At 67.7% G+C, this 118,479-nt stretch overlaps 17 protein-coding genes across 20 annotated transcripts; 9 read left to right on the top strand and 8 right to left on the bottom strand.

Moving 5' to 3' along the window:
* The first annotated feature begins 1,389 nt into the window (after positions 1–1,389).
* On the top strand, positions 1,390–6,357 carry HPS1 (HPS1 biogenesis of lysosomal organelles complex 3 subunit 1). Its single transcript, XM_088528713.1, has 18 exons — positions 1,390–1,527; positions 1,879–2,016; positions 2,083–2,225; positions 2,318–2,426; positions 2,612–2,772; positions 2,846–2,948; positions 3,024–3,128; positions 3,242–3,311; positions 3,429–3,496; positions 4,078–4,245; positions 4,312–4,488; positions 4,560–4,627; positions 4,780–4,902; positions 4,975–5,043; positions 5,259–5,400; positions 5,619–5,732; positions 5,887–5,969; positions 6,187–6,357. Exons 1-18 carry the CDS (start codon positions 1,420–1,422, stop codon positions 6,347–6,349), a joined length of 2,112 nt encoding a protein of 703 aa, XP_088384839.1. The 5' UTR covers positions 1,390–1,419; the 3' UTR covers positions 6,350–6,357.
* A 1,134-nt stretch (positions 6,358–7,491) lies between these two features.
* Positions 7,492–10,584, top strand: PYROXD2 (pyridine nucleotide-disulphide oxidoreductase domain 2). Its single transcript, XM_088528831.1, has 14 exons — positions 7,492–7,530; positions 7,647–7,740; positions 7,818–7,891; positions 8,011–8,157; positions 8,341–8,494; positions 8,643–8,704; positions 8,790–9,029; positions 9,110–9,244; positions 9,353–9,425; positions 9,540–9,696; positions 9,786–9,940; positions 10,020–10,126; positions 10,212–10,332; positions 10,494–10,584. Exons 1-14 carry the CDS (start codon positions 7,492–7,494, stop codon positions 10,574–10,576), a joined length of 1,641 nt encoding a protein of 546 aa, XP_088384957.1. The 3' UTR covers positions 10,577–10,584.
* Positions 10,585–13,857: 3,273 nt separating this feature from the next.
* LOXL4 (lysyl oxidase like 4) lies at positions 13,858–18,432 on the top strand. Its single transcript, XM_088528830.1, has 14 exons — positions 13,858–14,140; positions 14,322–14,488; positions 14,557–14,768; positions 15,310–15,348; positions 15,430–15,631; positions 15,715–15,898; positions 16,091–16,245; positions 16,476–16,643; positions 16,733–16,895; positions 17,058–17,301; positions 17,529–17,644; positions 17,729–17,865; positions 18,149–18,260; positions 18,362–18,432. Exons 1-14 carry the CDS (start codon positions 13,858–13,860, stop codon positions 18,430–18,432), a joined length of 2,253 nt encoding a protein of 750 aa, XP_088384956.1.
* Positions 18,433–36,056: 17,624 nt separating this feature from the next.
* Positions 36,057–45,366, top strand: CRTAC1 (cartilage acidic protein 1). Its single transcript, XM_088528712.1, has 15 exons — positions 36,057–36,127; positions 39,435–39,631; positions 40,551–40,747; positions 41,678–41,808; positions 42,306–42,462; positions 43,075–43,209; positions 43,414–43,559; positions 43,654–43,790; positions 43,901–43,983; positions 44,102–44,202; positions 44,298–44,466; positions 44,568–44,713; positions 44,805–44,847; positions 44,942–45,085; positions 45,214–45,366. Exons 1-15 carry the CDS (start codon positions 36,083–36,085, stop codon positions 45,324–45,326), a joined length of 1,944 nt encoding a protein of 647 aa, XP_088384838.1. The 5' UTR covers positions 36,057–36,082; the 3' UTR covers positions 45,327–45,366.
* A 2,216-nt stretch (positions 45,367–47,582) lies between these two features.
* Positions 47,583–50,020, bottom strand: GOLGA7B (golgin A7 family member B). 2 transcript variants are annotated; one of them, XM_088528710.1, is made up of 6 exons: positions 49,971–50,020; positions 49,880–49,894; positions 48,842–48,967; positions 48,293–48,445; positions 47,911–48,012; positions 47,583–47,760 (listed from the first exon to the last, which is right to left on the bottom strand). In XM_088528710.1, the coding sequence occupies exons 2-6, from the start codon at positions 49,889–49,891 to the stop codon at positions 47,662–47,664; spliced, it is 492 nt and encodes a 163-aa protein (XP_088384836.1). In that variant the 5' UTR covers positions 49,892–49,894; positions 49,971–50,020; the 3' UTR covers positions 47,583–47,661. The 2 variants fall into 2 exon arrangements, with proteins under 2 accessions (XP_088384836.1, XP_088384837.1); XM_088528711.1 differs by lacking the exon at positions 49,971–50,020 and having other exon boundaries at positions 47,911–48,003; positions 48,284–48,445; positions 49,880–49,923.
* A 5,996-nt stretch (positions 50,021–56,016) lies between these two features.
* Positions 56,017–57,748, top strand: SFRP5 (secreted frizzled related protein 5). Its single transcript, XM_088528895.1, has 3 exons — positions 56,017–56,527; positions 56,990–57,067; positions 57,338–57,748. Exons 1-3 carry the CDS (start codon positions 56,017–56,019, stop codon positions 57,676–57,678), a joined length of 930 nt encoding a protein of 309 aa, XP_088385021.1. The 3' UTR covers positions 57,679–57,748.
* A 3,343-nt stretch (positions 57,749–61,091) lies between these two features.
* ZFYVE27 (zinc finger FYVE-type containing 27) lies at positions 61,092–65,755 on the bottom strand. The gene is made up of 11 exons (XM_088528709.1): positions 65,559–65,755; positions 65,248–65,318; positions 64,974–65,160; positions 64,711–64,806; positions 64,412–64,524; positions 63,718–63,848; positions 63,317–63,388; positions 62,745–62,889; positions 62,423–62,469; positions 61,400–61,481; positions 61,092–61,182 (listed from the first exon to the last, which is right to left on the bottom strand). The coding sequence occupies exons 1-11, from the start codon at positions 65,753–65,755 to the stop codon at positions 61,118–61,120; spliced, it is 1,206 nt and encodes a 401-aa protein (XP_088384835.1). The 3' UTR covers positions 61,092–61,117.
* Positions 65,756–70,784: 5,029 nt separating this feature from the next.
* On the bottom strand, positions 70,785–71,437 carry MARVELD1 (MARVEL domain containing 1). The gene has a single exon (XM_010224296.2). The coding sequence runs from the start codon at positions 71,429–71,431 to the stop codon at positions 70,904–70,906; it is 528 nt and encodes a 175-aa protein (XP_010222598.2). The 5' UTR covers positions 71,432–71,437; the 3' UTR covers positions 70,785–70,903.
* Positions 71,438–72,506: 1,069 nt separating this feature from the next.
* On the top strand, positions 72,507–73,000 carry AVPI1 (arginine vasopressin induced 1). Its single transcript, XM_088528851.1, has 2 exons — positions 72,507–72,783; positions 72,856–73,000. Exons 1-2 carry the CDS (start codon positions 72,512–72,514, stop codon positions 72,998–73,000), a joined length of 417 nt encoding a protein of 138 aa, XP_088384977.1. The 5' UTR covers positions 72,507–72,511.
* Positions 73,001–74,303: 1,303 nt separating this feature from the next.
* PI4K2A (phosphatidylinositol 4-kinase type 2 alpha) lies at positions 74,304–79,725 on the bottom strand. The gene is made up of 9 exons (XM_088528708.1): positions 79,306–79,725; positions 77,032–77,232; positions 76,672–76,803; positions 76,436–76,589; positions 75,968–76,029; positions 75,459–75,558; positions 75,053–75,186; positions 74,728–74,787; positions 74,304–74,617 (listed from the first exon to the last, which is right to left on the bottom strand). Exons 1-9 carry the CDS (start codon positions 79,705–79,707, stop codon positions 74,456–74,458), a joined length of 1,407 nt encoding a protein of 468 aa, XP_088384834.1. The 5' UTR covers positions 79,708–79,725; the 3' UTR covers positions 74,304–74,455.
* Positions 79,726–82,231: 2,506 nt separating this feature from the next.
* On the top strand, positions 82,232–83,143 carry MORN4 (MORN repeat containing 4). The gene is made up of 4 exons (XM_088528894.1): positions 82,232–82,327; positions 82,430–82,544; positions 82,625–82,734; positions 82,990–83,143. Exons 1-4 carry the CDS (start codon positions 82,261–82,263, stop codon positions 83,136–83,138), a joined length of 441 nt encoding a protein of 146 aa, XP_088385020.1. The 5' UTR covers positions 82,232–82,260; the 3' UTR covers positions 83,139–83,143.
* Positions 83,144–83,963: 820 nt separating this feature from the next.
* On the bottom strand, positions 83,964–86,031 carry HOGA1 (4-hydroxy-2-oxoglutarate aldolase 1). The gene is made up of 7 exons (XM_088528893.1): positions 85,833–86,031; positions 85,272–85,400; positions 85,065–85,192; positions 84,838–84,972; positions 84,645–84,741; positions 84,408–84,541; positions 83,964–84,132 (listed from the first exon to the last, which is right to left on the bottom strand). Exons 1-7 carry the CDS (start codon positions 86,029–86,031, stop codon positions 83,983–83,985), a joined length of 972 nt encoding a protein of 323 aa, XP_088385019.1. The 3' UTR covers positions 83,964–83,982.
* A 470-nt stretch (positions 86,032–86,501) lies between these two features.
* Positions 86,502–88,419, bottom strand: ANKRD2 (ankyrin repeat domain 2). Its single transcript, XM_088528892.1, has 9 exons — positions 88,336–88,419; positions 88,146–88,259; positions 87,873–88,034; positions 87,634–87,741; positions 87,362–87,460; positions 87,060–87,158; positions 86,859–86,957; positions 86,684–86,782; positions 86,502–86,606 (listed from the first exon to the last, which is right to left on the bottom strand). Exons 1-9 carry the CDS (start codon positions 88,396–88,398, stop codon positions 86,502–86,504), a joined length of 948 nt encoding a protein of 315 aa, XP_088385018.1. The 5' UTR covers positions 88,399–88,419.
* A 1,214-nt stretch (positions 88,420–89,633) lies between these two features.
* On the bottom strand, positions 89,634–95,195 carry UBTD1 (ubiquitin domain containing 1). Its single transcript, XM_088528891.1, has 3 exons — positions 95,082–95,195; positions 90,212–90,439; positions 89,634–90,035 (listed from the first exon to the last, which is right to left on the bottom strand). Exons 1-3 carry the CDS (start codon positions 95,146–95,148, stop codon positions 89,650–89,652), a joined length of 681 nt encoding a protein of 226 aa, XP_088385017.1. The 5' UTR covers positions 95,149–95,195; the 3' UTR covers positions 89,634–89,649.
* A 3,395-nt stretch (positions 95,196–98,590) lies between these two features.
* Positions 98,591–109,330, top strand: MMS19 (MMS19 cytosolic iron-sulfur assembly component). Its single transcript, XM_088528707.1, has 30 exons — positions 98,591–98,637; positions 99,113–99,213; positions 100,705–100,790; positions 101,213–101,287; positions 101,783–101,852; positions 102,058–102,186; positions 102,384–102,445; positions 102,686–102,772; positions 103,111–103,185; positions 103,459–103,536; positions 103,798–103,936; positions 104,328–104,482; positions 104,605–104,683; positions 104,926–105,051; positions 105,384–105,465; positions 105,822–105,919; positions 106,254–106,397; positions 106,511–106,666; positions 106,944–107,043; positions 107,215–107,317; positions 107,437–107,511; positions 107,635–107,761; positions 107,844–107,944; positions 108,023–108,079; positions 108,189–108,375; positions 108,502–108,584; positions 108,664–108,828; positions 108,917–108,976; positions 109,076–109,176; positions 109,254–109,330. The coding sequence occupies exons 4-30, from the start codon at positions 101,216–101,218 to the stop codon at positions 109,279–109,281; spliced, it is 2,739 nt and encodes a 912-aa protein (XP_088384833.1). The 5' UTR covers positions 98,591–98,637; positions 99,113–99,213; positions 100,705–100,790; positions 101,213–101,215; the 3' UTR covers positions 109,282–109,330.
* Positions 109,331–110,043: 713 nt separating this feature from the next.
* On the bottom strand, positions 110,044–115,493 carry ZDHHC16 (zDHHC palmitoyltransferase 16). Of its 3 annotated transcripts, XM_088528889.1 has the most exons (11): positions 115,449–115,493; positions 113,497–113,749; positions 113,140–113,334; positions 112,701–112,789; positions 112,425–112,453; positions 112,098–112,231; positions 111,802–111,849; positions 111,184–111,269; positions 110,782–110,905; positions 110,639–110,709; positions 110,044–110,285 (listed from the first exon to the last, which is right to left on the bottom strand). In XM_088528889.1, exons 2-11 carry the CDS (start codon positions 113,731–113,733, stop codon positions 110,171–110,173), a joined length of 1,128 nt encoding a protein of 375 aa, XP_088385015.1. In that variant the 5' UTR covers positions 113,734–113,749; positions 115,449–115,493; the 3' UTR covers positions 110,044–110,170. The 3 variants fall into 3 exon arrangements, with proteins under 3 accessions (XP_088385015.1, XP_088385014.1, XP_088385016.1); XM_088528888.1 differs by having other exon boundaries at positions 110,639–110,905; XM_088528890.1 differs by lacking the exon at positions 111,802–111,849 and having other exon boundaries at positions 115,449–115,491.
* Positions 115,494–115,681: 188 nt separating this feature from the next.
* EXOSC1 (exosome component 1) lies at positions 115,682–117,842 on the top strand. The gene is made up of 8 exons (XM_088528886.1): positions 115,682–115,731; positions 115,877–115,995; positions 116,397–116,471; positions 116,676–116,764; positions 116,982–117,015; positions 117,178–117,228; positions 117,313–117,397; positions 117,718–117,842. Exons 1-8 carry the CDS (start codon positions 115,701–115,703, stop codon positions 117,822–117,824), a joined length of 591 nt encoding a protein of 196 aa, XP_088385012.1. The 5' UTR covers positions 115,682–115,700; the 3' UTR covers positions 117,825–117,842.
* The last annotated feature ends 637 nt before the right edge of the window (positions 117,843–118,479 follow it).

Here is a 118,479-nt window from a genome sequence, read left to right as displayed (position 1 = left end):
GGAGGTGCTGGGCCCTGCTCGGGATGAGGGCAGGGCTGTGGGAATGCAGCCCAGGACTGGCACCATCTCTGGGTCCTAGCTGCCCCGCTGCCCCTTGGGGTGTCCCCTTCCCACCAGTCAAGCCCCACTCTGTCCCTGCAGCTTCCCAGGGGGCTTGGACCGAGTCAGGCCGAGCTGTCCAGGAGGGGACAGCCAACTCGGACGCCAGCGGCTCCCCCAGCACCTCTTCCACCTTGGCTGCCAGCCAGGAGAGGGCGGCAAGGCCCCAGGCAGCAGCAGTGGGGAGCAACGAGCGCTCGCAGCCGCCTCTCCCGGCGCACAAGCGCATGGAAGCAGCTCCCTCTGCTGCCATGCGCCTGCCGCATGCCGTCCCGCGGCCCGTGCAGGGACGCTGCAGCCGCCGGGGCGTGCGGGCTGGCCCGGCACACGCTGCCTGGGCCTGGGCTCCCGTGGCAGGCACCAGCCTGGCCCATGAGGGGTAGGCGCTGGCAGGGCCTCTCTGGCAAGGGGCAGGGATGTGGGGGCAGCGGGTCCCAGCGCCCGGGCTCCTGTTGAGGCATATGGGCAGTGCCCTGGGAGTCTATTGCTGTAAATGTTCATTATTAAATTATACGCCCTGGAGAGGGGCTTTCCAGCATCTGAAGTGGGGGGCCAGCAGGGCCCATGGGACCCTGGGGCAGAGGAGCGCTCGCTGCGGCCCCTGCTCTTCGTGGGGTGGGAAAGGGCTGCAGCTCAGGTGTTAATATTTCCTTCCAGAATAGAGATTTTATTTCAAGCGTGAGCAGCTAGGGCCTGCTGATAGCCACGAGCTGCCATGCCGGGAGATGGTATTTGAGATGTAATAAAGTTGGGCTGTCACCCTGGCTGGCCTCTTCTTGTGCGCGGCAGCAGGGCGGTTTGGGCTGCGAGTGGGGGCCGGACCGGACCGGGCCGGGCCGGGCCGGGCCTGGCGGTTCTGCCTGCTGCATCACGGCACCGTGCAGCTCCGTGCAGTGCATGCCGGATCGGGCCGTGCCGGGCTGTGCTGGGCGCTGCGGTGCGGCACCGTGCAATGCCGTGCCATGCCGGGCGGGTGCAGCACCGTGCTGTGCAATGCCGAGCCGTGCAGCGCCGAGCCGTGCAGTGCCCAGCCGTGCAGTGCCCAGCCGTGCAGCGCCGAGCCGTGCCGTGACGTACGGTGTGTGCCGCACCGTGCAATACCGAGCCGTGCCTTGCCGGGCCGCGCAACGCCGGACCGAGCCGAGCCGGGCCGTGCCGTGCCGTGCAGCACCGGGCCGGGCCGGCGGGGGCGCTGCGGCGGTCACGCGGGGGCGGTCACGCGCGGCCGAGCAGGAAGCGGCGCGGGCGGGCGCGGCCGCGGAGCCCCGGTGCTGCCGTCGGGGCCGCTCCGCGCCGGGCCGGGCCGGGCCGGGCCGGGCCATGCGCTGCGTGCTCATCGCCAGCGCCGCCGCCGAGCTGCTCTTCTACTGGGCCGATGCGGCCTTCGCCCGCCGCCTGCGGCCCCCGCCCGGGCCCGGCGCCGCGCAGGTGGGCGCCGTGGGGCAGCGCCGGGGTGCGGTGCGGGACCGGGTGCGGTGAGGAGCATCCGGGAAAATGCAACGTGTTGCAGAGGGGCTGGGAGGGAGCAACGTGGGGCAAGGCAGCTGGCGATGCAGTGTGAGGTGGTGCAGTGTGGGGCAGTGGGGCCGGGGGTGCAGCGTGGGGCAGGGCTGGGGGGTGCAACATGGGGCAGTGCAGCTGGGGGTGCAGCGTGGGGCAGCGGCCTATGCAGGGCACAGCTGTAGCGGTGCTGCAGCGTAGGGCAGTAGTGTGGGGCAGAGCAGGGCAGGGGCCACAGGGCAGCGTGTGGGGCAGGAGGAGTGACCCCGCGCGCCCCAGGCCCCGGCGCTGGAGGACAGCATCAACACGCTCTTCGCGCCCCTCATCATCTCCTGCACGGCGCTGCTGGAGAAGCTCTCGGATACCTACACATGCTTCACCACCGAGCCGGGACACCACCTCCACGTCCTGCACATGGTAGGGCCGGGGATGCAGGGAGGGCACAGGGGACACTGGCAGCCCTGACGCTGCTGTCACCCGCAGTTTGGGGACTGCCTGTACATCGCAGTGAACGGCGATGGCACCGAGAACGAGGATGAGCTGCGCCGCAAGCTCTTCGTGCTGCGGCGCCTCGTGGAGGCTCACTGCGGCCTCGTCACGCTGGACTCCCACCTCATCCGCAAGGAGTGAGTGCGGGGACGTGGGGCAGCTCCCCTCCGCGCTGCATGGGGCCGGGGAGCGTCCATCGAGGCCACCTAACCCTCTGCGGCCGTTGCAGGCTGCGGCCGGCCGATTCGGAGCAGCGCGAGCGCGTTTGGGGGCTGCTCCGGGGTCTGTTGGACACCTACAGCCACCTACGAGAGGAAGACCAGAGTTTTGCCGTGGAGGTACCGTGCCGGTGGCACCGCACGCGCTGCAGGGAATGTCCCAGCCAGCTGGCTGCAAGGCTGCACGGGCCCCTGTGGAAAAGGCTCTTGCGGAGGGCACTTTGGGGCCATTCTCCTGGCAGTGGTGGGTGGACATGGGGCAGCTGCAGAGCGGCTCAGGGCCGTGCCGTCCACCCATGCCGCAGGCCGTGGAGCGGCTGATCCACCCGCAGCTGTGCGAGCAGTGCATCGAGTTCCTGGAGCGGCACGTGGTGCAGCACATCAATGGCAGCCCCGAGCGCGGCGGTGACGAGGTGGCGCACGCCTTCCTCCTGGTGAACACCAAGCTGCTGGCCTTCTACTCCAGGTGCGCCCCGGCGCGGCTGCGGTGCCCGTGCTGCGGCAGCCCTCCCGCCTCACCCCTGCGCTCTCGCCCGCAGCCGCAACGCCAGCGCCATCCGTCCTGCCGACCTGCTCGTCCTCATCCTCCTCGTGCAGGACCTGTACCCCAGCCAGAGCGCCGAGGAGGAGCTTGGCCCCCAGGTGCTCCAGAGCAGGGGCTGGGGAGGGAACTGATGTCTTGGGGACTGTGGCTTGATGGTTTTCTCTTCTTGGAAGCCTGCGGCAGGGAAGATGTTCCTGCAGGTACCCCAGAGAAGCGAGAGCATCCCCGTGAGCAGCACCAGCTCCCTTGTGACCGCAGGGAAGGAGTCAGATGATCAGGTGTGCATGGGTAGATGTCCCCAGCACCACGAGTTTTGGGATCGGGGGCACCTCGGTTCCCCCTGCAGAGTCCCGGCTGCAGTCCTGGCTCAGTCAGGCTTTCTCACTGGCAGGACACAGATGACCTCTCCGCACCCGAGGTGTTCTACACGCCCAAGCCCTCTCCGGGTGGGCACAGCACGGGTGAGCGCCCGGCCGGGCAGGAGCTGTGCCCTGCGGAGGGCCAGGGGCTGCGTGGGGCGCTAGGAGGGAGCCTGAGTGTCCGCTGGTGCCAGGACCACGCTCGCTGTGCTCCTGCAGGCAGCGAGAGCTGGTCAGAGGGCCCCGAGACACCAAGCACCGGAGAGGTGGACAGTGCTGATGTCCAGGTGAGCAAGGGGTGCTGCCGTCCCTTCCTGCATATGCCTCTTCCCTGTCCCTCCTCTGGTGCTTTGCTGTCTCTGCTCCCGTTACGGATCCCTTGCTGTGCTGGGAATGCCCCAGTCCCTAGGCTGAGGAGATGCCACACTGCATCTGGCTTTGTGCATCTCGCTGTCACTGGGGTGCTCTCTATGGGGTAGTGTCCAAGCAGGGATCGGGGTCCCATCCAGGCCTGCTAGCAGCACAGGGGGTTGAGTCTGTCTCAGAGCAGTCTAGTGTCTCCGTCTGCTGCTCTGGGGACTTCTGGGCTGCTACCTTGCCTGATGCTGTGGAAGCTCACAGAGACTCCACTAGCCAAGGCATTTACCAGCTGTGTCTTTGCAGGCTTGCCCTCCATCTGTTGCTTTTTGGGGGTTCCCGAGTGCCTCCCTCAATGCTGTCTTGCTGCATGGTCCTTCCAGGTCCAGCCATTCCATTGTGCCTAGTTGCAGCTTTCAGGGCATTGCTACCACCTCCACAACCCTCCCAAAGGTCCTGGATTGGTGTCTTGTCCAGGCAAGGGGGATGAGCAGCTCTCCTCTCTCCCCAGATGGCAGAGGACTTGCTCCAGACTTTGGGACCTCTGGTTCCTGAGGCTTCAAACCCCCGAAGGGTTTTCCTGGATGCCAACCTGCCGGAAGGCTACTGCCCCATGCTGCCCCACACCATGCACTGCCTCCCGCTCTGGCCGGGCATCTCACTCGTGCTGCTGAGCAAGGTGAGCTGGCTCTAAGGTGGGGGAGCGCGGCAGGGCTGTGTCCTAGCTGACCCACTCCTTCGGTAGGGCCCCATGACCCATGTGGCCGTCACCATGCACCAGCTGCTCGATGGTTTCTTGGTGCTGGAAAAGAAGCTGGAAGAGGGGCAGGAGGTGGGAGCAGCACGTGCCTTCCCCTTCCTGACAGAGCTGCGGCAGCGCATGGACAAGTTTGTGAAGAAGCTGAGCGGGCAGGACATCCAGGTGGGAGTGGGGCTGCCAGGACCCAGTCCTGCTGTTGCCGCAGACAGGCGCTGAGCCATATCCCTGTCTAGTTGCAGAACGCCTGGATGGAGTTCAAGAACAAGATATTCCCGCGGAGCGAGCCTGGGAGCTTGCTGGAGTGAGTACAGGGCGGCCAGGGGAGGCTGGAGCCTTGGGGGTAGGCGAGGGTCTTTTCCATCCCAGCGGGACCGGAGGGGCTGTCCCTGCAGTGCTGGAGGGTCCCAAGGTGCAGTGAGGCCAGACCCATCTCTGTCCTTGTCTCCGTCTCAGGGTGCTGCAGGCGCTGGCCAACGTGAAGCGGCAGCTCTGCTCTCTGTATCGCCAGCTCTTCCTGACCTCCGCCAGCCAGAGCCTGTCCCAGGGCCTGCGGGACCGTGCCCAGAAGCTGATGAGGTGGGTGCAGGGGCGCCCATCACCTCCATAGCACCCCCAGGGTCTGCCTCTCACTGCATCCCTTCTCTGCAGGGAGAAGCTGCTGGACTGGAGGGATTTTCTGCTGGTGAAGAGCAGGCGCAATATCACCATGGTGTCATATCCATCCTGGCACCGGGGATGCACCGTGGGCTGGGAGCGCGGCCCAGGGGGGAAACCGCCCCCCTAGGGAGGGCAGAGGTGGGAATAGGAGAGCCCTGTCCTCCTGGTGCGAGGCACAAGGGAGGGAGTCGAGTGGGCAGAGGTGGTTTCCACAGCTTGAGGTCTTTCCTGGAAGAACACCAAGGTTGTTGGATGCCCTTAACTGGCCCTACATACCTGGAGGACTTTCCTGGCCTGGTGCACTTCATCTATGTCGACCGCACGGCTGGGCAGATGATGGCACCATCGCTTAGCGTGACAGAGAAATCCAGCTCGGAGCTGGGCAAGGGTCCCCTTGCGCAGTTCATCAAGAGCAAGGTACCAGGAGGAGGTTGCTGAGCCGGGCTGCATGGATGGTCTCCTCGGAGCTGGGCTGGCCACAGTGCATGGGAGAGGGTGGGCTGCAGCACTCAACACTCTGGAAGGGTCCTGCCTCCAGAGGGGTTTTCCTTGGACTCAGAGGCTTGGGGTGGGATGGGGACGGTAGGAGTGAGTGGGGCTTGGTGGGCGATCTGCTCAGGCTCCGTGCCCCCCAGGTGTGGTCCCTGATCAGGCTGGCCCGGCGTTACCTGCAGAAGGGCTACACGATGCTCATGCTGCAGGATGGCGACTACTGCTGCTCCTACTTCCTCTGGTTCGAGAACGAGCTGGTATGTGGGGAGGGGAGGGCCGAGCCCCTCTGCCCCAGCGGCCTCCTCGGGGCAGGGAGCAGGGCTGTAGGCACCCGTGTGCTCTGGCTCCGTAGGCTCCGTCGCTTGTCCCCTCCCTGGTACAGTCCTGCCCTCTGCTGTCACCATTCCCCAGGGCTGCAAGCTGGAGGTGATGGAGGTGCCGGTTCTCTCCGATGACTCTGCTCCCATCGGGATGTTGGCGGGAGACTACTACAGGTGAGCGTGGGCTCCCAGCCCTGCAGCCCCGGCACCAGGGGACGTGCTGGGACCCCCTCAGTGATGCTGTACCTGTGGGAACCCAGGTTGCAGCAGCCCAGCCTCTTGCTGAGGTCTGGCTGGCGCTGAACCCTCACCAAGGACGTCGCAGGGGACAGGGGCTGGAGGGTGGGTGATGTCACATGTGCCATGCAGAGCCCCCATCTGTTTCCCCCAGGAGGCTGCTGCGTTACTACAGCAAGAACCACCAGGCAGAGGTGGTGAAGTGCTACGAGCTGCTCACGGTGCACCTGGGCATCATTCCCTCCGAGCTCGTGGTCCAGCAGGCCTGCGACTTGGCCCGGCGCCTCTGGGAGCCCTCCCGCATCCCCCTGCTCTGAGCCCGGCTCCGGGCTCGGCCAGGTGCCGTCCGGGATTAAAGTGGGTGTGAGTGCTCACGCGCCTGTGCCGCTGCCTCCCTGCCTGTGTTGGCACCGTGTGTGTTCGGCCGTGCCTGGGGCAGCCTCGTGCGGCGGCCGCGGCCTGGCCTGGCTTTGCGCTGCCCGCCGTGTGCTCCCGGCGCGCTTGGCTGGCACCCAGCAGGCTCCCGGGACGGGGTGAGAGGGGGGCCGAGCGGTTTTTGGCAAACCCTGTCCCTGTTGAAAAGTGCGTTTCCAAAGTGGGATTTATAGTGTCGGCTTGGCCTCGATGCCTGGCGTTGGCCAGAGAAGGAAATGTCAACCAGCCAAACCAGCGCGGAGGTGCTCTGCAAAGGGCGCAGCTCGTGATTCCCACACATATCCGCTCTTCCAAGTGTGTACAAAATGTGGGGCACAGTGGGAGGAAGTGTCCAGGGGTCCCCAGGGGCTGTCACCAGGGAGAAGGGCTGTGCCCAGGACCGTGCACAGGCTCTGCCCTGTGCAGCCCCGCTCTGCTCCCTGTGGCTGGAGGCTGCTGGGGAGGAGCACTGGACCACAGAGGGGCCTTTGCCCTGTCCTGCTGTGCAGGAATTCACCCTGCTGGGCAAAGGATGGAAATTCCTGCTTTTCAGCATCCGGGGCCAGGAACCCCCCCGGAGCTGCCTGTGTTCCTGGAGCTCTCAGCGCTCCGCTTGGCACTTTGCAGCAGCAGGGGCAGAGCTGACCCGCAAAGCCCAGGCCAAGCGGCGCCGGGCTGGGCGCCTCGCGGGGGCACCTCGCACCCCTGCCAGCCTCCCGACAGGCGGCACCGTCCCCGTGCGGAGCCCCCCTGCCTGGGCCCCGTCCCCCGTGCCCGGAAGCCCGGTGAAAAGCGGCGCCACCAAAGCAAAGTCCAGGCTGGGTGGCTGGGCCCGGCGCGGCCATGGCAGCCTGGCAGGCCGTGAGCCCGTGCGTGCGCTACGCGTCCCGCTGGCCCGCGCGGGGCTGCCGGCGGGCGCACGCGGGGCCGGCGCCGCGGCTGCAGCGCGAGTACGACGCGGTGGTGATCGGGGCAGGTGATGGCCCGGTGGCGCGGGGGGGGCTCTCGCATGCCAGTCGGGGGTGCCCGCCACGGTGCTCGGCTCATGCCGCGCTCTCTCGCAGGGCACAACGGGCTGGTGGCGGTGAGTGCTGCGGGTGCACCGGGCTCTCCCGGCGTGGTGCAGGGCATGGGGACCGCGTCACCTGCGGGCGCGGGGCCGCGTCCCGCGGTGGCTCCGTGACGCGCCGCTCCGCGCAGGCTGCCTACCTGCAGCAGGCCGGGCTGCGCACGGCCGTGCTCGAGAGGCGCCACGTGCTGGGCGGCGCCGCCGTCACCGAGGAGATCGTCCCAGGTACCCCCCGTCCCCAGCCCCACGTCGTTCCCCTCCGCGTGGCCCGGGGGTGCCCCTCACCTCCCCACGTTGGCCAGGTTTTAAGTTTTCCCGGGCGTCCTACCTGCTCAGCCTGCTGCGCCCGCAGATTTACACCGAGCTGGAGCTGCAGGTACCTGGTGCCCATCCCTGTGGCCTCTTGGCGCGCTGGCAGCGCAGGCCCGGTCCCTGCGTGTCGTGGTGGGACACGCACCACGCTGCAGGCCGGGTCCGTCTCTCCGTGCCTTGCAGCGGCACGGCCTGAGGGTGCTGCCGCGGGACCCCTACTCCTTCACGCCACTGCTGGAGGCCAGGAGCCGCCCGCGCTCCCTCCTGCTGGGGCATGACATGGCGCAGAGCCAGCAGCAGATCGCTCAGTTCTCCCCACGGGATGCTCAGGTACTGCCAGGCACGACTCGGCATCTCGGTGGCTGCCAGCAAGGTGGCAGCTGGCCCTGCAGGTGACCGGTGCCACAGGCCCAGGGCTCGCTGAGGCTCTGGCAAAACGCTGCTCCTTGCAGTCCCCTGTGCTCCCTCTGGCTCCATCGCTGCCTCTGCTGGTGCTCCCCTGTGTCCTGACAGGCTTATCCTGCATACGAGGCCTTCATGGGAGGCTTGGTGGCTGCCATCGACCCGCTGCTGGACGCCGTCCCCGTGGACCCCGCGGCGCTGGGCCAGGGCTCCCTGCTGCAGCGGCTCAAGGCGCTGCGAGCCCTGCGGCCCCTGCTGCGCGCAGGTACCGGCGGCAACGGGGCAGCCCGGGCCACAGCGTGCACAGGGGCACGCGCTCTGCAGGAGCCCTGGGCTGCGACACCTTGTTCTGCTGCGGCGGTGGCACCAGGGCAGCGATGCCCCTTCTCACCACGGCCTCTGCCCCCCGCCAGGGCTGGCCATGGGGCGGCAGCTGCCCCGCTACTACGAGGTGCTCACGGCCCCCATCTCCAAGGTGGGCGCTGGCAGCGGGGGGCAGAGCCACCTCCATGCACCCGGCAGGGGGTGCTGAGCCTTCCTCAGCTCGTCTGCTGCACCAGGTCCTGGATCAGTGGTTCGAATCGGAGCCCTTGAAGGCGACCCTGGCCACGGACGCGGTGATCGGCGCCATGGCCAGCCCGCAGACCCCCGGCAGCGGCTACGTGCTGCTGCACCACGTGATGGGCGCGCTGGAGGGCCGGCGCGGCGCCTGGGGCTACGTGGCCGGCGGCATGGGCGCCCTGTCCCATGCCATCGCCAGCGCGGCAGCTGCCCGTGGAGCGCATGTTTTTGCCGAGAAGGTAGCAGGTTTGTGTGTGTGCGGGGAGCCGGTGCCCTCGCACGGGCTCCGGAGGTCCCCAGCGGCCTCTCCTGTCCGCAGCCCGTGAGCCGCGTGCTGCTGGGCCGGGACGGGAGGGCGCAGGGGGTGGTCCTGCAGGACGGGACAGAGGTGCGGAGCAAGGTGGTGCTGTCCAATGCCTCCCCGCAGCTCACCTTCCTGGAGCTCACACCCCAGGTACGGACACGGGCAGGCTGAGCCGGCACAGGAATGGGGACGAGGTTGGGGTTGGTGCAGAGACCTGCAGCTTCCCATCACAGCCGTCCCTGGCCTCTCCCACCCCAGGAGCAGCTGCCGAAGGACTTTGTCCAGCGCATCCAGCAGGTTGACACACGCTCCCCGGTCACCAAGATCAACGGTAGGTACCAATGGCATCCATCTCCACCATGCTGGCCGTGGGGAGACCACGAAGGTCTCAGATGCAGCGGGGGCACCCCCTTTCCACCCCATCTCTCTCCTTCCTGCACCGCAGTGGCCGTGGATCGGCTGCCCAACTTCCTGGCAGCCCCCAACGCCCGCGCTGACCAGCCCCTGCCCCACCACCAGTGCTCCATCCACCTCAACTGCGAGAGCAGCGAGCTCCTGCACCGGGCGTTCGCTGAGGCCAGCGATGGGCGCCCCTCCAGCAGGCAGGTCCCACTCGAGTTGCTCCGGTCACGGGAAGATGTTGGCGACGCTGCTCCCGCGGGTCTGTGACGCTCCCTCGCGCCCACGCCAGGCCCATGATCGAGCTGTGCATCCCGTCCGTGCTGGACGCGGGGCTGGCGCCGCGGGGCTGCCACGTCGTGTCGCTCTTCACGCAGTACACGCCGCCGGTGCTGGCGGGCGGGCGGCCCTGGGACGAGGCGACCCGTGACGCCTACGTGGACACAGGTAGGTAGCGCCCGCGCGGCCCCGGCGCCACTGCCGCCCGTGGCCGAGCAGAGCCTGCTCCTTTTGCCCCCCGCCGCAGTGTTCGACTGCATCGAAGCCTACGCGCCGGGGTTCAAGGCCTCTGTCATCGGCCGCGATGTCCTGACGCCGCCAGACCTGGAGAGGATCTTCGGGCTGCCTGGAGGGGTGGGTGCTGCGGGGCTCGGCTCCGAGCATCGCTCCCGCACGTGCTGCAGGGGGAATGCAGCCGCTGGCTGGGCTCTGCTTCCAGAACATCTTCCACGGAGCCATGTCCCTGGACCAGCTCTATTTCGCCCGCCCAGCGCCGGCCTATTCAGGCTACCGGTGCCCGATTCCAGGCTTGTACCTGTGCGGAAGCGGAGCCCACCCTGGTGAGTGGGGCTGGGAGCCGGGACCACCGCGGTGCAGGAGGGAGGCAGGGTGCGTGCAGGGCTGCAAACACAGTGCAGGGCATGGGGCAGCCTCTGCCCTCTGTCCTGGCTCGGGCTCCTGGGGCTGGAGCTGCCAGCTGCTCTCATGTGCTGCCTTGCAGGAGGGGGAGTGATGGGGGCCGCAGGACGCAACGCAGCCCGGGTGGCCCTCGAGGACTTCAAGTGGCTGCACCGGCAGCAGTGATGCCAGCACTGCCAGTGCAGGTGTATCGCTCACCCCAGCATCTCAGTGCACTCGGGAATATAAACACCGACATGAGCTCTGCATCTAGCACTTTATTTGTGGCTTTTTGACTCCTCATTGCAGCTCGTGCTGCACCCCTGGTCTTGCTGGTCCAGGGGCCACCTCAGTGCTAGGGCACGTGGCCATGCGCAGCTGAGAGCACCACGTCTGGCTGCGCAGCCAGTTCCAGGAGACCTGCCGTGGGGGAAAGTGTCCTTGGTCCTCCCATCCACCGCCAAAGCAAGCCTGGTGGGTTAGAACCTCCCCAGATCGGGCAGAGGGTGAAGAAGGTGCTCAAAGCCGTCTTTGCTACCTGGCACCCCAAAGTGTCCCTTGCTGCCCTGATAGCTGGGTGAGCAGCTCGGCAGCGGTGCGGGGACCGGGACCTTGGCTCTGAAGGACACTGTCACAGCAGGTGCTGGGGCAGAGCAGTGCTTTTAGAGGGCAAGGAGCAAGTTTTCCTGCAGTGGAGGTCCTGCCTCTTTCCCCTCTGGGATGCCGCATTGCTCCCACCCTCCTCCCTGCTTACAGCAGGGGCTGAGCGCCAGGTTTGTCCCTGCACGTCCCAGCCGCCAGCCTCGGCCCAGGGCCCTGCGTCCCCACGGAGCCCACGCCACTGCACTGCGCTACGTGGGAGCAGGGAGCGTGCACGGCAGCAGGAGCTGCCCAGGCCGCCCCTGGGAGCCACTTACTGAAGATTACAGAGCTCGCATCCTCTCCCAGCCCTCTTCCTCCGGGCACAATGCCCCCCATTCAGCTCCCAGCCTCTCCTCCCGCCCGGCCCTAAATAAAGTGCTTCCGGGCTGAGCTGTTGCACCTGAGCTGCCTAAATCAATATTGACCGGCCCAGAATAGCCCCGCGGCCCTCTGAGAATAGCCCCGCACACCCACCTTGCTGCCCACAGCTTCCCGCGCACGGGGCTGCCCTGCAGCGCAGAGTCCCTATTTTTAGCAGCCCCATGGGCTGCTGGTGCCCGGAGAGCCCGGGGGGTGGCAGCAGCCAAGGGACACGGCAGGGAGGGACCCACTGCGGGCAGGTCCTGGCCATGGGAGAGCCTCGCTGCCCTGCTCGTCCTCCCACCCAGCCTGGGCACGGAGCAGCCGCAAGGAGCAGGGCAGGGGAGGCAGGAATCCTGGCGGGGCTTTACGGGAAGGACGCGGGGGGAGATGTGTGCCTGGCTTCACACTCAGGTAATTGAGCTCCGAAGCGGCGAGACAGGGATGAGTCACGGCCTCCGCTGCTGGTCCCGGGCCTGCCCTTCCCCAGGGCTCCCCTTGGCCGGCTGCCCCATGGCTCCGCTCCGCTCGGCTCCGTGTGGCCCCTTTGCAGCAGCCCCTGCTCTGCCCTGCGTCCTGCATCCTGCAGGTGGGAACAAGAGCCCCATTGCAGCACAAGCCACCGATCACGGCACTCTGGGGCCCATCGGTGCTCCCAGGGGGTCCCCGGCACGGTCCAAAAGGTCTGGAGGGACAGCAGGGGTTCCCAAAGCACCCCAGCCCCGTGCACCCCGGGCGCGTGTCTCCGTCTCAGCCCCAGCGCTGCCCCATGCGCTCCCAGGGCCGGGACACTCGGCAGAGCCGGCCACGGCAGCACGTGGCCGCGGCACCCGCTGCCCGCACGTGGCCCCTGCTGTCCGTGCAGCGCCGCTCCAGCCCAGCCTTCCCGGCACGCGCCGGCCCAGCCACCGGCCTGGCGGGGCTCCAGCCTCGACGCTGTGGGGGAAAGCCCGGAGAGCCTCCGGTCACATTCCCAGATGGAGTCCAGGGCTGGGATGATAGTCCCCCGCAGGACACCATGCATGGGACCCTGCGTGCTAGCGTCCCAGAGCTTGTCCCCTGCATGGCCCGGAGGTCCCTGCGGGATGAGGCGATGAGCTCATGGGCTATTCCGGGCCATGTTGTTCCTGGCTCCTCCTGGCAGGATCCGGCTCCTTCGGGGCCAGACAAACAGCCTAGTGGCCACCGGCACATTCCTGGCCGGCCCGTGGCCGTGGAGAGAGGACGGGAGCTTCCTGTTTATCCCCGTCCCACGTGCAGGAGCGAGAGGCAGTGCATCCCCCTGGGAGCCGCCACAGCCCTGGGGCAGGACAGCAGCGGACAGCCAGGACACCCCATGCCCTGCTCAGGAGTGGGACAGTGTCCAGGGATCGCCGCAGCTCAGGGACAGCCCCGGCCCCCAGCCCCACATCCCGGCCCTTCCCTCTGCTTGCCCCACAGCAGCATCCCGTGCTGAGCTTGCATGGAGCAGGGCGGGGGGGCAGGGGGCTCCTTTGGGACATCCCCCCCCACGCAAGGGTGAGAGTTTGTCACTTCCAGGAAGCCCCTGGCAGGGAGCCATCCCCTCCCCGCCACATGCAGTGTGGTGATGGATCCGGTGGGGGGACAGCCCCAGGGGGGGCGGTCCTGGGCTCATTCCGGGGGGGATCAGGCCCACGGCAGCAGGGGGGGACCCCAGGGCTGCGGGACCCGCCAGGCCCCGTCCCGGTCGGGGGCAGAGCAGGACACGGGGTGCGGGGCGGGCTGGGCCGGCCCGGCGGGGCTGGGCAGGGCCCCCCGGGCCGCCCGCCACCCCCGCCGCTCCATAAAAGCCACGGGCAGGCGCTGCCGGCCGCAGGGGAGCCGGAGCCGGAGCCGGAGCCAGGCTGCTGGCCGCAGGAACCGAGCCACCGCCGCAGCCCGCGCCTGCCCCACGCCTGCCCCACTGCTGCCTGCCAGGTGAGTGCGGGGACCGGGATAGGGGGCTGGCACGGCCAATGGCGCCCCTGAGCCATGGGGCTGCAGGTGGGGTGACCCCCTGCCACAGTGATGGGAGTAGGGATGTAGGAGGACAGGGGCCAAGTTGGGGGAGAGGGGCTGGGGGCGGAGGGACCCCCACACACTTGGCCCTAAGGATGGGACAGGCAGGACGCAGGTGGCGCAGGACAGGGTTTGCTGGTGGGGTACCCGGGTGCAGGCTGGGCAGTGGGGGCCATGGTGACCTGTGCCCCATGGATGCCCTGGGACAGGGGCAGCTGGAAGTGGGGCCAATGCCCAGGGTGGGAGTCACCGGGGCTGTGCATGGCAGTGCCCAGCACCTGCACCCTGCGCAGCACACGGATGGGGCACTGCTGCTGCCTGGGGCATGGGGACCTCGTGAGACCACCTCATTCCTGTGCTGTGCCACTGCTGGGACGGGGAGCAGCAGTGCCTTCCACAGCCTCAGCATGAGGCTCTCCGCAGGCATCGCGCCCCGAGGAGCTCCGATGACCACGCCGGGTGCCACGTGCCCTGCGCTGCTGCTGCCGCTGCTGCTGCTGCTGTGGCGGGCGGCCCCCGGCGCGCAGGACGTGGCTGCCCTGCAGCTGCGGCTGGCGGGGCCGCGGGGGCCCCACGGCGAGGGCCGCCTCGAGGTGCTCTACCAGGGCCGCTGGGGCACCGTGTGCGACGACGGCTTCGACTTCCGTGTGGCCACCGTGGCCTGCCGGCAGCTGGGCTATGCCGCGGCCATCACCTGGACCCACAGTGCCACCTACGGCCAAGGGGAAGGTGGGGGACAGGGGAATTATGGGGGGTGCTTGGGGGGCACCCACTTGTGCCAGTGGTGGGTGGAGCTGGGGATGCAGGGGGCCTTTGTGGGGGGCACTGCAGGAGATGGAGCCCTGCGGTGAGCGGGAGATGTGGGGGGCCCCGCACAGCAGCAGCCGCCAGCCCCACATGTCCCCCCCAGGCCCCGTCTGGCTGGACAACGTGCAGTGCGCAGGCAGCGAGGCCTCGCTGGCCGACTGCGTGCACAACGGCTGGGGCGTGAGCGACTGCCACCACGGCGAGGACGCGGGCGTGCTGTGCGCGGGGCCACGGCAGCCCCGCGCCACGGCCCCCGCTCTCGCGGCGGAGGTGAGCGGGGCGGCGGGCGGGACGCGGGGGGCATGCGGACCAGTGCCCACCGCAGCCTGTGCCGCCAGGCGCCGGCGCTGCCCGTGGAGGACGTGCGCCTCAAGCCCGTCCTGGCGCGGGCCAAGCTGAGCGTGCCGGTGACGGAGGGCGCCGTGGAGGTGAAGGTGGCCGGGCGCTGGCGGCAGGTGTGCGGCGCCGGCTGGACGCGGAACAACAGCCGCGTGGTGTGCGGGATGCTGGGCTTCCCGCGCGAGGTGCCCCTCAGCACCACCTTCTACAGGTAGGAGCGGGGCCGTGTCCCCGCGGGGCAGGGGAGCCAGGCGACGTGTTGTGGGGCAGATCACCGGGCCAGCAGGGAGGGAGGGCGCCGGGTGCCGGTGGCTGTGCACACGGGGCATCAGGACATCGCATCCACGTCTGGGTCCTGGGATGTCAAGGCCTCAGCTGGGTCCCCTTCTTGGCACACAAAAGCCTCAGCGAAGAGCAGCTCTCAGCACTGCAGTAGCGTGGCATTAGGTGTCCAAGGGATGGTTGTCACCATCGCCGGCCAAGTGTGCATGGAGACACAGGAGATGTGAGGATTCACGTTCTGTGCCAGGGCTATAAATACTGCCTGTAATGAGCTCCTTGCGGAGCCAGAAGCTGCACGGTCCAGCCTGGGCTTTGGTGCATTAATTGCATTGGGGAGCAGACCTGTCCCCATGCCCCCGGCAGCCCAGCAGAGAGCCCCACTGTGCAGTGCAGGGACCACAAGGGCTTGGGTGCAGGTGGGGAGCAGGGTGGGCACAGGGCCCCTGACGCCCCATCTCTCCCCGCTGCAGGAAGCTCTGGAACAAGAAGCTGCAGGACCCCAGCTCCAGGTAGGGCTCCACGGGCAGCAGCATGGGGTGAAGGGGCTGGCGCCCGACGTGACAGCAGCTTCACCGCTCTGTCCCCGGCAGCCTGCGGAATCTGAGCGGGCAGGACGCCTTCTGGGTGCACCGGGTGCAGTGCAGCGGCGCGGAGCCCCACGTGTCCCGCTGTGGCGCCCAGCTGTCCCCGCCAGCGCCGCGGCAGCCCGCCTGTCCCCGCAGCGCCATGCACGCCGTCGTGCGCTGCCTGCCCGGCCCGCGCCAGCCGCCCCGCAAGGCTTCCCGGGCCCAGGTGAGCCTGGCACGGCCCCATGCCCCACATCCCCCCGTGCTGCCACCCTGCATGCACCGCTGATGGGCTGCTCCCCTGCGCAGGGCCTGCCCGTGCGCCTGCGGGCCGGCGCCAACGCCGGAGAGGGCCGCGTGGAGGTGCTGCGCCACGGGCAGTGGGGCACCGTGTGCGACAAGCAGTGGGACCTGCTGGCGGCCAGCGTGGTGTGCCGGCAGCTGGGCTACGGCACGGCCAAGCAGGCCCTGGCAGGGGCACGCATGGGCCAAGGTGAGGCGCGCAGGGGGCACGGGCACCGCAGAGGGACCCCCTGTTCATTGGGTGCTGCTGGAGCAGCCTGCGGTGCCCAGGCAGCCCCTGGCTGGGCTGCAGCGGCCCTTGGGGAAAGGGGCTCCCCACGGGGCAAGAGCAGCCCTACTGGGAGCCCAAGGGGGAGCAGCGGTGACGCTGCCTCTGCCGCAGGCCTGGGGCCCATCCACATGAGCGAGGTGCGCTGCAGCGGCCACGAGCGCTCCCTGGGCGAGTGCCGCTTCCGCGAGGCCGAGCAGAGCGGCTGCCGGCACGAGCACGACGCTGCCGTCCGCTGCCACGTGCCCCGCACCAACTTCCAGAGCCAGGTGAGCCCCCGCGCGCCAGCACTGCCCCGACAGCCCTGCACTGCCCAGCGGGGCAGCCTTGGGCACGGAGGCCACGTGGGGCAGCACGAGCCAAGCTGTTGGCAGTGCTGAAGGCTGAGCTGGTGCTGGAGCTGATTTGGGAAGGAAAGGAGGGCTGTTCAGCTGGCTGCACACAGCTAGGGGAGGGAGGGTGACACTGGGGCCTGCCCCATATGTCGCCTCTGTCCCAGGTGCGGCTGGCAGGGGGCCGCAGCCCCGAGGAGGGCGTCGTGGAGGTGCTGGTGCCCGTGCAGGGCACGCACAAGTGGGGCGCCGTGTGCGGCGCTCAGTGGGGCCTCAACGAGGCCATGGTGGTGTGCAGGCAGCTGGGGCTGGGCTTCGCCAGCCATGCCCTCCAGGTGAGCAGGCGCGCGGCGGGCACGGGGCAGAGTGACAGCCCCGGGCACGGGGTGCTGCCAGGGAGCACTGAGCGCTGCTCCCCGCGCAGGAGACATGGTACTGGGCCGGCAGCCCCGGCGCCTCCGAGGTGGTGATGAGCGGCGTGCGCTGCGCGGGCACCGAGCTGGCCCTGCAGCAGTGCCAGCGCCACGGCCCCGTACACTGCCCCAGCGGCGGCGGGCGCTTCTCGGCGGGGGTCACCTGCACCGCCCGTGAGTACCGGGGTGCTGCGGCCGGCACGAGGCACCCGCGGCGCTGAGGGCCCTCTCTGGGCACTCGCCCAGGGATGGAGCAGGGGCCTCCCTGCGAGCAGGGGGTGCCATGTGGCGGGGGGGGGCGCCTGCCCCGTCCCACCAACCCCCTGCCCGTGCCAGACGCCCCGGACCTGGTGATGAACGCGCAGCTGGTGCAGGAGACGGCCTACCTGGAGGACCGGCCGCTGGCGCTGCTCTACTGCGCGCACGAGGAGCGCTGCCTCTCCCGCTCGGCCGACCGCATGCACTGGCCCCACGGCCACCGGCGCCTGCTCCGCTTCTCCTCGCAGATCCACAACCTGGGCACGGCCGACTTCCGACCCCGCATGGGGCGGCACGCCTGGACCTGGCACCAGTGCCACCGGTGAGCGGGCCTGGCGCGGGGGGCTGCTGTCACCGCCGCGGTGCCATCGCCGCCGCTGCAGAGCCCGGCCCGCCCGGTGTAATGAGCGGCGGCGGCACCGGCACTGTCATTACAGCTTTATTTGGATCCAGGGCTGTAATTTGCTGGGGCCACGAGGTGCTGCCTGTCCCGGCTCGGCCCCTGTCTGGCCCAGGCACCGGCCCCGGCTCAGCCCTCTGTCCCCACAGGCACTTCCACAGCATCGAGGTCTTCACGCACTACGACCTGCTGACGCTCAACGGCTCCAAGGTGGCCGAGGGCCACAAGGCCAGCTTCTGCCTGGAGGACACCCACTGCCCCGAGGGTAGGTGCTGGGGCGGGCGCAGGGCAGACCCGCGTGGCGCGGTGCAGCTCGGGACCCCTCGTGTCCCCTGCGTCCCCCCGCCAGGGCTGCAGCGGCGCTTTGCCTGCGCCAACTTCGGTGAGCAGGGCGTGAGCGTGGGCTGCTGGGACACCTACCGCCACGACATCGACTGCCAGTGGGTTGACATCACCGACGTGCCGCCCGGCAGCTACACCTTCCAGGTACGGGGTGCCCCGCGGGCACTGAGCGAGGGGATGGGGCAGGGGGTCACCCCATGTCTGTCCCTGGCACTGCTTGGCCAGCTCGCCCCAGCCATCTGCACGTCTCCGTGCCCCAGTGCCAAGGCCCTGCCAGCCGCAGGGTCTCTCCCAGATGCCCAGTGCTGCCCCACGGAGCTGCACACACAAGTACTGGCCCGTGCTGCGGGCTCAGCAGCTCTCCATGGGGTGCCAGGCAGACTGGCCCCACAGCACATGTCCATGGTCACTGTGTCACCCTCCCCAGGTGGTGGTGAACCCCATGCATGAGGTGGCCGAGTCGGACTTCTCCAACAACGTGATGCGGTGCCAGTGCAAGTACGACGGGCAGCGCGTCTGGATGCATGGCTGCCACACCAGTAAGTGGGGCAGGGAGCAGGGCACCCCCGGGGGTGCTGGAACGGGCAGCGCCGGGGGTGCCACGGGTCCCGTCCGCCCCTCACGCTGCCGCTCTCGCCAGGCGATGCCCACGGCGCCGACGTGGTCAGCGAGCTGGAGCGACGGGAGCGCCTGGCCAACAACCTCGTGTGAGCACCGCAACCATCGCCGCGCTCCACGGGCCGGCGCCAGCCCCGGCTCTCGGCCCCCTGCATCGCAGCCTCCTGCGTGCCCAGCCCCTAGGGCAGCATCGCACCACGCTCAGGGACTCGAAGCGCTTTGTATTTATTGCTACTGCTGCCCAGGCCGGAGCGGCTGCTGGGCCCGAGGCCCAGGGCTGCGCTGCCGGGGCGGGCACGGTGCCGCTGCCACCTCTGCGCTCCGGGCGCCCCCAGGACATCTACCTCAGCCCGTGCGCCCGGGCCCTGCCGCGCCACCGCACCCAGGACAGGCCCTGCCGCCCGCGCGGCCGCCGCGCCCCTAATAAAGGTGCTGCGCAGGGAGTGGCGCTGCCGCCTCGCCGTGTCCCCGCGCACGTCGGGAGCCCGCGGGGAGGCAGCTCTGGCCCCGGCACCAGCCCTGCCGGGGCAGCCTGTCCCTGACCCGCTCACCCCGGCCGGGCCGTGGAGTCACACTGGGCCGGCAGCCAGTCCCGTGGCCACCGCGGTCGCAGCGTTGGGCATTCCCTGGCGCGGGCTGCCCGCACGGGGCGGCTCTGCCCTTTGCAGCCTCAGCCCGGGGTGTCAGCAGCAAGCGCAGCCGGCACAGGGCACACGGGGCATCTGGCACAGCACTAAGGGGCTTGGATCTGCCACCTTTTTCCTCACTGTCCTCCAGTATCTTGTCCCCTCCCCAGCTGTAGTCTGAGCCCAAGTGCTCTGCTCTGCCCATCCACATCCCCAGCCCTATTGCACCCCTGTCCCCGTGCCCGGCTGGGCCCCCAGCCCCACTGCGCACAGCCCCACGGAGCCGGGACAGCCTGGGCTGTGTCCCCATGAGACAGCCCGGGCACGTGGAGGAACCACAGGGGACGGCAGCCCCGAGCGCGCCGGCGTGGCGGCCCCCGGCCAGCACCCGTGGCGAGGCGCGTGCAGCTGGGATTTGGGAAGCCACGAGCGCCCGGCTCTCCCCGCCAGCCTTCCGGTGGGCTCTCCCTGCTGCCGGCAGGGCCCAAGGCCCAGCAACATGCTTGGGGCATGACAGCAGCATCACCGCCTCCAGCTCGGCTCCTGGAGGAAACTTTCCACCCCCGGCGCAGCCCGGCCGCTCACGGCGCATGGCCGGGCTCACGGGGGGAGGCTGCATGGGACACGCGCGGGTACCACGCCAGGGATGTTCCTGGCTGGCCGCCGGCCCCGACGCGCTTCCCGCAGCAGCAAGGGGCCCCGCGCAGCCTCCTGGCCCTGCCCGTGTCTGCGGCCAGGACCGGCAGAGCGGGCAGCCCAGCCCGGCTTGCAGCAAGCGCCCTCTGCGCTGGGAGGAGACGCCTCTCCCCTTGGCATGGGCACGGGGAGCAGCCCCAGGCAGCCAGGCAACACAAAATAAATGGAATTTATTAGCAAAATAGAAGTACAGTGCCTCTCGCTCACAAAGCCCTCCGTGACGCATGGCCCAGCGTCCTCACGGCAGAGACCCCCATCCCGCCAGCTCTGCCCCAGCTGCTGCAGGCAGCGCCAGGGGCTCTGCCCTGGGCACAGCCAGAAGCACAGTCCGACGCTGCCGCCGTTTCGGAGGCGACGCTCGCACAGCACGGGGAGGGCACAAGCGCCCTGCTCGGCCCCGGGAGAGCCACCCGCCGGCCCCATCCGCCTCGCAGCAGCGCCCAGCACACCGGCAGGACACGCACCCAGTGCCGCGGGGCAGGGTGCCCCGCTCGCCCCGCGCACGAGGCCGAGCGCCCAGCAGCGCTGCCCGCGGGGCTCACGCTGCAGCCTCTCGCCTCACTCCCGGCCTTCCCAGGCATCTTCCCGCTGTTTGTTCTCCAGGCGTTTCCTCTCTGCAGAGCCAAGAGAGGAGGGATAAAGCCCAAGCAAGCGGGATTTCCCAGAGCAAGGACGGCTCCTTGGGAGAGTCCCTGCCACCGTTAGCCAGGAGCTTACCCCGGGCCTCCTGCAGCTTCTTGCGCTCGGCATCTCGCTGGGCCCGCGTCTGGTTGCTGCGAACGCCCAGGGCACCGATCACCAGCCTGCGCGCCAGGGCCGCCGACGTCTCCGGGCGCTCCTTGGCCGGCTGCAGGAAGTCTGGGAGAGCGCATGGGGCAGCATTAGCACACGGCAGTGCCGGGAAGGGGGAGGGAGTCCCGCTCCCGAGGAGATCCCGGCAATGCCCGGCAGAGCAGCAGTGGGAACCTGCCCATCCCCAGCACTAACTACCCCGCGGAGCTGCCCAGGGCTGCTGCCGCCCCATCCTCGCAGACAGATGAAGACGCTGCAGCACAAGAAACGAGGCAGTGTTCGGTGCTGCCCGCCCACGCCAGCAGCCCCACTCACCGGCGAACGCCCTGGCCTTGGCCTTGGCCGCCCTGGTGCCCTGGGAGAGCGGGCGAGTCTTCACCATCAGGTGCCTGGTGCTGAGGGCATCGCGCGCTGCAAGGAGAGAGCAGAGCATGGCCACGAGGTCCTGCAGGGACCCCGCCATGTGGTGGCATGGGGTCGGGGTCCCACACGTGCCTCCCTTCCCCTGGCACTGCACCAGCTCCCCAAACCCTCCCATCCACCATGTAGCCCAGCCTGCTCGTTCGCCTACCAGTGATGGGGCTGGAGAAGATGCCCAGGGCGTGCGTATCATCCACCCACTTAATGTCGAAGCCCTTCTTCCTGCGGAGACAGCGGCACGCCAAGGAGCTCAGCGCCGCGGCGGCGCGGGGCGCGCGGCCGGGGCCGTGCGCTCAGACTCACTGGTAGCTGCAGAAGACGCGCAGCAGGTCCTCGGTGCGGAAGTCCGGCGGGAAGTCGTAGATCTCGATGACGTGGGGCAGCTCGTCGTCGCTGAGGTCCGGCGCCGCCGGCTCGGCCCCGTAGTAGTTGAAACGCGGCTCCTGGAGGCTCTCCCGGCGCTCCTCGCCCCCCGAGAGCTGCGGGGGGACAGGCGCAGCAGTGAGGCCGTGGCGTGGGGACACGCGCCCCGCACCAGGGAGCCCCCGCGCCGGCGCAGGGCCAGCAGACTGATTGATGGCGCGCGGTGGCCGGCAAGCGGTCCAGGGCCACGCTCCGGACACCTGCGCCGCGGGTGGATTAATGGCACCGGGGATATCGGGAGTTATCGACCGAGCCTCTCGCGCCACGCGCTCCCTTTTCCCATCAAAGGGCTGTCGCTGCTCGCCGAGGCCGTAGCGGGAACGGCTGCGGGAGGCAGCCAGCACACGCGCCTCTGTGTGCTCCCAATGCGCGGCAGGAAGGGCACGGAGCACGGCGGAAAGGCCGGGAGGAGACACCCCGTGTGCCCCGTCCCACTGCCCTGCATCACCCCGTCCCCCACCGTGCACACTGAGGGCGGCCGTGCCAGGCCCCGGGACACTGCAAGGGGGAAAAGCTCCCCCGAGGAGCTAGTTCTAGCAGTTAATCACCTGCGCCACTAAGAATTTATGCCTTCTGTCTAATTGGAAGTTGCGTGGCTCTGCTTTCCAGCTGTGGGCTCTCGTTCTGCCTCTCGGCGAGGCTGAAGAGCCCTCCTCGCTCGCAGGCACCGTCGCCTGCGATGGCACTTACTGCTGGAAATCAGGTCCCTGCTCAACCTCCTCCTTGAGAGGCTCAACGCCTCGCGCTCGCTGAGCATCCCACAGCGCAGCACTTTCCCGAGCCCTAAACGCTGCCGCCTGCCGCTCCCTTCGCTTTCCGCCTCTCTCCAACTTCGCAGCGCTGCTTTTGGGAGCTGAGGGAGCCCCAGGCTGGTGCAGAGGGTCTCACGGGCAGCAAGGCCGCCCAACTGCTCCCTGTCACCCCGGCCCCCGCACCGCTTCCCGCTCCATGGCCCTCCAAGGGGCTGGCACATAACTCAGCTGGGCTCCCAGGCCGCGGCCCCGAGCGGTCGCGGGCGAGCGCGGCACGGCTGGAAGCGCAGAGTCCATAAATCCCAGCCAGTTCAGTCAATAAAAAGCGTTCGCTCAGACAATTTTACGGGGAAGATGGATTCCCGGCAGGTGAGGGGGTGCCGGCAGGGCGGCCGCGTGCCGGCACGGGGGAGAGCTGAGTTATGGAGCCGGCGGGATCAGCCAGCCCTGCCTGGCTGCCCCGGGACCGACGCTCCTCAGGACGAGGCCCCGCAGCGACGCTCCAGCTCGGGCAGGCAGCGCAAAGTGCCGGAGCGACGCTCGGCCTGACAGCAAACGTGCTGCCTTCATGCTGCATTAACGCGGCCGTCGCCTCCGGCTCGGCCTGCCCGGCGCAGCGCCGCCGGCGCGCGACAGGCGTCCTGCTCCGGCACCGCTCGCCCGGCGGACGGACAGAGGGACGCAGGAAATGAAGTCTGTCTGTCACGGCTCGCTGCTCTCTAAAGATTTATCCCGCCTGGAGCACGACACAGGTGGCGGAAAGCGGCCGCGCGGAGAAAGCCCTTCCCGGCAGCGGCTCCGCTCGGAGCGGAGGCGGCGGCGCGCGGGCGCCGGGCTCCTCCGCAGCCCCCCGAGCCCGCACAGGCCCCGCGCGCTCCAGGCAAGCTCTGGCCTGCACGCGGGCGCCCGGCGCTCATCAAGGTGATGGAGAATCCACCGAGCCGGCAAGGAAATTGCTCCGGTGGTTAATTACCCTCTGCGTTAAAAATGGGAGCCTTATTTCCAGCCCGAATCGGCCCGGCTTCAGCTTCCAGCCAATGGATCTTGTTATGGTTTTTTTTTTTTTTCTGCTAGATTAAAGAGCCGTCTGCTATCAGAAATCTCGTCTCCATATAGAACGTCATAAATCTTGCTCTCCGCCGGCTCGCTGCAGCGCATAAGGATTCAGTTATGACGAAGAACGCTACTAATTTTCTTGTCCTTTTTGTTAATTAACAACAGCTCCATCTCCCCACGACTCTGCTCCCGCCCGGAGCAGCCCTGGCTGCGGCTGCGGCTCCGGAGTCAGGAGCTGGAAAGCCCAAGAGCAGCACGGGGAGCCAAGCAGACAAGAGATCGAGGGGTCAACAGGCTGCCCCTGAGCAGCAGGGCTGTGCAGTCAACCCCCTTTCCTCATAGCAGCTGCCATCAGGCACCATCCGCTGCCTGGAACCAGCTTCCAGCCTGGGCTGGATGTTGCTTTTAAAAATATGGGCGCTGTTCGTTACGCTCAGTACATTAATGTCATGCCAAAAATTACCAGTTTTATGCTGCTGATTTAAAAGGCAAGGAGGGATCTCCAGGCAAAGGCAGTGCTTCCCTCGGAAGCAGCCGGCTCGCGGCGCAGCTCCCGGCGCCGGGCGGCTCGGGGCAGTATCCCGGAGCAGCCCTCGCTCGGCAGACGCGCCGGGAACGGCCCTCGGCTCATTACGAGGCCGCACTTGGGAGGAAACTTCCCGGCGCTGCTGGCGCAGCAGCCCACCCGCCTCGGCCCGTGCCATTACGGCTTGCAGGCACCTTTTACTGCGCGCACTTTATGCGCCATAAAGGGAAGAGCCGCCCCGGCTCACACGGTGCTCGCCGGCACCACGGGAAGCAGGTTACCTGCATGTCCCCCCCAGGCCTTCACGTGGGGCAGTACAAGCAGGGGACACGGGGCTGGCCATTCCCCCCATGCACCCAGTCCCGCAGGCGCCGCACGTACCTCTTGCAGCAGGCGGGGGTCCAGGCAGTCTCCATCGTCATTGAACAGCGCGTCCCAGCTCTCCTCGGCTCCCGGGCTGCCGCGGGGCTTTGCGGAGCCGCCGTCCCACGTGCCATGGGGATCTCCACTGCCTTCATCTGCCTGCAGCGCTGCTTCATCCGCAGCCGTGAGCGAAAGCATCGCCAGGGAGCACGGGGGCTCGGGGCTCTGTGAAGTGGGGTCCTGCGGGGACGTCCCTTCCTGCGCGCTGCTCCTCGCCACCTCCTCACTCGGCTGCCACGGGCTGCCCTCGGCCTCGTGCCCGCACCCCGACACGGCCCCGGCACTGGGGTCCGCCTGGCTGGAGGGGCTGGCCTGGCCGGCACCCGCCGCGGCATCCCCGGCGCTGGCAGCGCTCTCCTCCGCGCCAGGCGACCGCCCGGCACAGCCCGGCGGGAACTCGCGGGTGCTGCCGGCACCCGGCTGCAGGGCGCAATCCTGCGGGAACGCCGCAGCGTCGCCCACGCCACCCCCAGCCTCACCGCCGGCTTCTCCAGGTGCCTCCAAGAGGGGTTCTCCAGTGGGCTCAGATGTGCTCCCCCATTTCTCTCCCTCCTCCTCATTGCCAACCACAACAACACAGCCCTCGCCTGGCTCGGCCGGGAGCTCCGGCACGCCGTGTCCTCCCTGCTCCTCTTCCCGAGGCTGGATGTCCTTGTCCCCACACTCGGCCCCGGCAGGGCCCGGCACACCGTCCGCCCCAGTCCGATGCACCACGCTGCCGGCCAGCCGGGCTGCTGTGGGGCAGCCAGCAGGGTCACACACAGGCTCCGCGGCCAACTCCGCGGTCCCCGGCGGGGCGCAGGGACCCAGCACTGTCCTCTCCTCCGAGGAGCTGTGCTCGCCCAGCCCCGGGCGGCCGGACTCTTTCTCCTGGGCAGGATGCAGGCAGGGCTCGGGCACGCTGGGCGATGCTCCTGGCTCCGCGGGGCTGCCAGCTGCCGGCTCCTCCAGCCACGGCTCCGTGGGAGCGTCGGTGTCCGCAGGGGCAGGCGCCCGGGCACAGGCATCCGGCTGGTCCTCCCCGGCCGCTCCGCTCTCCCTGGCGCTGGCGCTTCTCCTCGGCTCCTCGGCACGGCCTTTGGAGACGCCCCGCATTGAGCCGCGCTCCGACGTCCCCGCCGAGCCGCCCGCTCCGGCCGCCATCCTCTCCCGGCGCGCTCTGGGCACGTAGAGCGCCATGTCGGGCTTGCGGCGGCGAGGCCGGCCGCCCGCGGCCTCCTGCTGCATGGTGCCGCCGCCTGCAAACGGGAAAGCAGAGGCGTCAGTCCCGGCCCGCAGCCCCTCCGCGTCCCGAAGGAGGGCAAGGAAAGGGCCGCTCCGTCGCTGCCACGCGCAGCTCTCGCCGGCAAAAGCCAGGGGAGCCCGGGCAGGCGAGGATAGCGCTGCACGAGCCCTTACCAGAACAGGGTCAAGGCACCTGGGGGCAGCCAAAACAGGGGAATTCTAAGGTGCATCCAGCCAGCAAAGCCCTCCCGAGCTCCAGACAAGGGACGAAGCTGGAGCAGCTTCCCCTGCCCCGTGTCCCTTGTCACCTCGTCTTGCCACATCCTCAGGGTCCCACTCACCCGCTGCCCCGAGATTTATTTTTCATCATCTTTGGCACAAGCGGGCGCTTTGCTATCTGCCAGGCCCCATGCCCCCATAAATATGCATCAAGCAGCGTTTATGGAGACGGATGGCGTGGGGGTCCGCGCTGCGGTTGAGGGGAAGGCAGAGTGGGGACGGGCTGGGGCCCCGTGATTAATCACTGCCCACTCTGTTTAGGGGTATTCATCACAGGCCGCTGTCAGGTAAATCACTGGAAAAACACCTCTTCAGTAATTAATGTGAAGTGACGGATGGACAGCCCCTGGGCCCATTAATCTGGAACATCAGAGCCTACCGAGATTATGAATGTCAGGATGCATAAACTGCCGGCGGATCAATAAGGCCAGGAATTCGTCCAAGACTCTCATTTCCGAGGCACCTCCGGTACATTAGGCTCCCCTCCCCTCGCCTCAAACCAAACCGAGCGCAGCGCGGGGACCGTGTGGGCCCGGCCGGCAGAGGCGCGAACGCTGCCCGGCGGCTCCGGGGAGGCCGAAGCCGGGGCTGCGCGTGCGGTCGGAGCGCGGCCGCGCTCTCGGATGCTGCTCCGCTGAGCCTCACCGCGAGCTCCTGACGGAGGCGCGCGCGGAGCGGAGCTCTCGGCGATCCCCCGGAGCCTCGGCTGGCGGATGGGGCTCACGGCGCTCTCGAGATCGCCAGCAAGCCCAGCCCAGCGCGATGGAGACGGCAGCCGGCCCGGCTGCTCCGGCAGGGAAACCTCCTGCAGCCGCCCGGACCCTCCTCACAGCAGAGCCGGGCTGCATGCAGGGAAGGACCCTGTGCCAGGTCAGATCCTGCACCTCGAGGTGCTCCGCGTGCCGAGGAGCAGCGCCACGCGCTCCCGCAGCGTCTGCAGAGACACATGCAGCGCTCGTTATTTTTTTCTTTCTTTGATACACTAATTTCGCTGGCAGAACGGTCCCCTTTATCTTTATCGACCGAGCGGAAGGAACGCATCCTACAAACCGCCCGAGGTCTGCACCGGTCATTTTTCAGCACCGAGGCGTTATACATTTTCTCTACTTGCAGCAGCCCAGCCTGGCCGCGCGCCGGGAAGGAGGGAGAGCCCTCGGACACGGGCATTTCCCTCCGGCGCTCCGCGCCGACCCGCGAGGTTTATTTAACGCACACGTCCCGCAGCGAGCCCGGCCCCGTGCTCAGTAGCCACCTGCGACAGGAATCCTTGGGCAGAGGGCAGCATCCCAGCACCTGTGCCTGGCCAGGCCGGTGTGTGCCCGAATTAGGGCAGCCCCGGGCTCCTCTGCAGGGCTGAGCACAGGGCACGAGTAAAACCCGACGGTGCCGAGCATGGCACGAGCGCCCCGCGCTGCGGCTTCACCGCACCGAGCGCCCAGAGCACGCGCCGGTCTGCGCTCCGAAAAGACGTCCCAGCCAAACCCCAAAATCGCAGCCTGCAGCTTTGAGGCTGGACTTGATAGAAGTTGTGTTTTACAGCTATAAACCCATGAGAAAAAGCTTTTTCACTGCTTGCCTTGCTCATCAGGCGGCCAAGATGCTTCCGCTAAACCTCTTCCAGGGAAATTCTCCCTGGCACACAAGTCTGGAACACAAATGCCACAAGCGGCCGAGGCCTGGAGGGCCGCCCGGAGCTGCACCGCTGCAGCCGCCGGTGCCCGTGCCCGTGCCCATGCCCTTCCTGCAAGGGGCACCGAGTGCCCCGCTCATCCCCACGGGGGATCACCAATCCCCCAGGCTCTGCTCACCAAGGATTGCCGCGTCCCTCCAGGACGCTCCGGGGTCTCCTGCGGCTCGGGGGGAGCGGCACGGCTCCGCGCTCATCCCAAGTCACCTCCAGGAAGAGGAGCCTTCACGCAGAGGATTTATGGGCTCCTCGAAAGCTTCCCGTTCACCTTGCCTCACCCTCCAAAGCAGATGGTGCTGCATTAGCGAGCAGCGGGCGCCGAGGCTGCTCTCCCGGCGCAGCCAGGCAAGATGCACTTGCCGCAGCCCGGGGCCCCGGCGCTGGGGGCCACGCAGCTCCCATCCCGAGGAAAGGGACGGCCAACCGGCACCTCCACGCGCAGGGAGCAGCACGGCACAGCTGTGCCAGCCTGCAGCCGCCGGCAGGGATGCGTGGCTCGCAGGGGGCTTCTTTTTTGTGACTTTTTCCTCCTCAGGGCAACGCGGCTCCTGCCCCCAGCCTATTACACACTCCAGCGGGTGCCGCGGCCACGCGCCGGCACCGACCGATTTCACGCTCCGGGTCCCCGGCCGCGGGTCTCATTCACACTACGCTGGGCTCCTCCAAACTTTGGGACGGCTTCACGCTCACCCCACGGGCGCCCAACGCCAGGCAGAGCCGCGAAAGCCCCACGAGCCCCATGCAACCAGCGCCAGGCGCATCCCTCGCACGGGCCTAGGAAGAGGCTCCCGGCTGCGGAGGCTTTTTCATGCAGCTCGCACGTTCCACTCGTGCTAAACATCCCATACGAAGGGCCCGGGCCAAGGCACGCGCCCCGCGGCAAGGAGCGGAGCAGTCCTGGAGCCGGGAGAGGATGTTTATGGCCACAATTACCTCCTCCGCCTTCTGCGCCTCCATCTGCGGAGCGGCAGGTCGGCTCAGCCGGCCGCAGGGGCCGCCGGAGGCGGCTGGCTGAGCAGCCTGGCGGCGGCACGAGTTTGCAAGGTCTCAGAGCAGCCACGCAGGCTGCGCGCAGAGCTGCGCCTCCCCCGGCCGTGCAGCCTTCGCTCCCTGCTTCCCCCCTTCTCCTCCTGCGGAAGGCACTCGTGCTCCCCAGGAAAACAGCGGTGATGGGATCAGGCCAGAATGCTCTTCCCCTCCAAAAACAGTTTTAGCCCGCTCTAGAGCTGCCCACACGTCCATCAAGCAGGGTTTTACCAGAGCTGGCTCTGCGCAGAGGAAGGGGATATAAAACCTATTAGCGCACTGCAAAGCTCCTAGCCGATTTCCTCCTTTTTCTGCATCTTACAGCCCATTTCCTCCTCTCTCTGCACCCGCGCCAGACAGGTGAGCACATTTACGGCTCCGCTCCAGAGCCGGCGACGCCTGAACTCGCAGCGGGGGGTTTATCGACTTCCCGCGGCACGAGACGCCGCGACAGCGCCCGGGACAGCTCCGGCCGCGGCCCGCGGGCACCGGCCGGGCTCCCGCGCGGGTGCCAGGCTGCCAGTTCCTGGCAGGCCCCCGTGCCACCCTGCGCCCTCCCAGCAGGCTGCCTCGCTTCCTGGCAGCCCGCTGTATTTTTAGCCTCCGAGGTTTCTGATTCCACCCGATCCATATTGCCGTCGATAGAGCGCGTAACCTTAAAGCCTCGAGGGCAAGGAGGCAGCGGGCACCCCTCGGGCAGCCGCCCGGGAAGCGGCCTCGCGGGAGCGCGGGCGAGCGGACCGCGCGCAAGGTCGCTCTTTACAGCCCGCCGCAGATGGGGCGCTCGTGCCAAAAGCAGCGCCGCTAATAAAAACGGCGGCTACGAGGAGACTCTAAACAGCCCCGATTAAGAGCCCGTTGCTGGCTCGGCGAGGAGGAGGACGGGCCGGAGGAAGCAGAGAGCGGGACTGCTGACACCAAGCGCCGCTTCCCACGGCGGAGGCAACGGCGGCAGCCGCTGTCAAAGGCGCAGGAAACTCGCCGGGAAAAGAGAGAGAGTGAGAGGGAGAGATCTCAATCAGGCCTTTCAATTCTGATGCTCCTAGGAGATACCTGCAACAAGAGAAAGGGAACGTTTCAGACAGGAGCGTGATGTGTAAGTCGATACTGTCCCTCGGCAGGGAAGAAGAGGACAAGAGGCGGCGGAAGGAGTTAACGCGCCGAGGGGGTACCAAGGACGGCGCGAACACACCAGGGCAGCATCAGCACAGGAGCAAAACGGTCTATTAATAAACAGGGAGGGAGGGAAAATTAATGACAACTCAAAAATAAAGACTCAAAAGGGGCAGAATTACTGTTTTTAACCAGAAAAAAAAATGCAGGTGAGGCAGAGGCCTCGCAAAAAAGCAGCTGCAGGGAAGCAAAAACAGCATCCCCACACACCCTGAGCCAGCTGGTCAGAGTGACCCCAAGCCCAGGGGACCAGCTGCCCCCAAGCACCGGAACGGGGCTCCAGCCCGTGCAGAGCGGAGGGAATGAGGCGCCAGGAAGGGTGAAAAAAGCAGGGCCAAGTGCCCGATAAATCCTCCTGCCTCCCAGAAGGAGCCGGCAAACGCCCGGGATGAGGGACGAGGGACACGGGCCGGGCTGGGGCAGTCACTGCGGCCGAATCTCCGGGCAAGGCTTGCGGAGGAGCCAGGCCAGGTGTGAGCTCAGGTGCCGTTTTCTACCAACCCGCCAAGCTTTCCTCGAATAACGAATTAAATCCACAGGCGCCGATGAAGGGAGAGGCGTTGCAAACAAAACGAGGTTCAGCCTAGGAAAAGGAAGCTAATGCAACCAAGGAACATAACCGGGAGCAGGTGTCCGAACAGCAGGAGAGCAAGGCCGAGCGGCTCCCGGCGAGCGCGGACAGGGACGGCGGGAGGGCGAACGTGGCCGCACGGCCGGCGATGCCCCACACAGGCAGCGAGCCCCAGGGGCACCACGTAAGCCCCGGGCACGGGGCGCTGTCGCAGCCGGCATGTCCCAGCTAGGGAACAGTTATGGGGCTGGAGTGTGCCGGGGCCATGGGGCGCTGCAGGGCTGCGTGCCATGCGGTGGCACAGGGACACGGGGACAGGCGTAGGGCAGGGACTGGGGGGACCCAGCACGTGCCCCTGGACATGGGGCAGGGGACGTGTGCAGGCCCTGAGTTATGGGGCAGGCACAGCGGGGCAGGGGACCCAGCCTGTATCCTGTGCTGTGGGGCAGCAGGGCAGGGGACACGGCCTGTTCCTGGGCTATGGGACAGGAACACAGCCTGTGTCCCAGGGCATGGGGCAGGAGAACAGCACGTGCTACAGCTACGCAGCAGGGGACACAACCTGCACCCAGGCTGTGGGGCAGGGGACGCGGCCCTGACCCAGGCTCCGGGGCAGGGGACACGGCCGCAGGGGGGCCCCGGGGCCGGGGGGCCCTCGCGGCTGCTCCGCCGCTCCGGCCGCGGCCACGGGGACCCCACGCGGGAGCGCGGCGGGCAGGGCCGTTACCGGGCGCCGCGCGTCCCCCGCCGCTCCGCTCCGCTCCGCTCCCCTCCGCCGGGCTCCGCTCCGCGCCCTCCCGCGCCGCCGCCGCCGCTTCCGCCCTGCCGCCCCGCCCGGCCCGGCCTGGCCCGGCCCGGCCGCGCGGCGCGCCGGGAGCTGTAGTGCGGCCCGCCCGGCCGCGGCCACCGCGGCGGCGACCGCGGGCACGGCCGGGCCCGCGCGGGACCCGCGGCGAGACCCACGGCCGGGCCCGCGCGAGACCCACGGCCGGGCCCGCACGAGACCCACGGCCGGGCCCGCGGCGAGACCCACGGCCGGACCCACGGCCAGGCCCGCGGCGCTCCGGGGATCCTGTCCCAGCCGCCCCCCCGGGAGCCACCGCTGCGGAGCGGGGAACGCGGCCGCGCTCGCGGCTAATCGATGGCAGCAGATCCCGATCGCCTTCATTATTATTATTTTCTTATGCATGTGCGTGCGGGAGATTTATCGCCAGCTACGGACGCAAAATCAATTATTCATGTTATAAATTAGAAAATGATTTATGTTTGCGGGAGGCGAAGCAGCCGTGGAGCCCCTGGCCACGTGGGAGCTGGGTTTGGCGGGGAATATCACCAGGTCCCCCCTGCCAGCGCTTCCCCGGCCTCTCCATCCCTGCCCTGCGCCCTGGGCTTCTCCCGGCTGCTCCGGCTGCCTCCCGGCCAGGTTCGGGTGCCCCCAGCTCCCTCCTGCCCTGCCGAGCCGCGATACACCCCAGGACACCGCAGCTGCCCCCAGCGGCGCTGGGACTGGTGGCTGTGGAGCCACCAGTGCTGCAGCCCGAGGCCAGCCCAGCCTCCCCACCTGGCCTCCCTGAGGCCCTAGGAAGACCCGGGATGCTGCTGCTCCAGCCGTTTCCATGGCAGCAGGGTCCAAGGTGCAGTTTTCCATGCTCCCACCTCCTGCTCCGGGCACCACGACACCCCCCCAGGCTGAGGGGCCCGGGGCAGACCCCACTCCTGCACCCCCGCTGTGGCTTCGGGGGCACCCTAAGCCCTGCTGCCGTGGTCACGCCGCTCGCTGCTGCTCGCCGGGCTGCAGTCCTGCTCGGAGGCGGCCATGCCTCCCGGGGGACGGCGTCGCGGGCCGGGAGCGTTGTCTGGCGCTCCTTGTCTGCTCATCTGCAGCTGCGTCAGCCAGGGACGCGGGGACGCGCGGGCTGAAAGGCACGGAGAAAGGAGCTGTCGGCAGCCCCGATCTGGGCCCAATGGCCAGCGAGCCGCGCGGGGGCCTCGGCTCGCGCTGCCGCCTGCCCCGGCCCCAGGGACACAGAGCAGAGGCGGCCGCAGGGCTGTCTCGATGCTTCCCCCTTTCCCTGCCCGGAGCCACCTCACAGCCCTGCCCCGCTGCTGCGCCCTGGTCTCCTCCGCCAGCAGCCGAGCACTGCTCCATCCACACATGGGGGACAGGGGCAGAAAGGGGCCGACCATCAGCAGCCGCGTGCCGGGAGCAGCCCCTCATCTCTGCGCCCGCGGCAGCAGCAGCCTGTGCGGAGGAGAGGCGCGTGGCCCAGCGCTGGGGCGGATTAGATCTGCTTTGCATTACCGCTCCAAACACCTGGGGACTCAGCAGCTCGTGACAGCGCTGTATAATGCGAAGAAGCAGCCGGGGCCGGCGGCGCGGGCAGCTCTGGCGCTGCTGGTGCCTGGCGGCGGGGAGGCACCGTCTCTCCCCGCGACACGCCGCGACACGGTGCCTCCGGCCACAGCACCGGTGTCGGGACTGCCATGGCACGGAACGTGTGCCTGGCTCCGGAGGGTCCTCTGGGAGACGGCAAAAGGGGCATCACAGGGGTTGCAGCCTGTCCTGGACCAGCCCCCGTGGCACCGAGTCACAGCTGCTCCCGTGCCCTGTCCTGCCCGAGGCGCCGCGGCTCGGCCCGCACTGCCGCCAGGCAGGATGCACAGCCGGGCAGGGATGCATGGCCGGGATGATGGTTCCTCCTCGGCAGCCAGCGCGTGGGGAGGCTGCAACAGGAGGCAGCTCCACACGGCGCCCGGCGCTGGCCGAGCGCCGCTGGCAGCGCCGCGCACCGGTGACAGCGCTGCCCTGGCAGGGAAGGAAGGGGCTGCTCTCAATAGGCGCTGATTTGAGTCGGCTCGTCAGCGGGATCCGCTTGGCGCTGATGAATCCTTCACGAGTCGTGGCAGAGGCGGCCGCGCGGGGCCGGCTGGGCCTTCCCCCGCCTCCCGGCAGCTGCACGGCTCCTGCGGAGCAGCCAGCGGCTCCCGGCCCCACGGCTCCCCCGGCCCAGGTGGCTGCTGGCAGCGCCACTGGGTGCCATCCTGGTGTCCCCTGCCCAGGGATGTCACTGCCCCGACTGCTCCCTGCAGCAACACTGCATCCTCGTTCCCAGCACGGGTCAAGCCTCAGTGATGGTGCTGCTGCATCTCCCCTCTCTGTGTGCCACCAGCTGGACGAGTCCAGCTGGTCCCTTGGGGCCGTGTCCTGTTGTCACCCCTCCACTGCCCTGCGCTTGTGGAGAGGGAGAGTGGGGACAGCAGGAGCGGAGAGCGGCGGATCCGGTTACAGGCAGCGCGGGTCAGTGGGATAGCAGAGAGAACAGCAATGCAGCAAAAAGAGCTTTTAGCGATAATTAATAATTAACATTTCTAATGATGTCCCGGCGACAGGAAGAGTCCAAGCGGGGACTGGGGGCAATGAGCGTGGTGACAGGGATGGCTGAGGGCCGCGTTGGGACCGCGCGCGGAGAGGCTGCACCGCGCTGAGGGGCTGGCGGGAGCCACCGCGCTGACAGGAGGAACCGCAGGGCCTGGGGGACCAGTGAGTCCCCCCAGGACACCGCCAGCCTGGGCACATCGGTGCGGGCCGGCAGCCTCGGCAGTGAGCAGGCGCTGGCTGAGCCCTGCGCCCAAAAGCAGCGCTGGCCGCGTGTGCAACAGGCAGCCGGGCGCCACGGGACACGGCCCCGAGGGGACGGACCGCGCGGGGACTGCGGAGCGGCTGCGAGGAGCCCAGCGCTCGCTATAAATACATCAGCGGGGTGAACGCCAGGGAGGAGAAGAGCAATTTCAGCTAAAAGACAACGTTAGCGCAGGAGTGACGGGGATAAATTATCCGCGAATACGTTTAGGGTGGAAATGAGACCCTCCGAGCAGGCAGGTGCCCGCACGGCCCCTCTGCAGATGCGGCGCTGCCAGGCGCGCGGCGGGACGGGCCCGGGGTTCACCGGCAGGGCACGGCGGGGCCGCGGGGTGCAGCGTGCCGCAGGGTGCACCCGCGCAGCGCGGGCGCAGCGTGCAGGCTACGTGTGAGCAGCCTGCTTGGGTGCTCCCAGCGCTGGGCCGCAGGGCGTCCCGCTGCGAGGGGGCTGGTTCTGCGCGCCCCGTGCCAAGGCAGGGCGCTGCGGGCGACGAGCCCCCTCCTGCGCGGCCCTCGGCGGAGCGCAGGGCTCCCTTCCCCCCGCCGCGCCGCGTGGCCGCCTCTCCTCTCCTCCCCTTGCGCTCATTTCCTATGTATTGTCCCCACCGCCACCGTCGCTGCCCCGGGTCCCCGCGCCCCGGCCCTGCTGCCTCGCTGCACCGCTCCGCATGCTCAGTGCAGCACTGCTCCCCTGCCTGGGGACGCCTGCGCCCCAGCGCGCACGCAGCACGTTCCCAGCACAGGGGGGAGGCTTGTGATGCCGAGGGCTGAGCCAGGCCAGCACAGGACCAGGGACGTGCATGTCCCCACGAAGGGGCTTGCTGGCTGCTCCCGCCTCCCCAGAGCAGTGCCCCAGCCTGATGGGTGCCCACAGGCCGGACAGCAGCACCCGGCAGATCCACACGCACACAGTGCCGGGGTGGAAAACGAAGCCCAGCCAGGCTCCCGCCTGCATGCAAAGCTGCGACACCAGGACGCACACGCGTCCCACGCTGCCTACGCAGGGCGCGAGTGCAGTGATGCACACGTGTCCGTGCGCACCCGCAGGGCTGCGTGTGTCTGCACGCCCGGAGCGGCGTGCCCGGCCGTGCCCAGCGCTGTGCATGCGTGCGTGCAGCCATGCCGGGGCAGGTGCGTGCACCACGTGTGCCGGGGCCGCTGCAGGCAGACGGCGTTTGCAGCCGGACGAGCCGGCGCTCGGGGCCAGGGCCGTGCCCGGCGTGGCAGCACGCAGGGTTTGCGGGCCCCGGGGAGCCCAGCTCCATTCACCGTCTTGGCAGGCGGCAGCTGGCTTCCCGCCTGTGTTTGTTTTCTGCACCTACCAGTGGCAGGGAGGGTGTCGGGAACGAGGTTGCCGTTTGTGCTAATAATTACTGAGGCAGTTACTCAAGCCGGGGTGAGACATCCCGCTGCGATGCTAATGCCTCCGCACAGGCACGCGGCTGCAACCAGCAGTCAGCGGACACGGCGCATCCCACCCGGGGCTGCCCAGGCAGCACCAGTGCCCGAGGACACGTGAGCGCTGCTGCATGCACACAGGCTGCTGCATGCAGGCCAGGGCTGCCCCAAATCCTGCGGGCAGGCGCGCGGGGGGCTCCAGGCCCAGTCGCAGCGGGGGAGATGCGTCGGGGAAGGCAGCGTGCAGGCTGAGCTCCATCTCGCTCCATGTCACCCGGCTGCAAGGTTCGAGGCAAGGAGATGAGTCCTTCTCGCAGCATCGAGGGCCCTTCCCTGCGGGTCCTGCACTGGACGGGGCAGCAGGGCCCAGCCCTGGGTGCTGCCCGCTGCCCTGGCTGGGGAGATGTTGCTCCTCACTCCGGCGCCAGCCTCCCTGCTTCCACCCTGCTCCACACTCGCCGGCCTCTGCATCCGTCGAGCTCCCACCTGCAACGCACCCGAGGGCCGCCGCTCGCTCCCGCGGAGCAGCAATTCGCAGCCAGCTGGACCCTGCCGGCTGCGGCCCCAGCCCTCCGGAGACCCCCTGACTTGGTGTCCCGGCGGGTTTCCTGGCGGATTTCAGGCCCCCACAGCCAGGCAGGTGCCAAGGGGCAGCTCCGGCTCCGTGGGCCCGAGTCAATCCCGCAGCGCCCCAGACAGGCCCCGCTGCCTCCTGAAGGTTACAAGCCGCGCTCTTGAAATATGCCTCGGCAGGTTCCCCCCGTAATATTTTGGCTCCGTATCGATCGGCGCTGCCTGGCCGTGCTTCCACTGCAATTTCGGGCAGTAAATCAGCGCGGCACAGCCCCACCTCCCCGCTCTCCATTGGCAGCGCGGGCCCCCCGTCCCCCGTTCATTGGCCTGCTGGCGGGCGCTGAGCTTTACATAAAGCGCCGCTCGCTCGGCTCCGCTCGTCTAAAGCCGGGGAGAAGCGGAGCCGGACAGAGCGAGGACGAGCGCGCGGCGGGGCCGGCGAAGCGAGCGGCTGCGGGATGCGCGCCCGCCGGCGCGGGGGCGCCCGGCACCCGCCCTGGCCCGTGAGTAGGGACCGTACTCCCTCCCTCCCTCTCTCCCTCCTTTCCTCTATCCCTCACTCCGCTGCCGGCTGCCCACCGGCCCTTCCAACTTTGCTGGGGACTTTCGGGTGGCGTGGGAACTCGGGAGGTGTGTGAGGGACACGGACACAGGACAAGGGCAGCGATGGAGAAGGGGATGCAGGCGCTGCGTGGGGCACAGCGGGCTCAGGGCGATGGAGCAGCAGTTTCGGGAGCATTGGGAGGATGCAGGGAGCAGAGGGATGGGGTGATTCCTGCCTCTGGGGCAGCTGCGCTTGGGTGTTTCTAGGCCCCAAGGGGGCTGGAGAGGGGCTGCCCCTGCGTCCCGCTGTGCCGGCCTGTGTTGGGCAGTGACGGGACTCCGCAAGAGCCGGCGTCCCTCCGGGCTGCGCTCGCAGGCTAAGGTGACTGCTCCTCTCCACACTGCATTGGCAGCTGCTGGTTGAGCCCCAGGCTCCAGGGCCAGCTCCAAGGAGCCCCGCGTGGGCTCGAGTCGGGCCCCATGGGAGCCATGGGCCCATCCCAGGCATGCGTGGGGGCTACGCTGCCTCGTGGCGGGGAGCAGCTTTCCCCCCACGGCTGCCGGAGCCCACGGGGAGCAGCTGGGGCAGGCGCGTCCCTGCAGCTCGCGGGCTTTGGTGCTGCTGCAGCATCCGGGCCGGTTCAGGCCCACGGAGGGGGCACCGCTGCACCCATGGCTGCAGGCGAGGGGCGGGTGGTCATCCCCAGCTGTGCCGGTCATGCCCGGGAATGGCAGGACGGGGCGCAGGAGGAGCGATGCTGCGGGACGACATGTTGTCACGGTGCAAGGTGGCATGCGACGGCAGCGGGTCACTGCGGCCGGGATGGGCGGCTGCAGCAGTGGTGGAGTGCGGCCCGGCTGGGGCACGCGGCCCTGTCCTGGCGTGCAGGGTGGCTGTGCAGCCTGCCCAGCTCCTGCAGCCCTTGGGCCGCAGGACGGTGCGTGCGGTGCTCGAGGCTGCCCCCGTGGTGGGGTCCGTGGGGTCTCTGCTCGGGGCCCCTCGTGCATGGAGAGGGCAGGGAAAGCCCTGGCTGCCCACCCCCAGCCAACCCGCGCTGGGTGCTGGCACCCGCTGCGACGCGGGAGCGGGGCTGACGGTGCAGCCGTCCCGCGGAGCCAGGCCGGGCTCAGCGCTGAGGAGGCTTCACGCGGCTGCCCCGGGTCCTGCGGCAGCCCGGCGGCTCTGCCCGTCCTCGCCCCGGCCGGTGGCAGTGGGACGGGACGGGCTGTGCTGTGCCAGGCGCACTGCCAGTGTGACCGTGGCTCCGGGGGTCACCTTGTCACCCGGTGCTGCACCAGGGGCCAGACCTTGTCACCAGGGGCCCCATGGCCTCCAGCCCCAGGTGGGCTCTCCTGATGGCTCCTCGGTGCTGTCTATCAGCAGCAGCTTGGAGAGCTGTGGGGCCTTTCCCATCCGCAACGAGAAAGCCTGGGCCTCCCTCATCCTTTCCCAAAACGGCCTGGCTCCAGGCCCCACAAACCCCCTCCATGGCAGCAAGCCCCAGATCCGCAAGGAAAGGCCTTTTGTCTCCAATCAGGAACATTGTTTCTTCCTGGAAAGACTCCATCCAGCTTGGAGGATTTCAGCTGCAGCTGGATGGGGTGGGGGGGCGCCTGGGGAACGGGCCAACCTGAGGAGAGCCGGAGGGCTGTGGGAGGCCGGGCAGGGGGAGCCCGGCTGCCTGCCCGGGAAGAGCCGCCCGGGACGCGGCCGGCGCGAGGGGACGCCGAGGGGAGCAGGCCACACCGCGGAGCAGGCGGCGCGGCCACGCAGAGAGCTCCCACGGACACCCTGCTCCCGCGTGCCTGCCCCTCCGCGCGTGGGAGCTCCTTCCTGCCTTCCCTGCGCCCGGTGCCGCAGGGCAGGGCGATGGCAACGGCCCTGGCCGCGGCGCCTCCACTGTGCTCTGGTGTCCAGGGTCTGTGTCGGCCTCCCTGGTGCTCCCCAGTGAAGCCCCATGCCCAACGCACGTGTCTCTGGAAGAGCACCTCTGCCCTGGGAAGAGCCAGCAGGAATGTCACCCACCAGGCAGCCTCCCTGCTCCGTGCAGGGATGCTCGGCATGGAGCAGCCACCGCTGCTCCCTTTGCTCCCCGGCAGGCCCCAGACATGGGCTGGCACAGGGGGGCTCCATAGCCCTGCCAGGGGCTATTCCTGCGTCAGGGGGCAGCGTGGCCAGGAGCCCGCAGTGAGCGGTGTCCCCAGCCCTGGCAGCAGTGCCCCTGCCACAGCCACAGCCCAGGGACACCGGAGCAGGGCCCGATGCTTTTGCCCCCGCCTGGAGCCCGGCACGGTGGTTGGAGGCCATGGAGAGGCAGAGCTCGGTGCTGGGCTCTGCTCCTCCGGAGGGGACTGCCCAGCGTGTGGCGAGGGCGGCTGTCCCGGGTGCTCCCTTGCTTGTCACCTGCACTACAGCCAGGTCAAAGCCAGCTCCGAAGGCTCCGCAGCCCTGCCAGCAGTGCTGGCAGGCGCCGTCCTCCGCAGTCCAGGTTAATTGAGCCTCTCCTCCCAGTGTCCTGTTCCTCCGAACATCTCCTTCCCTTCCTCTCACTTCCCTTCCCTGGCCGCATCCACACACAGGCACCTTCCTGAACTGCCCGGGAGGAGCCTGGGGAGGAACAGCGAGAGCAGGGAGGGAGAGCGAGGCACATGGGTGTCCCCTGGCAGAGCATCCCCCATCTTCCCCATGGCCTTTCCCAGCTCCGGAGGATCAGACCAGGGGATGGGGTCACCCCAGGCAGCTACCTGGCTCCTCTGGCCCTGCCAAGGCCATGGGCAGTGATTGCCACCCCAGCACACCAGGAGCTTGGGTGCTCCGCACTCCCGCGGCGCAGAGCGAGCGGCATCAGCCCCCCTGCCGCCCCTCCGATTCCCGGGGAGGGATGGCTCAGCCCTGGCTCCAGCCCTATCCAGGCCCTGTCCCTCGGCACAACAGCCATCCTGCTGCCTCCGAGGTGCTCCTCGGCTCGGGTATGGACCTGTACCCACTGCTGAGCCGTCTGGGAAGCTCCGTGCACACAGATGCCCAGGGCTGCGGCAATGCCAAAACGTTTTGGGGCTGCAACGATTGAGGGCTGGAGAGCTGACTGGTGGCACCAGCACGGATGGGTGACGAGGGGCAGAAAGACCCCTTTGCATGTGCAAGGGGAGCGAGGGCAACTGGGTGCCTTGGCACAGAGGAGCGAGGAGCCCTCGGAGTCTCCGCATGCCCATGGAGCTGGAGCTGGAGCGTCTCCTCGCAGAGCTGAGCGTGCGGCTCTCCCCCAGGTGCCCAGGATGCTGGCGCTGTGCCTGGCAGCCCTGGCCTGCCTCGCCGAGGGCTCCCAGCGCAGCGAGCCCATGTTCACCGCCGTCACCCACCGCCTGCTCCCGCCTGACTACGACAGCAACCCCACGCAGCTCAACTACGGCGTGGCCGTCACCGACCTCGATGCTGACGGCGACTTCGAGATCGTGGTGGCCGGGTGAGTGAGGCAGCAGCGTACGGGCTGCTTCTCCTCCTGGCTGCAGCTCCCCATGCCTCGAAGCTTGTGCGCTCCAGCAGAGCTTCCCTCCTTCCCCTGCAGATCTCCGTGCCCGCTCAGGCTCGAGCGGGTGGCTGCGGCACTGCCCGCTGCCAGGTCTCATTGCACAGCCCCGCTCCAGGTCCGGCTGGGACCCCAACAACCCCATCGCCTTTACCGTCCCCACTGCCCACCGAGGGTGTCACTCTGGCCATTGCCAGGCTGGAATGTGCACAGAGCCAGCGCTGGCTCCCCTATCCCAGGCCTGGTGACCCTACACTGCAGGGCGGTGGCAGCCGCCCCGCGGCTGGGCCACCCCGCAGTGCGGAGCAGCGTGTCCCCAGAGCAGCTCGGCTCCGCTGACAGGACTCAGCGCTCTCCTGAGATTCGGTTAATTGGCTGGAGGTTTTTTATAGCCCTTTATCGGTGTGATGGCTTGGAAGGGCTGACAGCAGCCGGCGAGGCGGGGAGCGCTCCGCTGGCGCCGCCCAGCCCGGCTGGACACGGGGCAGCTGCTGCCCCGCTGCTCTGGTCCCTGCCGGGGACAGCAGGGCAGGCGCCCAGGCTCCATGTGCACGCACGCACCCGTGGGTCCGTTTGCACCCAGAGCAGGGCACACGCCAGCCACGGAGCACCTGAATCCAAAGGGGTGGACACGGGAGTGGGGTCCAGCCCGGATGGAGCGGCTCTGGGGTGGGCCAAGTGGAGCAGCATCCTCCTTGATGCCCTTGCAAGCGGCGGCCGTGCTCGTTGTGTAACTTGTATATTGGCGCGCGGGGCGGGAGCGCCATGGGGCCCGGCACGTGGAGGGTTTGGCCCTGCAGCCTGCACAGGTGGCAGCACTGGGGCAGGTGCCCTTACTTACACCGCTGCCCTGCAGCTACAACGGCCCCAACCTGGTGCTCAAGTACGACAGGGCGCTGGGGCGGCTGGTGAACCTGGCGCAGGACGAGCGCGGCTCCCCTTACTACGCGCTGCGGGACCGCCAGGGCAACGCCATCGGCGTGGCCGCCTGCGACATCGACGGCGACGGCCGCGAGGAGATCTACTTCCTCAACACCAACAACGCCTTCTCCGGTGAGCCCCGCGCCGCCCCGCGGGAGCCCCGCGCACGGCTGCCCGCGGCCTTCGGCGCGTGAGGGATGTGTGCGGGCCGGAGTTAATTTCTCACTCGAGTGGCTCCATTGATTGATGGCAGCGTGGGGGGGACGCGAGCCCGGCCAGCCGCTGAGTCAGCGCTTCTTGCGCCCTCCCCGCCACGGGGCCCGCGGCACCCGCGAGGCCCTGGCCACGACACAGCTCCCGTGGGCCGAGCAGAGCCCGGGCCCGTCCCAGCAGCAGTGCCGGTGCGGCGGCGGCTCCCACGCACGCCGAGCCGGAGGGTGAGGAGGAGCCGCCTTGCGGGGTCGCTCTGCCCCTCTCCCAGATTCTCACCAGCTTCCCCTGTCCAGCCGCTCCCAGTGGATCACCCCAGCCTGGGGCTGGGTATCCCCAGGGCTCTCCTGGGCTGCATGGAGCGTCCCGGCCCCTCTCTGCCCCGCGGCACCATCCCTGCGGCCCGACCTCCGTGCGGTGGATCCGTCTTCCTGACACTCCTAATTAGCGGGGCTGGCGGAGGCTGCCGGCGCACCCGTCCCTAAATCAGCCGCTGCCACCGGCGCTGTCACGGGCAGCGCGGCTGGCTGCCGGCGCCTGGCACCGCATCGATTTTGCCATCCCAGGGATGATGTACGGGGCTGCGCCCCGCCAGGGCACATTTCACCTTAATGAGTTGATTCTTCTGCCCGTCTCCCGCTGGTCCTCGTGGGTTGCAGAGGCTCCTAGAGAGATGCCCAGGGACGGAGCAGGATTTGGAGCACTGTGCATGGGGGAGAGGCACCATGTCCCCATCCTCCCTCTTCCACTGGGCACCCTGGCACTGATCCCCACCTCAGAGCAAGCTGAGGGCCAACATCCCCGGGGGATCCGGGTGTCCCCGTCCCCCCGCTGACCCCCGCTGCCCCCCAGGCATGGCCACCTACACCGACAAGCTCTTCAAGCTGCGCAACGGGCGCTGGGAGGACATCCTGAGCGACGAGGTGAACCGGGACGTGGCCAGCCGCTTCGCCGGGCGCTCGGTGGCCTGCGTGGACAGGACGGTGAGCACCAGGGCACGCCGCATCGCCGCCCGTCCCCCCGGCGAGGGCTGCCAGGGCTGCTGCCCCCCCAGCCCACGGCCGTCAAGCCTCCAGGCGCCTGTCCACGCGGTTGCCGCTGGCTGATAAACGCGCCTGTCGGGGTGATTTATGTTGCTGTCACCTGCTCTTTCTTCTTCCTCCTCCTCCAGCAGTTTGTTTCCCAACGATTATCACTAAATCAGGGCCCCGCTGCTGCAGAGGATGGCAGGGGGCGGTGGGCACTGGGGGGGGGACCCAGCGTGCCAAGGGAGCGGGGTGTCCCGCTCATCCTCAGGGACAGGCACCGGCAAGGGGTGGTGGGGCTGCTTTCCCCCGGCACTTTCGGCGGTGGTGGCTCAGCCCAGCCTGGTGCTGCTGCCGCCGCGCACCAAGCGCCAAGGACTGGGCGTCCCGCGCAGCCGGGGCCCGGCGAAGCTGCTCCCTCCACACAGGCCTGAGGAGGTGGCGCTGGCCCGCAGGGCTCCGGCCGCTACGCCATCTACATCGCCAACTACGCCAGCGGCAACGTGGGGCCGCACGCCCTGCTCGAGATGGACCCGGCCGCCAGCGACCCCGAGCACGGCCACGTGGTGCTGCTCGACGTGGCTGCCGCCGCCGGCGTCAACAAGTACACAGGTACGTGCGGCGCCAGGACGTGGCGAGCGGCGTGGCGGCCATGCCCCGGGGGGTGACACGCCAGGGCCCGCAGGGTGGCAGGCAGTGGCCCCAGCGTGGCGGTGCCGCGCGCTGCCCAGCTCGCGCTGCCGGACTGCCCCATCTAGCGGCAGCCCACGGCCCGCGGCGGCGCCCACGGGTGCCCACGCCGCAGGGCCCCGCTGCACGCACCGTGTCCTGGCCAGGCACCAGCCCTGCGGCTCCCGCCACACGCAGCCCCCGCCTGCCCCCCGCCTCGGTGGGGACACTGCAGCTCCGCGGCCGTAACTTGTCACCAACAGGGCCTGCGGTAACCATGGCGATGGCAGGGAGAGGGGCTGGAAGCACCACAAGCTGCTGCCAGGCCCAATTAGCTCCCAATTAGGGAGATGGGAGGGGGGACCGGGGCAGAGGGGCTGCGGGGGCACCGCTGGGTGAGAAGAGGGGCACCTGGAGGGATGCTTGGGGCGGGATACACGGAGAGGGGAGCACCGCTGTGGGGAGCTGGGTCTGAACCTGGCAGGTGGGGACACAGGGTCCCCATGCGGCACGGCGACGGTCACCCTCCTCACGCCACGGGCCCGCTGTCCCCAGGCGGCCGCGGGGTGGCCGTGGGCCCCATCCTGAGCGACAGTGCCTCCGACATATTCTGTGGCAACGAGAACAGCCCCAACTTCCTCTTCCACAACCGGGGCGACGGCACCTACCGGGACGTGGCGGCCGCCGTGGGTGAGCCAGGCAGGGGACACACGGAGCCAGGGGGAGGGCGCTGGTAACCGCCAGCCCCGGTGATTGCAGGGGCTTGGCGAGACGTGGCCAGGCATCTGTGGGCACCACGTGGGCTCTGACTGGCGTGGGGAAGGGGTTGGCTCTGCTGGGCATGAGCAGATGGGGGCTGCCCGTGTCCCCCACTGCCTCGCTGGCTGCCCCCAGGCCTGGATGACCCCTACCAGCATGGACGTGGTGTGGCGCTAGCCGACTTCAACCGCGATGGCCGCTTGGACGTGGTCTATGGGAACTGGAACGGGCCCCACCGCCTATTCCTGCAGGCAGGGGCCCCCGGGCGCGTGCGATTCAGGGTGAGCGCCAGGGCCCCGTGGTTCAGCCACCCGTCAGGGAAGGGACGCAGGGCCCCGGAGCGGGACGCGGTGCCCACGCCTGTCCTTCGCGCAGGACATTGCCACCCCCAAGTTCTCCATGCCCTCCCCCGTGCGCACTGTCATCACGGCCGACTTCGACAACGACCAGGAGCTGGAGGTCTTCTTCAACAACATGGCCTACCGCGGCTCCTCCGCCAACCGCCTCTTTCGGTAGGATCCCATGGGCAGCCCGGGCTGTGCAGGCAGCGGTGACGGCCGCTGGCTTGCAGGGTTCCCACCGGCCATGCCATGCTGCCCTCACCCCTGCCTGTGCTCTGCAGGCTCGTCCGCCGGGAGCACTCAGACCCCGTCGTGGAAGAGCTCAACCCAGGGGATGCGCTGGAGCCCGAGGGACGGGGCACGGGTAGGACCCTGGACCCACGTGGGGGTCACCCTGCGGCCTCCCGCCTCCTGCCACCATGCCAGCAGCGGGGCTGGCAGGCAGAGACGGCACAGGGCATTGCCTCATCCTGTCCTCGCAGGGGGTGCAGTGACGGATTTTGACGGGGATGGGCTGCTGGACCTGATCCTGTCCCACGGCGAGTCCATGGCGCAGCCGATCTCCATCTTCAAGGGCACCCAAGTGCGTCCAGCTGGGGTGGGGGGAGCTCCATGATGCCCCCATCCTGTCCCGGCTGCCTCTCCCGGCTCACCCCGCATGCTGTCCCTCCCATGCAGGGCACCAGCAACAACTGGCTGCGCGTGATCCCCCGCACCCGCTTTGGGGCCTTCGCGCGCGGGGCCAAGGTGGTGCTGTTCACGCGGCGCAGCGGGGCCCACCTGCGCATCATCGACGGTGGCTCGGGGTACCTGTGCCAGATGGAGCCCGTGGCCCACTTTGGACTGGGTGAGCCGGGGGGAACAAGGAGAGGCCCCCCCAGCCCTGCAGCCCCGGTGCTGGCACAGCTATGGCAGCCCTGCACATGCTGACGGGCTGCCTGGCCACAGGGCACGACGAGGCCAGCAGCCTGGAGGTGACGTGGCCCGACGGGCGCGTGGCTGTGCGGGCCGTGGCCAGTAGTGAGACCAACTCTGTCCTGGAGGTCCCCTACCCTGTTGACACGGAGACGCCCCCGGTGCCAGCCCCGATAGAGGTGAGGCGGAGTGGGACGAGGGGCTGGGCCCTGCCGGCGCGGTGCCACCGCAGGCTGATCTCCCCATGCTGGCCGCTTCTTCCCCTTACAGTGTGGTCAGGGATTCTCCCAGCACCCAAACGGACGCTGCGTAGGTGAGCGGCCGTGGACGAGTGTACCCGGGGCTGCCCAGCTCTGGGGCGCCAGCAGCCCGGTGCAGCCGTCACACCAGGGCCCCTCCGCTCGCAGACAGCGACGAGTGCGCCGAGTTCCCCTTCGTCTGTCCCCGGGACAAGCCCGTCTGCGTCAACACATACGGCGGGTACCGCTGCCGCGGCCACAAGCGCTGCGGCCGGGGCTTTGAGCCCAACGAGGACGGCACGGCGTGCGTGGGTGAGTGAGGCCGGGGCTCGTCCTGCCGCCCGCGCCGCAGCAACGCAGCCCCTGCGCCTCCCGCCGCCCCCGCTGACGCTCCTTCTCCCTCTCTCTCTCTCTCGCTCCTTCTCTCCTCCTCTGTGCAGCTCAAGTGGCCTTTTTTGGGGGATATCCCTCCGGTGGGAGTTGGCCCCGGCCACGCCGAGGTGCCCTCCTCCCTCTAGGCCTGGGACTCTGCTTTTGCCTCTATGCACTTTAACCGTTGCCCGTATCGCGCCAGAGCAGCCTTGGCGGAGGGACCGGCCGGCCTCTGCCCGTGTGTCTCTCTCTCTCTCTCTCTCTCTCTCTCTCTCTCCATGTCGAAGCATCCCGCAGCAGCCCCGGACGCACCGGCTGCGCCGCAGTGGGGCGGTCAACATGGGGAAGGGCGCGGAGGCGCCGGCCCGGCCGCAGAGCCGCACGGGACTCACCCCCCTTGCATGTTTTCTGGGAAAACAGCCAAGGCAGCGCCCCTGCGCCCCCCTCACGGCACCTCCCGGCCCAAGCTCCCCCTTCGGCAAAGCCGGCGCCTCCCGGGGCGCTCGCTTGCGCCGTCGCTTCGATACCGTACCATGTGCCTGCTGGTCTGGCCCGCAACGTGTGTGCTTCGCCCGCCCCCTCCTCGGGGACAGGGACTCCCCTTCTCGCCCCAGCAGAGAGGGGCCCCCCGGCCCGGCGGGGGAAGGAGCCCCCCCAATTTGTTTTTTAATGTATGGACCCCACTGTTTGGAGTCGGACCCTGCTCAGTCTTCCAGCCCCTCTCCCAGAGAACTGCCCAATAAATATATACCGTCTATTAGCCCTGCGTGCCGCGCGGTGCAACAGGAGGACCCCGGCGCTGCCGCCCGGCCCCGCTGTGCAGTAGCCCTGCGCCGTGCTCGCCCCGCTGCCACACTCTGCAGCAGCCCGTGGGATGTGCCCTGCCGCACTGCCCCATCGCTGCCCTCGTCCGCGGTGAGACCCTTGCTCCCCATGGCTTGCCCCTGTACCCTGCCCACCTGCCCCGAGAGGGCACCGGGCCGCCAGAGTGGAGCTCAACAAGGACAAGCTCCCGTCCGGGCTCCTGCCCGGCCCGGCTCCCTGCACCCTCCCGGCATCGCCCTGTCCCCCCGACGCGGGACGAAGCAGGGCAGGCGGTGAGGGCAAAGCCTGGGGTTTATTGTAGGAGGTTTCCATGCAGGTCACCGCACGGGCCCACGGGAGGGAGCTCACGGGGCCCAGCTCTCCCGCCAAGTCCCCCAGAGAGCAGCAGCGGCTCAGCCCAGCCCGGCACCCAGGCAGGGGCTCTTCTCCTCAGGGCACTGGAAGCCACAGGGGCCCTTCCTGCCATCTGCCCCTGGCCCCCCAGCCCTCAGACAGCCCCATGCCTCTCAACCAGCCGTGGGCACCCTGGCCACGAGCTGGCACATCCGTACAGCCCCTCCAGGACAAGCCAGGCTGTGTGACCGGGCACTGAAGCCAGAAGGGATGCAGAGAGGCATCTCTGCAGGGCTCCTGCTTCTGTGAGGCAGGGGCACCGCTGGGCAAGCAGTGCCCTGGGCTGCATTGTCGCTGTGGAGCAGCTGCACGGGGGTTAAGCGAGCAGGAGGGAAGGGATCCGCGCTGCAGCCTCGTGGCAGGAGCGCCTCGCAGCGCTGGGGACACTTCATGCTGCAGGGGAGCAACAGACACATGCAGGACACGCGGACAGGGAAGGGCTGCACAGGACAAGGCTCCAGTGGGCACCCTCTCAACGGAGGCAGGCTGGGGGGCAGCGGGGCAGAGGGCTGCTGGCAGCCACGTGCAGTCCCCAGCTCCGAGTTCGGCCTCCGCCATGCAGGGCTGTGCTGGGCCCTGCACGGAGCCTGGGAAGAGCACGGCACAACCACGGGAGCTGGCCCAGCGCCACGTTGCCCTGCCGCACCGCAGCGCTGGGGGCTGGAGACTCACGCTGGCCGTGGCCAGATGGGTCAGGGTGCCCACCAGGGCCCAGAGAGCAGCAGGGGGCTGGTGGCAGGGCAGGGCCTCGGGACGCACACAGGACCGTTATGCACGTGGGGCAGCCCCAGTGCTTTGCCGCGTGCCCCGAGCATCGGGCACAGAGCGGCTCAGGCTGCCCCGCAGCACCAAGGGCAGGATGCCAGGCGAGGGGGAGCAGCAGGGGCTGGCAGTGCCCATGGGCATGGGGACAAGCCCCTCTCCCCTTAGCACTTGGTAGGTCCCTCTGCTTCCCCATGCATTGCACTCAGGGGCTGCCCAAGCAGAGCAAGAGCCTTTGCTTGGGACAGATAGCGGCACCGGGCACCCCAGGGGCTGCGGGGGCCAATGGCACAGGTGTGGCTCAGCAGGCAGCACCAGGGATGCCCCAGCACCAGCCCCTGCCCTCAGCGAGGCCAAGTGGGGCAGAGCCGCTGCAGGAGGCACGTTGGAGAGGGGGTGGCAGCGCTGGCAGGCGGCCCCAGGCCCCCATCCCGCCCGGCCCGGGCTCAGAAGCGGGTGCTCTGGTAGTGCAGCCTGCGGATCTCGGAGCGGCCGCTGTCCCGGCAGTACGAGTCCCTGCGAGGACTCCCTGCCAGTCACCGGCCCCCCATGCCACCGCCGCCGCTGCTGCTGCTGGAGCTGCCGCTGCTGGAGCTGCCGCTGCTGCACCGGTCCTCGTAGATGGAGATCTCGATCTGGGCCCCCGCTAAGGAGCAGCACCAGCCACAGACCCACTGTCCTGTTGCCCAGGACCTGTGCCCAGGCCTCCCCATCCCTTGCCCCTGTCCCCCGCTGCAGCAATAGCCCCCCAGCATCCCTCCCTGCCACAGCTGCCTGGAGGATACAACCCTCATGCCTCGCTCCAGGGGATCGGTGAGCAGCAGTCCCCGCGGCGCATAGATCTTCTCGTTCTGCTCCTGGATGTACTTGGAGATCTTCTTCAGGACCTGCCGGCACAAGGACAGACACTCAGTCCTGCTGCCAACCCCGCAGCAGCCACATGCTCTGCCCCGCTCCCGCGGCTCCCGCTCCAACCACGAGCCCCTCCTGCTCCCTCGGGCTGGGAGAGGCCTTGCAGCCCCTGCCCCAGTGCCCCAGCACTGCCCGAGTAGCCACGAGCCCTCCCCATGCCACACGCCACCCGCTGTGTGCCTCAGTGCAGCAAGCTGGTGTCACCTGCACTGTACTGAGGCCACATGGCCATGCCCACCCCCGGGCCCTCAGCACCTTCTCGTAGTGCGTCTCCATGCAGAGAAAGATGAAGTAGGCAGTGGCGCAGGCCAGGCACCCCTCCAGGTACGAACTGCCCCCGATCTTCTCCGCCTCCGCGTAGAAGCTGTTAAGGGTCTTCACTGTTTCCTCAAAGAGCTGGCGCTCTATCTAGAGCCAACATGGGTGGAGACGAGCCCAGTCAGTGCCTGAGCCCCCCGCACTGCCCTGGCCAGGGAGAATGACTTTCTCCTCCCTCCTCAGCCCGTGTCTCGGCCCCCGCTCCCCTGTGCACAGCCCATGCTGAGGCCGGCTGCCCCAGAGCCCCCAGAGCCCCCAGCCCGGTGCCCAGCACACACAGCCCATGCAGCGACTTGCCCACGCCACGCAGGCACCACGGACCCCATGGCACCTCCATGCACGTTCGCGTCCTGCCCTCAGGGGCTGCCTGCAATCCAGCTGCCTCAGGGCCAAAAAACACCCCCGGGGGCAGCTCTCCCTGCTCCCCCCCACCCCTAAGCCCCATAGGCCACAGAATAAGAGCAGCCCGCAGCCCCGCTGGCCTACCCGGCTCTCCAGCTCGGGAGGGAACTTGGTCTGGAACTGGCACGTGGTGCCCTCGCTGTAGTCCCGCTGCACGAAGACCTTGGTGGCCAGGGACGCGCTGCGCCTCAGCTCCTGCAGGCTGTGCACCTGGAGGCAAGGGGTGGCAGGGTGAGCCAGGGGAGAGCCCGGCACCCCCAGCATCCCTGAGCATTTCCCTGTCCTATTCCACGGCCGGGAGTGGGCTGGCCCCACGGGAGACGCTGACAGTGGCTCGGCAGCAGTGACAAGCGGGGCTGGCAGGGGGTCGCTGCAGGACAAGCTCTTCCCCACCAGGCATGGAGGTCCACACCAGCCTCCCCAGGGAGCAAGGACAGAGAAGGATGAAGGCAGATAGGCTCTGCCAAGCGCGTCCCCTTGTGCAGCGTGGGGTCACCCCCTGCCACGTGCCCCACAGAGCCTCTGCCCCCACACACGGGGAGAGAGGCCGCCCAGCCGCTCTCTGCCCCAGCCCCACACCAGGCCCTTTGCCCTGGTGCACCCCCCGCAGACCTCAGCTCCACGATGACCCCCCCGACACGGGTGCCATATAGACCCCAGCCCCACACTGACCTCCCCACCCACGACTGCAGCCCCACACCAACTCCTTCCACCCAAACTCCCCCTCCCTGCCCAGATTTCAGCTCCATAATGATGCCCGCACTCATGGCACCCTGCAAGAACACCAGCCCCGCACTGCCCTCCCCATGGGATCCACACGGTCCCCAGCCCCACATTCACCTCCTCAACCAGACCCCTCACATGCACCCCAGCCCCACACTGACCTCCTCATCCAGGCTCCCCACACGGACCACTGCCCCTCACGAGCCCCCCTCCAGGACCGCAGCAGCCCCCCGTCCCGGCCCGCCGGCAGCCCCTGCGGCCGTGGGGCAGCGTCGCTCTGCGCTGCTCCACCCGCCGCGGCCCGAGGCGGCCCGGGCTCCGCGGCGCCGGGCCGGGAGGTGCCGGTGCTGGTGCCGGTGCCGGTTCCGGTGCCGGTGCCGGGCGCCGCCGCGCACCCACCTCGGTGGCCATGGCTCTGCGGGCGCCCCTGGCGGACCGGGCCGGGCCGGAGCGGCGCTGTCGGCGGGGCCGGGCCGGGCCGATCGGATGCGCTGCGGGCCGGGCCGGGCCGGGCGCTGCCGGCGGGGTCGGGCGGGTGCTGTCCGCGGTGCCGCGCCGGGCCGAGCCGAGCCGCGCCGTGCGAGCGGGCGGCCCCGGCGCTGTCCGCGGTGCTGCTCTGCCGCGCGGCGCCCGGCGGCGGAGGCGGCTCCCGCCGCCGCTCTGCGCAGCCGCCCGGCCGCCGGGCGCCCCGAGGCGGCGGCGATGGGCGCGGGCCGCCCACCCCGCGCCTGGTACGGCCCCTCTGCACGGCCGTGCACTGCAGGGGCTGCAGCTCGATGCACCCTCGCCTTGCTGCCCCCGAGCCTTTGAGATACACGTAGGGGGATAGCTGCCCCCTGGACTAGCGCTATGGGTGTGCAGGACCTGGCTACCAAGGGGATGCTGCTGTAGGTGCCAGGAGCTGGCTGGCCATGGGGGCACACTATCTGAGGACAGATCCTGGGGTCTGATTGCCCATGAGGATGCTGCTATAGATCTCAGGAGTCTGGCTGCCTATGGGGATGGTGCTGTAGGTGCCAGGAGGCTGTTTTCCCACAGAGATGGTGCTGTAGCTGCCAGGGGGCTGGCTGCCCATGGGGGCTGCCCATGGGGCAGGCTATAGACCCTGGGGACTGATGAGAATGCTGTGATCTCAGAGGCCTGGCCGCCTATGGGGATGCTGCTATAGGACTTGGGGACCTGGCTGCCCATGGGCCTGGCTGCCTATGGGGATGCTGCTACAGGACCTGCGCACACTGCCTGCCCATGGGGTTACTCCTATAGATCCTGAGGACCTGGCTGCCCGTGGGGATGTTGCTGTAGGACCCAGGGGTCTGCCTGCCCATGGAGATGCTGCTAGAGGTCCTGGGGACCTGGCTGCCCATGAGGACGGCAGTCTGCCTGCATGAGGTGCAAGCTTTAAAGCTGTTTGTGAAGAATTTGTGGCTGGCACTGGGCTCTGGCGTGGGTGCTGCGATCACAGTGCAGGCAGACATCAAAGGGAAGCGCTAACGAATTCCCTGTTATCTCTACCCATTGACAGCTCAATTAGAGCCAGAAAATGCCAAGCAGGAGAGAAGAGGCTCTCTCATGAGAGGGGAGGGAGGGGGTGCTCGCAGCTGGCGATGGGATGAGGGGAGGGATGCGGTGGCTGGGCACAGGGCCTGCATAGGGCAGGACAGCAGCCAGCCCTTCCCTCAACACCTGAGCACTGATGAAGGCAGCGGGGGCCGTGCCAGCACTTCTGCTTGTGCTGCTCACACCGCATAGCTGCTCCCCGCCGCCCAGGAGGCCCCCAGCAAAATAGGAAGAGATTCAGCTGCCCTGGTGCCCGGCCCTGGGCAGCAGCACATGCACTGGCCTCTGTAAACAGGAGCAGGGCCCTAGGGCACTGTGGGGTGCCTCAGTGCAGGGGTGCAGGCAGAGCGGAGCTGCCTGCAGGGCAGCCTTTGCGTCCTGCAGGGGATTGGCTTTGAGGGCAAGGGGCCAGGGGACGCACACGGAGACCCGTGTTGAAGGCCTCATTCCCCTGTGGGACACATCACGCCTTCAGACACAAAAGTGCAGACCCCAGACCCCATCGCTTTGGGGGAAAGCCTGTTGCACCAAGAGTCCACAGCAGCTCTCCTTCCCTCCAGTGCTGTCAGCCCCGGATAGTGGGAGACGCTCTGCCCTGACAGCACCAGAAAGCCAAACATCCCTGCTCCCATCCCCAGGGATAATTCTCATATGCGCACACATGCATATGTGTGTGCATGGACACGGACATGTGCACACACACACACACACACACACGCACCCCTTGCCACGCACACACTCGCACCCACATGTCCGTGTGTGTCCCCAGATGCCCCCGCGCCTGGGCGCTGCTTCCCGGCTCCTTCCCGCACTGCGTGTGTCGCCGTCACAGCCTCCCCGCCTGGCAGCGTGGCCCTGCCGGTTGCCATGGCAATGCTTCTCCTGCCAAGGGATGGAGTTGCTCTCCTGCACGGCACCGCATCCCACGGTGGCAAAGGGACACACAGGGGGCAGGGGCTCCGCTGCCCCCCCAGGCAGCTCCCCCAGGCTCTGTCCGTGTGTCCACCGGGTGCTGCCCCTGCAGGGCTGTGAGGCCATCAGCCGTCCCCACGGGAGCTGCCGTTTGGCCAGCTGGGAGGCACAGGAGCAACGGCCAGGGCTGTCCCTGCAGGGCTGCGACACTCCTGGGGCCCCTCGGGGCTCAGGCCCTTATAAGGCTGTAGCGGCCGAGCCCCAGACAGTGCAGGGCAGAGCGAGTGGTGGGACCCAGCAGGGTGAGCAGGGAAGCAGGGTCCTCCAGGTAGCCCCGAGGTGCCACATGGCCAGGCCACCCCCAGCAGTACCGGCTCTGTGCAGAGACAGGGCCGGGCACCTGCAGCAACAGGGCTGCAGCCCTTCAGCTCCAGCCGCTGAGCCCGGAGGGGCTATTTTTAGGCTGGAGGTGGCACCGCTCCCAGGACGGCTGCGGGAGCTCAGTCCTGCCGGCTCCTGCCCTGCTCCCGGAGCCGGGGGGCTGCCCCACACACAGACCCCTGCTCCCCCCTGCCCGGGCCATGCCCAGCGCCCTCCTGCTGCCCCACCGGCAGCCGGGATGGGCCGCAGGGACCTGCACTGGGCACCCTGGCAGGGGCCACCCCATGGGAGCAGCACCCAAACCCCAGGGGGTTCCTGGGGCCGGTAGCAGAGGCTCTGGCCAGCCGGCAGCTGCGGGTCCCGGCTGTCATCGGCTCCCAGCTCCGCTTCAAAGGCAACAGGAGCCACAGCAGGGCCAGGCCCTGGCAGCTGCTCCACGTGGTGCTCAGGAGACCTTTAATGAGTGGAGCGGGGGGGGAGCATGAGCTCAGCCTCCCCGCTGGGGACAAGGGTGGCATTTGGGAGCCGGGCAGGAGAGCAGCCGGGATGATGAGCTGATAACCTTTCCCGGAGGCTCCAGGTGTGCGGGTGCCGGAGCGGGGAGCCTCCCCGGGTGCCTGCGCACGGCCGCCCACGTGCAGGGAGGGGACCACAGAGCCGGGCAGCTGGCAGCCCTTGTGCAAACAGGAGAGCGGCAGGGGGAGGCAGACGCCTCGGCTGGGACATGCTGGGAAACGGGACCACGCAGGGACCGTGTCTGTGACGGAAACCGCGCCGGGATGGGAACCCATGAGCCGCTGGCCCTCAGGGCCAAGAGGGTCCCGCGCCCTCCGCAGAGGTGACTCCAGGCCGGGACATGCCCCGTCGCTGCCCCGCGCGGTGCCGGGTCAGGACAGAGGCGGCGGCGGCGAACAGGGCGCCTGTGTGTGCCCGGCTCCGCGCCCGGGATTTACGAGCTGCGGAAGGAGGCGCGGAGCGGCTGGGCCGGCGCCAGGGCGGCCGGGGCCGCAGCTGGGCCCGGAGCGCTGCCAGCCGCATTCCTGGGGCCGCCAGGCAAGCGGGAGTGTGTGTGGGCCGACCGGGCGGCCGGGCAAGTGCACGGCCAGCGCCGGGGCAGGGCCGGCCCGCGGGACGCCCAGGTCCCTGTGAGGAGCCCCAGTGCTCTGAGCCCAGAGCTCTGCATCGTGACCGCTCGTCTCTCTGGAGATGCCGCGGTGGGGACAGTGGCTCCACAGGAGCTCTGGCACCGTGGGCCTGGGCAGCTGGGATTGAGCGAAATGGGCTAAAACGCAGTGGGGCTGAGAAGCGGGGGCTGCCAGTGCTCTTACCGTGCTGCCCTGGCGGGTTGTCCCCGGCGTCCCGGGCGCAGAGGTGGCCGTCCCCATGGCCGGCCGGGGCCAGCTCCCAGTCTCAGTGCGGTGGCCCAGGAGGCAGGCGGTGGCACCGCAGCCCTGCTCGCCGGAGTGACAGGCACAAGTGCCAGCCTGCGCACAGAGGACACAGGGAAGGACAGCACAGGGTGTCCCCATCGGCGAGAGCTGCTCCAGCTGGAGGAGCCCATTGCAGTGGCCAGGACACCTAGATCCCCGGGACACATCGCAGGGTCCCCTGCCTGCACCTTCCTCCCCAGGCAGGGTGAGGAGGGGAGAAGGGGGGCCCCCTGTGAGGCCCAGCTGGGCCCCGGAGCAGCCCTGGCTCACAGAGCCCCCCGTCTGTCACGACGCCTTCATTAGAGACACTGAGTCACCTCCTGGCAGCGTGGGGCATCAGCGCTGGCCCCGGGCTGGCCCCCACGGCATCCCCTTGTCACGCCAGGTGTGGGGCAGGATCGGGGGGTAAAGCAGCACCCACATCACTGTACCCTGCCCGCAACCTCCCTGTTCCCAGCTGTGGGGGACACGCGCCAGCGGGCAACGCACCAGGGGACACTGGGCAGCGCAGGGTGCACGGGGCGCTGCACACAGCGGCAGCACCAGCTCCATCCCTCTCGCCCACCTCTCCAGCTCCTTTTCCCCAGCTGCTCCATCCTGCTCCTGTGGCAGCTCCCCGTGCTCCTGGCTGCCCTGCCCGGCCCATCCATCACGGATTAGCTATTTTCCATCAGTGCTTATCTGCCGGCCATCTCGCTGCTCCCGTGACAGCCCGATGCCTCCAGCACCTCCCTCCTGCTACCGGGCAGCCCCGATAAGGGGGCCACTCCGTCTTATCGTGCTCCCCAGCCGTTACACATTAACGGGGCCATCCTGGTGCGGGGGACGTCCCAGGGCACCAGCCCATGCGGTGGGCAGTGCGGGGCTCCGGAGCGCTGCCCGCATCCCGGGGCATTGCAGGGACTGCGGGCACGGCGGCTCCCCACCATGGCCCTAGAGCGGGCAGGTGGCAGTGGGGCAGGGGGGGACGGTCCCTACCCCAGCCCGGGGCAAAGGGTGGCCACTATCGCCTGCATCCACGGGGCTGTTTGCTCTGTGGCCATTAACGGAGCTGCCTTATCCGGCGGGCCGGGGTCGGGGGCAGCCTGGAGGCCGCTGGCCGGCCATCGATCGCAGCAAGGGGAGGGGGCGCCCCAGATAACCCGGGCAGACAAATGGGTTTCTGATGGGGTCGCTGGCCCGGTGCCCCCAGCCCATCTCCCGGGGGACGCGGGAACGTGGCCCCGGCAGGCGCCGCACTGCCTGTGTGGTGCCCCAGCCCCTTCCCACACCCTGCATGGCCAGGGCAGCCCCACAGCGTGGGGATGAGGGCTCCAAGGTGCCCCAGCCCCAGAGGGAGCGGGTACAGCACCATGCAAAGCCTGGCTTAGGGGCAAAGGCATGAGCAGGTCGTGGGGAGCAGAGCCCTGCCAAGACCACAGGTTGGTCAGTGCCGTGCCCAGGAGCACTGGGAAGTTCCTGCCCAGCTTCCCTCGTGACTGGGAGATGCCTGGCAGAGCCATCCACAACAACAGGCACCCCATGCCCACAGAACGTGGGGACATTGACACCCTGCGTGGCACCCACTGCGCTAGCTCCTTGCCTTGGCTCGGAACCCAGCACCCAATCTGAGGGTCTCCATGCAACCCTGGGGGCTGCAAGCACAGAGAGAACTCTGCCCACACACTAGCACCAGGCAGGATGCGGGCGGACAGCTTTGCCCGCTGCAAAGGGAGGGACAGAGCATTGCCCAGCCTGAGCCAGCCCTCACCAGGAGCATGGCCAGAGCCGGGGGCACGCGCTGCACAAGTGGGGGAAGCTGCATGCAGAGGTCCCTGATGGCACTAAGCACCGTGCAGCGTTGTGTGCCCAGCAGCGTGCAGCACGGTGCTCCCAGTGCCATGCAGCGTCCTGCACCCAGCAGCGTACAGCACGCTGCTCCCAGCACCACGCCATGCCCTGCTCCCAGCACCGTACAGCGCCCTGTGCCCGGCCACATCCCAGGAGCACGGGCGGGGGGCAGGCAGCAGCGGGGTGGCCCCGGCTGCCTGGTGTGGGGCCCGGCCGTGCAGCCAAGGCTGGGAGGGCCGAGCAGGGCTGGGCAGCGGAGCAGATTGGCTGCCGGCGAGGCCTGCGGGCTCCTTTGAAAGCGCAGCGCGGCGTGGGAGGCGCTAAGGCAGCGGGGCAGCGCGGAGCCGACCTCCCTCGTCCATCCCGTCCCGTCCCGCACGGGCAGCAGGCAGAGCCCGGCGGCAGCACCGGGGCCGGGCAGCGGCGATGCCGTGGCAGGGCAGCGCGGCGGCGCTGGGCACGGCACTGCTGGCGCTGGCACTGGCCCGGGCGCAGAACTACGACTACTACAGCTGGCAGCCCGAGAGCCAGCCCCATGGGCGCTACTACGGCCGCGAGCCGCAGTGCGTGGACATCCCGGCCGACATGCAGCTCTGCCGCGACGTGGGCTACAAGCGCATGCGGCTGCCCAACCTGCTGGAGCACGAGTCGCTGGGCGAGGTGAAGCAGCAGGCGGGCAGCTGGGTGCCGCTGCTCGCCAAGCAGTGCCACACGGACACGCAGCTCTTCCTCTGCTCGCTCTTCGCCCCTGTCTGCCTCGACCGGCCCATTTACCCCTGCCGCTCGCTCTGCGAGGTGGTGCGCGACTCCTGTGCCCCCGTCATGGAGTCCTACGGCTTCCCCTGGCCCGACATGCTGCACTGCGCCAAGTTCCCCTTCGACCATGACCTCTGCATCACCGTGCAGTTCGGGAACAGGCAGGCAACACCACCACCAGGTAACGCGGCTCGCGAGCCCCTGCACTGCTGCAGGGGCGGCCCGGGGACGGGGGGAGAGCAGAGCACGGCGGGGACGGTCCCGGCAGCAAGGAGAGCACGTGGGCCCCAGCGCTGCACCTGCGCTGCCCCCATTCTTGTGTGGGCCTTCGGATGCATCGTCCTAAGGGACGCATCACCCTAAGGGACACCTTGCCCTGTGACAGCTCAGGGCTGGCGGGAGCAGGCGCGGGTGGCACCTTCACCCCTATGCAACCTTTGCTCCTTCTGCTGCTCACCCCCTGGTTTGGCAGTCAGCCATGGGCAGGTATGGGGATGCCACCCTGTTAAGTGCTCCGCATGCCCTGGGCACAGCTCCCTGGCTGAGGGAGCTCCCCTCCGTCCCTGGGGTCTCTGAGGAGCTGGCCCCGGAGCTGGCCCTCAGCAGCAGAGTGGCCACGATGCTGGCTCGTGTCTCCCTGCAGTGTCCAAGATCTGCACCCAGTGCGAGATGGAGCACAAGGCGGACGGCATGATGGAGCAGATGTGCTCCAGTGACTTCGGTGAGTGCCAGCATCCCCTGTCCAGCCCCCAGCACGAGGGGGCTCCCCATGGCCCCACCAGCCCCCAGAGCGGCCCGGATGGGGAGAGATGGCCCGAGAAACGTGGGAGGCTCACAGGGGCCTCCTCTGCCCTTGCAGCAGCCTCTTCCCCTCCCCACCTTCCCTCAGGGAGCTGATCGCGCCCTATCCTGCAGTGGCCCCGGGCACTGACCCCTCAGTGCCCTGTCAGTGCCCCACGTCCCCCCAGCAGTGCCCCTGCCTGTCCCGCAGTGGTGAAGATGCGCATCAAGGAGATGACGGAGGAGAACGGGGAGCGGCGCCTCGTGGCCGCCCAGAAGAAGAAGGTGCTGAAGCTGGGCCCGCTCAAGCGCAAGGACACCAAGAAGATGGTGCTGCACATGAGGAACGCGGGCGCCTGCCCCTGCCCGCAGCTCGACAGCCTCAGCGGCAGCTTCCTGGTGATGGGCCGCAAGGCGGGCGGCCGCCTGCTCCTCCTCGCCATCTACCCCTGGCAGAAGCACAACAAGGAGATGAAGTTTGCTGTCAAGTTCATGTTCTCCTACCCCTGCCCCCTGTACCACCCTCTGCTCTATGGGGCCGGGCAGCGCTAGGGCCCTGCCTGCCTGCCCTGTCCCAGGACTCCTGCCCGCACCGATGGGGCCAGAGCTCTGACCCTGCTCTGCGCCCCGGGACCCTCGGCTGCACCCCGGATCCCTGGCTGCACCCCTGGGGCCCCTGCTCTTCACCCCTGGGATTCCCAGCTGCATTTGTGGGAGCCTAGACCTGCACCTGGAGCCCTGCCCGCATCTGGAGCCCTGCTCTGCACCCTCGGGACCTTTGCCCATCACCAGGAGCTTGCGCTGCCCCCAGAACGCTCCAGCCATATCCCTGATCCTGTGTGAGGCCAACTCTGTGCTGGAGAACCTCACTTGCCAATGCTGCACCTGCCCAACAGCTCTGGATCTGCTCCAAGCCCCCATCCTTCCCAAATTCCCTCTCCAGCCTCCTGAGCCATACCCACACCCCTCTCCCCCGCAAGCAGAGTTCATCTGGATCCTCCCATCTTCACAGGGACAGCTCCAGTCAGGACAGGTCCCTCCTGCCCCACTGTGCCCACCATCAACCACCACCGCTACCAACGCTGTGCCCGAAACCAACCATGGGGAGCAGCAGCACCCCAGGGCCCCTGGCTGGGGACAGCTCTGGCCCCCCTGTGCTGTGGGGCTGCCCCGCTGTGGGCAGCACAGAGCACAGACCCACGGAACCGCCTGGCCCCGGCCAGGCTCACGCTCCGCTCTCTCCTGCCCTGCACGGCTCGCACAGGCCACCGCAAGGCAGGGTCACCCCAAACCCCTCCAGGGCAGCCCCAGGGTGCCCCCATCCCCTGGCAGTGCCCCCGCCAGGCACCCAGCACCACGCGCTGCAGTAAATTATTCTGCCTCGGAGAAGACCCGTGTCCGTCTCCCTGTGGTTCTTGGTCCAGCGTGCCTCCAAGCGCCCTACCTGGGGCTGGGAAGGGTGGAGGGGGACCCCAACGAGGGGGACTGAGCGGCAGGAGCCCAGCGAGCACCGGCGCCCACCCCGATCCCGCTCCCAGCGCTGTGCCCAGGGCCTGTGGCCGGGCAGCGCAGCCAGAACAAGGGTGGCAGCAGCGACAGGCAGCGCGGGGCCTTCGGGGGCACCCAGCACCTCTTTGCAAGAGGAAGAGCTTCCCTGCAACTCCTGGGCCACCTCAGGTGGCCGGGATGGAGAGATGGCGGCAAGGGAAGGGGCTGGCCCAGCTGCTGGACCCCCTCAGCTGGGGCTGCAGGTGCTTTGCAAGAGCAGCAGCTTCCGACGATGTCCCAGGATGGACTTGGGCTGGAATTTGGTACCTGGCAGTGCTGACCTTGGAGCTGGGGCATCACCCCTCCTTCATTCGCCCCACCAGAGAACCTGGGGCAGGGGCAGCCCACAGAGCTCCCCGCGGGCGCCCAGGGTCACCTCCCCCATCGCGCGTCAGGAGCCGTCCCCGCTGCCTGCCCCGTGCGGCCCTGTTTACCCAGCGCATTCTTGAGCCGGCTGCGTCACGGCACATCCCGCCGGGTGATCCAGGCAGCTGCCGGGATATTTACCCAGGCCTGGCCGCCGCACACTGCCGCCTCTCAGAGGAGCTGGCGCTGGCGGAGGAGACGAGGGGGCAGCACGGGAGCCACCCCGCACGCTGCCAGCCCTCTTGTGGGGCCACCCCGCACGCTGCCAGCCGCGGGGCACCTGCACAGGCTGGAGGGCCCGAAAGGGCACTGGCAGCCCCTCCAGCCGGACACACGGGACAGCCGTTCCCCACGACCCCCTCGGGAAGCCATATGACCATCCACCTTTCAGTGCAGAGTGCTCGGGCGCAGGGGCACGCAGCCCCGTCACTCGTATCACCCCGGCACGAAGCTCGCGCAGATGGGGACCTCAGCGCCCAGCTCAGGTCCATCTGCCTCCCTTCCCGCCGTGCGTCACGGGCAGCTTCCCGAGGCGATGGCACACGCACAGACACCCCATTCACAGGCCCAGGTGCTTCCTGCAGAGTGCAGGGACTCCCAGCCTCGTGGCTGGGCCAGGAGGAGCACCCAGGGCCCGGGTTGCCCCGCAGAGGCCCCGGGGCTCGCAGCGCACCAGGACCTCCCCTCCCAGCAGCCGGGGGCTGCCGAGGCCCCGGGCACTGCCCGGCAGCTGGAGGGCACCAGCCCCCCCGCCGGGCCGGGGCAGCAGCTGGCGGCGCCGCTGGGGCCGTTCCCAGGCGGCAGCAGCCAGGGTCACATTCCAGGGATAGCTGGGAGCTTTGCTGTCGGCGCAGCGAAAGGTCACCCTTGTGAGCGCGGGCAGCTGCCGGGACCACCGCCGGGGCCGGGCACGGGAAGGAGCAGCCCCGGGGAGATGCAGGGCAAAGCTGGCCATCCTCATGCCAAGGACAGGCAGCTCCACACAGCCCCCTGGCCAGGGCAGAGAGGCTGCACTGTGACAGACAAAAAAGCAGTGAGTTGAGAGGGGGGCAGAGACGCTGCTTTCCCGCACCCTACCTGCACCCAGGGCCGTCGTCTTCCCCAGCACCATGCCTGGAGCCACAGCCCTTCGCTGCCCTCACACGCAGCTGAGGGGACGGGCCCCACGGCCTCAGCCTGCTGGAAGGGTCACCCCTGGGGTGGAGGCAGCCACTAAACAGTCCCCAGAGTGAGGGAAGAGAACTAGCCTTAAGGGAGGACGCCAGCATGAAGGGTGCTGCCGTCCGGAGAGCACCAGTCCCGCAGTCCTGCTCCTTGGGTACCATCTCCCCTGAGTCACGGACACAGAGGTGCCAGGGCACTCGGGAAAGGGGGCAACTTTCACCGGGGAAAGACAAGAGTTAAGTGATGACAGGAGAGTTAAGGGTTGTTCTTTATATACATTTATATATTAATCTGTAGTAGAAAGCAGCAGTCGCTAAGTGCACAGAGCAGCCCAGCTCGCACCTCTCCTGCTACAGCGACCCACCTACGTCGCCGAGCTCCGAGTCCCTGCTACAGCCAAGAAGTGTAGGGAGGAAAGACTAAACCTGGATACAGGAGGCTGAGGAGCACAGGAGGGGCCGGAGCTGGCAGAGCTCAGGCGAGCCAGGACCGAGGACCACGTCTCTTGGGGACGCAGAGCTCCGACTTGATCCCAAAAACAGTCACCCTGCACAGTGCTCAGAAGGGTAGGGACAGAGCCCTGAGGTTGCTCTGCTCCCATGCAGGAGACGGAGGTAGGAGGGGGAGGGCCGCCGAGCTGGGCGCAGGGCCTGGCGGGCGCAGGGCTGCGGGCAACGCTCCGCCTCGACCTGCCGCTGCGGCCAGCGCTGCGCAGCAAGGAGAGCTGCTCCGGCCACCCCAGCAATGCTGGCAGGGGCAGCAACAAGTGCAAGTGTCCTCTGGCAGGGATACCACGCTGGCAACCAAGGGACCGAGGCCTCCAGCGATGAGGGCAGCGCTGCCACTGCCCACGAGGCAGTACGGGACCCCGCCAGGCAGGACAGGGCCCACACGCTGGCCAGGACTGTTCCCGTCACTTGATGAGCACCTGGTTGCACAGAGCGCACACGAAAACTGTCTCTCGCTGAGCTTCAGGGGCTGGAAAGAAAAGCAGCTGTCAGCGACCAGCCCCTCTTCCCCACACATCACCCAGCAAGGGCACAGAGCTGCTCCAGCAGCAGCCACCGCTGCTTTGCTCCGGGCCAGGCTACATGGGGCAGGTCCCATCCACAGGCTCCGTCAGGGCGGAAGCAAATCCGGGTGGCAGAGAACACAGGTCACAGCAAGAAGGCTCTGTCCTCCACCTCCCACTCACCTGTGGCTCCCATCACAGCCTTGGGGACTTTGAAGGAGCAACACCTGGAGCAGAAGCTGTTCCCGCAGTTACTGCAGCTCCGCTGCGGACAGAAATAGGGGTGAGACACTGCAGACCACACAGGGAGCTGATGGGCCTGCCCAGCCCTCCCCGAGGAGCGCCAGCGCCCTGCCCCAGGGCTCCCCGCACAAGGCCCAAGCGGTGCCACCGCTGTGGCAATAGCAGGGATTTTGTGCCAAGGACTCCTGGACAAACCGCCTGGCACTGGAGCTGCATCCCTGAAGCCTGTGCCCAGCCTAAGGAAGCCAGGTCCCACAGACTCCGGGATCCCGCATCCAATGGTTCTTACACTGAACCCAACATAACAGAGGGACACAGGCTCAAGGAAGTCTCAAACACGTAGCAGACTGAGCCAGGAGGAAGAGCAGCGAGCCTTGAATCTGGAGAGGAAGGGGGCAGCAGTGAGACAAGCAACGTGCATCTGCACAGGGTAAAAAGACTCATCCTTCTCCAGACTAGGGGAACGTGCAGCTAGCACCATGCCCAAGGGCTCAGAGCAGAAAACAAGGGACCTTTGCTGTTCTTGTGACACACACTGGGACGATAATGAGGTTTGTTGCCACTTCAACACGAGCCCACAAGCAAACCCAGGCTCTGCTTTCACTGGAAAGCTCCATGACCCAGAACTGGGCTAACCGGTGCACGGACGCTGCGCAGGAAGCAGCTCACACACACACACACACAGAGCACAGAGGAGCCTGCCGCCACGCAGGGCCTCGCGCACCGGCCACGCTCTACCTGTGCAAAACGCACAGGCTCCACAGCCCAAGGCACCTCCGACAGCACCAGGCAGGTGACAACACCCAGCACTCAGCTGAGGTCACCACTGCCAGGCTGGGGCAGATGTCGGCCTCACCCAGCCACAAGAGCCACAGGAGAAAACTAGGGCAAGCTGGACATGCGAAAAGTCTGTCCCAACACAGGCAGTAACTGAAGGAGGGGCAGGAGAAACTGAAGACTCACCCTCTTCTTGAGCACGGAGAAGGTGGCTGCACAACCCGTGCAGTTCCCTGGAAGACAGAGAGGAGAGATGAGACTGCTTGGGACAAGCAAGAGGCACAGGACAGCTGTGCCTGCAGTAACGGCTCTGCTGGAGACCACACGGCTGCACCCCTCCAGCCCATGAACACAGTCCCCGTGAGAGCGTGGGGGACACGACTTGCTGGAGGTGCCAGCCTGGCCCCAGCAGGTTCCAAGCCATTCCCAGGTCACTGGATCCCCACCACGGGCAGCAGAGACCCCGCTCTGCTCAGCCCCCCGAAGCAGCAGCCACCTCCAGCCTTACCAAAGTTGTTGCTGGGGTAGCGCTTGCGCAGGCGCTCGGTCAGCCGCGACACCTTGCTGCGAATCACCTCGTTTTTGCTCATAAAACCATTGTCTGGGAGGCTGAGGTCAAACTCTGAGGAACACTGAGAGCTTTCATCATCCTCCTGCAGAGAGGAGAGCCAGTTGAGCATGGAGAGGTGGCTGGGGCACTGAAGGGCAGGCTGGGCCAGCAGCACGTGCCAGTCCAGCAGGATACTCCACCTGGCATTGCCACAAGCAGGGGCCGAGCCAGGCAGAGGCTGCCAGGCCTGGCTGGGAGGAGATGCCTCTCCTGCCCACCTTGGCAGGGCAGTACTCACCATGACCAGCAGCTGGTTCTCCTTCTCCCGCAGCATGGGACAGAGAGGACAGGCAGTAGAGAGGCAGACAGACTGCAGAGGTACCCAGCCCTGCACCCATTTCCCTGAGCACCAGCTCACTCTGCCAGCCCCCACCAAGGGGCCGGGACACCCCCCTTCCCCTTCCCCGCAGGGCTCTGCTCCCTCCACCTCAGCCACCCAGGAGGCACAACCCACCCCAGCAGGCTCAAACCTCAATAGCATCCTTGAACTCTTCATCTGGCTCTGCCTCCTCAGCCTCCTCCACGCTGCCAGGGGTGAGGTCCTGCAAGAGATTCAGAGCTAGTTCTGCACTATCCTCATCTCCATCCAAAGAAGGGCCCACACTCCCAGGGTAGGTACCAGGGTATCAGACCCAGACAAGGGGCAAGCCCCCCTCTTCCCTATCTAAGTCCAAACACACAGCAGAAGGACTAAGCCAGACCCCCAGTTTAGCAGGGCAGCCCCTTGGCAAAACACGATGGGCTCCACGGCAGGACAAACAGGTTTTCAGCAAAGCAAGCAATTGGAAAGAGCTTGTGGGCAGAGGACAAGCTCAGCCCTATGGTCTGGCTGTGCCTCCCACCCCATGACTCCCCATCCTGCCCCCGTCACCTCTGTGCTGGTGGGTGTGGGGGTCCGGTCCGGCGGGGCAGCAGCTGGCAGCGGCTCAGCAGGTTCTGGAGTGTTCTCAAGAGGTCTGTTGCCCAGACACTGCTCGATCGAGGCTTTCAGCTCCAGTATCACTGAGAAGAGGGGACAGGGCTGTAGGCTGTAGCAGGCTGGCACTTACCTTGCCAGCCTTGGCTGCTAGAGCCAATCTCCAGTACTTCAGGCAGGCGGCACCCTCAACCACGGGCACACACATAGACAGCTGCCACACTCGGCGGAGGGAGGAATCTCCCACCCGGCCCAGCTCAGATGGGGAAGAGCAGGCACTCTGGGCACAGCTGAGCCCCACAGACAAGCAAGGGCCTCTCCCTTATGCCCTGGGCAGAACAGGAGCAGGCACAGAGAGCAGTGGTGAGCATTGGGCACAGGCTGCACTGCCAGGCCCAAGACACAGCGCAGAGGGCAGCGCTCCGCCAGGAAAGGGCAGCCAAGCTGGACATGGCGGAGGGCGCCCGGGCGCCTCTCGCAGCTCAGGGCCTTCCTCTCCCTTCGCTAACTGTGATGCCCTCTGGCTGGTGCGGGCTCCAGAGTCACGTCTGGCACTGGGAGAGGGCAAGAGCAGGACCCCTGGCTTCACAGGGCATTTCCCCACCCCGTCCCACGCAGACCCATGGATTCCTCTGGGGAAGGCTCTTACCACGGTAGAACTGGGCATTGCCCAGGAAGAGGGTGCTGTTGAGGATAGCCAGGACCCAGCAGAGGGGCAGCAGGTAGAGGATGCAGACAGAGCCCAGCAGTGCCCCGTAGAACCTGAGAAGGGGCAGGACAGCAGGGTCAGGATGGAGCAGCCTCCGGCCTCACCCCACAGCGTTGCCCCCTCCCCCAGCCAAGCACACCCCTTCCTCACCCGTTCCTGTGCCTGCTCCTCGCACAGACAATCTGCCCCCCAGCCACCCTGGGCATCCCGCATGGGGCACCCAGCCTGGAGCTACTCACTGGGAGGAGACAGTGGGGTTCTCCCAGTAGAGAACACGGTAAACGGCCTCGCAGCTGCAGCACATCCCACTCAGGAAGGCCTCCAGCTGGATCAGGCTACAAGCGAGAACACAGAGTCAAGAAGAGCCCCAAAGCTGGGCTGGAGCCCCAAAGGGCCCCGAGCTGGCCCCGCACACGCACTTTGCCAGGTTGCCACAGATCCCAGAACATGTGGAAAAGGCACCCTGGCTCTGGGAAGGAGAGCCCGGGCACGCGAGACTCACAAGCCCTTGACCTGGGCGACGGCCTCCTGGCGCGAGAGCTGCACCGTGCGCAGGTCCTGGCGGCGGACGCTGTGGAACCTCCTGCGCACCAGCTCGGGCTCCGAGGGCCGCGCGCGACACGTCTCCTGCAGGTAGCCCAGCAGGGCCGGCACCAGCACCAGCAGCGCCAGCACCGAGTACCAGGCAGCTGCAAGAGCAGCAGCCCATGAGCCCCAGGCGCAGCCACGGGGCAGGAGGCGGCCCAGCACCCGCTGGAGGGGATCCCAGCGCCCACCTTGGTCCAGCGTCAGCAGCAGGAAGTTGAGGCCCAGGCACACGAGCAGGGAGCACAGGGGCTGCTGCCATCTGCAGAGAGGAGCAACATCAGGTAACGGCAGCCCTGGGTCCCGGCCTCCAGTGCCAGGATCCCGCCTCCAGTCCCCCGTCCCAGTCCCCGATCCCAGGATCCCATCTCCAGTCCCGCGCCCCAGTCTCCATCTCCGGTCCCAGCTCCCCATCTCGGCCTCAGTCCCAGGACCCCAAACCCGGTCCCGACCCCCGGTCCGGGCCCCGGTTCCCCGCTGCGGCCCGCCCACCCGCCCGCACCGCAGCAGGGCGCGCACGGCGCAGGCCGCGTCCCGCAGCGGCTCCAGGTAGAGCTCCAGCCGCCGGTAACTCAGCACCAGCGTCAGGAGGTCGAAGGCGGCGGCCCGGGGCGGCGCGGCGGGGTCCGGCTGCACCTCGGGGCCCGCCGCCCCCTCGGGGCCGCCGCCCGCCGCGCCCTCCCGCTCGGACGCCTGCATGACCGGGACCGGGACCGCAGCTGCCGCTGCGAACGCGCCCGCTTCCGGGCAGGGCCGGCGGCGCCCTGGCCTCACTGCGTCCCCCCTCGCTGCGTCACCCCCGACACCCCGCCCCCGAGACGGCAGCCGACCAATCGGAAAGAGCCAGACCGGCAGCCGGGCGGGGAAGCCCCGCCGCTGTGAGGGCAAGGGGCGGAAGCGGCGTCGCTCCCGGAAGCGGCGCAGGGTCTAGGCGGGCCGGGGTGGGGTCCGCCCGCGGGCTGCTCCCAGTGCGGGTCCCGGATGGACCCGAGGCGGCGCTCGGGCCGCGGCCCGTCCGAGCGCAGGGCAGGTCCCAGACTGGATCCGGTCTGAATCCTGGGCCCGTCCCAGTCTGGTTCCAGTGTGATCCCCGTCTGCGTCCAGCCTGGCTCTAGGCTGGTCTCAGTCGGGCTCCGGCTGCACCCAGGACTCAGCTGCTCTCCCAGTCTGCCCGCAGTCTCCGGCCCAGCCTGGATCCAGGTCTCACTGCAGGGCTCTGTCCCAGCTGGGCTTAGTCCAGACATGGAGCTCAGTCGGGATCCACCCCTCCTCCCAGAGTGGCTCTGTCCAGCTGCAGTTCTGTTCCTGGCCGATGTGCACCCGGCGCCAGCGCAGCCTGCGTGTCCCCATGGGCTGCAATAGCCCCTGTGCCACCCCTGCCTCCACGTGCTGTGTGGGGACCCGGCCACGGTCCCATGCAGGCCCCTGGTGCCGCAGAACCGCCTGGCCACCCCACACAGGAGGTGCCTATCGGGGCAGTAACCGCAACAACCATGAACGGGCAGGGAGGCACACAGTGATCAAAACCACCTACCCATGTAATGCTCTTCATGGCCCGTGGAAAAGAAGAAGGGACATGGAGGTCAATCCTCAGAGTGGCCACCCACCCCCTTACAGCCAACGTTCCCAGCTTTCCCGAGGTCAGGGCAAGGATTCAGCCAGGAAAATGCATTTGAGTGTCTGCCATAGATGTTAAAGACATGTTTTTCATAGTTCTCATCCCAGAACAAAGTGAAAACCAGGTTGCTTCTGCTTGGCATGGACACAGTGCCCAAAGTTATAAACACAGCCTGGCTCTGGCTCTCACGCAGTCAGCCAAGGACCTGGAGAAGCCACTCGTGCCCTCCAGACTGGCCGCATTATGGTATATAGCGTATCGATGGTATCTCTCCAGGAGGAAGCACAGGCGAGGAAGTGCAACAGGGACCGGGGTTGCCTCCCACTGGCAAGCGCTAGGGATAGAAATCCTTATGGAGAAGCACCAGGGACATGCCCAGGAAATTACCTTTTAGGCGCTCGATGGGTTAGTGGAGAGAACGTTGTGTCCAAAAAGGCTTTATCCTCCTCACGTCATCTCCCAGTGCACGTCAGCGAAAAGAAGGGGTTTGGCACATGGAAGGTTTGGCGAACACATGCCCCAGGTTTTAGCATCACAGCCCAACCCTTATATAATGGCAGTTACATAACTGAAATTCCTTATATAACAAGGAATTGGGGTCCGGAAGGGGAGGCGGCAGGGAGATACGGGCCCGTACCCGTCCCACGGGCTGCTCGCCTGGCACAGCCCTACGCGCCGGGGGAAAAGCGCTGGAGCCGCGGGACGGAGCGGAAAATCCAGCGGCCAGGGCGCCAACGGGAGCCCAGGCGCAGGCAGGGAGCGCGGGATGCAGCCCAGCCCCGCGTCCAGGGAGGCTCCTCGGGAGCCCTGCGGCAGGAGCTGGTGCAGGGATTGTTCCCCAGTAACGCTATTGCAGACAAAGGCTAACATGGAAACGGGGAAATTCTCCATCCTTTGCGCTGTCTGGGATAAGGGGTATTTCCTCCACATGTGGAAATTTCCTGTGTTGCAATTTGTACCCATTACCCATTGTGTTGTTGATGGTCACCACTGAGAAGAGTTTGGCCCTATCCTCTCCCTCTCCCCACTCTCCCTTCAGATATTTGTACATGTTGATAAGGTCTCTTCTCAGTCTTCTCTTCTCCAGACTAAACAGGCCCAGCTCGCTTAGTCTTTCTTCACACGATAGATGCTCCTGTCCCTTAATCATCTTCGTGGCTCTGCACTGGACCCTCTCTAGAAGCTCCATGTCCTTCTTGTGCTGGGGAGCCCAGAACTGCACCCAATACTCCAGTGCGGCCTCCCCAGAGCTGAGGAGAGGGGCAGGATCCCCTCCCTCAACCTGCTGGCAACTCTCCTCCTCATGCAGGCCAGGATCCCATTGGCCTTGTTGGCCACGAGGGCACATTGCTGCCTCACGGTTAACTTGTCAACCAGGACAGCCTTTGCAGCAGGTCAGCCCCTAGTCTGTACTGATGCCTGTAAAGCAGCGTCACTTTGGAAGGACAGCATGGGAACTGTAGGAGATCAAGGCCATTTTGTGCAGACTGGGCCCTGCTGCAGGTGACGCCCGAGGCCAGGATCCCACCAGTGAGAAGGGGACACCTGCGCCATGATCCTGCTGTGACGCCAGGACATCGAGACGCCTCAGCCTGGCCGCAACCCTGCAGCCCGGGGGTTTGCAGTGTAGTGCTCGGCCACAGTGAACCTGGGAGACTGCAGTGCAGGAGTGAGCAATAAATACTTACGGACGGCCCTCTCACGGTGCCCCTTATGTTAGTGAACATCCAAAGGATGGTCTGGGGATGGCGCCTGTGATGGGTGCCAAGAGGGGCAGGGGACACTGCCCCAGCACCAAAGCAGGGGCTGCCATCCCATAACACTCCCTGCGTCCCAGGCAGCTCCACGCCGGCCGGTGGGCCAGGAGGGCAAGGCAGGGCTCAGCGCTATTCCGGCACCACGGTGGGACGAGGGCCGGGGTGCTGCCCCATCGAACGCGTCGGTGCCGGCCGCGAGGGAAGCCCAGGGCTGAGCCCGGTGCCCAGAGCGCAGCCGGGGTCGGGGCCAGCCCTGGGGGAGGCCGGACGCCCCCGGGCTGCCCCGAGCGCTCTGGAGCGTGGGCACGGGGACAGAGAGCCCTTTCAGCCCCGCTGCGGTGGCGGTGACACCAGCACAGCTGCGTCCGGTCCCCCCCGCCATGGCCACCGAGCCCTGGGGACGGCGCCAGCACAGGGCTGCGGGAGGTGCCCGGAGGCAGCGACCACGCGGGCACCACGCCAGGGCCAGCAGCCCCATGGGTGCGAGCAGCCATGGGCAGCAGCCCACGGCCCAGGGCTCAGGGGTGCGGAGCTGTGCGCGACGGCAGCGCAGACCCCAGACACGCGGCGTGCAGCAGCGAGGCTTTATTTGGAAGGTGGATTCATAGACACCAGAGACGGGGCTGGAGGGAGGCAGAGCCGGGCGCGACAGGCAGGGCAGCAGCAGCAGGAGGAGGCCTGAGCGGCTGCGCTGGGGCAGCCCGGGCGTGCGGGGGGCAGGCGGTGTCTGGGACCAGCCCTGACACGGGGTAGGGCCAGCGGGGGAAGGGGGAGGTGGCCTGGGGGTGACAGGGGCCTCTGAGCACAGGACTGGCCGGGACAGCACCTCCCAGGGGAACGGTGACCACTGCCAGCCCCGGTGCCTCGCATACACCCGGAGGGACCGCAGTGCTGCTCTCCACACCAATCCCCCCGCACAGGGTTCCCAATTCCCAGGATCGGGTGGCTTCCATCTCCTGCTCCCTGCGCGTGGCCCCAGAACGAGCCCACGGAAGTGGACACAGCCCGAGCTGCGGAGGCCGATCCAGGGCTGGCCCCACGTCCCGCCACCTCCTCCTCCCGCTCTCGGGGCCGGGCAGCCTCCTCAGCAGCCTCCCAGGTGCCTGCCCTGGCGCAGGGCCACGGCATCTCCGGACGGAACAGTCGTGGCCACGGCGCGGCTCCCGTCCCTTCTTGCACCTCCTCGCAGCCTCCAGCGGCGCCGGGCCCCAAGGAGCAGCCAGACAGTCCCAAGACAAGAGTTTTTCAGGACGATCAGTCTGAGCTTCGAGCTGGGCCTGGACGCCAGCCCCCGTGCTGCAGTGGGACGTGTCCCGGCCCCACCGTGTGCTTGGGAGCCCGGCACGTGACCCACATCCAAACGAAGCGCCGCAGAGCCAGGCAGGGCCGGTGAGGCCCACATGCTACAGGCAAGGCCAGGCCTGTCTCTACTGGAGCAGCCTGGCCGGAGGGCCCAGCCAGTCTCCTTAAGGTGGGATCAGAGCCACAACTCTCCTGGCAGGGAGAGAGCAGCAGCCTGTGCCCATCTCTGGCAACACAGACCCAGCAAGAGGGATGGAGCGGAGGCACAAAGCCCCGGCCTGGGGGAACAAAAACTCCCTTCTTCCCAGGTCCCACAGCCCAGGCAGTGTGAACCACTAGGCTGGAGGGACTGAGCCGCTGCCCAGGCCTGGCACCCAGCTCGCCTCCTTCCTCCCCGCAGCGCAGACGGGCACCACGGGTGACCAGGCATCGCTATCCCGCGGGGCTCAGCCCCCGTCACGCCAGACTACGTGTCGGGGACCCGGGCGATGCTGGGGCGGATGGAGACCCGGCGCTCGGCGCAGGGCGCCCGGGCAGCAGCGAGACAGTGCGCGACAGGAAGAGGCTCAGCCTGCGGGCCCCAGGAAGGCGCAGACGTGTTCAGGCCAGCGGGAGGAGGGGCCCGCGCTGGGGAAGCCGAGACCAGAGCCTCCATTTGGGAGCTGCGTCGGCGCCGCGCAGCCGGGAGCGCCGGGGGGCTGTGCCCACCCAGCCCACTATTACTGCGGCTTCTCGCTCAGCTGCCCCGGCTCCCTGCAGCCTGGGCACAGAGCTGGCACCCACCTGAGCACGTGGCGTCTGCACAGGCTGCGGCTGGGGCTGGGCAGGGCACCCCATGGGCTCCCAGCAGCTCGGGCCCCTCCTAGGGTGTCTCCACTTGAGTCCCTCGGCTGGCAATAGCCTTTGTCCGTCCATGCATCCATCCTTCCATCCATAGGGGAGGAGAGGCGCCCTTGCAGCGCTGGGGGGCGTCCGTGCTGTCCTGGCGGGGTGCAGGAGAAGCTGTGGTCCAGGGAAGCTCTCTATCTGTACGTTCATCTGTGCCAGAGCCTCTGGAAGGAGCTGGTGCAGTCAGCCAGGAAGGGAAGGGGCAGCAGGGCCGCTAGGTCCGGAAGAGGGGCTGCGGTTTGTCCACGCGTGAGGAGAAGGGCAGCTGAGCACTGCAGGGTCTCAGATGATGTCGCGCTCATCCCGGCAGCGTCGTGAGAGGCAGTAGAGCCCGGAGAAGAGGTACAGGCAGGCGGTGATGCCCCCACACACCGAGGCGCTCAGGTAGGCGCCGTAGAGGCAGCGCTGGCTGTAGCCGGGCAGGTTGCAGTAGCTCTTGCGCCCAGCCTTGTAGCCCATGATGCCGGTGGCGGCTGCGTAGAGCCCGACGCCCAGCACCAGGTCGTGCACTAGGTTGGTGAGGAGCCAGCGAGAGCCGAGCCAGGGCACCAGCGCCCAGCGCCCCAGGAGGCTGAGCCCGAAGAGAGCCAGGGTGAGGAGCCAGACGAGGACGGCGGCGAAGAGTGCGAAGTGGGCCGCCCCCTCGTACTTGTGAGCCGCCACGGTGACCCAGAAGGCAGCGCCGAGGAGCAGCTGCCCCAGGCGCAGCAGGCCCAGCGGGCTGCGGAGGAAGGCGCAGTGGATGCTCAGCGAGCCCCGAGCCGCAGGCCCTGGTGGCGGCGGCGCTGCTGGCGGAGCCGTGCGGGCCATGGCGGGGCCCTGGCTGTGCCGCTGCGCTGTAAGAGCGGACTCAAGGCCCAGCTCTGCCCCGGCAGCAAATTCCTCTGCTCGCTTCTGCCAAACATCTGGCTCCTAACGGTCCTCCCCGAGCGGGGCCTCTCTCCTCCCCCGCCCCGCCTCTGCGTCCCACCGCGCCGCGCTCGACGGGGCCGGCGCCGGAGCGGCCCGGGCTCCGCCCGCGGGCGGCGCGCGGGCCGCTCCGGCGCCGCGACTGGGGCAGCTCCGGGCGGCAGCTCCCTGCGAGGGCGCCGCGGAACCAGGGGGGAGTTGCGTGAATCGGACCGGGATCCGAGAGGGGAACGGCGCGAGGTGGCCGGCGGGAAGAGCCCCGAGTCCGAGTCCGCGGGGCGCCGCCACTGCCCGAAGCGGGGCCGCGGCGCGTGGTTCGCGCGCGAAACTCGGAAACTCCCCGCTACGTCACGCGGGATTCCCCCCCCCCTTGCTGTTACGCAAAGGTGGGCCCCACCCAGGGGCGTGTCCAGAGTGACCACGCCCCTGTCCCACCTCATTGACGTCACTGGCGCCACGCGTTTCCCCCCCGTTCCCCTCGGAAAGGCGGTGCCGGCCCCGCCCCTGCGCGCCCATTGGCCAGGGCCTCGCGGCGGTGCAGAGCGGGCGGGCGCGGATTGGCTGCGCGGCGGCGGGGGCGGGGCCGGGCCGTGGGTGAATGAACGGGGCGCGCGGCGCGGGGCAGCGCGCGGCTCCCGGCGCGGCGGCGGCGCGGAGCGGCCCCGGGCGGCGGCGCGAGACGGGCGGGCTGCGCTGCGCTGCGCTGCGCTGCGGTGCCGCCGGCGGCAGCGCGGCCGCGACGCGGGGGCCCCGCGCCGGCCGCCGCCAGGTGCGTGCGAGGGGCCGGGGGCCGCGGAAAGTGGGTCGCGGCGGGGCGGGGCGCCGCGGGGCGGGCCCGGGACCTGCGCGCCCCGGCCTGAGCCGCGGCGCGTCCCGCGTTCCTGCGCCGTGACGCCTCCTGGCGCCCTGCCCGGCGCCGCGGCCCTTCCCGGGGAGGAAGCAGCGGAGCCTCACGCCGTGTGTCCGGTGTCCGCAGCGGCCATGGGCACGCCGGCCTCGGTGGCGTGCGACCCTCCGGGCCGGGCGGCGGCGGCGAGCGGCGGCCGCAAGCGGGCCGCGGCCAACATCTTCCAGGGTGTGGGGCTGCCGGAGCTGCGGAGCCTGTTCCGGAGCGGCGGCGCGGAGCGGCCCGAGGAGCGCGCCCGCCTCGTGTGCCGCTACGCGGGCCAGCGGCGCATGGCGCGGGCGCTGCGGCGGCTGCGGGCTGAGCCCGGCGGCGGGAGGGCGGCGCGGCGCCGCTGCGGCCCCCGGCGGTAGGTGCGGGACGGGCGCCGGCCCGGGGCTCGCGGCTGGGTCCCGCCGCCCTCACCCGCCTCTCCCCGCAGGAGCGGCGCGGAGGAGCCGCAGAGCAGCCCCAGGCGCGCGGCTGAGCAGCGCAGAGCCGCCCTCGCCTCCCCCTCGCCGGGGCCGCCTCATGCAGGGACCTCGGAGAGCAGCGAGCGCTCAGGCTGGGCCCCCGCAGGACACTGAGGTGTCAAACGGGGCTGAGACTGTTAATAAAAGGTGGAAGGTGGGGACTACGTGAAGCTCTGCTGCATCCAGGGCACTTGGAACCCTGCCCCAGACCCGGGGCGCAGCCCCTTGCCCAGCCCCACGCAGGGCACCCCCAGCTCCCACGGAGACGAACAGGAGGTGAGTGGAACGGCAGCTCTGTTATTCAGAAGGTCGCATGGTTTAAATACATTACATACATTTCTACAGTGCATTGGAACGATACATGTTGGGTCAGATGGAGGTGCAGGAGGCTGGGCCCGAGGAGCTTCTCTCCCACCCCATCCTCACAGCATTCCCCCACCCTAGCCGAGCCAGCACTGAGCCCCCTGCACCTCCCCTGAGACCCATGAGCTGCCCTCCCCCTCAGCCCCACGCAGCAGTACCCCAGCCAGCCCCCATTCCCCCAGCACAGGCGTGCGGGACCTCCAGGGCCCCTGCAACAGGAAAAGCCACAGCTCCAGGCAAGCGGATGCACGTTAGAGAGCAGCTCAGCAGCTCCTCTCCTGCCACGTGCATGAAGCCCCTGCTGGTGTCAGCGCCAGAGTAGAGAGGCCAAGACCCCACCATACTGCTGGAGTGGCACCGCTGCTGGGGCTCCCACTCCCCGCCGAGGAAGAACAGCTCCAGCCCCTGGTACACTGAAGGGCACCGAGACAGAGACGAGGCTAGGGCCCCAGCAGCCATGGAGCTGGCAGCAGGGAAAGCCAAGCGAGAGAAGCTGCAGGGACAGCCCTGGGAGCAGGGACGGGGACCAGCCAGCACAGGGCTGCTCGCACCACATCCTGCCCGGGGCCAGGCGAGCTCCTGGGGACTACGGCACCTCCCAGAGCTGCCCACTCCTCAGCAGGACCAGTAAGCACCTCGTCCCCCTTGTGTCCCCCCACAGCCCAGGACTAGGTGCCCCTCGTCCCTCTCCCCTGCCCCAGCCAGAGAACAGCCGTTCATGACGGTCCCCACCGCCCACGGGCGACAGGGACTCCCCTGAGGAAAGCAGCGTGCATGGGGTGGGGGCAGAGAAGAGGGGGGAGCAGAGCACCCTTGGGAGCGGGCAGGACGGTGGCACCTGCCCCCAGCCTTCCCAGCGCGGGAGCCAGCAGCAGGCAGGGCAGGGAAGAGGAGGGCCAGCAGCGGGCGCGAAGGGCACGATGGATCCCGGCCCTCGCCGCTCCCAGCGGCAGGCAGGCATGCTCGGAACCACGGGCGGGCTCGGGTCCCCCGGGGCCTGCGGCCGCTCTCCGCACCCGCCACAGGGCTGCATGCGCACGGCGCCCATGGAGCCGTGCCCAACCTGCCTCGCTCCTCCACGGGTTCTCCAGCCCCGCCGCTCGCTCTTCCCAGGACGGCGCGTCCTGGCCACAGGAGCCGGCAGGCGCCCGGCTCCTCGCGTAGCGCTAGTCCGAGGTGGCCGAGCGCTCTGCCCTCCGCTCCCAGCTACCACCAAGAGAAGAAGGGCTTGCGGCTCTGGAAGCTCTGTGTGTAGGACTCGCTGGCAGTGCGCTGGTGGGAACGCGCCGTTTCCACGATCACGGGTGGCATCTGGACTAGGTGCAGGGGGCTCTTCCCATCCTTCAGCGCTTGAGTTAGGTTCAGGATCTGCACAACGGAGGGAAGCCTGAGTTGCCTCTCTGGGATGACAGAGGGCAAAGCAGCAGGAAAAGGCGCCGTGGTCTCATGCATCTGCCTCCCCTAACACACAGGCTTACCTGGCCTCTCATGACAGCAATCTGCTTGTGAAACTGTCCCCTGTCAAAGCCTGGGTCTTTCTGCAAGAAAGAGCAATGAAAAGTGGCATCCACCCTCTGCCATATACCTTCTAAGAGATGCCCATTTCCCCAACAAATTTGTCTTCTCCTGCCCCAAAGGCTTCCTGCTTCTCCCCATGCTCTATGTTCAGCTCTTGGCAGAGAGATAATTCAGACACCTTACAAGGAACGTGGCCACCTCTTTGTCCCCACAGCCTGTAGAGGGAGCTCTTCAGCACCACCCTTGCTGCTCCTTCCAAGCCAACCTCACCCTGTCTCAGCTCACCTTAAAGAGCTCATACAGGTCTTCCTCCAGGTCCTTGACAAAGTTGGGGTCTGAGATCTTGGGAAGAATCAGGTCCTTTATCTCTTGTGAAAAGGGAATTTTGGCCTGGGGTAGCCATGCCCAGTAGAAGGGATCTGCAGAAGGAAATAAAAGACATAGAGCCAGGTACGGCCCAGCAAGATGAAGGTGCCACACGCTCCTGGTGCTGAATCACTTGTGTCTGGGGCCCAAGGCCCAGCACCCACCCCTCCTACAGCCCCTGCTATAGGAGCACCCAGCACCCAAAAGATTTGTGGAGGGCAGCCCTAGCCATGTCCCCTTCCCAGCCCTTCCACATGCCCCACGGCCGCGCAGCACAGAGCTGAGTGGCGCCCCAGGGCACCCCAGCACAGCTTGAGGGACTCACATGCTCTCCAGGAGTCCGGGTGTTTCAGGGGAAAAGCCAAACCGTTGTCTATAGCTGCCAGCTTGATGATGGGCTCCTTCACCACTACCCAATCACTGTCCTGGAAAGAAGGGGAACAACAGTCACAAGAAAGACCCCAACAGGGACAGTCCCTCCCCTGTACCCTGCAGCACTGCTGCCAGGCTCTTAGACCCCGTTAGCAGGGCCCTGGCAGCCTCCCACCCAGACAGGGATGGATGCGAGGGCAGCTGCTGTCTCCTTTAGGCGGGGAGCAGCCTCAAGGGGTGGTTGCAGCCAGCAACACACGAGCACCAGTTTTTCCCCGCAGACCCCAGCTGCATCCCCATGGAGTCTCACTAGGCCACAAGTCACCAGCACAAAGGGCGGAGGAGACCACATCAGGCCTCCGCATGCTCCTAATGCCAAGCTGGTTGGGAAATGCCCTGCCCCTTTGCCAGGCTGCAGCTGGCAAGCAGCACATGAGCCCTGCAGAGCTCCAGCTCACTCACCCGCACGCCCGCGCTGTCCAGGGGACAGTCGTACTTGATGAGCCAGTTGTCATTGCCTCGATCTGCACGGAGAGAGAACCAGGCACGTGAGCACGGAGGCCACCTGCTCCAGCCACAACCTTCCAGGCCAGAATGGGCTCAGGAGGCCCAGCAGGAGCTGAAATACTGCAGCACAGGCAGAGGCTTTGTGCAGGGTCCTTGGGTGACCTGAGACCCTTGAAGCTGGCAAAGCTCCTCCCCAGCATCTGAGTGGATCACAGGCTGCTCTCCAGATCTCCCAGAATAAAGGGGCCAGCAGCCAGAGCATGGCCCTGCTCATGGGCAGCCACGGCATCTGTGCTCCATCCCAGAGGAGCTGCCATTTGGCAGCAACCCTGTTGATAGGGATTTGGGTGCCGGGAAGAGCTGCCAAGTTCCTGCCCACATCCCTTCTCTCCAGCGGGCAGGAGGTGAAGGAGCTGGCCCTACCTGTGTTCCTGATGATGTAGTCCAACACCACCAGCCGCTCAAACTGCAGCAGCAGCTGCCGGTTGGTGTTCTCAGGGAGCGGCTCCGCTTCAAAGCGCCGCAGCCAGTAGTCAGCATCCTTGTAGCCTTCCACAAAGAGCTGGAAGGAGCCCACCTGAAGCAAGGACAGGAGGTCACAGAGGGCAGCAGCCCAGGGAGAGGTAGCGACAGGCATGTGCTCAGCCTGGGAGCTCTACCTTGGGCGGCAGACCTATGCGGTTGAAGCGCTGGCCAACTTTTGGCACCTTCTCCAGGGCCAGCCTCTTCCCTCGAGACTTCACTCTGTCAATGGCGCTGTAGTTGAAGGTCTCACTGGCCAGATACACCACCTGAGGAGACACCAGTGCACCAAGGCCTCACTGATAAAACCAAGACACAGCCCTTCGCACAGCTCTGCTCAGCAGCAGGCTCCCCACAGGGCCCAGAGCAGGAGCAGTCACAGATCAGGATCTCAACACAAGATCTCCAAGGTTAAGAGTGCCACAAGACAAGGCTCAAGTGCAGCAGGGCAGGATAAAAGCAAGCCCGGAAGAGGCACCTCGCAGCAGTCCCCTCACCTTTGTGCGAGGAACGATGCTGAGTTCCAGTTTCTGGTCCACGAGGCTGGCACCTGCCTCCGACAGGTAGCCCTGGTTGAGCACGAGGCAGTCTCTTCCGAAGCAGCAGGGGCAGCACAACTTCTGCAGCCACTTGGTCCACTTGGGGTTCAGCTGCCCGTACGGCTCCTCGTTTTTGGGCTTGAAGACACCAATGATTTTCTAAGGAAAAAAATAAAATAAAATAGGGCTTCCTCTCAGGGCAGTTGGTGGGGAGTCAGGACCCTCACCCCAGCCCAGCCCTGAGCTGGGGCAGTGACTCTTCCTTCGATCTGGGTTATTCTGCAGGCACCCACACCAGTGCTGGCTCAGCTCCCACAGTGGGAGTTCTGCCCACACTTAGTCACAAAGGGGGCCCAGAACAACTTCTTGGCAGGGCAAAAAACAGCCTCTGGGCCCAGGCGGGCCCCACGGCTCCCAGGAACCTTCCCCACCACGAGAGCAGAGCACTGCCCAAAGACCTTTGGATCTGGCTCAGGTGGCCAGAAAGCGCTCTCCCCACCACAGGGGACGCCCCTGACAGCACCAGCCCCCACCATAGTAAATATTCCAGCCCCAATCTGATGACCTTTGGATGCTTGGGAAGAGCTACTACTCCCAGCTGCCCCCTACCTCCACACAGGAGGAGGGCAGGGAGACAGAGATCCTCACAGCGGCTCGGTGGCTATTGGACAGAGCTGACCTCAGCGTGCTCAGCAGAGGCAGGGCTGAGGCAACAGCAAGAGGCCCAAGGGACCCAAGGCTCTGAGCCGCAGGGCCCAGCGAGGGACAGCACAGGGGCCCTGGGTCACCAGGGCCAGGAGGGCACAGGCACTTTCCCCCGACAGCAGCAGCTGGTGCCCGCAGCACTCGCAGCCCCTCGCTCACCGCCTCCACAGCAGGGACGTTGCAAGAGCGTTGCCAGCGCCGCACAGAGTGCGAGGCCGCGTGCTGGGCGCCGCGCGGGGCTCAGGCCAGGCCTCCCCACGGGCACCCGGGCAGGGCTGCCAGCCCCTGCAAGGGGCTGAGCGGCAGCTCCAGCTCCCACCGCACAGCAGGGTGACTCAGCAGTGCACGTGATGTCCCCAGGGCTGCTGCTGGCCTGAGGGGTGGCACTCCCCAAGCCCAGCTCCTGCCACCACGAGAAAGCGGGACATCAGGACCAGCATCTTGGCACGGGATCCCAGGGCAACAGCAGCACGTGCCAGGGGCCTGACGCCAACCAGGAGCAAGCGGAGCGAGACTTGGGCTCCCGGGAAGCAGGAGGGGAAGGGCTCGAGGTAGCAGCAGCGCTTGAGCCATACCTCGATGGCAGAGGGCAAGCCATGAGCTGGGGAGCAGGCGTGAAGGCAGCCCCCCAGGACCCACACGTGATGGCACAGGGCAGCCTGCGTGGCCTTAGACCTGCAACAGGCTGCCTGGGAACCACAGCAGCGGAGAGCACTGTGCCCTGGGGAGCAAGTCCAGCGGGGCAGGGACAGTCCTGCAGCAGGGTCCCCTTTCGGCCCTGTGCTGGGGGCACATGTGGAAGTAGCTTGCTCAGGGCACCGTGGAGCGGCACAAACAGCTCAGCAGCAGCAGAGCCAGGGGAGCCAAAGCAGCCCAGAGGCCCAGAAAGCAGCCAGGGTAACCCCAACCTCCAGGGCTGCAGGGAAGCGCGTCGGACAGCCCAGGCTGGGAGCACTGTGGTCCTCAGCCTCTCGGGGGGAGGCGACACGAGACCTGCAACATCCAACACCAGGCACTTTCCAGCCTGCCCATCACGGCACCCCCTCCCATGGCCGTGCTCAGTGACCCCGGGCAGCTCAGGAGTGGGACACGTCACCCTGGCATCACAGGCAACCGCCAACCTCATCTCCTCACAGCTCCGCACCGAGGCCCGGCCTCCTCCCCACCGCTGGGCAACTGCTGCCCTAGAGCTCAGGACAGGGCACCCAGCACCGCGGCACCCGTGGTCGACAGGAGGGTGCCAAGGGAAGCAAGGAGGGAGATCCGCAGGGCCCCGCAGAGCGGCCCTGCCTGCGAGCTGCACGCGGGGCAGAAGAGCCAGAGCCTGCACAGGCCCAGCCCTGCCTGAGCGCAGCCGCCGGGCCGGCGCGGCAGGTCACGAGGCAAAGCACCCCGTGCCACCCACACGGGTGGGCCATGACCGCGCAGATCCCGGGAGAACCGGCCCCGCTGGGGCCCTCACGCTGCCTCAGCCTGACACGCGCGGAGGGGGACGCCCGCGAAGGGGGAAGCGGCGCCCGCGCTCACCCCCTGCGGGTCCTTCACGAAGTAGCTGCCGCTGGAGCCCTGCGAGATGCGCTCGGGGAAGATGCCGCGCTCGCTGGCCAGCTCGGCGCGCCGCACCACCTCAGCGAACTCGGGATCCTCGGGGAAGTCGTTGCGCTCCCGTTGCGCCGCCGCCGCTGCCGCTGCCTGCGCCGCAGCCGCTGCCGCCGCCTGGGCCTGCGCCGCCGCCGCCGCGCCGGGGCCGCGCGCGCCGCGCTCCAGCAGCGGCTGCCGCTCGCGGTCGCGGCCGCCCGGGGAGGCGGGCGGCGAGGGTTGCGGCGGAGGCGGCGGAGGCGGCGGCGGGGCGCGCACGGCGCCGCCGGGCAGCCCGTAGTCCGGGGCCTGCGCCCGCTCCGGCGACACGAGCGGGCTCGTCTCGTCCATGGCTCCCGGCGGGCCCGCGCGGCGCGCGCCCTCAGCTGACCGCCGCTTCCGTCGCGTCACCGCCGCCGCGCCCCATTGGCCCGCCCGCCCCGCGCGCCCCGCCCACCGCTAGGCACGCCCGCTCCCCATTGGCCCGGCCCCCTCCGCCCTTGGGGCCGCCGTCGTTGCCATGGATACGCGGCCCACGTTTTATATATATGTATACATACACATATGAACATACACACATATATATATGGGTCCAGTTTGACATACAGGGCACCAAATGTGTGGATATATATACTTATAGAGCAACATTTTGCTATTCGGGATGCCAATTACACATATAGGGTGCCAACTTGATATATAGAGCACTGATTATCTATATGGGGCACCAGTTATGGCTCTAAGGTGCAAATTATATACATAGGGTGTCAATTTGCTTTGCAAGGTAGGGATTATATATGTAGGGTATCATATATATAGGGTGCTAATTTGATATAGAAGGTATCAATTTTATACCGATTATATACATAGGGGGTGCATTTGATGCAGCCGAAGTCGGGAAGCGCCCTGAGAGCGCCAGGCTCGCAGGGCCGGGCGGCCTTTAGAGCCGCCGTCACTGCAGCCCCGTGCCCTGCACAAAGATGGCCGCTCTGGAGGCTCGTGGGGTGATTCTCCGCCCCACTGCCCCTCACAAAGATGGGGCGGAGAATCCACCGCCCCTCGGCGGCGCCATGGGCCAGCAGACCGCTCTGCCCCACACAAAGATGGCGGCGGGCACGAGCGGGGCGCTGCGGAGCAGGCCAATGAGGAGCCGCGTTGCTGTGGGTTGCCATGGAGCCAGCCAACGGAGCGCGGGGATGTCCCCTGGCGGTCTCGCACCGCTCGGAGAGGCAGGGGCCGGGCAGGGAGGCGGCCGCGCCGCCGCCGCCCCTCGGCGGGACCCCAGTGGGGAGCGGTGCGGGCGGCGAGCGCGGAGCCAGGTGAGCGCGGGCGGCGGTGCCGAGCCCGCCCGCCCGGCCCGCCCCTGGGTGCATGGCCCGCGGTGGAAGTGCATGCATCGCTGCCGGGTGCACGGTCCCCATGGTGGGGTGAATGCATCGTCCTGGGTGCATGGCCCCATGATGGGCTGCATGCTTCACTGCTGGGTTCATGGTCCCCGTGGTGGGGTGCATGCATCGCCCCCGGGTGCATGGCCCGCACTGCATGTGGGGCATGTGCATGTGGGAGCCCTGGGTGCCTGAGCTGTGTGAGTCATGCTTGCATGGCTCATGGATCCGTAACCAGTGTGGGGTGTGCACGCAAGACCCATGGATGCACGGTCTGCATGGGTCTTGCATACAGCACCCGTGGGTGTATGGCCTGGTTGAGCCGTGGGGTGCCTCACCCGCTGGGGGCGAGGTCTGCGTCGGATGTGCCTGCACCATCCCTATGGCTTGCAAGGGCTGTGCATGCATGGCCTGGGTGTGTGCAACACCTGTGGGTGCATGGCCCACATGGGGTTTGCAAGCGTCACCCGTGGGTGCATGGCCTGTGCGGGGCGCGCGTGCATCACGCAGAGGTGCACGCGTTGCCGGCAGCGCGGAGCTGCGGCCATGGCCCCTAGTCACCTGCCCGGGCTGGTTGCCCTGGCTGCTGCGGCCATTGCGCATGCAAGGGGCAACCAGCCCATGAACACCTGGGTCCGGGCGCTGGCTGTGCAGGAGGAGGGATCCTTTTCCTGTTCCCTCTGCTCCTTGTGCCTTCCCTCCTGGCACTGCCAGAGGCTGAGCCAGTCCTTCCCGGAGCCACCCTTCCCAGAGCCACGCTGCAGCCCTCGGGCCGCTCCTGCCGTCGGCAGGGAGCACTGTTCCCTCGCTGCTTTGCCGTGGCCTGGGAGCCGCTGTTCTGCAGGGCACAAAGCCCTGGCAAGTTACCGCAGGCCTTCCAAGCGCTGCTCCCCGCTGGCTCCCACAGCTGAGCTTGGCGTCCCCTGGGGTGTCCGGTGCTGCCAGCTGAGCCGGGGAGGCAGTGCCCACCGGGCTTCACGGCAGCTCCACAATGGGTCTTTGCAGCTGGTGCTGGAAGCCCCCCCAGCCCCCGTGCTGGCACCGAGCCTGGTGTAGCCCCTCGGTCAGAGCCCGCTTGGGCGCAGGACCCTGCAGAGACACTAGATGCCTGTGACCCCACAGTGGGGGTCCCCATAGTGTCCCCACCGGCTCTACATAGAGGAGGGGACCCGCACGTGGACCCTGGCGCCAAACCCAGCTGCCATCGGGCTCCAGTTCCTGCCGCCCGCTCGTGTTTCAGGGGCTGCGACCCGCATTGCTGCACTCCCGGCAGCGGGCGGCAGCAACCCGAACCCGGCAGCTGCGGTTTCAGCGGGGCTGGCAGCCGGGGTCACCTCCTCCACTGCCGGCGCCGGTGCAGGCACTTGCCCCGCGCCGCTGCCTCTGCGCTGGTACAGGAGGAGCAACTCCAGGAAGCTGCAGGAGCCCCAGGTGGCGGAGCGGGCGCTGCGCGGCTGCCCCGTGCCCAGCAGCCGGCTCTGTCCCTTGCAGCCCTTGCCTGGCCCTCGCGGAGGCCGTCGCCATGACCCTCACCAAAGGCTCCTTCACCTACTCCAGTGGCGAGGAGTACCGCGGCGAGTGGAAGGAAGGTGAGCGGGGCGTGCTGTGCCGTGCTGTGGGGTGCCAGATGCGGCCCCTTCGCTCACAGGCAGCGCTTTCCCCTCGCACCCCGCGCTGCCGCCTTTGCGTAGGTCGCAGGCACGGCATCGGCCAGCTGACGTTTGCGGATGGCACCGCGTACGTGGGGCACTTCGAGAACGGGCTCTTCCATGGCTGCGGCGTGCTCACCTTCTCGGACGGCTCCAGGTGAGCACGCGGGCGCCGCAGCAACCCCGGCCAGCCCGCGGCAGCCTCGGCTCCGCTGAAAGCAGCGCCGCCTCGTGCAGGTACGAGGGGGAATTCGTGCAGGGCAAGTTCAATGGCGTCGGCGTCTTCACCCGCTGCGACAAGATGACCTTCGAGGGCGAGTTCAAAGGCGGGCGCGTGTACGGCTTTGGTGAGTGCCCCAGAGGCCCTGGCCAGCTCCCAGGATACGGCAGCTCTGGCACGGTGCATGCGGCCTTGGGAGCGCCGGGCAGCCCGGTGCAGCGCTCACCATGGCCCCCGCTTGCCCCCATGCCCCTCGGTCGCCCCTTCTGTGCTTCCCTTTGGTGTCCTGTGCTTCCCTTCAGTGTCTCCCGCTGTGTCCGTGCAGTCCCATCCCTGGCGTGCGCTGCCCCAACCCCGTGACTCCCGGCCGCTCCCACCGCAGGTCTCCTGACGTTCCCCGACGGCTCCCATGGGGTGCCCCGCAATGAGGGATTCTTTGAGAACAACAAGCTGCTCCGGCGCGAGAAGTGCCAGGCCGTGATCCAGAGGGCCCAGAGCGCCTCCAAGTCCGCGCACAACCTCACAGCATGAGGGCAGCCCGGCGCACCGGTGCCCGGGACGGCCTCCCGGCTGCTCCTCTGGCCAGGGGGCTGTGGGGCCCTATGCGTGCCGGGGCCACCCTGGTGCCTTCTCCCGCTGGCCGCAGCCCTGGCAGCCCTGTGCCCCATGCCAGGCTCCAGGCAGGGCGCCAGGACAGCAGCTGTGGGGGCTCAGGGACGGGATGGACGGGCCCGGACCCCTTCTTGCCTGCGTGCTGGGCCGGGGGGCAGCGGGCAGCTGGCTGGACCACGTGCCCGCTCCCGGCCTGGCTCAGGCTCGAGGACCCTGCCCTCTGCTCGCTGTGCCAAGCGGCCGCACCGGCACCGGGAGCCGCAGGGCGCGCGAGGCTGAACAAGGAGCCCGGGCCCCACGGAGCCACGCGTGGGGCACACAGCACGCGCAGCCCTCTCCTCTCCCCCGCAGGCACCCCCGGTGCCCCCCGTGCCCCGGCCCAGGGTCCCGGCAGCTCTGGGGCCGCAGTGGGGCCGTGCCCTCGCGGCGGCTCTGCGCCCGCCCCGCTCCCGTGCCTTGCTGTGCCCCTGCCTTGCACTGCCGCCCGCACGGGCCGCAGCTCAGTAAAGCGCGTTGCCAAACGCCGACCCGTCTCCTCTCTGCTGCGGCGCGGCGTCCGCGGGCATGGACGTGGGCACACAGGGGCTGCACGGAGGCGGCATTCCAGTTTATTCCCAGCTCAGCATGCTCGGGGGGCATTGCCACCCCCTCCACAAGCAGGAACATTGGGGACCCTGCGGGCCGAGGCCCTGGCACTGCCGTGGGCAGGGGCATGGGAGGCCGTGGGATGGTTCCTGTGGCGAGGGGAGCCGAGGGCAGCCCCTCAGAGCCAGCCGTTGGAGCTGAAGGCCTCCCGCAGCTCCTGCTCCTGGCCGGGGCTCAGCGGGGCCAGGGGCGCGCGGCACGGGCCCCCGTGGTACCCGAACCACTCCATGGCCTTCTTCAGCCCCGGGATCCCGAACCGGCGGGTCACCTGTGGGAAGATGGGTGCCAAGACTCGACCCAGCCCCGGGCTCCCACAGAGACGCGGGTGGGCCGGGCAGCGGTGCGTCCTGTGGGCAGGGGCGCAGCCAGGCAGGGACGGGGCTCCCCGTGCAGGGGACGTCGCCGCCAGCTCCACCGGCGCTTCCCCCGTCCCCGCCTATAAATAGCCTGTGTCTGGGACGCTGGGGGTCCGGTGCCAGGGGACGCGCCGTTCCCGGCCTGGGGAAGCTGGCGCTCGCTCCCAGCCGGCACGGGCTCGCTCACCGCCGCGTTGGGCTCGACGAGCCGGTGCTGCAGGTCACGGGCCTCCTGCCAGCGCCCTTCCTGGCACAGCCGCTCCAGCTGGCACAACGGGGCCCCCAGCACGTTGGCCAGGGCGCAGATCCCCCCAACGGCACCTGGGGGCACACGGGTGTCTGTGCCCGGCTCTCTCCCTGCTCACCTTGTGCTCCCAGCCCCAGGGCCACCTCCCTGGGCCCAGCAGGGCCGCTTGGCACCTACCCACGGCGTAGCCAGCCAGCAGGAAGCCAGCCGATCCCGCCAGCACCTGGAAACGCTCCTGCCGCGTCTTGTGGACGATGAGGGCCAGGCGGGTGATCTGGGGGGAGACACGTTGTGTCCCCGGGCACCGTTCGGAGCCAAGGTTCACTGCCCCGGGTTCCCTGCTGCCCAGGGAAAGTGGCACCCCACTCACGTCCCCGCCGCTGTCCTTGAGCCCCACGATGTTGGGGTGCTGCGCCAGGGTGAGGACGGCCTCCAGCGGCAGGTCGAGGCCGGTGTTGGCTGGGACGCTGTAGAGCACCACGGGCACAGGGGACGCATCGGCCACCTTGCATGCACCGAGCGGGGAGGTCTCAGCCGTGATGCCCGCGAGCGTGGCACGCCGTGCGGCACTGCAGGCCAACGGAGCACGGCGCTCACCTCCGTGTAGTGCCGCACCAGGGCAGCGCTGCTCATGGCCCCCCGGTAGTAGCTGGGGGTCACCACGAGCGCCGCATCGGCCCCTGCCTCCGCCACGCTATTGGTCATCTCGATGGTGGCGCGCGTGGCTGCGGAGGAGGCGGCGCGGTGAGTGCCCGCGGGGTCCCTGGCACGGCGCGGCGGCCAGCGCGCTCCCCGCACACTCACATTCGCAGCCCGAGCCGGCCAGCAGCAGGCGGCCCGCGGGCAGCGCGCGGCGCGCACAGCTCAGCACCTCCAGGCGCTCGCGGGGCGCCAGCAAGGGGAACTCGCCGCTGGAGCCCTGCAGCAAGAAGCCTGCAACACAGGGAGCGTGCGGGCAGCGCCGTGGGCAGCAGCAGGGCCTGGGGCTGCCCCGCGTGCCCCTGGGCTCAGGGCTGCCTCGCTGGGGCACGCAGAGCCCCTCCGCATGCACGGGCAGCCAGCACCTTTGCCGTGCTGCTGGGCTGGGAGCCCGGGGTGCCAGCAGGGCTGGGTGCCCCCATCGCTTCCCTCTGCCAACAGACAGAGCTGCAGCCGGGGCCGAGGGTGCCCCGGCCGGGTGCAGTGTGTGCCAGCGATGGGGTGTCTGCGTGAGCACTCAGGGGATGCGGGCACAGCGCGTGCCCTGCCAGGCCTCTCCAGCAGCTGCCAGCCCAGGAGCAAAGTCCGGCAGGAGGCCCCGGGCTGCAGCCGCTGCAGCCCCCAGGAGACCCAAAGGAGCCCGCGGCGCAACGGGGCCACGCTCACCTCGGAAGGGGAGCCCGGCATAGCGGCGCAGGTTGCCCTCCAGCTGGGCATAGTCCACGTCTTGCGTGGGCGAGAAGGGGGTGACGAGGGGCGGGTAGATGCCGGCCAGGTCGAGCGCGGGTGGCGGGGCCGGCGCGGTGCTGAGCCCGCGGCGCAGCGCCGGCCGGAGCAGCGAGGAGAGCCGTGCACCGAGCGCCATGGCAGTCCCACCCCAAGGGACTGTTAATGATTGATGAGATCGGGAGGGCTCCTGGGCAGCCGGGGCAGCGCCGGGGCGGCACCGCGCAGGCCAGGGGTCCTTTCCCGCCCCTCCAGAGCCCGCACGTGGAGCAGCTGGTGCCCGGAGCAGCCCTCACCCGAGTTTTCCTCCACGGATTCACGCGGCGTCTGTAGCATTGCAAGCATGAAGCTTGCAGCGGGTGCAGCGCAGCCAGCTCCCGCGGCCAGCCAATGCTGCCACAATGCGCCTTGGTGGCCCTGGGGACTCTGTGGATGCCTGATGCCATGCGAGGCAGCCAGATAACTCCGCTCTGCCCACAGCCACCTCGCTGCCCAGGCACATGCTCACGGCCGGCCACCAGCCCTGGAGCCAAACTGCGCTTCGCCAGGTTTTATTAACACGGATAAAGTCCCGGCAGCCCCTCAGAGCCAAGCTGGGCCCCGGCGCCGTCACGCGGGGACCTCCGTCTCCTCCTGCGGCCGCTCCTTGGTCTCCAGGGCCTGGCGCGTGTCCACCTGCCACTGCTGCACCAGGTCCGTGGGGGTCTTGCCCTCCTGGGAGCGCGGGCAGAGGGTGGTTGGGCACGAGGCCGGCCAGGCCAGCGCGGGCCCCCACACGCTGCCGTGCTCACCATGTTCCTGGCCATCATGTCGGCCCCGTGCAGGATGAGCATCTTGATGATCTTGTAGCGGCTGAGGCGTGTGGCATCGTGCAGAGCCGTGTCACCTTCCTGCGGGAGGGACAGGCAATGCCAGCTGGGAGGCTGGGTGGCCCCGGCGCCACCGCGGGGCCCGGCTGCCCCTTACCCTGTCCGCGGAGTTGATGTGCACCCCGCAGTGGATGAGGTGCTCCACGATGTCGAGGTGGCCGGTGCGGGTGGCCACATGGAGGGGGGTGCTCAGCAGCTGGGCCAGGGGCAGACATGCACCGGGCGGCATCAGTGCCGCCCTCACGGCTGCTGTGCCCCGCGGTGCCCAGCGCCCCATGGCCCCCGTGTCCCGCCTCACCTTGTCCTTCAGGTTGAGGTCCGCGCCGCGGTCCTGCAGCAGCTTCACCACGTCCAGGTGTCCCCCCCGGCAGCCCCAGTGCACGGCAGTGCAGTCCAGCTGCACGTGCAGAGCCCGGTCACGGCGAGGGGCACCACCAGCCTGGCCCCGCTCCCTGTCCATGTTCCTGTGTCCGTGCCCAGGCCGAGCCTGGCCCGTGGCACCTCCATGCTCCTCACAGAGCATCACCTCCTGCCCGGCCCCATGTGTAGGCACAGGGGACCCCAAACTGCTGCTGCTCTGGGCAGGGGTCCCAAGCTCACCCGGTCCCTGAAGTCGACGGTGGCGCCGCTGTCCAGCAGTTTCTGCAGGATGTCTATGTGTCCCTCCAGCGCGGAGCGGTGCAGGGCCGTGCGGTGGAACTGGGGGAGCAGGAGCCGTGCTGGTTGCTGCCCCCAGTCGTCACCATGGGCGCAGCCAGGCACAGCAGCGTGGGGCGAGCGGGACATCGGTGACATCCCCCCACAGCTCCGCGCCCGGGTGCCCATCATGGGGGCGCCATGCCAGAGGCACGCCAGCCTGCGGGCAGCTCTACCTCGTCACATGTGTCTGGGGAGCCTCCATCTGCCAAAAACTTCTCGATGACGCGGATTTTTCCCTGGACGGCGGCTCGCAGGAAGGTCTCTGGCTCCACAGGGCCCTCCTGGGGGCAGGGCAGGCAGGACATGGCACCGGATGGGGACGGTGTGGGGCTTTTTGTACCCAGCTGTCCCCGTGGAGGACACAGCCGCTACCCGCATCCTGGCTCCCCATCCCGGAGATGCCCCCACGTACGATCTCCGGAGACTCGGGTGGCGGCGGGGGCTCGGGGGTGGCCGCCCTCTCCTCCCGGCGCTTGCGGCGCTGCTTGCGCAGCTCGATGAGGTGCTGGATGCTCCCCACGTCAATGATCTCCCGCCGCAGGTCCACGGAGCTCCTCCGCACGCGCTCCTGGCCCTGGGGGGCACGTGCTGCCCATGAGCCCCGCGCTGGGAGCAGCACAAACTGTGGGGGCTGCGCTGCCCCCCATGCACTGCAGCCTCCCCCCCGTCTGTGCCCGGCCCCCACCTTGAGGGCCTCAACGCCCCGGTTCCGGGGGCCGCGGCGCTTCTCCTCCTCCAGCTCCGGCGTGTCCATCCGCTCCACGGGCGGCGGCTCCCGGGGACCCTCCACCTTGAGCTTCTGCACGGACACACGGTGCGGGGGGCTGAGCACCGGCCCCTCTCGTCGCACCCAGCGCCCCGGGGCCAGGACCCACCTGCTCCTCCTCCGCCAGCTTCTGCTCGATGAGCTCCGTGGCCCATTGCACGTCGGGCTCCATGGCTGTGGCTGTGGTCCTGGGGGGGGTCCGGCGCTGGCCGTGGGGCTGCGGGTGGCCGTGCTGGCCGCGGGGCTTTTTATGCCGCCCGCCGCTGCGTCCCGCTGCCCAAGGGCACCGACAGCTGTGGCTGCTCCACATGACTGGGGCAGCTTTGCCATGAGCTCACCCTGCTGCTTTCTGGTGCCCCTGGCTCACCCCCCAGCGCCCGCGCGCTCTTAAAGAGCCTCGGGGCCCGCTGCCGCTCCGCCCGCATGGGACCCCCGTGCCAGGCTGTGCCACACACGGCAGCCTCAACGCAGCTGAGGGACAGCGGCCACGGGATGCTCCGCTCGGTGCCCATCGCCCCATTCCCGCTGCGGCTCCCCGAGGCCGTGGCTCTGCCCCCGGCTTTGGAGGATGACCTCAGGCGGGGAGCGTCCCAAGCAGCCCCGCTGGGCCCAGGCGTCCGGTCGGCCTCCGGCGGGCGCACGGGCAGCCTGGCAGCAGCTGGCTTGCGCGAGGCCAGGACTGGCAGCTATTCCTGGCAGCGGCTGCACAGCTCGGCCCTCCTGGGCTTTGCTTTCCTCATTTGTAAGATGAGGCCAGCGCTGCCCTGTGCTGGGACAGTTAATGCGCTGGGCACCCGCCACTGGGACTGGACCGGAGGCGAGGGAGGGACGGGCACGTGTCACCCTCTCTGGGAAACGCTGGCCAAATGCCAGGGCCGCCCTTGGGCGCCAGACCCCAGGTGCAGCAAGGCAGAGCGTTGCTGTCAGCCACGGTGCTGAAACACAGCGAGGTGGGACAGGACCCCGGACAGACACCCTGGCGGGCCCACACGGCCCCGCAGGCCGGGAGCAAGGATGAAAAGGCTTTATTGATAAATACACGGACTATGTACAGCGGGGAGACATCTCCAGCCGGCCCAGCGCGCCGGGCACCAGGAGCAGCAGCCCGGCCCCCAGGGCAGGCGCAGCAGGTCATGGCCTCTCCCTGGCGGGAGTGCTGCCGGGCACCCCGACCCCGCGGGACGTCGGGTCCTGCCCCTTCTGCAGCCAGCGAGGCGCCTGTCCCTGTGCCCGTCGGCGAGGGGCACCGCGGCGCGCACAGCCCCGCGCAGCCTGAGGCACCCCCTGGGCCCGGGAGCTCTGCACAGGGGAGTGGGGCTGCTCCACGCGGGCGCCAGGGCACCCTGGGGCTGCTGCTGTGCCCCGTGTGGGACGGGAGCTGCCGGGGCCTGCCCCGTTCTGCCGGGCCTGTGCAGGCGGGCGCTCAGTTCCTGGGCGGCAGCGGCTGGTTCACGATCACTTGCACGACGAAATCCTTCTGGATCTTGGTGTCCTGCAGGCGCGTGCGGTCGGTGAGCAGCTTCCCGGAGAAGAACCAGCGCTGCCAGGCCAGCTCGATGCCCTCCTGCGCCTGCAGCTGCTTCTTGAGCTGCCCCACAGTGTCGCTCATGCTGGCGCTGAGCCGCAGGTCCTTGCCCGTGGACAGGCGCACCTTGAGGGCGAACTCCCGCCGCGCGTTGGGCAGCGGCTCCACGGGCTCCGCGCTCTCCTCCTCGCTCCGCTCCAGGATCAGGTTGACGGGCGGCGCCAGGCAGTACACGGGCAGCTGGTACCGGTTGCCCAGCTCATCGTAGCACTCGGTCAGCGACCCTGGGGACAGTGCGGGAAGAGGCTGTGGGCACGCGCGGGACAGGGCCACGCCATGCAACAGCACAGAGCCAGCCCTGCGCCCCGTGGCCTCTCTCCAACCCAGGGCTGTGCCCGTGGCTCCCCCAGGACGTGGGGCGGGCAGCACCCCCTCCACCAGCCCTGACCCCGCTGCTCACCGTGGGGCAGGGTGATGCTGGCGCCGTCCAGGATGGCCTGGGCCAGGCTGTGCTCGTTGGCCTCCACGGCGTAGGCGGCCGCCTTGAGGGCGTCCCAGATCTCCTTGCGGCCCTCGAAGGCAGGCGCCGTGTCCCAGAACTCGTCCCGCTTGCTGCGCAGCTGCCCGTCCGTCATGGGGTAGTCACTCTTCCACTTGGGACGCTCCTTCTTCAGGGGCTCGTTGCGGCCTGCGAGGGGGCGGGATGCTCAGCTGTGGCACAGGGCTTCCAGGTGGCCCCCGCCACCAGGGAAGGGCTCCGTGCCCCCCATCATGTCCCTGCCAGGCACAGGACAGTCCCCAAAGCAGTGACAAGACAGGGCTCATCCTGCCCAAGGGCCCCACGGCCACTGCATCCCTCGCCCCGTGCCCTGCGTGGAGGGGCCTGGTGAGGCCGTACCGAGCTGGCCTCTTCCCTGGCGGGGTGGCCACGAGGCCTGGGCCCTTTGAGGCAGGCAATATTTATAGCTCGGGAATTAGCCAGGGAATAAGCTGGTGGCTCGGCGTGGGAGAGGGATTACGGGGGCTGAGCCGTGGCCCAGGGGGAAGGGCAGGACTCCTGGGTCCTCTCTGGCGTCACCCCGGCCACGTGGGCACCCGGCGCTGGGGCTGCAGGGACCGACGCCAGGTGGTGCCCGGGTGACCGCGTGGCTCCCCGCGCCCCGTGGGAAGAGCCGCGTCCTGCCAGCCCCACGGCAGGGCCGGAAGCATGGGGCAGGAAGGAGCTGCTGTCACTCCCAGCTGAGCAGGGGACAATGTGCCACAACTGCTCCTTCCTGCCTCCCCTTTCCGTGGGGCTGGCCGGGGGGGATGTGCAGAGCGGACGGAGCCCCGAGCCCCGCAGGAAGGAGGCTGCGCGCCTGCACGGTGACACACGCGGCACCACCCCGAGGGCTGCTGCGGCCCCACGCCACCCGCCTGCACGCGCACGGAGCGGTGCACGAGGGGCAGGCGGTCCCGCTGAGCTGTGCGCCCAGCGGCCTCTGCCTGGGCAAGCGCAGAGCAACGCGATGGACCCCGTCCCCTTGGCGCGCCAGCCCCCGCGCCCTCCTGCCCGGCCCTGTGCAGGATGGACAGCGCGGGGCCGGCTTGCACAGAGAGCACCGGCCCCAGCGCCCATCGCGGGGACCCCGCGGCGCGCAGGAGAGCTCGGCCCCCCAGAGGAGCAGGACTGGGAGCAGGGCGCTGAGCGGGGCCCACAGCAGCACCCGCATCCCCCAGGGAGCCGGGCAGGCGGCCGCAGCCGGCGCTGCCGATTCAGCAGTCACGGTGCTGGGCAGGAGGGATCTGCAGCGGCACGGGATGGAGCAAGGTCAGAGAGGGCACCTGCCCCGGGATGGCACCGGCACCCGCCTGAGGGATGCGGAACACGGAGCTGCCAGCCTGGCAGAGCCAGAGAGCCCGGTCGGGGCCCTCCCGCTGCCTCCGCCACTGGGGCCACCACGGGCACCTCGAGGAGTGCAGGGATAAGGGGGAAGGTCTCCAGCCCTGCTCCTGCCGCCTCTGGCATCGCTGACACCCCTCCTCGTCCTAGCCAGGTGGGGACATCAGGCCAACCAGGCGGGGATACCAGGCTCTCGGGGAAGGTCCCCATTGCAAGGCACCGTCGCGGTGCTGTCACCCTCCACCCCGCGCGCTGGCTGGGAAAAGAGGGGAAGCGCGTGTGCTGTGGGACCCCGGCCCGCGCCGCTGCCCCTGCTTCATTTCCAGGAAGGGAAGCAGCCGGCGTGCAGGCCAAGGCTGGCTGGGGCGAGGAAGTCGGGCCATGGCCGTGGGGCCGGACGCGCTCCCGCCCTGGCAGCGTGGGAGGCAGGAGCAGGACGGGCCCCGCACGGAGCCGCAGGTAGGCAGCAGCTAAGCCTCTGCTTATCGCCGCCCGCAGCCTCTAATCACCTCGCGCTGCTCTATTCCTGGCCCCGTTGTGCAACCCGCTGTGCCGGCAGCACCTCGACGCGGGTCCGGCTGTGCCCGGCCTCAGTCCAGCAGGATGCGGCTGCAGCGCGTTTCCCGGGCTGCGGTCCTGCTGCCCCCTGTGCCCCAGTCCTGCTGCCCCCCGTGCCCCCGTCCTGCTGCTCAGCCCTGCCTGGAATCACCAGCTCCTGCTCCGGCACCTCGGGATCGCCCCATCCCAGGTCGGGGATGTCCCCGGCACACCTGGGTGCAGCAGGGAGCTCCCCTGCCCCAGGGCTTGCCCGGCCGCAGAGCACAGCGTGTCAGCACCCTGCCCTGCACCACGGGACACCAGCAGCACCGCCAGCGGGACCTGCCAGCCAGCGTCCCCTCCGCAGCCCCGCTCCTCTCCTGCCCCCAGCCCTGCGGCTGCGGCTGGCTGCCCAGGGACATGGCGGTCACCTGCATCGGGAGCCCTGCCAGGGGCCGCCTGAGGTGGCACAACTGGAGCTTGGGCAGGGACAGGCCGGCCCATGGCTGTCCCCTCCTCAGGAGCCTTCTCTCCCAGGAAGGGGAGGGCAGGGAGCTGCTTACAACAGCCCGGTGCAGGAGGAGGGGAAGCGGAATGCCGGATCCACGTGGGGCCGTGGAGGGTCTCGGCAGGCAGTGTCTGGGCATATGGGTTGCGTGGTGGGATGCCAGGGCAGCCGAGCCACAGGACCTGCTGTCCCTGCACTCCCGTCCCACAGCAGGTCCCTGCGCATCCCTGCGCTGCGGGCAGGGGCAGCTGCACCCTCCATTCACCCCCACCCGCAGGTGCGACCCTCTGCCACCCACCACAGCGGCTCCGGCACTGCGCGAGCAAGGGCAGGAACCGCGCTGGGAACGGTCCGGCTCTGCCACGGGCTGCACGGGCTGCCGGTTGGGCAAACCCGCAGGAGCCCCAGGGCTGCCCTGGCCCGTGCCCTTGGCTGGGACAGGGCGCACAGGCGCTCTGCCCTCGCTCCGAGGCGGGGAGGCGCTCCGAGAGCGCGGAGGCGGCCGACACCGCCAGGGACACCGCGGCGCTGGTGGAGAAAGACGAGCTGGCCAGGAGCTCAGCAGGGACACGGGGAGCCTCGCAGGGACGGCTCCGGGCTGGGGGGACTGCGGCAGCGAAGTGCTCCAGCCACCGCGGCCCTGCAACCAGACACCGTGGCAGCCGCAGGCGCCCGGGAAAGCGGATGAGCTCAGGGATGAGGGGAGGCCGAGCAGAGCCCCTCCGCCACAGCTCACCTTGCAAGGGCGCCGCTGGAAAACTGCACCCGGAGCAGCCGGCGGCTGCCACCCTCCCAGCGCCGCGGCACCGCGCCAGCGCGGAGGTGTTTGCCAAGGGCCTCGCACACCCACGGCGCCGAGCAAACAGCCGGGCCGGGGCCCCGCTGCGCCCGCAAGGAGCTTGCAAGGAGACACCTGCAGCGCGCTGGGGCCGTGGGGGCTGCAACCCCAGGGGAGAACGGGGGGCTCCTGCATAGACCAGGCGCACGGGAGCGTTCCCCGGGTACGGCACGGGGAGCAGCTCACCTGGCGCCAGCAGGGCCATGCGGGCGGCCGCGCGGCTCTGGGCACCAAGCCCATGAACTTGGGGCCGGCAGGAGCGACCTGCCCGCACGTGCTGGCGGGAGACGGCTCCGTAGGGTGCCCTGGAAAGTAGCCCTGGGGCCACCAGGCACGCGGAGCCAGATGCCTCCACGCAGAGCACTGCGTCCGCTGCCCTCGGACAACGTCCCGAAACCCCTTGGTGGACTGGGAGACAGGAGCAGTCACCCCAAAGCCCCATGCACGAGCTCAGCCCGCTCTTGCTAAGGCAGATTCGCATGGAGCCGGCCGGAAAATCCTCTTTTCCTCTCGGCCGCCTGCAGCCTGGCTCCCAGGGGAAGGGACCCGCACACTTGGCGCTTCCTCTTCCTCCTCTCCAGCCTCCTCAAGTACTTGGCTCCAAACACAACAATTATCAAGTGGGTGCAACGCGTGCTGCTATTGCACCGGCTGGGGAGGAGGGCGCCGGGAAGGGAGGCATGATTCACCCTGCCGCCCGCACGGCTCTTGGCGGGGCCAGATTTGGGAATGCAGGGGGCTGGCTCCAGCACTACGAGCCTCAGCAGAGCCTGCCGGCAAGTCTTCCTGGGAATCACCACCGCACACTGGCAATTCCAGAGGTGGAGAGGTGCAGGAGCAGTTACCTCTCCGAGCAGGGAGCTCGCCCGGAACACAACGGCTGAGTGGCCACCTGCGAGCAATGCAAAACCCATGGGCGGGCAGAGCCCGGGGGCAATGACTCCTCCGCTCGGCCTCGCAGTCACTGAATCACAGCGGCGCTCGCTGCCGGCCCGTGGGCGCCGGGCCTGCCGGGGCGGCGGTGCCACCGGCCCATCCGAGCGGCGCCGGGTGGCAACATCCTGGGGAAGCGCCTGACGCAAGCGCCATCCCGCAGGTATTCGGCGGGGCTCCCCGGAGAGCCGGCACAGCCCGTGGGGGCACCGCTCCCTCCCGGCGGCAGGACGCCCGGGAGCCACCGGGGCCGGGAGGGAGCCGGACACAGATCGCTCTGTGCCGAGGGCAGCCGGACGGAGCCGGGAGCGGAGGCCACCTCCATGGCACGCGTCACCGTGCAGCCGGCTGCGACGTCCCCCTGGCACTGGAAGGCACCGGGGGTGGCAGCCTGGGTGCCAGGGACATCCCGGCACAAACCCGCACGGAGGGAAGCGCCCGGGGCGCGGGCAGGCCGGGCCAGGGCAGAACAGGAGGCGGCAGCCCGGGCCGACCCGGCCCGCGCTGCGCGGGGCACCGGAGCGGCACCGCCAGGGACGGCGGTCACCGCCCGGCCGCTCGGGCACGGAGAGCCCCGCGGCGGTCCCGTCCCGTCCCGTCCCGCCCGTCCCGCCGCCCCGGCGGCCGCTCACCTGCCCGCTTGCGCGGGGTGCCGGCGGCGGGCCGCTCCCGGCGCGGCCGCCCCACGCAGCCGCCCATGTCGGCGCTCAGCAGCGGCGGCGGCGGCGGCGCGGGCCGCCCGGCACGGGGCCCGGCGCCGTCCAGCCGCGCCGCTCCGCCCGCCTCTGCGCGCCGGGGCCGCCCCGCCGCCGGAGACACCCCGCGCTCCGCCCTCCCCAGGTGCGCATGTCACCGCGCCCGGCGCTGGTACCGGTACCGACACCGGTACCGGCGCCGCCGCGTCCGCGCGTCCGCTCCTTCGGCATTTTTGCCCCGTCCGCCCCGCCGTACGCGGCAGCCCCGCCCCCGCGGGGGACCCTCCGCTCGCCCTCCGTACAGTGGGGAGGGGGTGCGCGCCGGCGCTGCGCATGCGCCATGTGCCCCCCCCCCGCGCGGGGTCGGGCCGTGGCGCATGCGCGCGGCGGCGGCGCGGGTGTCATGGCGGCGGGCGGGCCCGGGGCGCTCGGGGCCCTCGTGCGGGACGTCGTGGCCGGGCAGGAGCCGCGCGCCGCTGGCGTGGCCGCAGGTACCGCCCGCGGGTACCGCCCGGGGCCCCGGGCCGGGCTGCGCCGTGGGGATGGGCTGCGGGGCGCGGCCACGTGAATGTGGGCCCGTGGGCGAAGCCATGGGGGAGGCACAGGGCTGTGGGGCCGGGCCCGGGATGCGGCCGTGGGGCAGAGGCGGAGGGGGTTATGGGGGTGCGGGGTGAGGGCCGGCATGGGGCAGAACCAGGGCATGGGGAGTTGCTGCGGGAATGGCGTGCAGGAGCCCTGGGCACAGAAAGGCCCGTGAGCCGGGGCCGTGGGGATGGGACGTGGGGCAGTGCTGCGGGATGGGAGCTGCTCGGAGAGCGACGTCGGGGGCTGCATTTAGGGGCGAGGAGTGGCTGTGAGATGGGCACTGAGTCGTTAGGGACCACGAGGGCCGGGGGCTCTGGGGGTGAGGCAGACGCAGGTGCTGGGACATGCAGGGCTCACAGAGTTATTTTGTGCATGAGGCAGATGGGGATTTCGGAGCCCTGGCGTGGAGCGTGAGCTGGGGCTGCAGATGTTAGCTCCCCAGCACCACAGGGAGATGACCTGGACTGCAGATGGGGATTTCAGGGCTTGAGGACACACTGTGTGGGCTGGGACTGAGGTGTGAGAGCCGCGGGACAGCCCTGGTGCAGGTGGAGGTTTGGCTGCCCGCAGGGAGGGCTCAGCTTTGCCTTTGGGAGAAACCTCACGCGCTGCCTTCTGTTGTCCCCAGGGCTCCGGCTCTGGCTGCCTCTTCTGTGGTTTCTCCCCCTTCCTGGCAGGCTTGAGGCATTTGGTTTCCTTGGATAATTTGTCTCTCCACTTGGAGCAGCAATTTGGTGACTTTGTTACTTTAGGGAATTTGCAGCTTCAGGAACGTGGCTAGGGCCAGGCAGAGCAGTCACATTTCTAGGTATTGGCTCCTGCATCCTGGGAAGGATTTGAAAGAGCAAGGAAGGGCCTCAGGGGCTGCCCTACACAGTGGGGCAACTTACAGAGCCTTTCTGAGACCGATAGGTTGTAAACTGCTCCGTGGGATCCTGGTGATGAGATGAGTGGCGCAACTGGCAGATAACCAAGCAGTCCATGTCCTGCTTCATGAAGAAGTCACCAAGGAAATTTGGAGAAATTCACTAAACTATGCGAGATTTGAGATGTTGTGAAACGGTTGCTCCGAGTCTATGTGTTTGCAGGAGATGATGGTGGCAAGGGTCACCTTCCAGCTGCTCTCGTCTCCTAGGGTTGTGACACAGATGTGCAGGAGAAAGTTCTGTCTCTTGGAAGGCAGCCGCTGTTGCAGCTCTCGTCAGCTGTGTGGCAACAAACCTGCCTTGACAGGCAAGCGAGCCGGCGAGTGTCCCCTGGCCCCTCTGGCCTTGCATAGAATCATGCACCAGAGAATAGTAACTCCGGTAATCACAACTTCTTGAGCGAAAGGGGAGGTTTTTCTAACCTGGTGGCCTCTGTGCGGTTGTTAGAGGAAACACACTGAGCTTCTCGCATGTGTCACCCAGTGCTAAATTAACTGTAACCTGGAAGTGGAAGATTTTGGTGCTGCTATGGGCAGCTTGGACTGTGCGGGTCAGTGGGGGTCAGAAGGAGCCTGAGCTCGTTTTTATTAAAAAATGGGGAGAGAGGGATGCTGCTGTTACAGAAATCCATCTCCAGCTCGCCAGGAGTACTGTGTTTGTGCTTGAAGGGAGTGGGGGAGATGGGCTAAAATGGAAAGTGTACAGAAATGATTAATGTCCAGAAGGCACCGTGCAAAAGCAGAGAGGAGGTAGCAGAGGAGGGAACAGATGGATTTGGAGTATGCATACAGCAAAAGCGCTGAGGGGAGAGAGCGATCTCGGGGAGGCCAGAGCGGAGCAAAGGGGCTGCGAGCCGCGGGGAGCAGCGGCGCTTGCTCCTGGTTACGGCACTCCGCTTCAGCCCATTCCCGTGCGTTAGGAGAGCAGCAGCTCTGTTGCGTTCGGTCTGTGAACGTGCAGCGAGGCTGGCGGGGGCCGTGGAGACAGGTTCGTCTCAGCCCTGCACGGAGGGGCAGGCAGGAGGCTCGAGGGCTCTTTGGAACTCTCCAAGCTGTGCTCTGCGAGCAAGGTGCTGGGTTCCGACAAGTGGAAGGGGTGAATGAGCCGTCTTGGCAGCCCACTCTGCGTCGGGCCTGTGCACAGCACCCGCCTGCCATTGCACTGGGGTTTGCAGACTTCACCAGCACCTTCCAGCTGCACCTCCTGGCTCCCACTCTTTGGGCTCTCGGACTCCTCTTTCCTTGGGGCTCCTCCTGTTTGTCATGCAGCAGCTCTGTCCCGCAGTCCAGGCTCTCTCCCTGCTATCCAGGTGGAGTCCTGTCTCTGGAGCTGCCTGCTGTCAGAAAACGTTGGTGTGATTTCTGCCACCCTCAGAGACCTCTCTGTAATGAACTGCATGACTTAACAATGAAATTAAGTGCTTTAGAAAGAGCCAATAAGTGTTTGCAACAGCAGGAGACACTGGCTGAGACAAGGCCTGGCAAAGTCCCAAACTGAAACCTTTAGGCTTCTCAGAATGTGGCTCTGCCCGTCACAAAGGCTGGACTTGAGCAGGATGCGGGAACAAACCAGGCTCACAGAGTGCCCAGAAATGCTCCTGGCAAAGACAGTGGATCTCATGGCTTTCTTTTTTTTTTTTTGTGTGTGGAAAGAATGTTTTACCTGGGTTACGGGCAGGGGGTGCTGCTTGTTTCCCAGCAGTGCCCCGTGCTGCCTGCAGACCCGGGCTCCCGCGGAGCACAGGGAGGCTGCTTCTCCCGGGAGCAGCCCATCGGGAATGGATGCAGCCGTGCAGGGGAGGCGCAGGGAGGTCTCCCCTCAGCACCGGCCCTCGACTCTGATCCAGAAGACTCAGTCCCAGACGTGCTCGCAGGAAGGGCTGGAGGTAGCTGAGAGTCTTTGATTTATTCTCTTAATTCTTCTCTTTCTGCAGGGGTTAAAGATGGAAGCTGGACTATACTGCAGGTCGTGGAAGCCCTTGGGTAAGAAGAGCTTTTCACACATTTTGCATCATGTAAGGGGAGATTCCCGCAAGGAGGATGTGCGAGAAGGAATTGTGCATTGTAACAACCTATCCCAGACCTACCCCTGTCCCTGCCCAGCTGTGCTGCCCACACAGGCCTGCAATCCTACAGTCCACTCGTGGCTCTGGGGCCAGGCTGGGCTCTGTCCTCACAGAATCCAAGAGTAGTTGGGAAAGGGCAGGGCCGGAGCAGGTGCCGTGGCAGGCAGGGCCGGGGCACGGCTCCGTGGGGCTGCTGCAGCAGGAGTGCGCGCTGCCGGCTCCGCGTCGCGCTGCGGCTCCCGCCTGCGAGCTGCAGGCAGCCAGGGCAGCAGGAAGGTGCCGTGCGTTCCCTGCCTGCGCAGCGGCGCTTCTGCGTCTCAGGGTTTGCTTGGGGTTCGTTTCCTGCTCTAGTGTCCCTGCTCATAAGAGGCTTTTCCCTCACGATTGGCTAGGTCTTGCCTGGAGAACACAGATCCTCGGGCGCGAGGGCGAGGAATCCAGCTGCTGTCACAAGTCCTGCTCCAGTGTTACTCCCTGCTCCAGGAGAAGGAAGGTAAGGATTGCACTGGGCCTTTTGGTGACTGCTGGCAGGGCCCTGAGAGGGCCTGTCCTCCACTCAGCAAAGTGACTGATTTAGCACTGTGACCATTTCAAGGGTCAGAGTCCAAGGAGGATGCAGCGTCTCACACATTTTGCTACCCTTGCAGCACAATTTGGGTCAGAGCCCTGAATGAGCCAGAGCCCTGGAGTCCCGTGTCCCCAGTGACATGGGGATGTTGTGCACACAGATGTGCTCACTGGCATAGGCAGGGCAGGGGGATGTACCTGCCTGTCAGACTTCTTGGGTAGCAGTTCACTGCAGGAAGGCCATCGCTCACAAAGCAAGTCATGCTGCAGACCTGGTGCCTGCCCACTGCGATTCTGGGGGGTCCCTGTGGCCTGGAGAGATCAGAGATGAGGGTAGGGATGAAGGTGCTGAAGAGGAGCCGGGGGAAGGAGCCCGGCGGAGGGACAAGGAGAAGGTTAAGCTGTGTTAAATGCTGCCTAGTTTCTGACTGCCAGTGGGAGAAGCCAGTAAGTGCTGTCAAACTGTGATGTGGAGCGGAGGGCCTTGCTGCTGGGTAGCTGAAGCAGTGCCAGCAGCGCAGGGGGGCACAGTGAGTACGTGAGGTGCAAGAGGGGAAGGGTGGAGGTAAAAGGCCCTCGGGCTTTGGCCTTTGCCTCTGTGTTCGGCTTGGGCAGGTCTGAGAGCAGCTGTGTGGAGGGAGGTGCACACAGAGCTACTGGTGTAACTGGACCTGGCTGTAATGACAGGGCAAGGGCCTGAGGTGCCCTGGAGGGCTGGGCAGTGCCAGGGAGGGTCAGCGGGAGGCCTGGCAGCCCGGACAGCTGAGAGGGGAAGGACCGAGCTGGAGCCGAGTCCCCAGCGGCTCTGGAGGAGGGCGCAGAGGCAGCGCTGGAGGGCTGGCCCGTTTCCCCTCATCAGCTTCCTCTCCCAGTTGCTCTCGCGCGCGCTGCGCCAGGCTGCCTCCCGAGGAGGGATTCCTGCGGCACCCGTGGGCGCAGGATGCGGCAGCCGGCTCTTCCAGTCCTCTTCCTGCTGCCGCTGCCCAGCCCCGCGTGCGCTGGCACCTGGGGCCGTGACTCAGAGCCCGGGAACGTGTTGTGGAGGCAAACACGGGAGCCCGGGGCTGCGCCGCACCCGCCACATCCTCCGTCCCTCCTGAGCGGCGTCTGCCAGGCCCCTGCCCGTGTCTGTGCCCGCGTGTCCAGGCAGGCCAGGGCAGGCGCATCCCTGGTAGCTCCTGTGCCTCTGCAGGGCCACAGGCAGGTGCTGCCCCGCTGTGGTCACACGTGGGTTCCCAGGGGAAGGGAGAAGGTGTCAGAGGCAGGTGAGTGCACCCAGCAGTGGCAGGAGCTTGGTCAGGCCCCGCGTTCACCAATGTGAGGTTTGTTCACCGTTCAGCCTGCAGCAACTTTTGGCAGAGCTGGGGCTGGTGCTGAGTTCCTGGTCCTAATGCACCTCGGTGTCTGTTTCTGGCAGTGCTGCATCTGGTCCTGTTCTATGAGAGCCGGCTGCAAGATCATCACCTTGTGATCCCTGCGGTGCTCCAGGGACTCCGAGCGCTGGTGAGTCCATGACCTCCAAGCCCACGGCTGCCAGGCCACGCTCCAGAGCGGGGCCGGGGAGGAGCAGCACCTGCAGGCAGCCCGGGGCAGTGCATCAAGCAGAGCCCAGCTGGGCTTCAGCTCCTGCCTCATTACGTTGCCCTGTCTCCTCTGGTCCTGTCTTGATTTTTCTGGTGTTGGAGATATGTCTGGTATTGGAGCAAAAACTCACTGGGCGCCCTGGGGAGTGGGCTACATGCTAGTGGCTCGGGGCTGGCATTTCCCAGCAGGAGAGGCAGGGGTCTCGTCTTGCCCTGTTAGCGAGGGTGGCAAGCTCTGCCGGGGTGTAGGGAGGATGCCATAACGCTAGAGGTGGCTGCTGTTCAGCAGGCAGGAGCTCCACGTCGGCGTGGTGGTTCTTACTTTGCTTTCGCTCTCTGCAGAGCATGTGTGAGGCGCTGGCGCCAGGGCTGGCAGTGTCTGTGCTCAAAGCCATCTTCCAGGAGGTGCACGTGCAGGTGAGCAGTGCGACTGTCCCAGCTTTTGTCTCTGCTCTCTGGGTGTCTATCCTGAGGAGCGAGCTGGTGGCAGTCAGTACCACTGTGGTGCTCCTGGGGAGCTTAGAGGTGGCGTGCAAAGGCAAAGATCAACTGTTCATGTCTGGCCCTTACCCTGTCTTCTCTTGCTCCTGGGGCAATTAACTTTGTTGTGTTCTCCAAGCTGGGTTTAAGAGACTCCCACCCCCAAATTTTCCTACTTCTTGAGACTGTCTGTGCTGGCAGGGCCCTGGGTGGCAGGATTTGGGGTGTGTATATGTGCAGTTGTGCTCAGGTGCAGTCGCCTGAGCATGTGCACTCTTTGCACATAGTAAATGGGACCTGTGTGGCGGGAAGTAGCAGCTGAGCTGCTGGCAGTGCTGCTTGCTGCTCAAGGGCACGTGCGTGCCCTTGGGTGCTGTCTAGCAATGCTGCCAGTATTGAGGCTTGTTCTGATTGCTTTGCTCCTCCCCGCAGTCCCTGCTGCAGCTGGACCGTTACACAGTCTACAGCATCATCACCAACTTCATGGGCTCCAGGGAGGAAGGTGAGGGGGCCAAGGCCAGAACTGCTCTGGGGTTGCTCAGGCTGCAAAGATGGTGCTTTTCCCTTCCTGGGGCAGGGGCTGTGTGGCATTGCTTGGGAAGACCTGGCAGGGCTCTTGCGCCAGGGGAGCAGGGCTGATTTCACCCTCACATGGGTGAGGTCTGGAGTTCTGCAGCCCTTCCTGCTCACACTCCTCCCTCCTGCAGAGCTGAAGGGCCTGGGCGCTGACTTCACGTTCGGCTTCATCCAGGTGATGGACGGGGAGAAGGATCCCCGCAACCTGCTGGTGGCCTTCCAGATCGTGCGTGACCTCATTGGCAAGAACTACGCTCTGGGTGAGCCTGCGCCTGCTGCGCGGAGCTCCTCAGGGCACGTGGCACTTCTCTCCCTGCTCTAGGAGGGATGGCTCTTGGCTTGGGGTTGTGCCTGACGTGATTTGGGAGCTGCAGACTCAGCCTGTGGCTGGTGCTGAGCACAGATGCCCTGTTCCCCAGCATCCCTGCTCACAGGCTTCCTCCTTTCCCTACTGCAGGTCCCTTTGTGGAGGAGCTGTTCGAAGTCACATCCTGCTACTTCCCCATTGATTTTACTCCAGTGAGTGAGTCTGCCCCCTGCCATAGCCTATTCCTTTTCCTTTTTTTTTTTCACGTGTTATGTCACATGAGACACAGCATGCCTCCCATGGGAGGGAGGAGAGGGTGGGCAAGAGGCTTGGGCAAGTGGCTGTGCCGTGCTATCCAAGCCAACAGGCCCATGCCAGGCTGCCTCTGGTGACCAGCATTGCTGAGATGAGATAGGAGGTTTCCTAACAGCAACCCTGTGCTTCCCTTCCAGCCCCCCAATGATCCCCATGGCATCCAGAGAGAAGACCTAATCCTGAGCCTCCGGTCTGTTTTGGCCTCTACACCCCAGTTTGCTGAGGTAGGTGGCCCCCCAGCAGCTCTCAGGCACCTGTCTCTTCCTCAAGCACAGACTGCATTTCATAGTGCTGCAGCTCCCTGTTGATCCCATGGGATGGGAACTGCTGGGACAAGGAGTCTGCACAAGCACCACTGTCTCCTGCTGGTAGCCCCCATGTCCCACTTGTCCCTCGCCTGGACAGAGGGAGGGTGCTGGTACCGCCCCCCTGAGAAGAGGCTATCATGGGCATCCCTCCTCTTCAGATCTCTTGGAAGAGGCTGAGCACCCCCGCTGGGCCACAGAGGTGCATGTTAAGGTGATGCAAGGGGTATGATGACTCTAACTGCCTCTCTTTGCAGTTCCTGCTCCCTCTGATCATTGAAAAGTTGGACTCAGACCTGCAAAGTGCCAAGCTTGACTCCCTGCAGACCCTGGTAAGGAAGAATCCCCTTCTGCCTTCAGTCCACAGCTGGTCTGGCCTGCTAACAGAGGGCAGCATCCAGCCACCTTCAAGTCCCTTTGTCAGTCAGCAACTCTCCCTTACAGAACCTGGTCCATAGTTTCCAGAGTCCTCCTTTGGCCTTTGTCACTCCTTCCTCTTCCTCTCTGCCTTGTGTGGTTCATGCAGCCCTGTGGGAGCCTGCTGGGGCGGGCAGTGTCCCTGTCCTGGCGTCTCTCTGAGGCCTGCTCCTGGCTCCCTCCTGCAGACAGCCTGCTGTGCTATCTATGGGCAGAAGGAGCTGCAGGAATTCCTCCCCAGCCTCTGGTCATCCCTGCGCAGGGAGGTGAGTACTGCGGTGCCCAGCAAGTGCAGCGGGGCTGCTGCTGGCCAAGACTTCGCAGGAGGGCTCCTGGCAGCCTCAGACAGCCCCGACCGAGATGTGGGGGCAGGCCGGCCCTCCCAGAGTGTCCCTGGGGCTCACGGGGTGCCCCGTGGCGTTTTCAAAGCACGCCAGAAGCGGGACCCACCCTGCGCCCTCCAGCCCGCCCTGGCGCTGTGACCCTCGCGGCTGGGCTGAGCGCCGGCTCGTCCCGTTTCCCGGCAGGTGTTCCAGACAGCGAGCGAGAGGGTGGAGGCCGAGTGCCTGGCCGCGCTGCACGCTCTCTCTGCCTGCCTCTCCCGCTCCGTGCTCAGCTCCGACGCCGAGGACCTCCTTGACTCGTTCCTCAGCAGTGTCCTGCAAGGTAGCCAGCAGATAGCTACCCGCTTCCTAGCGGCTGAGCTGGACAGAGCCTGGCACTGGCAGGCTGGCAGGCATCCCCTAGCCAGATCTCCTGCTCTTCTCTTCGAGACTTTTTTTCTTTCATTTCTGGCTCTCAGCTCTGCCGGTTGGTGTTGGCTTCCCCAGGGGGATTAACTACTGGAGTGGGCAAAAGGGGCCACAGTCAAAAATTCCTACTGAATTGACTTGCTTTCCTTTCTGCTGTGTCTGGGTGTCCAAGGCTACTGCGGCCCTTGGAGCAGAGGGAGGCAGCTCTGAGGAGGCCACGCCGCAGCTCAGAGCCGCGGTACCTCCGAGCTCGGCGGTGCGTCCCACCCCAGTTATCCGCCGGCGCTGACACCAGCCCGTCTCAGATTGCAGGCACCATCTGTGCGAGCCCGACATGAAGCTGGTGTGGCCGAGTGCCAAGCTCCTGCAGGCAGCAGCGGGCGCCTCCCCGCGCGCCTGCCACTGCGTCACGCGCAGCGTGGTGCCCCTGCTGCTGGAGCAGCACACAAAGCACCCGCAGGTGAGCGGCACCCGCGCTGTGCTGCCACTGTCCCTCCTGTTTGTGGCCTTGCGGCATCGGGCTGAGACGCAGCAGCGTCTCACGGTGATGCCAATCTGGGTTACACTTTTGCACCCCTGCAGAGCAGCCAGAGGAGGACAATCCTGGAAATGCTGCTCGGCTTCCTGGAGTTGCATCAGAAGTGGGGACATGTGGAGGAAGGTGAGGTTTGCTGGTCCCTTGGAGCCATCAGTGTGCTAAGGGTTCTGCTGCTCCCTGCCTCCTATGCTGGCAGAGGAGGAGAGCTCCCTGCGGGCTTGGGTGGCTGCGTATCCGTGGCTCCAGCGTGTCCCAGGCATCTCATTTGTTCTCTGTGGGCCGGCAGGGCCGCACAAAGGGCCCATGCGGGGCTGTGGCAGTGGCTGTGCTGGGGCAGCGCAGCGACACGGTGCCTCTGTCTGCAGAGGAGAGCGTCCTGCTGCCGCTGCGAGCCCCGCTCTGCTCCGTGGTGTTCTCGGCAATGACGGACCCCAGCGTGCAGCTGCAGCTGGTGGGGATCAGGGTGATGACGGTCCTGGGCTCTCTGCAAGGTTGGTGTCTTGTTTCCCCTGTGGGGTCAAAGGGAGGTGTCACCCCAGTCAGGGGATGTGGTTGCACAGGTCTGGTGAGTGCCTGGGAAGGGGCTCAGATTTGGTGCTGTGTGTGGCTGTGCTGGAGAAGTGGTGACATTTCCCAGCTAGGTCATGAGTTCTGGGCACTCTTGGTCTCTCTCCTACATGTTCATGCTGGGCACCTGGTATCTCTGGAGTTTGGCACACTGCTGCGTTGCTAACAACCTGGATGAGAGGGAAGGATGCTGGCCAGGACAGCAGCATCTTTGCCTTTGGCCAAGGGCAGGTTTCCTCCATGGCTCTTGTTCCAGGCTTCCTGTCTCCTTCTGACCTGGAGCTGGTTGTGGATCACCTCCTGCGGCTCATTCTGCATGAGGAGGATTCCCAGAGCAGGTGAGGGGCTGGCTGGAGCCATTCTGGTCACCTGTGCTCTGGAAAGAGGAACAAAACCTGGCTTTGCTGAAGAGAGGGGTTGCAATCTGGGTGAAGGTACAGGAGCTGTGTGAGCTAAAGGATCAGCTGTGTAAAACAGCTATGAGAGAAACCAGACAGTTCCTAAACTGGAAATTCAAAAGCCTGGCCCTGTCAAAGTGGGGGCTCTGCTTTACCTTCCAGCAGGGTGAACAGGGCAGATTGCTGAGAAATGGGTTTTTGGAGACGCCTTTAAGCTGTGTTTCTGCAGCCTGTGTGCCAGGAACGCAGAGTTTGAAGCCCTCCCCTCCCCTCTCCCATTCTTTCCCACCCTGCAGTGAGGCAGCAATGGAGGCAGCTGGATCCCTGGCCCCCATCCATCCACAGAGTTTCTCGGGACGCATGATTCCGAGACTTGGAGAGGAGCTGCAGTCAGGTAGGGGTCGTCAGGGAAAAGATTGACTTCTGGCATAGGGATGAGGCCCATCCTGGCTCAGCTCCTGCCAGGGCTCCCTTCACCAGGGGCTTTGGTTTGGGCTTCATGGTGCTGGCACAGGGAAGGCTGTGCCGAGGGCTGGCAACCAGCCTGCGCTGCCAGGGTCACCCATGCGAGGAGGAGCTGCGGAGCGGGCAGGGTCCCTTTGGCTTGGAACAGGCTACTTCTGCTGTGCTGCTTCCCCACATCGCACTGACGTTCTCTGGGCTCCGAATGTCCTTGGGCTGGGTCCGGGCTCCCTGCAGCCCCCCGCTGAGGTGCGTGTCCTGTGCAGAGCGGGAGGAGGAGGATGGCTCCCGAGCGCCGCGCCGCCTGCGGCAGCGCTGCCTGCAGGCCCTGGCAGCTGCATCCACACACCCCAGCATCGTGCGGGAGACCGTCCCTGTTCTGCTGCGGCACCTCCGGCAGCTGCAGAGAGGTAATGTGGCCCCTGGGAAACGTCGACACGCAGCTGGGTGCTGCCCCCGGGATGCCAGCACCGATGGGGTGAGAGCAGTGGCCGCTGGATGTGACAATACCCGTGTCCTGCAGGGAGTGAGGCTGGGAGCGCCCAGGACGTGGTCTCTGTGTGCCAGAGCCTCCAGCGCGTGGCCCTGCAGTGCCAGCAGGATGCAGAGAGCTGCTGGTACTACCACCAAGCGGTGGTGCCCTGCCTGCTGGCCATGGCTGTGCAGGCCGCCATGCAAGGTAGGTGCAGGGCTGCAGTGGGGCAGGGGGCAGCTCCCCATGCTCTCTGAGGTCCTGGGAATCCCTTTGGAGTCCCAGAGGCTGCAGTTGACACTGTCGCGACCCTGCAGCTAGTGCCACTGTGGTTGTCAGCCCCTGGCAAGCACAGGCGCTGTAGGGTCTCAGCACCCTCCTGGCAGGGCCAGAGCTGCAGCACCCCATGCCACTGTGGGTCACCGGTTGTGCTGGGTGGCTGTGGCAGGCGCCAACATGTCCCATTTCATCCCGCTGCCTGCAGAGAGCACCCACCCGCCGCTGGGCAAGGCGCTGCTGGAGGAGGAGGCGCTGGCTGCCATGGTGCCCGTCATCAGCGCCGCCTGCACTCATCTGAGCCCCGAGTGAGTGACGCCGGTGCGGGTACTGCGAGGCTGCGCACAGCATCGCCTTGCAGTGAGGGGCACGCTGGGTCCCCCTCCCCGGCCCTTCGTTCACGTTCCACCTGGGAGGTACCCCAGAGCTCTCCGGTGACACTCCCAGAGCAGCACATTGCAGTGTCTCCTTTCTCCTAGACTGGCTGCCCAGAGCGTGTCCCATGTGGTGTCCCTCTTCCTGGATGGAGAAGTCTCATTCCTGCCCCAGAACAGTTTTCCTTGTTCCTTCCAGCCCTTTGGGGTGAGTGAGGTGCTTGGGTTGAGGTGCCTGAGGAAAGGCAGGGGATGAGACTATGGGCACAGGGGGAAGCAGCTGCCAGAGAGGACTGTGATGATGTGAGTCCTGTTCTGTCCCCACAGGGTGGGGAGCGCTTGGAAGCCCAGAGCCGCCTTGTCGCTCTCCTCATGGCCTTCGTCTGCTCCTTGCCTCGCACTGTGAGTTGGGGGAATGGGGTGGAAGGGGCTGTGGCTGAGAGTCCTGCCCAGGACTGTGGACGATGGGGAGAGGAAGGGAGCAGTCGTAGCCCCCAGGCTGTGACAGCTGCGGGTCTCTTTCAGGTGCTGATCCCTCAGCAGGAGAGGCTGCTCCGGGAGCTGCTAGCGCTGAGCTGCTCCAGCAACTGCCCCTTCACGGCCACCACAGCCGCCAAGTGCTTTGCAGGGCTGGTGAACAAGCACGCGGAGGGTAAGGGAGCTGGGCCGGCCGCTGTGGGGGCCCGGTGCAGCGCTGCCGGGGGGATCATCAGCTGGGCTCCTCTGCGTCCCAGGGCAGCAGCTGGATGAGATCCTGCAGCTGGCAGTGAACAGGATGGAGCCGGCGCTCGCAGAGGGGCCGCAGCGGACGCAGGCGCTCACGCTGCTGCTCTGGGTAATGCCCGCCCCGTGTGCTGCAGGACGGGGGCCCCGGGCACGGGCAGCCCATGCTGACTCTGCTCTGCCTGCACAGGTGACCAAAGCCCTCGTGCTGCGCTACCACCCGCTGAGCACCCGCCTGACGGACAAGGTAGGCCCTGCGTGGGGTGGGCGCTCTCGGAGGAGCCACCCGCTTCCCTGGCAGCTGGGTGGGAGCCCCTGGCGCTCAGCGCCTCATCCCGGGCACTCTTCCCTCCCAGCTGCTGGGCCTGCTGGCTGACGCGGAGCTGGGCACCACGGCGGCCGACGGCTTCGCGCTGCTCATGGCCGACGCGCCGGACGTGCTGCACAAGGGCTGCCACGCCGCCGTGCGCATCATGTTCCGCCAGCGCTTCTTCACTGACAACGTGCCCAAGCTGGTGCAGGGCTTCCACGGGGCTGGCCCCGGTGAGCGGCCCCTCTGGCCTGGCCTGCAGGGCTGGGCTTGTCCCCTGAAGGCCCCTCTATCTAAGAGATCTGCACTGGGCTCTGCTTGTTCCCCTCGCTGGCTCTAACCACCTCTGCTCTTTACAGACGTGAAGGCCAATTACCTGAAGGGTCTGTCCCACGTGCTCAACCACCTCCCCAGACCTGTGCTGGTGACGGAGCTGCCCAGGGTGAGGGCCAGCCTGGCTGGGGGGGCACTGTGACAGCGCACGCAGCAGGAGGACTTGATCACATCTGTGTCTTCTGCAGCTCCTCTCCCTGCTGCTTGAGGCCCTGTCCTGCCCGGACCGCGTGGTGCAGCTCTCCACGCTGAGCTGCCTCCAGCCGCTGCTGCTCGAAGCCCCGCATATCATGAGCATGCACATCGACACGCTGGTCACCAAGGTCCTCGGCCTTACCTCCAGCCCCACAATGGTGCGTGTACCCCTTCTCTGTCCCGTGCTTCCCCCCCTCCTCTGCCTTGCCCTGGCCCCTGCCCGCTGCTCACTCCTGCCTCTTCCAGGCTGTCCGCATCGCTGCCCTGCGCTGTGCCCATGCGCTCACCTACCTGCCCCTCACTGTGGTAAGTTCTGCACCACGGAGGCTGCTGGCCCCTGGTGTGAGGGGCTTGGAGGGACCCAGCCCTCCGGCTTTCTCACTAACAGCCATCTCTGTCCCCCAGCTGCTTCCGTACAAGCCGCGGGTCATCCGGGCGCTGGCCAAACCCTTGGATGACAAGAAGAGGCTGGTGCGGAAGGAGGCAGTGGCAGCGCGGGGCGAGTGGTGAGTGCACGATGCTGCAGCCGGGGGGAGCCAGGGGGCTGGCAGCCTGGCTCAGGGCCCCATCTCTGTCCCCACAGGTTCCTGCTGGGGAGCCCGGGCAGGTGAACGCCCTGTGCCCCGTCCCTGTGCTGACCGACAGGCTCCTGCGAGGCCGCTGCCCTCGGGACTGCCCTGAGGCCGGCAGAGCCTCCCGGAGCGCAGGGCTGCTGCGCTGGGCCGGGGGCCACCAGGCAGCCCCTCCCTGCAGCACCTTCCCTGCGGGAAGCAGCGGGGCTGCTTGCAGCACCCACGGACACTGATGGACACGCTGGCCCCACACGCGGGGAGAGGGCAGCCCCGTGCCCAGCCGTGCAGTGTGTGGCGCCGCGCATGCCCGAAGAATAAACCCGGGTTTTGTAACACTGCGATGCCTCTCTCTGAGGGCCGGGCTGGGCTGCTGCTGCTCCTACCCCTGCATCGTGGCCCTGCCCTGCCAGGCCTTGCTTCTCCTGGGCCCGTCAGCCAGGACAGGGGCAGGTGCCCAAGGGCTTTGCCCTTGCGCCGCTCTAGGCAGCAGCTGGGCTGCCCTGGGCCTGGGCTGCTGCTCCCCCTACTACAGGTGAGAGTCACTCTTAGAAAAACAACACCTCTTTATTGGATATTATTACATTTGTAAAAAGCCTCCCTGGCCAGTACTTGCAGGGGGAGAAATACATGGTCCTTCAAGCCCCCCTCCCGAAGCTGGGCGAGGTGCTGGCCTGAACCTGTGCGTAGCAGGGGCAGCACCTGCAGCTCATGCCCCCTGCCCTGCCGGGGGCTGCCTGCAGCCACCACGGAGCCAGAAGCGCCGGCACTGACGCTGTCCAAAGAGCTCCCCGGGCTCTGGCTCCAGCTGGCAGCGTGTGCCAGCACCTGCCTTCAGCCAGCTGCTTGGGCCAAGCAGGACACGAGGGCTGGCTTTGTGCTTCCCTGCCTGCAGGGCGAGGAGGGCTGCAGCGCCAGGTCCGTCTCACGTTCAGATGGCCAGGAGCGGTGCCCGCTGCTCCCTCACACAGGGAGGGACGTCCCAGCTCAGCCCTGTTCCATGTGGCAGGTGAGGAGAGGGCAGCAGGACCCGCGTGAGCCAGTGTCTGGGGGGAGAGGAAGGAAGGCTGCAGCAAAGCACTCGCGCCTTGGCGCCGCGCCGAGGGGGCCAGGCAGGACCCTCAGGAGAGGGAGGCCAGGGAACCCGCATCCCTGAGCTGTCACAGACTGAGCTCCTGCACCTGAGCCGCCATGGGAGCCCAGGGCCTGGCAGGAATGTGTGAACAGGGCCCCAAGGCAGCCGCGTGCTGGGCCCTGCCAGGCCCAAGGGCTGGCCAGGTTTTTCATGGTGCCAGTTGGGACCAGCACGGAGCACGAGATCCTCCCTCCCCTGCAGTGCAGGGGGTGCCCGGCCACCCTGTCCCTGCCCTGCCAGCGAGGGGCTGCCCCAGGGCATTACCTTGGCACGTCCACTCCCAGGAACACCTTCCAGTTATTCCAGATGCCGTAACTGTAGGGGTTCCTGAACACCTGCAGGCCAAAGGGATGCGTGGAGCCCAGCTCTGCCCTGGCTGGCCTGGTGCCTCCGGACACTGCGCTCACCTTGCCCTTCTTCTGCAGCCTCTGCCTCTCCTTTTTGTTGATGTGCCTCTCAATGCTGGTCTCCCCGCGGGTGATGAGGGCAGCGTGCCACAGCGTGAGGGCACCCAGGGCCAACGCCACCGAGCTGGGGACAGCAGGGGATAGCAGGTCACGCTAGTGTGACAGAGGGTAGGGCTGAGCCTATCTTCACAGCTGAGGGTCCTGCAGCCCTCACGGCATGGAGGCTCTGCTCTAATCCTGCGGTGCGGGGAGCTGAGGTCCTCCCTGCTCCGCTGTGTCCCCAGAGCCACCAGAGCAGAGCGGGTCGGTGCAGCCCGGCCGCGGGGCAGGCAGAGGGAAGCGCAGCGCGATGCAGGGCCGAGCTCCGCTGCCTGCCCTCGCGCCCGGCCCCTGCGCCCTCACCTGCACAGCACCCAGAGGTAGACGATGCTCTTGTGGAAAGCCCGCTGGCGGAAGGAGAAGGTGGGCGGCGGGGTCTGGTAGTAGGTCTGCAAAAAATAAAAATAGAGGACGGGAGGGGATTACACAAAGTGCTTTGCAGCGCAAGGGCCAGGTTGGGGGCTGCTGCGCCCGTGACTATTGCAGGGATCAGGCGGACAGAAAGGGCTGGGACCAGGACCAACACAAGAGCCAGGTGATGACGAGGTAGCCTGGGACAGCCATGAGACACGGACAGCACCTGACAGCCAGCAGATGAGTGAGAAGCAGCAGGTTAGAGGGGGAAAGCAGCCGGGGGTGGTCAGGACCCCGCAGCACACAGGGATGGAACCAGGTACGGACTATGGCCGCAGCTCGCCCCGAGGCAGGGCCTGTTGGCTCTGTACATGGGGAAGCAGCTGCCACACTGCTGGAGGCAGCGCCCGCAGCAGAGCTACCCACGAGACGAGCCTGGGTGCTGCTTTGTTCCTGCCAGGAGCTACCTGGAGAGCAGGAGCCAGAGCAGGGAGCCAGGCTGCAGGCAGCTGCAGGGCAGCTCTGCTCCGTGCTGCCTGGAGCAGCTGGGGAGCAGGGATGTCCCACCTGGTTGGCAGCCACCTGCAGTCTCTCCTTCTCAAGCAGTTTCATTCTCTAAGGGGATGGAAAACACAGGGCACCAGTTACATAGCTTGGAGGAGAAGACCCTTCCCACTCGCACCCCTGCAGGACCAGGGCAGCCAGGGGCATCAGAGGCGGTGGGAGAGGGGAAACAGAGTCACCGAGAGGCCGGGGCTGCTCCAGGCTCGTTCTGCAGGCTCAGTCCGGCAGTCGACACGCGCTAGCGCTGCCCTCCCCACCGCAGGCGGCAGCGGGGCCGGCGCTGCCTCTGCCCCGCTCACCTCGATGGCTGCATAGGCATCCCGGAACATGTCCCAGCCGCTGACGCTGCAGTAGATGCAGCCCATGGTCATGAAGAGGCAGAAGGAGAAGAAGTAGCGATGGTTGAAGTGCCCCACGCAGTTGTTGAGCCAGGCTGCCTCTGGGGTTAAAGGTGTGTAACCGTGACAGGCCACGGACATGAACCCACCCCGCAGGAACAAGGGCAACCCTCCCTGGCCCGCCAGCACGGCCTGGCTCCCAGCACCCTTCCTGGGGCCGGGGGACGCGGGAGAGGAGCAGGGACGGATGCGGGGCTGGCGCGGCGGGTCAGCGCTGCGGGAGGATACGGCAGTGGTGGTCCATCTTCAGCACACACCTGTGAGGGAGGAGAGCAGAGCGGGCGTCAGCGCCACCGCGAGCCCTGCTGCAGGGACAGGGGCTGCGTGGGGACAAGGCACGGAGCCAGCAAAGGGGATGGGACCTGCTCCTGCTGCAGCGCATGAGAGCGGAAGGGAGGCGTCCCACAGGCTGCCCCGAGCGGCGCGGGCACGGCAGCCCGGCGAGGGACCCGGCAGCCCGGCGAGGGCACTATGTGGGGCAGGGGGCAGGGCGAGGGACCCTACCTGTTGCAGATGCTGCAGTGATGGGTGCGAGCTGGCTTGGGAGCGATGCATTTTCTGCAGATGGAGACGCCAGTGAGATCGTCCTTGGCCTGCACGTAGGTCAGAAGAGGGTCAGTGTCCCCAAGCCCTGCGCTGGTCCCTGCTTCCAGCACTCTTCTGTCCCCACACTGCTCCCTTCCCCTGTAAGTCTAAGCCAGACCCAAGCAGGGCTGAGGACAATGTCCTGCAGCTACATTATCACTCTGAATCCCAGTGCCACCAGTCTCAGCCACCCTGTCCTGGAGGAGGCCTCCCACGAAGATGCCCCCGGGTGCCTGGCTGCTCCCAGCAGTTGTCCACAGCACAAACTGGGGAGCAGCACAGAGCTTCCCCTGCAGCCAGCACCGCTCCTGCTCCTCAGAGAGGCTGCGCTGCCAGCTGGGGCCCAGCCTGGCCTCACCTGCGGGGGGTACCCAGGGGAGGTGGTGATGGCCATGTAGTAGTGGAAGACGATCATGAGGAGGTTCCAGTGGCCGTAGGCGAGGTGCCAGCAGATCCAGGCAGGCGGGTAGGTCTGCAGAATGAGGGGCAGCAGGCAGATGTACACGATGGCCACGACGGAGCTCGTCAGCGCGATCACCAGCACCACAAACACCTGCAGGAAAGGGCAGCGGGTTGCGGGAGCACTGCGACGGGGCAGGCACAGCCACGGGGACGTGAGCTGAAGCACCCAGCGAACACCAGCCCTCGGCACACAACGCGCAGGCGGCCGGCTCGGGCCCCACGGGGCTGACGTTCACCCTCCCGGGGTACTCACCACCCCGAACCACCGCGTGACGTGGTCCACCAGCCAGTAGACGGGCTCGAAGAGGGAGTCGAGCACCACGTCGCCGTTGGTGAAGGAGTTGTAGAGCAGGGAGCGCAGGCAGAGGTGCCCGTAGCGCCACAGCTGCTCCGCTTGCCGCACGAGCCGGAAGCGCCGCCGCCGGCCCAGCCGCAGGCACCGGAGCAGCAGGCGCATCCCCGCTGCGAACAGCCGCTGCCGGCTCCTCATCCCCGCCGCGCCGCCCCTGTGGGCACCGGCACCGCTCAGCGAGCCCGGTGGCGCCTCGGGGGCTCTGCCCATGCGCCCCCCGGCCCCCTGCCCCGCCGTGGATGCCCCGTGCGGCCTCTCGTCCCGCGCACGGGCGCAGAGCGGGAGCGCGGGGCTCCCTCCACCACCGGGCACCGGCGCTCTCTGGGCCCATCTCGTCTTTCCCAGGGCACACGAGGCCAGGGCAGCGAGATGGAGAGACTGACTCAGAGGAAACCAGAGAAGGCGCTCGGGCTGCTGGGCCGCTTCCAGGGCAGGGGCTCACCGAGGATGCCCGGAGACCGGGCACAGCACCCAGATTCCCCCCTTCCTTCCTTGGTTCCACCTCGGACAAGCCCGCGCAGCACCGCAGAGCCTGGGCTGGCCCCAGGCAGCCGCGGCGGCAGCGCCGCTGCGCGGGAGCAGCAAGGCCGCGTTGAGCGCTCGCCAAGCCCCTCGTGCCACCCAAGGCCGGCACCGCGGCGAGGAGGAACCCGAGCTGGCCCCGCCACGAGGCAAATGATCCGCCAGGCCGCGGCCCCTGCACACACACGGCCCATCAACACTGAGCAGGCGCGAGGCCGCCCGGCTCCCTGCGAGCCCAGGCCGGCTCAAAGCCGTGCGCTGCCACTGAGCCTGTCCCCCAGCGACTCACGACAGCTCCGGAGCTGCCCCGGCCCCACAGCTGCCCTACGTATCTCAACCGTTTGCATCTCCCCACCGGCACCAGGCGAGGGGGGCACAGAGCCGCCCCTCAGCAAGCCGGGCTCGGGGGGCACGAGGAAGGGCCCAGCGCACAGGGAGACCAGCTCCAGGTGCCGCAATTCCCGCTGCCCTGTGTGCACAAGCAGGGGCTTCTCACTGCCCTGTGCACGTGCCGGGGCTCTTCACTGCCCTGTGCATGTTAACTGGGGCTGAGCCAGAGCCTGGGACACCCGGCCACATGCAGGGCTGCTCTCTGGCTTCCTGATGCTCCTGCTCTGAGACAACATGGGGGCAGGATGAGCAACCCCTCTGTGCCACCCCCTGCCCTACATTTTCCCCGGGCTCTGCCAAGGGCTTTCCTCAGAAGCACAGCAGAAGGGATGTGAATTGGCACTTTCACCCAGCGCAGCCTTTGGGCAGCCTCCATCCCATCCCTGCAGCCTGAGGAAGGGGAAGGGCTGCAGCCAGGGGCAGCTCCTGGGGCTGGCAGAGCCGCCTGCTCCGCTGAGGCCCCCAGCACGGCCGGGCCAGACACCAGCACGAGGCTCGAGGGGCGGCCCCGGTGCGCGGCCAGACCCCCAGACACTCTGGCCTGGCAGCTCCCAGCCCCACACCCGGCCCCAGGTCGCCCTCCTGTTGCAGTGCAGCACACAGGCAGCCACGGGCACGCGGCCCCGGGACCTGCCCCATCCATCCCCAGCACCAGCCCCCGGACCTGCCCCATCCATCCCCAGCACCAGCCCCATGGCGCATTACCCCTCCAGGCCCAGCCAGCTCCTCATTCACCGCAGCACGCAGCTCTCACAGCCTCACAGCAGCCTCCCGCTCCCTGCCAGCCCCACAGCATCGCCCTGCTCACTCGCGGCACCCAGCTCCCGCAGCCCCACAGCATCCCCCCCTTCGCCCCCAGCCCCACAGCATCTCCCCCCTTCGCCCCCAGCCCCACAGCATCCCCCCCCTTCGCCCGCGCCCGCCCGCGGGGCAGCCCCGACCTGCGGCGCCGCCTCCCGCCGCCTCCATGGCCGGCGGCCCGGGGCGCCAGGGGCAGCTCCGCCGCCCCGCGCACTGCGCCTGCGCGCCGGCTGCGCCGGGCCTGCCGGGAAGCGCCGCGCCGCCGCCGCCGGACTACAACTCCCAGCAGCCAGCGCTAGGGGCCGGGTCGGAGACAGCCAATAGGAGTGACGTTTACGGCGCGGCCTGGCCGAGGGCGCCAATAGGGTGCAGGAACGCTCCGGGTAGCAAACATGGCGCCTCCAGCACGGTACTGCGTCCCGGGTGAGCGCCGCGCCGCGGGGCCGGGGGCGCTGAGCGGGGCCGGGGCCGGGCGGGGAGGAGGAGAGCGGGGATGAGAGGGGGCTGCCCCGGGGGCTCCGGCAGGGCCCGGTCCCGCCGGTGCCGGTGCCAGCGGCGCGTCCCGCAGGCGAGCGGCTGTGCAGCAGCGGGGAGGCCAGCGGCGGCAGCGGCACCTACACGCGTCACGGCTTCGTCTACGCGTCGCTCGCGGGCTGCCTGCGCAGGAGCGGCGGGGAGAGCGGCGGGGTGAGCGCGGGCAGCGCGGCGGGGAGGGCGGCAGGGGGAGAATGGGGAGAGCGGGAAGAGTGTGGGGTGAGCGCGGGGAAAGCGGCGGGGTGAGCGCGGGGAGAGTGGGCTGAGAACGGGGAGAGCGGTGGGGAGAGCGGGGTGAGAATGGGGAGAGGGGTGAGGAGAGGGGGGAGAGCAGGTGGAGCGGCACGGAGAGCGAGGAGAGCAGTGTGAGCACGTGGTGAAAGTGGGGAGAGTGTGGGGTGAGCGGTGGGGAGAGTGAGGTGAAAGTGCGGAGAGCAGCGCGGGGATCAGGCTGAGCAGCGCGGGGATCGGGCTGAGCACAGGCTGCACAGCCCCTCCATGGCGCCGTGTACATGCGCGGGGTTCGGCCCGCGCTCAGCCCTGCGCCTCCACAGCTGCCCGTCGTGTCCGTGGTGAGGGACGCTGAGGCGCAGCTGCTGCCCGACGTGGGGGCTGTCGTGACGTGCAAGGTAGGGGAGCAGCTCGGGGGCAGGGAGCCCCCAGCCCTGCAGCAACAGGGCGGGCCGAGCCCACGGCCCCGCAGCGTGGTCCCCCTGGGGACACAGAACCCGGGACCGGCTCGGTGAGGGCAGCCGGAGTCCTGCCCGGCGCCTGCCTTGGCACGTGGATGTCCGGGGAAGGCGCTGCTGATCCCCAGCTCCCCTTCCCGGCAGGTTTGCAGCATTAACTCGCGCTTCGCCAAGGTGCACATCCTGTACATCGGCTCCACGCCGCTCAAGTCCACCTTCCGGGGCACCATACGGTAGGGCGAGGGCTGCGCTCTCAACGAGGCTGGGTGCCCAAATGCCCGGCACTCAGCGTGAGCAGGGGGGGGTTCTGCACTGCGCTGCCTGGGCAGGAGCTCTGCCTCGCGTGGAGCCAGCGGGTTCTGGGGGACGTTCACGGAGGCTGGGGAAACTCCTGCTGCGGGGCAATCCTGGCTGCTCACTCTGCTGCTCAGATCCCTCTGTCTTTTCTAGGAGAGAAGATATTCGAGCCACAGAGAAAGACAAGGTCAGTGAGGCGCTGCTGCTGTCGGGGTGCCACGGCCACCCTGGCCCGGCCTGGGCTCCCCTGCTCCTTTCCATGCGCGCTGGCGGCGGCGCAGCCTCCTGCCGTGCCCGCGCTGAGAGGCTCTTGTGCGGGCTGGGCCACGGCCTCTTCCCTCCCACGCAGGTCGAGGTTTACAAGAGCTTCCGCCCTGGCGACATCGTCCTGGCCAAAGTCGTATCCTTTCCAGGAGGGCCTGTGCGGGGCCAGGCCTCCCGCTCGCGTTCCCCCAGGGCCCTTCCCTTAACCCGTGTCTGACAGATCTCGCTGGGGGACGCGCAGTCCAACTACCTGCTGAGCACGGCTGAGAACGAGCTGGGGGTGGTGGTGGCCCGCAGCGAGGCAGGTAGGAGCGGGCGCAGGCTCGGCCGGCTCTGCCCGTCCCCGCCAGGAGCAGCTGATGCAGCTCCGGGCACGGGAGCAGCCTCTTCCCTTCCCCGCGCTGCCGAACCCCAGGGCGCTGGGAGGAGGGATGAGGGCCGTTGGAAAGGGGGAGCAACACGAAGGTCGAGGTTGGCTCTTAGCAGAGATGGGCGGGTGGTCACGCAGCAGGAGCAGAGCTGGGAGGCCGGAGCTCTGCCCCCAGCCCCACAGCATCCTGGCAGGCGGAGCGGCCTGGCCCAGGTGCTGCAGCCCAGGGCGAGACCCCCGGCTCGTGTCCCGCAGGGGTGCAGATGGTGCCCATCAGCTGGTGCGAGATGCAGTGCCCGCGCACGCACACCAAGGACTTCCGCAAGGTGGCCCGCGTGCAGCCCCAGTTCCTGCAGACCTAGCGGCCCAGCCTGGGCGGCTGTGGAGGCCGCGCTGGCCCTTGCTCGCAGCCACCCTCCAGGAGCCTGGGGGGCCCGAGCAGCCCCTGGATTTGAGCCTCCTACACGTGGCTCTGTAGCTGCTACAGGCTGGAAGAGTCGGCTGGGCCCCCAGTCCCAGGTTGGGTGTTATATCTGTGCTGTGCATAATAAATATTTTCCCAGAGTTTTTGCTCCGTGGCTGCCTGAAGGAAGTGCTCCAGCTGGTGTCATGTACAGCAGCTGTGGCATGGCAGGGGTGGCAGCCCCAGGAGCGCAGGGCCAAGGGGGTCTGTCCCCCAGCAGCTTTGCTGCAGTGAGGACCAGCAGCAGAGAGCAACACGTGGAGTGGGGGCCGTGCTGGCTCTGGGTACCTTCCCTGCAGGGCTGGGCTCCCCTGGGCTCTCTGCAGCCTGCAGAGTCAGAGGGTATCTGAATTCCCCCACACTGAGTGAGGCAGGTGCTGAGCAGCCCAGGGCAGAGCACCCTCCTCATAGCATCCTTCCTGCTCACCCCACATGCATCCCACGTGGTTCCGGGGAGGAAAGAGCAGGGGAAACACCACACTCCAGCACCAGCAACACCTCATACTCGCCCTGAGCCTCCAGGATGATGTTACATCCCCACAAGGGCAGGGCTG

The sequence above is a fragment of the Tinamus guttatus genome, unplaced genomic scaffold (assembly GCF_059628265.1).
Source record: "Tinamus guttatus ecotype Peru unplaced genomic scaffold, ASM5962826v1 Tinamus_guttatus_pri_ptg000314l, whole genome shotgun sequence".
Lineage (NCBI taxonomy): Eukaryota > Metazoa > Chordata > Aves > Tinamiformes > Tinamidae > Tinamus > Tinamus guttatus.
The sequence above is the reverse complement of the archived record's forward strand: the minus strand, read 5'-3'. Positions and strand labels throughout refer to the sequence as shown.

Coding starts and splice junctions, on each gene's coding strand:
- HPS1 (XM_088528713.1), top strand. CDS start 1,420: ATGCGCTGCGTGCTCATCGCCAGCGCCGCCGCCGAGCTGCTCTTCTAC. Junction 2,017..2,082: donor ACCTCCACGTCCTGCACATG/GTAGGGCCGGGG, acceptor TGTCACCCGCAG/TTTGGGGACTGCCTGTACAT. Junction 5,401..5,618: donor CGCAGTTCATCAAGAGCAAG/GTACCAGGAGGA, acceptor CGTGCCCCCCAG/GTGTGGTCCCTGATCAGGCT.
- PYROXD2 (XM_088528831.1), top strand. CDS start 7,492: ATGCCGCGCTCTCTCGCAGGGCACAACGGGCTGGTGGCG. Junction 7,892..8,010: donor ACACCGAGCTGGAGCTGCAG/GTACCTGGTGCC, acceptor CGTGCCTTGCAG/CGGCACGGCCTGAGGGTGCT. Junction 8,158..8,340: donor TCTCCCCACGGGATGCTCAG/GTACTGCCAGGC, acceptor GTGTCCTGACAG/GCTTATCCTGCATACGAGGC.
- LOXL4 (XM_088528830.1), top strand. CDS start 13,858: ATGACCACGCCGGGTGCCACGTGCCCTGCGCTGCTGCTGCCGCTGCTG. Junction 14,769..15,309: donor CTCAGCACCACCTTCTACAG/GTAGGAGCGGGG, acceptor TCCCCGCTGCAG/GAAGCTCTGGAACAAGAAGC. Junction 16,644..16,732: donor TCGCCAGCCATGCCCTCCAG/GTGAGCAGGCGC, acceptor CTCCCCGCGCAG/GAGACATGGTACTGGGCCGG.
- CRTAC1 (XM_088528712.1), top strand. CDS start 36,083: ATGCGCGCCCGCCGGCGCGGGGGCGCCCGGCACCCGCCCTGGCCC. Junction 43,984..44,101: donor GCCCGAGGGACGGGGCACGG/GTAGGACCCTGG, acceptor CTGTCCTCGCAG/GGGGTGCAGTGACGGATTTT. Junction 44,848..44,941: donor CCCAAACGGACGCTGCGTAG/GTGAGCGGCCGT, acceptor CTCCGCTCGCAG/ACAGCGACGAGTGCGCCGAG.
- GOLGA7B (XM_088528710.1), bottom strand. Junction 48,013..48,292: donor TGGAGACGCACTACGAGAAG/GTGCTGAGGGCC, acceptor TTGTGCCGGCAG/GTCCTGAAGAAGATCTCCAA. Junction 47,761..47,910: donor TGGAGCGAGGCATGAGGGTT/GTATCCTCCAGG, acceptor GCGGGGGCCCAG/ATCGAGATCTCCATCTACGA.
- SFRP5 (XM_088528895.1), top strand. CDS start 56,017: ATGCCGTGGCAGGGCAGCGCGGCGGCGCTGGGCACGGCACTGCTGGCG. Junction 56,528..56,989: donor GCAGGCAACACCACCACCAG/GTAACGCGGCTC, acceptor GTCTCCCTGCAG/TGTCCAAGATCTGCACCCAG. Junction 57,068..57,337: donor GATGTGCTCCAGTGACTTCG/GTGAGTGCCAGC, acceptor CCTGTCCCGCAG/TGGTGAAGATGCGCATCAAG.
- ZFYVE27 (XM_088528709.1), bottom strand. CDS start 65,755: ATGCAGGCGTCCGAGCGGGAGGGCGCGGCGGGCGGCGGCCCCGAGGGG. Junction 63,849..64,411: donor CAATGCCCAGTTCTACCGTG/GTAAGAGCCTTC, acceptor CCCTCTTCTCAG/TGATACTGGAGCTGAAAGCC. Junction 62,470..62,744: donor CTACCCCAGCAACAACTTTG/GTAAGGCTGGAG, acceptor TCTGTCTTCCAG/GGAACTGCACGGGTTGTGCA.
- MARVELD1 (XM_010224296.2), bottom strand. CDS start 71,431: ATGGCCCGCACGGCTCCGCCAGCAGCGCCGCCGCCACCAGGGCCTGCG.
- AVPI1 (XM_088528851.1), top strand. CDS start 72,512: ATGGGCACGCCGGCCTCGGTGGCGTGCGACCCTCCGGGCCGGGCGGCG. Junction 72,784..72,855: donor CGCCGCTGCGGCCCCCGGCG/GTAGGTGCGGGA, acceptor CTCTCCCCGCAG/GAGCGGCGCGGAGGAGCCGC.
- PI4K2A (XM_088528708.1), bottom strand. CDS start 79,707: ATGGACGAGACGAGCCCGCTCGTGTCGCCGGAGCGGGCGCAGGCCCCG. Junction 77,233..79,305: donor TCGTGAAGGACCCGCAGGGG/GTGAGCGCGGGC, acceptor TTTTTTCCTTAG/AAAATCATTGGTGTCTTCAA. Junction 74,618..74,727: donor TTGCTGTCATGAGAGGCCAG/GTAAGCCTGTGT, acceptor TCCGTTGTGCAG/ATCCTGAACCTAACTCAAGC.
- MORN4 (XM_088528894.1), top strand. CDS start 82,261: ATGACCCTCACCAAAGGCTCCTTCACCTACTCCAGTGGCGAGGAGTAC. Junction 82,545..82,624: donor ACCTTCTCGGACGGCTCCAG/GTGAGCACGCGG, acceptor CGCCTCGTGCAG/GTACGAGGGGGAATTCGTGC. Junction 82,735..82,989: donor CGGGCGCGTGTACGGCTTTG/GTGAGTGCCCCA, acceptor CTCCCACCGCAG/GTCTCCTGACGTTCCCCGAC.
- HOGA1 (XM_088528893.1), bottom strand. CDS start 86,031: ATGGCGCTCGGTGCACGGCTCTCCTCGCTGCTCCGGCCGGCGCTGCGC. Junction 85,193..85,271: donor GGCCGGCTCGGGCTGCGAAT/GTGAGTGTGCGG, acceptor CCTCCTCCGCAG/CCACGCGCGCCACCATCGAG. Junction 84,742..84,837: donor TCAAGGACAGCGGCGGGGAC/GTGAGTGGGGTG, acceptor GTCTCCCCCCAG/ATCACCCGCCTGGCCCTCAT.
- ANKRD2 (XM_088528892.1), bottom strand. CDS start 88,398: ATGGAGCCCGACGTGCAATGGGCCACGGAGCTCATCGAGCAGAAGCTG. Junction 88,260..88,335: donor AGCTGGCGGAGGAGGAGCAG/GTGGGTCCTGGC, acceptor GTGTCCGTGCAG/AAGCTCAAGGTGGAGGGTCC. Junction 87,742..87,872: donor CACCCGAGTCTCCGGAGATC/GTACGTGGGGGC, acceptor CCCTGCCCCCAG/GAGGGCCCTGTGGAGCCAGA.
- UBTD1 (XM_088528891.1), bottom strand. CDS start 95,148: ATGGGCGGCTGCGTGGGGCGGCCGCGCCGGGAGCGGCCCGCCGCCGGC. Junction 90,440..95,081: donor CACCCCGCGCAAGCGGGCAG/GTGAGCGGCCGC, acceptor GCCCCCTCGCAG/GCCGCAACGAGCCCCTGAAG. Junction 90,036..90,211: donor CAGCATCACCCTGCCCCACG/GTGAGCAGCGGG, acceptor CACTGTCCCCAG/GGTCGCTGACCGAGTGCTAC.
- MMS19 (XM_088528707.1), top strand. CDS start 101,216: ATGTGTGAGGCGCTGGCGCCAGGGCTGGCAGTGTCTGTGCTCAAAGCC. Junction 102,187..102,383: donor TGGCAAGAACTACGCTCTGG/GTGAGCCTGCGC, acceptor TCCCTACTGCAG/GTCCCTTTGTGGAGGAGCTG. Junction 105,466..105,821: donor GAGGAGGATTCCCAGAGCAG/GTGAGGGGCTGG, acceptor CCCACCCTGCAG/TGAGGCAGCAATGGAGGCAG.
- ZDHHC16 (XM_088528888.1), bottom strand. CDS start 113,733: ATGAGGAGCCGGCAGCGGCTGTTCGCAGCGGGGATGCGCCTGCTGCTC. Junction 111,850..112,097: donor ATGCCTATGCAGCCATCGAG/GTGAGCGGGGCA, acceptor CCATCCCCTTAG/AGAATGAAACTGCTTGAGAA. Junction 110,286..110,638: donor CTGGGAGTGGACGTGCCAAG/GTAATGCCCTGG, acceptor CTCTCCCCCCAG/ACACTGGCTCACGCGGGTCC.
- EXOSC1 (XM_088528886.1), top strand. CDS start 115,701: ATGGCGCCTCCAGCACGGTACTGCGTCCCGG. Junction 115,996..116,396: donor GCGGCGGGGAGAGCGGCGGG/GTGAGCGCGGGC, acceptor GCGCCTCCACAG/CTGCCCGTCGTGTCCGTGGT. Junction 116,472..116,675: donor GGGCTGTCGTGACGTGCAAG/GTAGGGGAGCAG, acceptor CCTTCCCGGCAG/GTTTGCAGCATTAACTCGCG.